We start from the raw sequence: 144,179 nt of genomic DNA, 5'->3' as shown, positions 1-144,179 counted from the left end.
CCACTCACTCACCCCCCACTCACTCCCCCCCGCTCACTCTCCCCCGCTCACTCTCCCCACTTACTCTCCCCCCACTCACTCTCCCCCGCTCACTTCCCCCACTCACTCTCCCCCGCTCACTCTCCCCCGCTCACTCACCCCCCGCTCACTCTCCCCCGCTCACTCCCCCCACTCACTCTCACCCACTCACTTTCCCCGCGCTCACTCTCCCGCCACTCACTCTCACCCACTCACTCACCCCCTCCTCACTCTCCCTGTGCTCATTCTCCCTCCGATCACTCTCCCCCGCTCACTCCCCCCACTCACTCTCACCCACTCACTCTCCCCCGCTCACTTCCCCCACTCACTCCCCCCCGCTCACTCTCCCCCGCTCACTCTCCCCACTCACTCTCCCCCCACTCACTCTCCCCCGCTCACTTCCCCCACTCACTCTCCCCCGCTCACTCTCCCCCGCTCACTCACCCCCCGCTCACTCTCCCCCGCTCACTCCCCCCACTCACTCTCACCCACTCACTCTCCCCGTGCTCACTCTCCCCCCACTCACTCTCACCCACTCACTCACCCCCTCCTCACTCTCCCTGTGCTCATTCTCCCTCCGATCACTCTCCCCCGCTCACTCCCCCCACTCACTCTCACCCACTCACTCTCCCCGTGCTCACTCACCCCCCGCTCACTCTCCCCCGCTCACTCCCCCCACTCGCTCTCCCTCCGCTCACTCTCCCTGCGCTCACTCTCCCCCTCTGCTCACCCTCCCCCCCTACTCACCCTCCCCCCACTCACTCTCCCCCCACTCACTCTCCCCCCACTCACTCTCCCCCCACTCACTCACCCCCCACTCACTCCCCCCCGCTCACTCTCCCCCGCTCACTCTCCCCACTCACTCTCCCCCCACTCACTCTCCCCCGCTCACTCCCCCCACTCACTCTCACCCACTCACTCACCCCCTCCTCACTCTCCCTGTGCTCATTCTCCCTCCGATCACTCTCCCCCGCTCACTCCCCCCACTCACTCTCACCCACTCACTCTCCCCGTGCTCACTCACCCCCCGCTCACTCTCCCCCGCTCACTCCCCCCACTCACTCTCCCTCCGCTCACTCTCCCTGCGCTCACTCTCCCCCTCTGCTCACCCTCCCCCCCTACTCACTCTCCCCCCACTCACTCTCCCCCCACTCACTCTCCCCCCACTCACTCTCCCCTGCTCACTCTCCCCCCACTCACTCTCCCCCCACTCACTCTCCCTCCGCTCACTCTCCCCGCGCTCACTCTCCCCCTCTGCTCACTCTCTCTCCACTCAGTCTCCCCTGCACACTGTCCCCCACACACCACACTCCCTCCCTGCTCACTCTCCTCTGCTCACTCTCTCCTCACTCCCTCTCCCCGCTCACCCACCCTCCACACACTCTCCCTCCCTGCTCACCCTCCCCTCACTCCCTCTCCCCCTGCTGTCAACCCATATAGCTCAGAACAAATATTTCTCTTAACCCCATGTGCCCTCAACCTAGGCTATTGATTTCTGTAGCAAACACGTTATTTGAAAATTAGACGGTCTAGCAGAAAACTATTTTTAATGAGTTACTTGGTTTAGAAACAAATTTGTTGGCTTGGGTGACTCCAATCTGGAAAGTCATGCACTTGACTTTCCCAACAGCCCTTAACCTCAAGCAAAGTTCCAGCAACATCTGCTTGTGTTATCTGGTATCTAGTCCTGTACTCCCAGCCCATTAGATAGTGAGCCTTGCCTCCTCCTCCTCTATATTGTACCCTTTTTCCATCCACCGACATCACTCTGGATCAGGTGAGGACACAAAATGGAATATTACTGTCGAGCGTTATTGAACTGCAATGGAAATGGTGACTGTTGTGCTGGACTTTTGTGTTGGAGCACGGTGTAGTGAAGTGCTTTCCTCAATGTGTGTGTTGATATGGAAATGGTAAGCTGAGGATTTGTAAACTGTTGTGAATGCGATGGTCTCTTGGTTGGTTACCGCATGGACATCATTCCCCACGTTGGATAGCTGCATCATTTACACTGTACTGCATGCACCGGAGAGCATGCAGGACAGCACTTGCCTCGAAGTGAATATGGCACTGAGTTGGCCAAACCTGTCATCTCGCTCGGAGATAAATGAAATTGTGGCAGAAAGGAATGACATGTGATGCTGCATTGGACTCTCCTCGTGGTTTCCACTCTGAAACTCAACATGCTTGCCAGATGTACTGTTTGCTCCATGTGCTTGTTTTTAAAACCTAATGAACGTGTGTGTGTCTGTGCTAAACCTTCTGGAACAAGAGCAGGGCTAAAGTTCATTGTTCACGTAAGCTCTCTTGTAACCTCACAACAAGTTTAAGCATTAATGTAACCTAAACAGCACTAATAGTTTGGACACTGATGTCACTTGTTGGCCATGTGCTTAGAATCAACAGTTATCAGGACTCATTCAAACAATAAGAAAGATCCCACATTCCAAACAGGTTTTACAGAAACCAGTTCAGTCTGGGGAATATGGTTTATTTAATGTCCCTATTTAGAAAATCGATTTCAAACTGGAACACACGCGATCTTTATGAAAACCTTGCCATCTGATCTGTGAAGGATTAAAGTCCCAAAATTGCAGCGTTTTATAAGACAATAAAGGGAAGAGGTTGTTTTTGAGTTGACACTTTGGGCAGCATCTTCCAGTTGGCGAGTGGGGGCGGGGCCCGCTTGCCGACGGGTAAAATGACGCGGGGATACATCGGGCAGGCGTCCCGACATCTCCCTGTGTCATTTAGAATCTCAGTTCGGCGGGCGCGCAGCTGATTTGGATGCGCACCCGCCGAACTGTCAACGGCCTATTAAGGCCATTAAAAAACGAATTAAGATGATTAATGGACCTGCCCGTCCAACCTTAAGGTTAGCGTGCAGGCTGGGAGCCCCTGGGGGGCTTCAGAAAAAACATGAAACCTCATCCACGGTTGGGTGAGGGTATCTAAATTTTTTATGAAATGTTTCAGTAAAAGTTATGGACATGTCCCAACTCACGTGACAGTGTCACATGAGGGGACATGACAGGGAAACTTTTTTATCACCTTTATTTAAAGTTTTCAAGTGGAGCCGATCTCCCCGAGGCAGCACTTTGCCTCAGGGAGATAAGTGCGTTCTTTCGCGCACGTGTGTGAAAGAGTGCACTCCCGGCTGAGGGAATCACCCCCCCCCTGCCCGCACAGGGAGCGCTCAGCGTGTCCGGGCGGACGTCACGCTGGGCGGGCCTTAATTGGCACACCCATTTAAAATGGTGCCCCCCCCCGACCGGGGGCGCTGATTGGAAGGCCCATGCCCGCTCCCGTACCTCCACCCCCCCCCCGACAGGGGGAACATGTTGCCCTTTATTACACAATTAAATAGATTAGGTGTGATCGAAGGAGTCACCATTTCAGCTGTGGAAGGTCAGATCTAGATGAGATGTCGCCAATTGGTTCTTTCCCTGGGGAAAAGTGAATCCCTGGAAATGGCTGCCATCTCATGTAGTGAACGTTCAATCACTGAATTCCTTCGAGTGAGAGCTGGGCCTGTTTCTGGCTGGGGAGGTGATCACCTTTTACAGCAGGTAGACATCCTGAACACTAATCAGCGCCGTATCCATCTGCTGGACTAGTTTTCAATGCCTAAGAAAGGTTGGAGAGGAATTTCTCAGATATTTTTTCACCACAAATTAGCCTGGGTTCTTATCTGGTTTTACTCCCCCCACATGGGGATTTGTCTGGGTCAGCGAGTGTATAATATCATGATGCACAAAGTATCACAACTGTGGTGGACAGACAGGATGGGCCAGAGGGACTTTATCTGTTGTAACTGTGTGGGGCCAGGCCCTCATAAGTCTGCTGTCCTGGTGTTGGGTCTCAATTAATGAGGGCCCATATTTGGACATAGGAGTCAATTTTTTCAGTTCACAATGTTCCTTGTTTCCCCGTCAGCCTGTGACCTACTCTGGGAGTGAGGATAAGGCATTAGGGTTCATTCTGTGACACACTCTGTGGATGGGATTAGAGCACTATTGACTCATTTGCATCACTAACTTCTTAATCCAATTCCTTGAGTAAGGAGCTTTGGCCACTCTGAGGGATAACTCTCCCTCAGGAATAAATGGTCATGGTTCACCTACATCTAATATGTCAGCTCCCTCACACAATTGAGAACCAATACAAGTGAACGTCTGACTCTGTCCAACATCCAGAATTGTTGGAATACTTTTTTGGAAGTCTCTAACTGAGGGCAGGGAAAAGAGAAGGGATAGTAAAATAATCGTGAGTCCTTAGAAGGCCAGTATAAAGATGGAGTTAAGATACAGATCAGCCATGTTCTCATTGAATGGTGGAACAGACTTGAGGGGCTGAATGGCCTCCTCCTGTTCCTGGAAGTACTGCTGGCGAGTTGACACCCCACAAAGTGAAAATCAAATTTTAATGTTTCCAAAGGTTTTATTTCTCCTTGATATGGGCGAGAGGGTTGACGCGAATGTGCAGAGCGAACCCACAACCTTCTGATTCATGCTTTCTGTGGACAGAGCTGCCCTCAGAGAGGGTCCATGCAGGAAATTGGTCCTTAAAGATAATCCCAGCACTTCCTCCTCCTGTACATCCACTGCCTGTATCTTTCCAGAGGTTTATACTTTAGTGATCACCACTAACTGACAAATGCAACTTGTCTCTGGCTTCTCTTGATCACAGTTGCACGCTTTAACCTAACATCCTCGCTTATTCTTTAACTTACTGCCTGAGTGCGTTTTTCTCTGGGGCAGTTGCCCTTTCTGCTTGCTGCTTCTGTTCTTATTTCATATTGTCCTGTAGAATCACCGCTGCTCTGTTTAAAAGCAGAACTGCAGCAATGTGTTTCCACGGGCGTGTGTTCTGACTTTTCTACTGCAGAAGTCTCACTGTCTGTCTCTTTTTCCCCTTAGTTGCGCAGTAAGGATTTGTGATTTATATATGTTCATCCAGGTAAGCTTTCATATGAACCAAAGCATATGAAGCTTATGAATTACCTCACTGCCATACTTAGCCTGATTTTCCTCTTGTTCAGACAAAGCAGGGTGCAGTGTGCTAAAGATTTTCCAAAGTCAAAAAAAAAACCTACCTTCATTGGTGGCAACAGTACTTTCAACAGCACACGTTTGCTCAATCCTATGTTGTAAATTTACTGTTGCCACTGTTCTCCTATAAAAACGTAACACACCGATTCCAAATTCATCTGTGCATGTTTCAGGCTAAAATCCATCTCCGCTTTCACAGAGAGGACCTTAATAGCAATGTGTTAAGCCGAGGCTACTATCACTAAAGACCGGTGGATGGATGCTAAAAATAGTAAAAAGGCTAATGGAACTTTAGCCTTTGTTGCAAGAGTGCTGGAGCACAAAGAGGGGGAGGTTATGCTTCAGTCATATAAACCTCTGGTCAGACCCCTTCTCAGGTAATTGCACTGAGCTCTGGGCCACTGCAACTCAGGAAGGATATATTGTCCTTGAAGAGCCTGCAGCACAGGTTCATCAGAATGATACCAGACCTAAAGAGGCTGTATAGACTAGGCTAGTATTCCTTTGAATATAGATATGAAGGGGTGATCTAATTGAGGTTTTCATGATGATTTGATAGGGTCGCTAGAAACTATTTCCACTGGTTGGGTGGGGTGGGATTGTAGAATAAGGGGAACATAACGTTAAAATTAGAGCTAGACAGTTTGAGGGTGATGTCAGGAAGTACTTTTTCACTTCAGTAGAAATCTGGAACACTCTCCACAGATAGCTGTCAAATGAGAATTCTAAAACTGAGATATATATTTGAGTTGGGTAATGTGGAGCCAAAGGATAGTTAGGTGGATTTAAGATGCAGATCAGCCATGATCTAATTGAATATTCAAACAGGCTCGAGAGGCCGAACGGCCTCCTTCTGCTTTAATGTTCCTCGGGTGAGAACAATGCCATTTGAAATTTCCACTGTTGAACATTAGAGTTGTTTTGACAGCAAGGTCTGGACTGGTGATCAGCTTTCTACCTTGACCAAGACAGCAGCCAATTTTTCAAAAGGAAGGTTTATTTCACAATGCATCCTTCCAAAGAGGACCCTCTCTCCATGAGGAGGGATCTGTCCTTCTTTTCCGTTGTCATTGTTTCATCGAGTCATACAGCACAGCAGGAGACCATTCAGCCCATTGTGCCAAAGAGCCATTCTCCTGGTCCTATTTACCTTTTTGGGGAGCAGGATGATCTGGGAGCACCAGCTGTTTATTGCCTTACATCTAGGTGCTGTTACAAAGAAACAAAAGAAACAAAGTCTTTTTCAAATATTTATTTTATGGAGATTGTGCCTTTTAGTGTCAACTCTTGGTTGACCTTATTCACAAATGCCAAAAAGTTAAAATGAGTTGCTTTGCCAGATCATGAATTGGTTATCCAGGATGCCAATGCATGGTGACTTAGCACGTCATTTTAAAGTCAATAGTCTCCTGTGTTGGGTAATCCCAGTAATCACATGGAGTTCTTGGCTGGCACACACTCTGCTCAGAGACGCATGCCCTCATTTGTACACCAGTCTGCTGCCAAGTTGGCATTTAGTATTGGCTTAAGTAGTAACTGCACCTTTGCATTGAGAGGAGAATTGGTTAAACTGTATTACATTATTGAGTATGGCCAGTCCATCACTGTCACAGATAATGAGATACCTGATGATGGAGTGAGGTGACATGGTAATATCATCATCTACGTCATCCTTTTAACATTTAATTGGAACTAATATCAATCATTAGCACTTTTAGCTTAACTCTTCACACAAAACAACATGGAAGCTATGTACAACTGACAGAAATTGGATTCAGACGTTTTGCTGTTCTCAGTATATGGTGAATTTTTTAAATATATTTAAATATATATTCAAAACTCATTGTTCAAAAAGATGGGAAAGCAGAAGAAAAAAGATTCAGGACGTTGATCTAAGCTTTCCTTTCTCTACATCTGAATGTCACTATAAACCTTACATAAAGTGCACACTTCCTCTCCATATATCTGTTGCCACAATGATTGCTCAAGCTTTTCACAGAATCTTGGAATAATACAGCACAAAGCAGTCCCACACCCCTGCAAATTTGCTCCTTCAAATATTTATCCAATTTCCTTTAGAAAGTTATTATTGAATCTGCTTCCACCGCCCTTTCGGACAGTGTATTCCAAATCACAACAGCTCACTGCGTTAAAAAAATTCTCATTTAGCTTCTGGTTCTTTTGCCAATTATCTTAAATCTGTGCCCTCTGGCTACTGACCCTCCTGCCTCTGGAAGCAGTTTCTCCCAATTTGCTGTATCGCTGTGGGTGTACCTCCACAGGTGGACTGCAGCGGTTTAAGAAGGCGACTCATCGCCGCCATCTCAAGAGGAATTAGGGATGAGTGACAAATGCTGCCCTTGCCAGTGACACTCGCATCCCATGAAATAACTTTTTAAAATCCTCTATCAAAACCCTGCATTATTTTGAACATCTCTATCAAATATCCCCTTCACCTTTTGTGGCTAATGTTTGCCATTGTTAATTGCTACGTCAACTGTCATGATATAGTTGCGGACGCTGGCCATTCACTGACTCTGTGGAGTGGGTTTCTAAAGGAATCTTTCTCAACTCTGTAAAAGTTACTACCACTGCAAATCTGCAAAGCGTTTTCACCATACTGGAGAGTGCAAAAGAGCTCATAACTCTGTTCTCTTGAGTTGATGCTAGGATTGCCAACCCTCCATTGAAGATCAACCTGCAGGACACTGCTGTGTGCAAACTTGGAGAAATATCATCGGGACATTAAAAAGATTGGTTTTTTTGTCATTTTTTTTAACATTTCTCTTTACCAGGTATAAAAATATTGAATAAAAATGGCTGTTTGGCTGACAGTCAAGCATCATCCAATTGGGTAATGAGTCTTTTTGCTTTCCAATTGGCATAGGAAGGGAGTGCGTCACAAGGATGGATGTGTTGGCCGACTAATGGCTGAAGCGTGGGAGCAAGTCATGTGATGAAAGCTCCATGAATATATTTAATCACAGTTGGCAACCCTAGTTGGTGCACAATTAGATTCCAGACTCCATGCTTCAGTAATGCCATTGGTTCTCATGTTGACATTCTCACCCCTCTCAAAACGCAAGATCTTACTCTATCGCATCAATTCTCTGAGTCCATCCTTGATTTTTCTTTTGTTTTCACCCTATCCCTAAGGAGGTTAATGATTCAGGTCTAAAGTGCAAGAATTTTTGTTCCCATCACAGAGCTTTGTGTGCCATGATTTTTTTTTAAATTCATTCACGGGATGTGGGCTTCGCTGGCTGGGCCAGCATTTATTGCCCATCCCTAGTTGCCCTTGAGAAGGTGGTGGTGAGCTGGTATTACAGAAGTCTCATTGTGTCTTTTAATGACACCTGTCAAATTTTCTTTGCCCTTAAAGAAATGCTTCCTGTTTCTGCATTCGAGTGAAACCAGCCCCTTTCCTTCATCTATAAAACTGCCCACCAGGAGCTCAATTTCCTCTTTTGTGGTCAAATGCTTCTCCCCAGAACACCTCTTAAATCTCCAAAAAAAACCCAAATCCCCCCAAGGTTAAAACAATGCTCCAATATCTGGGAATCCCTTTTTTTTTAGTTAATCCTACCTATACAAGATACAAGAATCAACATCATCTGGTAGAGAATCCATCTTTCCCTGCACACCTCCACCATCTATGGATCTCCACCTTCTCTCTGCCAGCTTTCCTTTACATTCTCTAGGTCCCAATTTTAACGTTGTGTAGAAGAATGGGTTTTCAGTGAGTTAAAAACGTGCTCTGTTTTTCTAAACATTGGTGTCCCCTATGTCCCTTTATAATTTGCTGTCTTCTTTCTTCTAAAACCTGGGGGGGAGTCACTGTTTTAAAATAAGAGGTCACCCATTTAGGACAGAGATGAGGAGAAATGTTTTCTCTCAGAGGGTCGTGAGTCTTTGGAACTCTCTTCCTCAAAAGGTGGTGGAAGCAGAGTCTTTGAACATTTTTGAGGCAGAGCTAGACAGATTCTTGATAAGCAAGGAGGTGAAGGGTTATCAGGGGTGGGCAAGAATGTGAAATTAAGGTTACAATCAGATCAGCCATGATCTTATTGAATGGCGGAGTAAGCTCAAGAGGCCAAGTGACCTACTCCTGCTCCTAATTCGTATGTTGTGACCTGTGTTCCAACCTCTCTTTTCCACGTCCTCATTCTGGTGAAATCCTACTCCAACTTATTTTTTCCAGCTCTTATAGTCTGGGAATTCTTTGGAGTCTTCCCTTCTTCCTAGTTTTTTTTTATGTCCTTTGAAAGTTAAGATGTCATCTTTCTTCCCGATTTATTCACCTCAACCTGCTCTGCTGAACTTGACCCTTCAGCTTGATTTTCAAAAGTATGAAACCAAATCCTTCAAAGACACAAGGTCAGAAATATCATTTGGCAGCATGAGCAGAGAAACACCAAACCCATTGGTGTGACAAACTGCCATCCAGTATTTTAAAGGAGGTGTTAACCTGTTCAAAATTAATTGATTAGTATCTCCTCCAAGACACCCATACCTTCCAACACCAGAACTCTAGTTCCAGTGCCCACTGTCTATAGGATGCACTGCATTAATCATCAAGGTGACACCACTTCTTATCCCTGAGACCTCCATCATTGTGAGTAACAATGGCACGGTAACACCATCACCTCCAAGTTCCAAATCTACATCCAGTCCACACTCCAAAGTCACACACCATCCTGACTTAGAAATATATCACCGTTCCTTCGCTGTCACTGGGTTAAAACCCTGGAACTCCATCCCTAACAGCACTGTGGGTGCACTTACACCACATGGACTGATGTGCTGGTTCAAGAAAATGGCTCTCCACCACTTTCTCAAGGGCAATTAGGAATGGGCAATATGCTCACATCCCCAGAACAAATGTTAAAAACAGACTAACAGTCCAATTAAAAAAATAGACAGAGGAATCCCAAATAATACCTGCCGCATCACTTTGTAGCCTATAATTCCTAAATATAATACCCATTAACATGAAACTTGCCACAGAAAAATGTCTATCAGTTCAGCTAAAACTACTGTATTGGAACACCTTGAATATATCTATGTATTAATGTATTAAAACTGGCTGCCCTTCCTCTTAGTCAGAAATTTGTGGGTTCAAATCCCCACCCCAGAGAATTGAGCACACAATCCAAGCTGACATTCCTAATGCAGTACTGAGAGAGTGCTGCACTGCCCGAGGTGCTGTTTTCAGCTGAGACATTAAACCGAGGCCTCCTCTTCCCTCTGAGGCTGAAGTAAAAGATCCCACAGCAGCACTGGAAGAAGAGCAGGTGAGGTGTCCTGGCCAAATGTATCCCTTAACCAACAAGATTATCTGGTCATTGTCTTCTTGCTGTTTGTGGGATGAAGAGGCTGCAGCGTTTTCAACATTGCCACAGTGACTACACATCAGAAATAGTTCGTATGTTGTGAAGCACATTGAGATGTACTGAGGATAGGAAAGTTGCTATATAAGTGCAAGTTTTTTCCTGTCCATTTTTGCCCAACTTATAATCGTTTTCCTATGTCATAACCATCATATTAAAAACCTGACCATCAATTGTACAAGGCTAAATAGTAAATCTCTCGAATTTACTTATCAGTGGGTTTTAATTAAATCTGTTTGTGATAAAGTTTAGAATCACTGCTGTTCGGAAGCCAATTTAATGGGGGAAAAAAACTGAGTGGGGTTCGAAAATATTGAAATGTTACAAAGGTGTTAGATGACAAAATAATTGCAACTACCCTCAATGAAACATTTTTCTTAATTGGAAAAAAAAGTTAAATAAAAGGATTTGTTGAGAGAGGATGAGATGAAGAACGGTTGAGAGGGGAAGTGTGAAGCATAAACACCAACATAGCCCAGATGGGCCAAATGGCCAGTTTCTGTGGTGTAATTAGTATGTAATTCTTTTGTAAAACGACATTGTTATTCTGAGTACCTTGGCTTCAACATTTAATTTTGTGGACAATTTCTAAGTAAGCTATCCAGCCCTGTCCATTTTGGGAAAATTAATCCTTGTTTTCATATCATTTAGGTGGCTATGCATTGCAGGAACTTTTGATGCAGGGAGTGTCTCTGAATATCATAGACGCTTACAGGGACTCGAAGAATATTTTACCCCGAAAATAAGGATGGTCATCGCACTTTTCACTGTGAATTGTGTTTGTTTCTCTTCTCAGATCAGAATGAGATTATAGATTATTGTTAGAGTTTGACAAGTGTTTCCAATGTGTGGGTGGACACCAGTTTGCAATATTCTGGGCTTGGAATGAACCTGAGTTATTTGATGCTCTGAGCAGAGTTTTAACATATCAATGGCTACACACTTAACCATAACTGGATGATTTCTCCTTGGGTGTAAGTTTGTTTGTATGTCTGTGATTTCTAGTTGCAAATCAATGCATCCGTTAATACGATATAAAACATTGGGTTGAGCATTGCATGCTGAATTATGATGAATGATTGTAAATGAGATGTCATTGCAATGACCTCAGCCTATTAGTACTCTGTTCACTTCAATTGTCCAAAGTTACAAATTGTTCTCTACCTTCCGATGTTACAATCTAAAATCATATATGTTACATATTGGCAATCACTGAGTTTTTTAAAGATTAAAATGTTAAGATTGGCACTGATGAATGTGTTCATTTGAGGAACTGTTTAATAAGCCTGTTTATCCCTGCCCCACCGTTTGACATTTCTACGTTACTTGGTCGAAAAGTTTTTTTTTTGCTGTGCACACACCCCATTCGAGACCTCTGCTTCTGCTGTGTGAACTGTCAGTCCCTGGCATTCACAAACCATGTTCTTATAATGTGCCATTGCATTTCTTTAAAGAAAGCAGCTTACAAATGGTGAGACGGTTTACAAACTGCTGTAAAGTGCTGCGATATCTTTGTTGCATGAAGATGTGCTTTGAAAATGCGAAATAAACAGCTTCACATTATATGTGCTGATATCTTCTGTGTTGGTTATTGGGTGTATTTTGCAACAATAATGATTTGAATTAAAATATATACCACCTTCATCATAATAGAATGTGCCAAGGTGCATCACAGGAACATTATTGAGCAAAGTTTGACACCAAAGCCATTGAGATATTAGGACAGAGGAGCAAAGCTTTAAGAACATAAGAATTAGGAGCGGGAGTGGGCTATTCGGCCCCTCGAGCCTGCTCCTCCATAAGAACATGGCTGATCTGATTGTGGTCTTTTTTTTTATTCATTCACAGCAATTATTGCCCATCCCTAATTGCCCTTGAGAAGGTGGTGGTGAGCTGCCTTCTTGAACCGCTGCAGTCCATGTGGTGTAGGTACACCCACAGTGCAGTTAGGGAGGGAGTTCCAGGATTTTGACCCAGCGACAGTGAAGGAACGGCGATATATTTCTAAGTCAGGATTATGAGTGACTTGGAGGGGAACTTCCAGGTGGTGGTGTTCCCATGTACCTGCTGACCTTGTTCTTCTAGATGGTAGTGGTCGTGGGTTTGGAAGGCGCTGCCTAAGGATCCTTGGTGAATTCCTGCAGTGCACCTTGAAGATGATACACTTCTGCTGCCATGCGTCGGTAGTGGAGGGAGTGAATGTTTGTGGATGTGGTGCCAATCAAGTGGGCTGTTTTGTCCTGGACGGTGTCAAGCTTCTTGAATATTGTTGGGGCTGCACTCATCCAGGCCAGTGGGGAGTATTCCAACACACTCCTGACTTGTACCTTGTAGGACAGGCTTTGGGGAGTCAGGAGGTGGGTTATTTGCCACAGGATTCCTAGCCTCTGACCTGCTCTCATAGCCACAGTATTTATATGGCGAGTCAAGTTCAGTGTCTGGTCAATGATAACCCCCAGGATGTTGATAGTGGGAGATTCCGTGATGGTAATGCCATTGACATCAAAGGGTAGTGGTTAGATTCTCTCTTGTTGGAGATGGTCATTGCCTGACACTTGTGTGGCACGAATGTTACTTGCCACTTATTAGCCCAAGCCTGGATAATGGACATGGACTGCTTCAGTATCTGAGGAGTTGCGAATAGTGCTGAACATTGTGCAATCACTTCTGACTTTATGATGGAAGGAAGGTGATTGATGAAGCAGCTGAAGATGGTTGGGCCAAGGGCACAACCCTGAGGAACTCCTGCAGTGATGTCCTGGAGCTGAGATGACTGACCTCCAACAACCACAGCCATCTTCCTTTGTGCTAGGTATGACTCCAACCAGCGGAGAGTTTCCCCCCTGATTCCCATTGACTTTAGTTTTGCTCGGGCTCCTTGATGCCACACTCTGTCAAATGCTGCCTTGATGTCAAGGGCAGTCACTCTCACCTCACCTCATGAGTTCAGCTCTTTTGTCCATGTTTGAACCAAGGCTGTAATGAGGTCAGGAGCTGAGTGGCCCTGGCGGAACCCAAACTGGGCGTCGGTGAGCAGGTTATTGCTAAGCAAGTGCCGCTGGATAGCACTGTTGATGACCCCTTCCATTACTGATGATCAAGAATGGACCGATGGGGCAGTAATTGGCTGGGTTGGGTTTGTCCTGCTTTTTGTGTGCAGGACATACCCGGGCAATTTTTCCACATAGCTGGGCAGATGCCAGTGTTGTAGCTGTACTGGAACAGCTTGGCTAGGGATGTGGCAAGTTCTGGTGCACAAGTCTTCAGTACTATTGCTGGTATATTGTCAGGGCCCATAGCCTTTACACTATCTGGTCCCTTCAGTTGTTTCTTGATATCACGTGGAGTGAATCGAATTGGCTGAAGACTGACATCTGTGATGCTGGGGACCTCCAGAGGAGGTTGAGATGGATCATCCACTCGGCACTTCTGGCTGAAGATTGTAGCAAATTCTTCAGCCTTATCTTTTGCACTGATCAAAGAGGTAGGTTTTAAGGAGCATCTTAAAGGAGGTAGAGAGGCAGAGATTTAGAGAGAACGTCCAGAGTTTAGGGCCTGGACAGCTGAAAGCACAGCCGCCAATGATTGAGCAATTAAAACTGGGGATGCTCAAGAGGCCAGAATTAGAGGAGCGCAGATATTTCAGAGGATTGTAGGGCTGGAGGAGATTACAGAGATGGGGGACAAGGCCATGGAGGGATTTGAAAAAGAGAATGAAAATTTTAATATTGAGGTGTTCCTTAAACAGGAGCCAATGTGGGTCAGCAAGCAAAGGGTTAACAGGTGAAGGGGACTTGATGCATGCAGCAGCTTTGGAGGGACTCAAGTTCAGGGATGGTAGGATCTGGGAGGCTGACCTGGAGTGCATTGAAATAGTCAACAGTAACAAAGGCATAGATGAGGGTTTCAGCAGTAGATGAGCTGAGGCAGAGAGAGAGAGTGATGATACAGAGGTAGAAATAGGCAGTCATACTGACTTTTCATTAATGTGAAGGTATTTGTTTTAAAACCACATGGGACTTAATCACCTTGCGTCAGGCACACCCAGTGTATGGAGAAGTGCCCATAGGGAGCATTGATCGAAAACCAGCCCCTCATTTGTAACATTAAGGGAAACAAATGGAGCAGAAATCAATGGGCGCAGATCCGATCATTTACCCACTAAGTGCCCTCTGCGAGCACAGTGTGAACAAAAAAGAACAGGAACAGGAGGAGGCCATTCCGCCCCTCTAACCTAGTCCGCTATTCAACAAGATCATAGCTGATCTTCTGCCTCAACTCCATTTTCCCACGCTTTCCCCATATCTTGGAATTCCCTTAGGGCCCAGCAATCTATCGATCTCAGCCTTGAGTATGCTCAACTATGGAGCATCCACAACCATGTGGGCTAGAGAATTCCAAAGATTCACAACCCTTTGAGTGAAGAAATCTCAATCCTAATTGGCCAACCCTCATCCTGAGTCTTAGATCCAGATTTTTGTGGAGTCAGAACAACTCCGGAGCCATTTAAAAATGGCTGGCGGGACACAATTCCAGAATTCCCAACCCTATTCCTGGCTTCCACACTTTTCCCTGGCGTGGGATAAGGGCGCAGGTAGTGAGCCTGTACCCTGAACTCTCAACCTGGCCAGCGCCACTGGGGAGATAGGCATCCCCTCGGCCTCCCTACCCCCTGCCTCTGCAATCTTGGTGGGGTTGGGCCAGTTTCTCAAAAGTTCGTAGTTCATGATCCCTCAGGAGGGTCATGAACCATAGTCTGGATTCAGGACCATATTTAAAGGTAAGTTCAAAAGGTCTTACCCATGCCACCATGCCCCTTCCATATCCCTATGACTCCTCCATTCCAACTCAATGCCAACTCATGTCCACCCCCAACTCCATGACCCCTTATAGCCCCCATGCCAACTGGTTCCCCCACCCACCCCCATGACCCCTCAAAACCTGCACCGCAGACCACCTGGACTGCAGCAGTTCAAGAAGGCAGCTCATCACCACTTTCACAAGGGGCAATTAGGGATGGGCATCAAGGGCAGCAGTGGGAAGTGTGGTGGGCGGGGGGAGCAAGATCTGGCGGGAGGCCAAAAATCAGTTTCCCGACAGCAGGAAATGAGTTTGGAATCTTGTTCTCCCGACTTTCATGGGGGGTTAAAGACGGATTGAGTGTCCTACGGAGCTATGTCGGGAGCCCCATTTGCATCTCATGAATGCTCATTAAAAGGCCAGCACACCGGAGTCTTGTCCTCCCCTCCAAATTTAGCGCCCGGCTGGTGGGAATTTAGAATGTTCACTTTCACAACTATACACGACTACGCAGCTGGAGGGTGAGGTAAGCTTCTTCCGGGACTTTGAGGTCAGTAGACGGTGCCTTCACCTTCTTGGAGAGCGTTCAGGACCTTCACTTGTATCGGGTGCCATTAGCCAAAGCTGTGCCACGGCTGGAAATGGGAGGCAGGCGAATGGTGCAAGGGGAGGTATGGAGGGCCGAGCAGAGGCTGGGCACAGGAAGCAGGCGAAGGCTGGAAAGGGGTTGGAAAGATGGAGCAGAGTCGAAACAGAATCCAGGTGAAGGGTGCACGGGGGTAGAAGGGTGGAGCAGAGGCTGGAAACTGATGGCAAGTGAAGCTGGGAATGGCGGGGGGGAGAGTGCGGGGGAAGAGGAGCAGAAAGTGCCCGGGAAAGGGGCGGGTACGGGGGAGTGTCTTAGAGGGCAGGGGCTGGTGGTAAGGTTTTGTGGGGAGAACTCAGGGTACCGGTGATAGGAGGGAATGGTCACAGTCTTAGGGGGGAATGGGATGCGGTAGGATAGCAGGTTTGGGGTGAGTCTGGCAGGTGAAGGTATCATTGGGCGGGTCACAGAGGGGGACAAGACAGGTGACTTGGATAACGGGAGGGGGCAGGGTCAAGGTGGGCATGGGGATGGTAACGGATGTTAGCTCCAAGGGGAGGAAAGGCATGTGGAGGTGGATCGCGATAGGGCCCAGGGTAACAAGGGGAGGTTCAAGGGTGACAGATGGGGAGAGGAATGGTGATATTGGGTGGGTCTTTGGTGACGGAGGTAAGTTGGTGGGTGACAGGGAGAGGGTAGAATGTGATGGAGCGAGTTTGGATGGCAATGCAGACCATTTTTCCAAACTGATTTTGACAACTCAGTCAGTCAGTCAGTGAGATCCCTCGAGGTGGGAGGAGGGTCTTTTCGGTTGGGTGGGGTTCAAGCTCAGCACAAGTGGTCAACTAAAGGGACACCGTAATAATTATGAGACAACTGAATGTTAAAGAAGCTCACTTGTGTTCCCCTCTCTGTGGTGAAGCCACACGGCAGCAGGTTTGTTCCTGACTCATGGGCCTCATAACATTGAGATTCTAGCAAGTTCTGGAGCTGCCGTTCATTCTGTGTCATTTGCTATTGGCTGCAGCCAGAGGCAGAGATGTAGGGAGGGATGGAGGGAGGTGGATGCCTCCAAGAGGCACGGATGGTGTAGGGCAGTCAACTCGTGACTCCGTCTTCCCAGGTGAATGGCCACGGCTGACAAGGGATCTTGGTTGGTTCTCTCTGCTGCTGAGGCAATGGTCTCTCTATAGCATTCTGAGGGGAATGGACACCAGCAGAAAGTGTCCATGTGAGGCTTCTTGCACATGGCTCTCATCACCCTAATCAGAGAGCAATGTCTTCAAACACATTCATGTATGAATGGGAGGAGCACCCATCTCTGGCCCTCCAAGATGTCCTTTACCTCGAAAGGGTGGGCTGGGATGTTATCTTCGCACTCACAGTGATCAACGACACTGTTGGAAAAACAGGCTTGAGAAAACCAATAGGGGATGGGCCTCAGGGAATGGGGGAGAGGTTCAACACAGCAAACCTGGGCTGAGTGAAGGGGCACCCTGTCAAACTCCTGCTGCAGCCATGGAAAGCATGGTTCTGCTGAGTGCCTAATGTGCAATGGAGCTGCTTCACTCCTTTACTAATGCTGCGCATTTAGGTAAGAATCCATTAGGTGTTGGTGCTGCAGTGCAGTTGGTCCTAATGGCCATCTGATCCTTGCAGAGACATGCCAAAAGAAAAGGTTGATCAAAGTATCAAGGGCCACAACTGCTGCTCAGGAGCAACATGGACCCTAAAGGCCTAAATGTTCCCAATGTACTGGTCCTGGCGATACAAGGCACCATGATCACATACATGATTTAAGTACAAGGACTGGGTCTCAATAGTTATTGTCTAGGCTACTGGAGGAGAACTGACAATAGTCTGACCAAGAGTTACAGCACATAGATCTATTGGACCCAATGAATCCCCTCGTTGTGAATGCACAGGCGTGTCGGAGGGGATGCCAGCCACCTGTTGATCTCCAGGATGTAATCACCCGGTAAGGGGTGGCCTGGGGTGGGGGGGGGGCATGTACACACTGAGGGCAGGCCTAGGGCTAGAGACTGGATTCCTGCCTTGGAAATTAAGGGAGACCATTCAAGGAGAACTACCATTGACTGCTCAATTGTAGCCGTTCACAGATACATGGAGGAGAGCAGGATGCAGGCTCTACGCAACATTGTCTTGTTGGTAGATAAGAGAGAGGAGAAGAAGAGCCATTCGCTGATTGGCCCAGCTCCAGCAAGAACATCACCCTGAGAAGGCAGTGCCAGCTGGGTCCCAGGAAGATCCTGATGCTCCCGAGGAGAGGAATCATCCACAAAGATGTTTAGCATGATCAAGGGTCTACAGAAGATGCCACTCACACCTGGAGATGAATGAAAGCCAGTGCCGCAGGCAACTTCACTTGTCACTTGTCTAGAAATGTGGTAACACATATTTGTGACCTTCTCCATGATGATCTCATACCATGAGGGCTTGGAGGGCAGCCCATGTCAGTGGCTCTGAAGGTTACCACCGCACTAAACTTTTTCACAACCAGATCCTTCTGGAACTCCACTGGGGACCTTTGGGGAATCTCGCAATTGGTGACACATACATGTTTAAGGGAGGTGACAGATGTCCTTTTCAATAAAGCTCACCACTACGTGCAGTTCTGCATGGATGAAGCTAGCCAGGCTGCAAGAGTTGTGGGATTCACTTCAATCTCAGGTTTCCAGCAAGCACAGGGCGCAATTGACTGGACACATGCGACCTTGAGAGCTCCTGGCAGCAGCCTGCGAGATTCATTAACAGAAAAGGATTTCACTCTCTCAACCTGCAGATTATTTGTAACCACCAAAAGCAGATCCTCCATGCATGTGCCAGAAACCCAGGGTGTACTCATGACTCTTACATCTTAAGTCACTCCCAGGTACATCAGGTCTGTGAGGAGCTCGACACTTAGACGGTTGGCTCCTTGGTAACAAAGGGTACACCCAGAAGACATGGCTAATAATGCCCATCTGTCACCCACAGTGTGCGTCTGAGGAGAGGTACAATGCAGCACATTCTGCCTCAAGGTCTAAGATCAAGCAAACCGTTGGCCTCCTGAAGATGTACTTTGGATGTTTGGACTGGTCAGGCAGGTCTCTCCAAAATTTACCACAGAGAGTCTCCTGCATCATCGCTGTTTGCTGCTCCCTGCACAACCCTGTGCTGCAAAGGGGGGGATGATTTCCCTGTGGGAGACATTGAGGGATCAGACCTCTCCTCTGCTGAGGAGGGCATGGAAGGGGATGACCCCAAAGAGGGTGTAGATTCAGCCAAGCCACATGAGGATGCCATTGCACGGGCACTACGCAGCAGACATGCCCGTGACAACCTCATAGCCACAAGGAGGAATAGGGTCATAACTAGTTTTTACAATCAAGTCTCTCTTCTGTCTTCGACGCAGGGGACACTACGACACCATCGTTCTGAGCATCAACACCTCAGGAGTAGTCAGAAATCTCACAATGATCACAGAAGCAGCTTTAGTTACCTTCTGACCCAACGATGGGGTCATCCTTGGAATGCACAGTAGCCCTGACAACATGTGGTGCTGTGGAATGTGGATTGCACTCCTGAAGCAGCTCCACACAGTACAGTCCTTTCAACCATAGCATCAGCAAGTTAGTGTGCACGGCGGCTTTCAAGGGGCTGCAAAGCCGATCCAAACATGGATACACGCATGTCAGTATGACGCCTTCTTAGTTATGTGGCCCAACCAAAAAGACAATCTTCAGTGGTTTGCGCTTGAACATCTCAAGAGGGAGCAGCATCCAGAAACTTCCATGTCTCCCATGGCCAGCTCTGATGGATGCATTATGGAGAGGCATCATCCGGTTACAGCCCCTCGCACATCTGGACACAGTGACCTGCAACTCTACATCGTGCACCCAAAGCTGCGAGGTGTGTCTGCATTGTCCTCACAGGGAGTTCCTCAGCAGGACAATGGTTTGATTGTTTATTAACACTCAGGAGCTTGCATTTCTCGGGTGTCTGCCAAGTTTCTGTCCTGGATTACCTTTGCATCATGGAGAAATATGGCCCAGTCAGTACTGACATATCAGTCAATGACAACCTCTTCCCTCACAGTCCCTGCTGGCGACCTGGGAGATGTGCAAAAGCATCGCTCACACAGAATGCCGGCCCTCAACATTGTCCAGTGAGTGCTAATGTCCCTTGAGGCAGTGAGTGAGATGCCAGTGAATGTGCGATGGGCTGAGTGTGTGAGTTTAGAGTGATGAGATGGTTGTCTTATCCTGGTGGCACGGATGAGATCATTCATCCTCTTTCTGCACTGGATGGCTGACTTCTGTGCAGCATTGGCACTGACCACCTCTGCCACCGCCTCCCAAGCCGGAGTGTTGACCCTGATGGGCCTCCTGCAATGGGGAGGCTCCAACAGTGTCCAGGAGACGTCCCAGGGATGTGTCATTGAATCAGGGGGCTGTACGCTTCTTGGCTTTTGGGGCCATGTCTTCACCAGTGCCCCCCTGGGCTGGAAGCATTGAGAGGTGTGTGCGTGGCTGCACTTTAAAGATGGTGCCCAGTGTGAGGAAGCAGCAAGGTGATGGCCGCCCACCAGCGAGATGGCGTGTTTCCCAGGAACGCATGATTAACGAGGCAGGATTTGGACAAAACGGCGCTAAAAGCCGCCATTGTGGCCAACGGGTAAAACATCCTTTTTCCCGCCCGCTACCGCACTTAGTGAAAATCTGGGATGATTCCGCACCATGTGTGCACTGTCATGCAATGAATTCCATCCAGAGTTGTGTACTCGCCTTTACACAAGGTTAACGTGATGCAGCCGCTAAGCAGCCGTCCAGGAGGAATGTAAAATCATCACAGGTAATGAGGCAGCTTCATCACGGTGAGCACAAGCCTCTGACATCACACACTCAGACCCCGCTTGCAGCCGTTTGAGATTTTCCAGGGTGGTCCTTACCGCCCCTAGTTCAGCGACATGCATGGGGAGAGTGGGGACTGAGCATGGAAGGACATTCAGCCTTAAATGTGGGATTCTCACCCAAACAATTGATGCCATCTACCCTTTCCACTAAAGAGGGACTTGCATTTATAAAGCACCTTACAGGCGTCCCAAAGGACTAATTTTTCATAAGATGTGGGCATCGCTGGCTAGGCCAGCATTTATTGCCCGTCCCTAATTACCCTTGTTCAGTGGGCATTTAAGAGTCAACCTCATTGTTGTGGGAGTCACATGTAGGCCAGACCAGGTAAGGATGGCAGATTTCCTTCCCTAAAGGGCATTAGTGAACCAGATGAGTTTTTACAACAATTGGCAATGGTTTCATGGTCATCGTCAGGCTTTAAATTTCAGATTTTTCCTGAATTCAAGTTTCACCATCTGCCGTGGTGGGATTTGAACTTAAGTCCCCTGGGCTTTACCCTGGGTGTCTGGAATACTAGTCCAGTGACACCACCACCTCTATGTGGATCTTGAATTGGAAGCCACAGATTTCCATCCTACAACAATAACTTGCATTTATAAGGCGCCTTTAGCATTGCAAAACATCCCAAGGCACTTCACAGAGCATTCATTGTCAGACAGAGTTTGACAACAAGGCACATAATGACATATTAGACAGATAACCAAAATCTTGGTCAAAGATGTAGATCTAAAGAGCAGTTTAAAGGATGAGAGTAAGTTAGAAAGGTTTATAGAGGGATGTTGAGAGTTTAGAGGCTAGGTACAGCTGTCAATGGTGAAACAATTAAAATAAGAGGTTAAGTTTTGGATTTATTGAAATGAATGGTCTCCTTGGAAAATTTGACACTTGTGGCAGAACATGGTGAGCTGTTGAATGGGACTTGTGAATTCAGGATTGCTTTTATCTGGGGATGTGCTTGGACCAAGCTGGTTACAAGAGGTGGGGGGCAAGTGAGGGGGGTCATGGGAGGGGTTCAGTGGGCAGGAATTGGGGCAATAGCAAGAGGAGCCAAGGTTTGGCATCCGGTGCCAGCGCTGAGAAGGAGATGCAAGGGGCGGGTTGGAGAAGCCCCTGGAGTCTCCAGTTCCTCCTTACCCGACAAGGAGACCCCAGATTAAATTACCACCTCTGTTGACTCCGTGACATACACGATTGGTTTTCAGTGTTCCAAATTCCAGGAGTTAAAATTCCACCGAATCACTGATGACACTTTTGGACCATGACTTATCAAGGTTAAGTAGACCCATTCTCCTGTCTGAATTAAGGTTAGTAAAGATGGTATGTGTAAAGGGGGGGGTGGTAGAAATGCATTGGGAACAATGCGCAACTTCCCCCCGCCCACCCCCACACCCCCCAAACACACCATCTTAAAACCCCTCCCCACCCATCTGCACTGTTCCTGTCATGGTCTGGTCCGTTTTAAGATCTATACATTGCTCACAAGATTGCATCTTAGGTAAATGGACATGTGCTCCTCAGTTTTGACATCTATATCAGCGAAAGTAGACTTGGTTGTAAATCATAATTGGAGGCCATCAAACATAGTGTTGCATGTCTGCTGATACACGCCTGCAAAAGGGTTAAAACTTTAGCTGAAAGGGATTGAATCAATGAGGCATGTACAGAACATTCTGCCATTATGTTGGCTATGGTCCAACCATGAGACAAGATAGTTAAGGACACATATAGCACCATTCAGCACACCCTCCAATTAGAATGATTTATGGTTAGGGGAAACATGTTTGGTTTCCAGGTCACTGCCACATCTGCAATATATCATGTAAATTGACAACTTATGTACCAAGAGACAGATTTATTCCTGAGGTCAAACTTCAGGCCTGACAATTTCAATAAAAGACCATGTATTTTTATAGTGCCTATCAAAGACTCTGGAGTTCCAAAATCGGCTATTGTTACATAGCAACCATGCAAACAGCAGCCTGCCACAAACATCAGTGAGGTTAGTGACCCATTAGCCTGCTGTTTTTTTGGCTGTGAGTAGGACCAGGCGTGATATCAGGGAGCATTTCTTCACACAAAGGATAACGTGGATCGTCAACTGAGGAGCTGCCTATGTTTCAAAAGGAGTGGCAGCAAGAGAGAAGTGCCAGTCAGTGCAGAACATTGAAGGAGGAACCATTGAGCACCAACACCAGAGGATTCACAGAATTTAGGGAAAGTAACATCACAGGGAGCTCTGAGGGTGACTAAATGTAGTGAGTAAACAGTAAGCGACTTATTTCCATGGCAACAGGGAGAGGGGCTAGGGAACAGAGTTTGGAGCGGGAACCGGAAACAATGGCTTCAGTCTTCCCAATATTTAGTTGGAGGAAATTTCCACTCGTCCAGTGCTGGGTGTTGGATAAGCAGTCTGATAATTTAGGAATAGTGGAAGGGTCGAGAGAGGTGGTGGTGACGCAGAGCTGGGTGTCATTAGTGTACATGTAAAAACTAATGCTGTTTTCAGATGAGGTCACTGAGGAGCAGCATGTAGATGCGAGGTAGGAGGAGGCCACAGATAGGTGAATGGGGAAGACTGGAGGTAACAGTGCGAGGTAACAGGTAGGTCTCAATCAGAGAGCTTGGAGGTAAGGGAGTGTGAGGTATTTGGTGAGTAGCTGTTGAATGTTTTCTTTGGCTGGATCAGTTTATTCCTCAAATGAAAACAAAGTGCTGGAAATACTCAGAGGCTCTGGCAGCATCTGTGGAGAAAGAAACAGAGTTGGCATTTTGTGTTAAATATGACTCTTCTCCAGTTCTTCTCACAACTACTGGATGCCTCAAAGCGTTTTGCAGTTTAGTTTGAAGTGTAGTCGCATGTCCTTTTGTCTGTGACATCTTTTGGTTATCTCCACCTATCACTGGCCCTCTATCCAGCTCTACCTGTCCCCCCCCCCTTAAACCAGCTTATATTTCACCCCTTTTCTATTTTTACTTAGTTCTGTTGAAGAGTCATTCGGACTCGAAACGTTAACTGTGTCCCTCTCCGCAGATACTGTCAGACCTGCTGAGTTTTTCCAGGTATTTTTGTTTTTGTTCCCGCTCTAGACCCTTCCCCTTTCCCCAGAGACCCTCTCCCTTTCTAGACCCCGCCCCCTCCGTCCCGCCCCTCTCCCTTTCTAGACCCCGCCCCCTCCGTCCTGCCCCTCTCCCATCGTCGGCCCCGCCCCTCTCCCTTTCTCGGCCACGCCCCTCTCCCTGTCTAAGCCCCGCCCCCTCCCTTTCACCATCCCGCCCCTCTCCCACTATCGGCCCCGCCCCTCTCCCGTTTTCGGCCCCGCCCCTCTCAAGCCCGCTCCCCTTGCTCCAGGCCACGCCCCTCTCCAGCCCGCTCCCCTTGCTCCATGCCCGGCCCCTCTCCAGGCCCCGCCCCTGTCCAGCTCCCCTTGCTCCAGGCCACGCCCCTTGCTCCAGGCCCCGCCCCTTGCTCCAGCCCGCTCCCCTTGCTCCATGCCCCACCCCTCTCCAGGCCCCGCCCCTGTCCAGCTCCCTCCAGGCCCCGCCTCCCGGGGCCTAGCTGCTGTTTCGGGGCGGCAGCCTGGCCTCTTGGCTCGCTGGGTGGCGGTTCTCGGTAGCCGGGGATGGGGCGGCTGCTGCAGCCTCTGAGTGAGGCGCAGTTGAAGCGCTTGGAGGAACACCAGTACCGGTCGGCTGGCCGCTCCCTGCTCGAGCCGCCGCTGCAGCGATTCTGGGTCTGGCTCCTGGAGAGAGTCCCTCCCTGGTTGGCCCCGAACTCCATCACCCTGATCGGACTGGCCTGTAACCTCCTGAGCTGCCTCCTGCTGGTTTATCACTGTCCCCAGGGCAGGGAGCAGGTAAGGCGAGGGACGGGAGTCCTCCCGGCCTGAGTGTCTGATCCCGGTCTGAGTGATCCCGGTCTGAGTGTCTGATCCCGGTCTGAGTGTCTGATCCCGGTCTGATCCCGGTCTGAGTGTCTGATCCCGGTCTGAGTGCCTGATCCCGGTCTGATCCCAGTCTGAGTGTCTGATCCCGGTCTGAGTGTCTGATCCCGGTCTGAGTGCCTGATCCCGGTCTGATCCCGGTCTGAGTGCCTGATCCCGGTCTGATCCCGGTCTGAGTGTCTGATCCCGGTCTGATCCCGGTCTGAGTGCCTGATCCCGGCCTGAATGTCTGATCCCGGTCTGAGTGCCTGATCCCGGTCTGATCCCGGCCTGAGTGTCTGATCCCGGTCTGAGTGTCTGATCCCGGCCCGAGTGTCTGATCCCGGTCTGAGTGCCTGATCCCGGTCTGAGTGTCTGATCCCGGCCTGATCCCGGTCTGAGTGCCTGATCCCGGTCTGAGTGTCTGATCCCGGCCTGATCCCGGTCTGAGTGTCTGATCCCGGTCTGATCCCGGTCTGAGTGCCTGATCCCGGCCTGAATGTCTGATCCCGGCCTGATCCCGGTCTGAGTGCCTGATCCCGGCCTGATCCCGGTCTGAGTGCCTGATCCCGGTCTGAGTGCCTGATCCCGGTCTGAGTGTCTGATCCCGTTCTGAGTGCCTGATCCCGGTCTGAGTGTCTGATCCCGGCCTGATCCCAGTCTGAGTGTCTGATCCCGTTCTGAGTGCCTGATCCCGGTCTGAGTGTCTGATCCCGGCCTGATCCCGGTCTGAGTGCCTGATCCCGGTCTGAGTGTCTGATCCCGGCCTGATCCCGGTCTGAGTGCCTGATCCCGGTCTGAGTGCCTGATCCCGGTCTGAGTGTCTGATCCCGGCCTGAGTGTCTGATCCCGGCCTGAGTGTCTGATCCCGGCCTGATCCCGGTCTGAGTGCCTGATCCCGGTCTGAGTGCCTGATCCCGGTCTGAGTGCCTGATCCCGGTCTGAGTGCCTGATCCAGGTCTGAGTGCCTGATCCCGGTCTGAGTGCCTGATCCCGGTCTGAGAGCTTCATTCCGGCCTGATGCCAGTGTGAGTGTCTGATCCCCGCCTGATGCCAGTCTGAGTGCCTGAACCCGGCCTGAGTGCCTGAACCCGGCCTGAGTGCCTGATGCTGGCCTGAGTGCCTGATGCCGGCCTGAGTGCCTGATCCCGGCCTGAGTGCCTGATGCCGGCCTGAGTGCCTGATGCCGGCATGAGTGCCTGATCCCGGCCTGAGTGCCTGATCCCGGCCTGAGTGCCTGATCCCGGCCTGAGTGCCTGATCCCGGCCTGAGTGCCTGATCCCGGCCTGAGTGCCTGATCCCGGCCTGAGTGCCTGATCCCGGTCTAAGTGCTTGATCCTGGTCTGATGCCAGGCTGAGTGCCTGATCCCGGTCTGAGCGCCTGAACCCGGTCTGAGTGCTTGATCCTGGTCTGATGCCAAGCTGAGTGCCTGACGCCGGCCTGAGTGCCTGACGCCGGCCTGAGTGCCTGACGCCGGCCTGAGTGCCTGACGCCGGCCTGAGTGCCTGACGCCGGCCTGAGTGCCTGACGCCGGCCTGAGTGCCTGACGCCGGCCTGAGTGCCTGACGCCGGCCTGAGTGCCTGACGCCGGCCTGAGTGCCTGAACCCGGCCTGAGTGCCTGAACCCGGCCTGAGTGCCTGAACCCGGCCTGAGTGCCTGACGCCGGCCTGAGTGCCTGACGCCGGCCTGAGTGCCTGACGCCGGCCTGAGTGCCTGACGCCGGCCTGAGTGCCTGACGCCGGCCTGAGTGCCTGAACCCGGCCTGACTGCCTGAACCCGGCCTGAGTGCCTGATGCCGGCCTGACTGCCTGATTCCGGCCTGATCCCAGCCTGAGTCCCTCATCCCGGCCTGAGTCCCTGATCCCGGCCTGAGTGCCTATTTCTGGTCTGAGTGTCTGATCCCGGTCTGAGTGTCTGATCCCGGTCTGAGTGTCTGATCCCGGTCTGAGTGTCTGATCCTGGTCTGAGTGTCTGATGCCGGTCTGAGTGTTTGATCCTGGTGTGATCCCGGTCTGAGTGCCTGATCCCAGTCTGAGTGTCTGATCCCAGCCTATTCCTTGTCTGAGCGTCTGAACCCGGTCTGATCCCAGCCTGAGAGTTTGATTGCGGCCTGATCCTGGTCTGTGTGCTGCAGATGAAATGTAGTATCCAGTACCCAAACTATTCACTTTGGATGGCTCTTGATTTATTTTAATTTCATCGAACTTCAATAGAATTTCTCAATTCAGCTGTTGTCAAATCCTAAGCCTCTTCATTCTCGAATTTGTAGCATCCAATTTCCTGTGGCATTTATCACAGTCCCTCTCTGTCCTGTCTCACTCCATCATTGAGTTTCTTCCTGTGGGAAGCAGTATGAGTGGGTCATCTGGAGTGTAAATGTTGGACCTGGTAGAAGTTAGTGTTTTGATTGTGTTGCTGTGAAGCGGTTTGGGATGTTTTTCACTGTTTAAAGGCTGCGTACAAATGCAAGTTATTGTTTTCTCCAGGTTGGCAACACTTTTTCCCTTGGGGAAAGGCCACATCATGCCACAGTCAGAAACACAGCTGGGGAATAGCTGGCATTCGTTTTCTTGTACATTTTATTTAAAAATCTTTGAGTTGTGAGTTTATTGGTGTTTATACAGAGGGTGATATGTGGAGTGCAGTCACAACTCCTAGAACTTCATTATCAGGAGCTAGCAAACCTCCCACAACGCAGACCATCTTCAATGAGAGGATATGACCATTGTGTACAGTACTGTGTGTTACATATAACACAGAAACAGGCAAGGCTGTAGAGGAGGACTGAGGCAGGCTATAGGGAGGCAGGACTGGTTGGGGGGGTGTGTCGTTGGCGTACATACAAATTAGGAGCAGGAGTAGGCCACTCGGCCCCTCGAGCCTGCTCTGCTATTTAATAAGATCATGACTATCTAATCGTAACCTCAACTCCACGTTCCGACCTATCCGTGATAACCCTTCACCCCCTTGCTTATCAAGGATCTATCTAGCTCTGCCTTAAAAGTGTTCAAAGACTCTCTTCCTCAAAAGGCAGCAGAAGCAGAGTTCCAAAGACTCATTACCCTCTGAGAGAAAAAAATTCTCCTCACCTCTGTCTTAAATGGGCGACCCTTTATTTTTAAACAGTGACCCCTAGTTATAGATTCTCCCACAAGAGGAAACATCCTCTCCACAGCCACCCTGTCAAGAGCCCTCAGGATCTTATATGTTTCAATCAAGTCGCCTCTTACTCTCCTCTGGGTTTTGGGATGTAGGGTGTGTGTCCCATCTGGGGGGAAAGTTTGATTGAAGCAAGGTTTTGAGTGCAGAAATGTCTGTCTGTGTCTCTTTTGGCAAACAAAGAAATGACAGGTTCAGTGCACCTACCCACGGATATGGGAGGAATTGCTCATTCTCCTGTGATCACTCACCAATCTGACTGTCGAGCAGTGATTGAGTTTTCCAAATTTCTAATCCCACTTTTCTATGTAAAGCGGGGAGAAGGTTTGGAAACCAGATTTGATTGCATGCTTTTATGGTAATAATTTGCCAGTCATAGATAAGACCTTAATGTTATCTGCATTTTCAGTGTGCCTTCTGCAAGAGGTTAAAAAACATCAGTGGCTGAGTAAAGGAGGCTTTTAGCTGTAATCAGCAGGTTAGAGGGTAGGAATCATGACTACGCCTGAGTTGACGCCAAGCTGACTTTGTTCATGACACACCCTTTCAATCTGCCCATCAGCGAATTCCACTTTCCTTTTGCCTTTTGATCTTTTGGTGAAGTTAGTTGTGTGTGAACTGGATTGTGGAGCTTTGCATTCAGACCAAAAGCTGTAAGTCTAGGCGAACACACTGAATACACCATCCATTTAGAATTCATTTGTTCGTCATGTGTCCTGTAAAGGCAACACTTGCTTCCTGCAGCAGTTTTCTGTCATACTTTTTTCTGTCCTGCCTGTCTGTCAGAGCTAACAGCAAAGCTATCTTATCAAACTTACCCCTTGCCCAAGTCCTCCCAGTTCCATACTTCATATTCTGTCCTCTTGTGCGTTTCCAATTTTAATCACTCCACCATTGGGTAGCCATGCCTCCGATGTCTAAACCTAAAGTCTGGAAATTTCTCACTAAATCTCTCCACTTCTCTCTCCTCTTTTAAGACAATCCTTTAAACTTGCCTCTTTGACCAAGGTTTTGGTTACCTGCCCTGTTAGCTCCTTAGGTGGCTCAGTGTTATTTTTTTGTCTGAATTGTGCTTCTATGAAGTGCCTTGGGATGTTGTACTATCTCAAAGGCGTTACATCAATACAGGTTGTTATTGTGAAGCTGTTCTCCATTCACTTGAGCAGTAGGAAAACCAGACCTCGCCCCTCAACTGTCTACCCTCACCAAGTGCTGATACCTCCACTCTCCCCCCACCCCCCGAACCACTCTCACTGAGTCACTGCAACCTCAGTCACCACCTCCTCCATTTCATACTCTATCTCCTGCTGCTCTGTGTTAGTCATCTCGACATTTCATGAGCTGTCAGGGATGGAACATTCAAACAGGTCAAACCAATGAACAAGAAGTATAAACACAGATTTCCCTGACATTATTTAGTGAGAGAGTGGAGTGCCAGGTCTCCCAAACCATGCCTAGCCTGTGAGCTGTAGTTTGGGCACCCCTGGGTTATAGTATTGCAGAACTCTGTCATTGGCAGCAGAGCAGGGGAAAGTTTCTTAAGGATCCTCATCAGAAGATCAACTCATAACTGAACCCAAATATAAACCTACCTTCAGAAATCCAGAACAAGAGGCTTTTCAGTTTACACTGGCTAACTCATCCTGGCTCCCAGTCTGGCAACAACTCTAATTTAAAGCTCTCACCCTTACCTTCATATCCCTCCCTACCTTTGTAATCTCCTCCAGCCCTACAACCCTCAGAGATACCTGCACTCGTCCAGTTTTGGCCTCTTGCACAACCCCAACTTTTATCATCCCACCACTCCCTCCCTAACCCTCTCTGTTAGTTTGTTACGGTACTTAAAGGGTTAATATATGACCAGTCAACCTCTTGTGCAATTAGGACTAAATTTAGACTTAAGGCGAGGCAGGCTTAGAGGGTGTGGGGATAATTGTACCAGGGAGTACAGACGTAATTGAGTTCAGTTGTGAAACAAATGAAAGAAACCTCATAGACTTGCAAAATGATACAGCTCAGAAGGAGGCCATTCGGCTCATCATGCCTCTGTTGGCTCCTTGAAAGAACTATCCAATTGGCAACACTCTCCAGCTCTTACCCGATTGCCCTTCAAATTTTCTCACCTTCAAGTGTTTATTGTATTACTTTTTGAAAGTCACTATTAAACCTGCTTCCAACGCCCTTTCAGGCAGCACATTCCAGGTCATAATAACTTGCAGCCTTAAAAAGAAACTCCCCGCTCCTTAAAACCTATGGCTTTGACCAAATTTTGGCCGCCTGTATTGATATTATATGATTTGGTGTCAGATTTTGTTTGATAATGTTCCTGTGAAACGCCTTGAAATGTTTTACTATGTTATAGGTGCTATATAAATGCAAGTTGTTGTTAAAATTGTGATGAAGCTAAAACAGGAATTGTAAGCAATGGTTGGACTATGGATAGACTTGCACAACTATCGTTAAACTAATTTGTAAGCAGCACATAATAGGGACAGCGTGTCTGGGACATCAGCTGAGAATGGTTGTGCTCTGTGATATAGACACAATGGTTTTTAATGTTTAAACAGAATGTCTTGCCAGTATAATCCTATTTGTAAATCAAACTGTTGCAGAGAAGTAAAAGCTATTTGCTTTTATTTCTGTGCATTCCTTTCCAATGCGAACAGATAATTGCTCGTGGGTTAAAAAAAATCTCACCTCCCCTCTGATTCTTTTGCTCATTGTCTTAAACCTGTGTCCTCTGGTTACTGACCCTGCTGCCACTGGAAACAGTTTCTCCCAATTTACTGTTAGCAAAAGCCCTCAGAATTTTGAACGCGTCTATTGAATCTCCCCTAATGTTCTCTGCTCCTTGGAGAACAGTGCCAGTTTTTCGAGCCCTATCACATAGATCTAGAATCTCACAACCTGTCACTCACACCATCTCTGTCTGTAAGCTCCAAGCAACAGCTTGTGGGTTTGCTCGCTAACAAAGGTATTTATATATCTGGTGCTCATTTGAGATTTATTACATTCTATACTAGTAAATTCAGGATTTCAGGAACAGGAGATGATTTGTTCTATCATTGACATTAATTACTGTGCACTCCAGCCTTCTCACATTTTAATGATTAGCTTACATTGAATTTCCACACCCCATACTTTCCTATCTGATGATAATCCTGTCATGTCAAATAGCTACTTCTTAATGTTATTGCCCCTTGTAATTAATTCCACAATAATATTTTATCCTATTTTCATTTTTAATGCAAGAATAGGATTCCACTGTGAATTTACACAGTGCACAAAATGGGTGGCTATGCAGTGGAAAGGCGATGGATATTGGGGGAGGCGATGGATTTATAGAGAAGGAGCGATGGATATGTAGAGGAGAAGCGATGGATATGCGGCGGGATGGGTATGCAGAGAATGGGTGATGGATATCTGGGGGTGCAATGGATATGCAGAGGAGGGGCGATGGATATGCAGTGTAGGGGTGATGGATTTGCAGGGGGGTAGATTTGCAGTGTAGGAGCGATGGATATGCAGAGGAGGAGCAATGGATATGCAGTGTAGGACTGATGGATATGCGGTGGGGCAGTGGATATGTGGGAGTTGTGATGGAGTTGCAGAGAGAGGGTGCGATGGTATGCAGGGGGTTGATAAATATGGGGGGGGCGGTGATGGATATACAAGGGAAGGTGGATATGCAGAGAGGAGTGAAATGGATATGCAGGAGGTGATAGATATGCAGAGAGGGGGGAAATGGATATGCGATAGAGGCGATGGATATATAGGGGGTGATGGCTATGCAGGGGTAATGGATATGCAGAGGAGGGACAATGAATATGCAGAGAGGAGAGCAACGGATAAGTGAGGGGGGGCAATAGATGTGCAGTTGGGGATGATGGATATGTAAAGGGGGATTTATGGATGTGTGGTATGGGGATGGATATTATCAAAATATCTTTCCTGAGATGTGGTGCCCAGAACTGCACACTGCTCCAGATGCAGTCTGACCAGAGTTTCATACAACTGAAGCATGATTTCCATCCCTTTGTAATCCGGCCCTCTTGAGTTGAAGCCTTTTAAATTTTTGTGTTGTGTTCTGGTATGTTTGGAGGCTTGATGGGTGCAGTTTCCCATTCATGACACAATTGTGAATCATGTAAAAATGATGAGAGTCTTCACCATTGGTGGCTGTGCCTTCAGCTGCCAAGGTCCCTACACTTTGAAAATCTCCACCTCTCTGCCTCTCTTTCCTTGCTTAAGACACTCCTTAAAACTTAACCCTTTGACATAGCTTTTGGTCATCTCCCCTAATAGCTCCTTATGCACTGCAGGAACTCACCAAGGCTCCTTAGACAGCACCTTCCAAACCCACGACCACTCCCGCCTAGAAAGACAAGGGCAGCAGATAGATGGGAACACCACCATCTGGAAGTTTCCCTCCAATTCACTCACCATCCACAACCTTTTGACTCAGAGGCGAGAGTTCTACCCACTGAGCCACAGCAGATAATTAAAAGGTGTATCAGGAACAGGAGGAGACCATTCAGCCCCTCAAGCCTATTTCTCCAGTCAGTTGATCAATTGATCTGACGAGTGCTATGACAAGTCCTCATGAATTGTTCTCCACCCCCCCATCAATCCCGGCTTATTAAACCGTCTCTTGACAAGTTGGTTTTGTACTGAACCATTTAATCTATGACCTAATATCCTCCCTTTTTACAGGCACCAGCCTATGTGTACCTTCTCTGTGGTCTGGGATTATTTATTTACCAATCTTTGGATGCAATTGATGGCAAACAAGCTCGAAGGACCAACAGCAGCTCTCCTCTCGGAGAGCTTTTTGACCATGGCTGTGATTCCTTTTCCACAGGTACGTGAGGTAGGCGAGCAAAGGATCCTGGGGAGACAAATGCATAAATCACCAAATGTTGTGACACAGGTCAATAAGGCCATAAAAAAAAAATACTCCAGAGGGGTAGAATTGAAAAGCAGGGATGTTATGTTAAACTTGTGTAAAACGTTGGTTAGACCGCATTTGGAATAATGTGCAGAGTTCCAGTCTCCATAATATACACAGGATATAGCGGCACTGGAGAAGATGCAAAAAATATTTACTACAATGACACTGAACTGAGAGTTCATAGCTGTTAGGAAAGATTGAAGACACTGGGGACTGAGGGGTGACCTGAAAGAGGCCTTCAAAATTATGAAAGGATTTGGTAAGGTAGACCTAGAAAAGATGTTTCCACATGTGGGAAGACCAGAGTCAGGGACCTTATTTTAAGACAGTCACTAATAAATCCAGTCGGGAATTCAGGAGAAACTTCTTTAACCAGAGAGCGGTGAGAAATGCAGAACTCACTACCACAGGGAGTGGTTGAAGCAAACAGTATAGATCCATTTAAGGGGCAGCTACATACACACACGAGGGAGGGAGCAATAGAAGGATATGCTGATAGGATGAGATGAAGAGGGGTGGAAGGAGGCTTGTGTGGTTCAGAAACACCAGCATGGGCTGGTTGGGCCGAATGGCCTTTGTCTTGCTGTAAATACTTTGTCGTCTCATTCCAGTCACAGCAGCAGCTGTGTTTGTTGAAGTGTTGACTGGAACATCTTAACGCCGATTGCCAGGGAAAGCGAGAGATCGAAATTAGCTCAGAGTTTATTTCTGATCACTTTGAAAGCCACCGTTCTCTGCGAACTTTAATATATTCTCTCAGAACTGACATTAGAGAGCTGTTGGCCAGCTTTCTCTTGTGTTTTTAACTCTGTTGCTTCTTTTTATTTTTGTAGTTATGGTCGGCTTGGGCTCCTGTCTGGCCGTTCGCCTGGGATCAGATTCAGACCTGATGTTTTTCTGCTGTTTCATTGGCATCTTTATGTTCTATTGTGCCCACTGGCAAACCTACGTTTCAGGATCTCTACGATTTGGCAAGTAGGTCCTCTTGAATTGTTCTCCACCACCCCACCAATCCCGGTTTACTTCTTAGGCAGAACCTGCCCTTCAGAATAGTTCTCGTGTGTGTGGAGGTTAGGAAAGGCTGTGTCCGGGAATGTAGAAAATGCAGAAATAACTGAGCATAAGACCACAGAGCTGACCATTGCCTATAGATGCATTTTGTAGAGATTGCACGTGGAGTGCTGTGCACAGTCCTGGTCTCCTAATGAAAAAAAAATTTTTAAAAATTCTTTTGTATGGGTCAGCATTTGTTGCCTATCCCTACTTGCCCCTGAACTGCGTGGCTTGCTCGGCCATTTCAGAGGACAGCTGAGAGTCAACCACATTGCTGTGGGTCTGGAGTCACATGTAGGCCAGACCAGGTAAGGATGGCAGATTTCCTTCCCTAAAGGACATTAGTGAATCAGATGGATTTTTATGAAAATTGACGATATTTCCATGGTCACTATTACTGAGACTAGTTTTGAATTCTAGATTTTAAAAAAATTATTTGAATTTTTTATTAATTAATTGAATTTAAATTCCACCAGCTGCCATGATGGGATTTGAACTTGTGTCCTCAGAGCAATAGTCTAACTCCTGCATTGCTAATCCAGTGATATCATCACTATATCATCATCTCCCCCAAAGACATTGGAAAAGGTGCAGAAAGACCTATGGTTGAAACCAGCACTAGGAGATCATACCCGTGGGGAAAGATTTCTTTTTTATTCGTTCATGTGGTGCAGGGGTGGTTGGGAAGGCTAGCACTTATTGCCCATCCTTAATAGCCTTCAAGAAGGTGGCAGTGAAATGCCCCCTTGAATTGCTGCAGTCCATCCGGCCCATCATATGTGCACTGGTGTTTTTTTCCACCAACCTAATCCCGCTCCCCTGCTTGCTCCCTTATCTTTTAATACCCCAGGCTGCGTAATCCCACTCTCCCAACTGCTCCCCATGTCCTTTAATACCCCACGCAGTGTAATCCCACTCTCCCATCTGCTCCCCATGTCCTTTAATATCCCAACCAGTGTAATCCTACTTTCCTACTCACTCCCTGTACACTCAACATTCCTCCCTCTCAAGCATATTATCTAACCCTGAGTTTAAAAGAGCTTCTGGATTCCATCAGAACTCCATATTGTAACCATTCTCTGTGCAAAGACTTTTTTTTAACTGCCCCTGTAATTATTTACTCTCCCCATTAATTCCCTCTCAAGGTCAAGCAAGAACTGAATCTGCTGTGAGGGTTAATACCTGAATCTCCCCCACGACTTGGTAGTTTGAAGGTTTTTCTGTACATGACCGATCTCATGCCTAAGCACACACACTGCCCCGAGGAGGGGAGGTGGCACTGAATTACACGCAGAGTTTCTGCTATCCTGAGGGGTGTTTTTACTCATGCTAGCTCCATATTGTAACCAGAAAGAAAAAGAAAATAAGGTCCAGGCAGTAATGAAAGACTATCAGATTGATTACGGGCCAATTTCAACTGTTCCCACTCTAATTCAGTATCTCTGATTAGCACACTGACACGTTTAGTCTAATGATAGCTCCTATTGCCTAATGTCAATAATAGACGGAGATGGTGGCATAGTGGTAATGTCACTGGATGAGTAATCCATAGGCCTAGGCTAATGCCTTGGGAACATGGGTTGAAATCCCACCACGGCAGCTGGTGGGTTTAATTCAATTAATAAACCTGGAATATAAAGCTAGTCTCAGTAATGGTGACCATGACAACTATCATCGATTGTTGTAAAAACCCATCTGGTTCACTTTGGAGAGGGAAATCTGCTGCCTTTACCTGGTCTGGCCTACATGTGACCCCAGACCCACAGCAATGTAATTGACTCTTAACTGCCCTCTGAAATGTCCTAGCAAGCCATTCAAGGGCATTTAGGGATGGGCAATAAATGCTGGCTTTGCCAGCGACACCCGCATCCCATGAAAGAATAAATATGATTCATGTTCATTTTAAATGTCTAGAGGAGTAGAGATAACTCTACTCCTGTGACCATCTTTGAGTTCTGAGACCAGTTTGAAGGACAGAAATGGCCTTTTTTGCTCCTCTCCTTTGCTCTTAGGCACGGTGGACAGTGAGAGGAGGGAAAGGTTTTATGCAACCAGCGATGAACTCCTAGGTGACCAGGTTGCCTTGGAGAATCAGGGAGCAATTTCTTCAAGTTTTATTTGAAAATTGGCGGTGGTTTTTTTCCACCCCTACAAGTCGGCATCACAAGTGTTAGGGTGGAGCAGGTCCATGAGGGATGGAGAGGGCGATGCGAAGGACTGGGGGGAGCCATGTTGGATGGTGGGAATGCGGGGACAAGGGTGCATGGATCTGAGGAATGGGGTGAGGGCTCGGAGTTACACCATCTGATGCCAGGATTGAAGGGTCTGCTGGTGTGTCCTACCTGTTTCTCTGTACAAGTGGCACCTGGGATGGGAACACATCACATACTTGTGCAATGTTTTGGACTATTGCAAAAATCATTTTGCTATGGAATTTAATAGGCCCTTAATGTCACGAAGTTATTGAGTCATTTTGGGCAAAAATTGGGCATCTAGAGCATTACCTTTGAAACCTCGGAAACATCAACCAGAACAATACACAGGGAGCACTACTGAGCTTTCACAGTTCAACTGCACAGCTCTGTTTATTCAGTCACAGGATGTTGGCATCGCCTTGGGCAAGGCCACGATTTAGTGCCCATTCCTAATTGCCCTAGAGAAGGTGGTGGTGAGCTGCCTTCTTGAATATAACTGAATGGCTTGTTTCAGAGGGCTGTTAAGTGTTGCTGTGGGTCTGGAGTCACATGTGGGCCAGACAGGGTAGGGATGGCAGATTCCCTCCCCTGAAGGACATTAGTGAACCAGATGGGTTTTTAAGACAATCGATGATAGTTTCATGGTCTCGACCACTTTTATTCCATATTTTAGTGATCGAATTTAAATTCTCCAGCTGATGTAATGGGATTTGACTTCATGGCTTTGGATCATCCAAGCCTCTGGATTACAAGTCCAGTAACATAACCACTATGCCACTTTAGCCAAAAGCTTTTTACTATTGCACAGCTTTCATGACACAGTTTTCACTATTGTAGTTTTGATATGTTCAATTGCAGAATTGCAAAATGGGATAAATACTTGAAAGGGAAAAATCTGTAGGGCTGTGAGGAAAGAGTAGCTAGCTTTTTCAAAGGGCCAGTTTAGATTTGATGGGCGCAATGGCCTTTTGCACTGTTGTGAATCTCAGATGTTCACCCATTTAAGATGTGTAAAAGCCTGCTTATAAATAACACAAATTTTGAATTTAGTGTAAGCGTGTTAGGCATTTCAAATTGATCAGTATGAATGGAATTTCTACCCTATTTTGCCTGCACCAACTCGCACCCGAGTGTCTGACCAACTTACAATGTAAACTGTAGCAACACAGAGCACACGTGTCCCTAAAGTGGCTGTTTGATGTTTCCGCAGACTTATTGTGTGTATTATCTAAGTTGGCTGATTCTACAAGGGCAGGTTAATCGATTGGAAGCCTCACATCCAACCCGCCCAGTCACCCAAATTGTGAAATAACTGATGATCGGAACACCTGAGTGAGAGTTGTGGGCTGCATGCCTGAGATTTTCCAATTCATGTGCATCAGGCAGCAGACGCTTCTGTTTCGTGATCGGAGCCTGGGAACAGGAGAAGGCCATTCAGCCCCTCAAGCCTGTTCCACCTGTTCCAAGCCTATTCCACCATTGAATGAGATCATGGCTGATCTGTGACCCAACACCGCCTTTTCTTCATATCCCTTAAAACCTTTGGTTAACAAAAATCTAACAATCTCACATTTAAAATTACCTTTCTAGAATCAGCCGCTAAGTGTTTGGTTCAGTGTTTGATCGATTGTTTATTAACTCACAGCAGTTTTAACCGCTGATCTCTCTATATCCGATTAGAATTGATGTAACTGAAGCTCAAATCTGCATAATGCTCATCTTTTTCTTGTCTGCCATTGGAGGAGGTACTCTTTGGGATTACCAGGTGAGCTGTATTTTAACTTAGTGATGGCTGCCTACCCCTGTTGATGAGCTACAGTGAGAGATTTGGCTGCATGTACAAAGAAAGAATTTGTATTTATTGGAGTTGTGTATTTCACATCCTTGGAATTTATTCTGAAGTGCAGTCAATAATGCAGCGACAGGGAGCAACCATTTTGCGCACAGCAAGATCCCACAAAGGGCAGTTTTACATTGCATTAGTCCAAGGCTAGCATCAAGTCTAGCTGTCCACCTCTCTGGCACATGTACGTGTTCTATATCCCCTTCAGCTTCGGAACTGTACCTGTCTGCCCACATTGGATTGAGAGGATGAGGATATGGTTGCAGACGCCTGTGAATCTCCCATCAACCTGCTCCAGACCTTTGCAGAGAGGGCTGAGGTGGAATGGGGAGCATCTTGGGGCAAATCGTCACAACATGTTTCCCCCACACCTTGTTTCTGATTGTCCCTGCACAGGCATCGAGATTGTAATATTATTGTGGACCTGTAGATATCGCTGGAGGGTGATCGGAGCTATACCAGACTCCTTTGGAATACTGTAATAGTAGGACCTCCCCACATGTGCTGTTTTTGTTCTCCCACTGATCCTACCCCCAACACCCCCTCCCCCATTCCATTCTGCCAACTTTGAATTGCCATTATAGTTTCTCCTGACCTGCACCCTGACCTGGGCAGTGGCATATATGGTTTCACCTGGGGTGTTCCAGAGCCAGCAGTGACAGAGCAGACCTGCTTCGGGCAGTTCAGCTTCCCTCCTACGTGAGTCCAGTCACTCCCATCCGGATTGAACTGTAAAAGAATATCAGTCCCTCTGGCCAAATCAGAGTCAGTGGAGACTTGCCATCTCTGAACCACCAGACTGAGGCAATTGTCCCAAACTCTCCTTCCCATTTAACATGCAGAGATTTATTGTCAATGCAACTTCAGTTACCATGTGATGTCGGAAGAGTCTGTGTTCCCCAGAGTTCCCCAGGGGTCAGTGTTGGGATCCTTGCTCTTCCTGACATATATTGATGACCTGGACTGCAGGGCATAATTTCAAAATTTGTAGATGATACAAAGATTGGAGATGTTGTCAACTGTGATGGGGATAGTCTTGAACTTTAAAAGGACATAGACATGTTGGTGGATTGGGCGGACAAGTGGCAGATGAAGTTCAATGCAGAGAAGTGTGAGGTGATTCATTTTGACAGGATGAATATGGAGAGACAGTATAAAATAAAGGGAGGAACTCTAAAGGAGATGCAGGAACAGAGGGACCTTGGTGCATATGTACATAGGTCATTGAAGATGACAGGGCATGTTGAGAGAGCAGTTAATAAAGCATATAGTATCTTAGGCTTTATTAGAGGAGTATTGAGTACAAGAGTAAGGAGATCATGTTGAACTTGTGTAAGATACTAGTTAGGCCTTGTCTGGAATACTGCGTCCAGCTCTGGGCACGATACTTGAGGAAGGATGTGAAGGCATTGGAGAGAGTACAGAGCAGATTCACAAGAATGATTCCAGGGATAAAGGACTGTAGCTATGAGGATAAATTGGAGAGGTTGGGACTGTTTTCCTTGGAGAAAAGAAGGCTGACAGGAGACTTGATAGAGGTATTCAAGATCCCGAGGGGTATGGACAGGGTAAATAGTGAGAAACTGTTCCCACTCAAGAGAAGATCAAGAACGAGAGGGCACAGATTCAAAATAATTGGCAAAAGGAGTAAATGTGATGTGAGGAAAATGTTTTTCACCCAGAGGGTGGTTGGAGTCTGGAACGAACTTCCTGAAGGTGGTGGAGGCAGGTTCGATTGAGGTATTCAAATGGGAATTGGATTGCTATGTGAAAAGAAAGAATATGCAAGGTTACGGGGATAAGGCAGGGGAGTGGGACCAGGTAGAATGCTCTTTCAGAGAGCCAGTGCAGACTCAATGGGCCGAGTGGCCTCCTTCTGCACTGTAAAGATTCTGAGAGTCGTTTCTTTGCTATTTATGAAGAGACTTTCAAATCATTCCTATACAGTTGGTATGAAGTGATTGTCAAGCGTAATTATTTTGTGATGAATAACCCATTTTGGACTGGATTGGTCTGTGCGTTATTCATAATCTACTTCAAAATTATGTGTTTAAAATACGCAGTGTTAATGAGATTTGATGAGATTGTGTATCTTGATTTTGTAAACATGCTGGACTCCATACTGGATATTCAACCGCTGCCTTGTTGTCAAACACATTCTCCCCTCCAGGTATATCGATCAAATAGGCAATCAATCAGTGGGAGAAATCATGGGGTACCTGTCATATACCCATTGCCTGGGTTATCACGAGGTACATTATTCACCTTCAGATGTCATTTCCAGAACAAACACACGTCTTGGCCAACATTCTTCCCTCCTGCAACACCATTAACTGGTCATTTGCCTCATTGTTATTTGTGGGATCTTGCTGTACCATAATGTTGCCACCATGTTGCTTTGAAATCTATCCCTTTAACCAAGTTTTTGGCTGTCTGTCCTAGCATCTCCTTATTTGACTCTGTCAAATTTTGCTTGGTAACACACCTGTAAAACATCTTGGAACATTTTACTATCTTAAAGGCCCTACATAAATACAAGTTGTTGTATGCAGTCGACCACTCTTCAGAGTAATTCATTATATATGAAGTGTTTGGGAGGCTTTGAAAAATGCCAATAGGCGCTATATGAATACAGAAAATGCTGCAAAAGCTCAGCAAGTCTGGCAGCATCTGTGGAGAGAGAAACAGAATTAACATTTCGAGTCCTTATGACCCTTCAGAGTTCTGGGCTATGGGCCAAGGGCTGGAAAATGGGATTGGAATAGATAGGTGCTTGATGGCTGGCACAGATACGACAGGCTGAAGAGCCTGTTTCTGTGCTGTATAACTCTATGACTGTTTCCAGCATCCACAGAATTTTGCATTTAGCTATATAAATACAGGTTTGTTCAGTCCTCCCAAGCCACGTTTCTTGTTCCTCCTCCTCTATTAAAGCAGAATGGGAGGAGGTCGTGTAGAACACTGGCTCAGAGCAGTCGAACTGAATGGCCTGTTTCCCTTCTATTAACACGTTAATTAGCCATGTACATTTTGCATTCTACTATGTTACATATCTCAGTTCCTCGATTATGATTGAACCATAAGAATCATTTCTCTTATATCCCGAAGGAGTTTGGAGTATCACAGAGTAGGAGCGTATATTATTTTTAAAGATCCATTCCTGTTAATCATCGATATTGTCTAACCAGCTGTTCCTGCACTGGTCATATTGGTCTCACTTTCTCACTTCTGCTCAGTTAAAGTTGACAGTGGCCGTGGTTGGGAGGCTCCTGTATAAAATGTACAGCACAGAAACGAGCCCTGCAGCCCAACTAGTCTGTCCTGTGCTGATTGCTCTACATGAGCTTCATCCCACTCTGATTCATCTCCCCTCTATAGAGAGTGAGCCTCAATTGTAATCTGTCTTACTTCTGTCTCCTCTCCAGCAGTGATGGGCGGCCACTTTAATTTGGAAAGTACTACACTGTAAGGCCAGTAACTTGCTCTTCCTCCATCTTAACTGAAGCGAATGTTTATTATGAATTTAAAAATGAGATTTCAGCCCCAGCAGGTATTGGCTGCTTTGTGTCAGGAGACCCTGCGTTTCAAGCTTTTAGTTTACAGCTCTCTGAGGGATCTCTGCAATGAATTTAGTTTATAATGTGCTGCCCAATGTGGTATTGACACAAACTTTGTGTTGCTTATTTTTTTGTTGTTCTGTTCTGCTGCCTCTGGAAATTCCCATTAAAACTTTACACGGGATGGCTAAAGAAAGGTAATGAAACTCTTTCTAAACTTATATTGTAATGATGCTGAGGGAGGGAGTTCAGAATGTAAAAACGATTGGCGTTTTTGAGTTCTACATTAACTGTGCCTCACTCATAAATACTACATTGGTTATGTGGTGTGGGGCACTCAGTGTTACTGTTGATGTCACAAACAGCTCTTGTTTATTATTCCTTGGCAATACAGATTCCAGTACTAGGACTGAGAGTGAAGATGCTGCCCGTGTTTGGAATAATAGCAGGAGCAATCTATTCCTGTGTCAATTACTTCCGGGTCATCTTTTCTGGTGGGACAGGCAAAAATGGTTCCACAATAGCGGTACGGAGGTCTAATCAATAATCACATTTTTCTGCAAGCACCAGTCTCTCGCTGCTGATGTTGATTGATGCATTCCTCTTTATTTTCTAGGGTACCAGTGTTCTGTCACCTTCCTTGCACATTGGGCTGGTCATAATAATGGCTATAATGATCTACAAGAAATCCACCACACGCTTATTTGAGGATCACCCTTGCCTCTATGTGTTAATGTTTGGATGTGTAGCTTCAAAAATCACAAACAAATTAGTGGTAAGTTAATTTCAAACAAATCAAAATGATATGTTGTCTCTATCTATTGGATGCTTTCTTTCAACACGGAGCAGATATTGGAAAGCCAACTCTCATAACCCAAACTGGGCTAACCGTATAAATACCGTGGCTACAAGAGCAGGTCAGAGGCTGGGAATTCTGCGGTCAGTAACTCTCCTTCTGACTCCTCAATGCCTATCCACCATCTACAAGGCTCAAGTCGGGAGTGTGATGGAATACGCTCCACTTCCTGGATGAGTGCAGCTCCAACAACACTCAAAAAACTCGACATCATCTAGGACAAAACAGCCCACTCAATTAGCACCCCATCCACCACCTTAAACATTGACTCCCTCCACCACAGACGCACAGTAGCAGCAGTGTGTACCATCTACAAGATGCACTGAGGAAACACGGCAAGCCTCTTTTGACAGCAACTTCCAAGCCCATGACCTCTCCCATCTAGAAGGACAAGGGCAGCAGATAGATGGGAACACCACCATCTGCAAGCTCCCCTCCAAGCCACTCACCATCCTGACTTGGAAATATATCGCCGTTCCTTCACCGTCGCTGAGTCAAAATCCTGGAACTCCCTCCCTAACAGCACTGTGGGTGTACCTACACCACATGAGCTGCAGCGGTTCAAGAAAGCAGCTCACCATCTCCTTCTCAAGGGCAACTAGGGATGGGCAATAAACACTGGCCTTGACAGAGACTCCCACATCCTGTGAATGAATAAATAAAGAAAATAAACTGTCACCACCTAATGCCAACCTCTTCACTCAAAGGCTGTTCCAACCATTAATTTCTGAAACGCTGACTCTCAAGAATTGGTCTGTTCTGATTGTGTTTTTATACAGATTTGAGGTTGTTGGCAAAAGTACCCCAGGGGGAGATGAGTTTTTTTTTAACGCATCGAGTTGTTGTGATCTGGAATGTGCTGCCTGAAAGGGCAGTGGAGCAGATTCAACAGGAGAATTGGATAAATAGTTGGAGCAGAAAAAGGAGTAATGGAGCTGGGGGAATTGGGACTAATTGGATAGATATTTCAAAGAGCCAGCACGGTGTGCTGAAGGGCCTGCTCCTGTACTCTGTGACCTTACGCTAACACTACTTGGTGGTGGTGTACTCATCTTCATCAGAAATACTTGGAGCTGCTGGTAACCCACATTTAATGGGTGCTGTCTCGTAAGGGATTACTCGAATCATACATCTACTGCATTGCATCGGGTTTGTTTTTTCACAGTTTATTTGTGCGTAACCCAGGTCCTAATTTACACCTGTGTCAGCTGCTGCAAACTCCAGTAAGACAACGTCTGGCTGCTTCAATTGTAATGGAACAAATTCCTCAGAGAAGGGAGTTGGTTTTGAGGATCATTTGGTGCATTTGAACAAAGCTCACTATCCGGTGGGAATATTGGAACAGGAAGATGCCATTCAGCGAGATCATGGCTGATCTGTACTGTAATTCTGTATCCCTTAATATCTTTGGTTAGCAAAAATCTTTCAATCTTGATTTAAAATTAACAATTGATTTAACATCAACTGACATTTGCATAAGAGCATTCCAAATTTCTGTCACCTTTGTGTGAAGAGCTGCTCCCTAATTTTACACAAAGCTCTAGCGCTGATTTTTAGACTGTTCCCTCATCCTAGACTTTCCCAGCCAGCAGGCATAGTTACTTAAATAGTTGAGGGGATTGAGGGATTGGAGAGATAGGTCTGAATTTTACATTCCCCACAGGGAGTGGTGGTGGGGGAGCGTGAAATTACAGGGGTGGGATTCCTCCTGTGCCCATCCCGACCTCGCAGCGATTTTACACTGGGCCGGCATGGCCTGGGGTGGGAAGCCCACTGTTGCCCCAATTGAGGCCCTTAAGTGGCCAACTAATTTTCACTTAATGGGTGTTTCCCACCCAGCCTCAATTTTTAGGCAGGCGAGAAGATGGAACCTCTGTGGGGAAGGCCGGAAAGAATCAAGTTAGATTGAAGGGGGGAAGGGGGGGGTGCAGCCATCAGAAGCCCCCTTCTGACTGGGAGAGCCTTCCCCTTAAGGCCCGTTGACCTGCGAACTTCCCTCCCCCCTGCCATGGCCTCTCTCCTGAGACCCCGATCACCCACCATCGTCACGCCGTAGGCCTTCCCTACCATTCTTGCCCTGGGACCCCTTATTCTTACCTTGTCCTCCAGCTCTGGCACTTAGGCTCAGGCAGGTTGGTGTCGTTCCTCTTTTGTCCATTGCAGCGTTGTCTTCCTCCCGAGTGAGGAGGCGAGCTTCCACCATCCAAAAAATTCCGGCCATAGTAACACTCCGCAATTGCTTTTTTCCCGACAACATGAAAGGGAAATTTTTTACGAGAAGCAGGATATTGAAAGGAGTGTCCAGGATAAAATAATCAAACACTGACTCAGGTGGAAAGGGACTGATGGGTTTATCTCACGCTCGGTAAATACTTGCGTGGGGAAGAAATTGCAGGCTGATTGGCAAAGAGCGGGAGGAGTGGAACCAATTGGATATCTCCTTCAAAAAGAGTGCATGGGCTTAATTGGTTGAATGGTCTCCTGTGGTACTGTAAGATTTTCTAATACAATGCAAGCTTACCAAACATTGATCTGATAATAGTTCTGCGTACTGTACATCACAACTGTATATCAATATTTCCGCAATAGTTATTAAAGATGTTCCCTTGTTGTTCTTGTAGGTGGCACATATGTCCAAAAGTAAGGTGAAACTGCAAGACACAGCGTTCATAGGGCCTGGGCTGCTATTCCTGAACCAATACTTTAATAGTTTTATTAATGAGTACTTTGTACTATGGACAGCTATGGTAAGTACATTACATTGATTTCTTTGAAAAGGGTACAAATTTAGACAGCTCAAAGCGTTGTTGTTCTTTGTGTGTTCCAAAACCAGGTACCTCAAACATTGGCGTGAAATGCTAAACCCATTCTATCTCCTGTTATCCATTGTCATATTGGAGATAATTTGTGCTCCAATTAGTAACAATTGAAATTCACACCATTTCTCCCCTTTTTGAACCTATGGTCATCAACCTGGGTCATCTCCAGATATGCTGTTTTTCCATCTTTCTCCAAGTTACCTCCATCTCTTCCTCTCACTGCCAATTCAGTGACAGCTCACTTCCGATTCCTTAACTCGAACCAAATATTCAGCTTTTGGACCATTTTGGGGTGGTGGAGGTCATTCAGCTGCTTGAGCCCGTTCTGCCATCCAATTAGATCATGGTCAATGTCTGTCTTAACTCCATTTATCTGTCCTGATTCCATAACCCTTGCCAAACAAAAATCTATCAATCTCAGTTTTGAAATGTTAAGACATAGGAGCAGGAGTAGGCCATCTGGCCCTTTCAAACCAATTGACCCCCCCCCCACCGTCTCAACAGCTTTTTTGGGAATGAGAGTTCCAGATTTCCAATATCCTTTGAGTGAAGGAGTGCTTCCTGACATCTCCCCTGAACAGCCTGGCTCCAATTTCAAGGTTATGTTCCCTTGTTCTGAATTAATCACCTTAAACACCTCATCAGGTCACCCTCACCCTTTATTTTCCAACTCGAGGTGCCTCCTCTATAGAAAGTGTCTTCATAATTTTAGAGATGAGCTCTCCCTCGGAATCAAACCATCTGATTTCCACCGATCACGCATCCAACTAAAGAAAATCAATAAGTATTTGTGGTTCTCTAATAAATACTTTTTCAAACCAAGCTTTTAATCAGCCTTCCTAACCTCTCTTCCGTTAAATGCAGTGGTATATTTTTCTGTGTTGAAATTGTTATCTCAGTGTGAGGAGGTGCTGTTGTACTGGATAATCACCAAGATCCTCAACTCCTACCTCTGTAACATTGTCTCCACCCTTGCCTCAGCTCCTCTGCTGTTGAAATCCTCACTCACGCCTTTGTTAGCTCTGCACTCGGCTAATCCAACATACTTGTAGCCAACCTCCCACTTTGTATCCTTCAGAAACTTGAGCTCATCCAAGAACCTGCTGCCCTAATCACACCAGGTCCTGTTCACCAATTACGCCTGTGCTCACAGGTCAACACCGGTACTCCGTCCTGCAAAGCTTTAAGTTTTTAACTTCTCCTCCTTGTTTTCAGTTCCCTCCATTGCCTCGTTCTTCTGTATCTCTGTAATTTCCATCCCTCCAAGATACCTGCAATTCCAATTCTGGCCTCTTGAGCATCCCTGATTTTAATCCCTCTGCCATTAGCGGCCGTGCCTTCAGCTGTCTGGGTCCTAAGCTCTGAAATTGCCTCGCTAAACCTCTCCACCCCTCGACCTCTTTTAAGTTGTTCCTTAAAAATGACCTCTTTGATCCAGATTTTGGGCACCGTGTCCTAATGCTTCCTTATGTGGCTCAGTGTCAAATTTTGTTCCTTGAGACATTTTACTCTGTTTAAAGGTGATATATAAATGCAAGCAGTTGTTGGATGGTGCATGAGATGAAAAATCTGAGCCCTGTTTTGACTCTTTTCAGATCTTCTCCCTGTGCGATTTGATGATTTACTGCACCTCCGTCTGCATTCAGATCGCATCACACCTCCACATCGAGGTTTTCCGAATTCCATATCAAGCTCCTGAGCAGGTTCAGAACCATCATGACTGACAATTTGCCCAAAAGGAGGAGGAAGAGATGGAGAGGGACCACACAAGTGAAAAAGAGCCATTATCTAGTATCAGAAATCATGATCAACTGCTAAACCAACCAGACCTTATTAATCTAGAAGGGCCTGTAATTATCATTTAAATTATTTCATTATGATTTCATAAAGATTGAGTAGAATTTGTGTTAATGCATCACTCGTCCATTATCATCTAATCTGTGTGCATAAGATTCTAACTCCAAACCTTTGCATTTTTAAAAAGCTTAAAATCATTTCAGCCTCCACCATTCATCTTTATATGCAAGGTCCTACAATCAGGATCCATACGTCTTAAGAATGTTCCAGAATACACCCAGACAAGTGCTGGGACGGTCTCAGTGAGAGAAACCTACCATGCCATGCCATGCAGCACGGAGTCACAGACAGGAATGTGCTGAATTAATTAAAACCCAAACCCAGATGTTCTTGGGGAGGCTGGTGAGAGGAGATGGATCAGAATCTGAATCGTTCCTGAGGTGCAGGTGGGGACAATGGAAGTAAGCAGTGGGGAACCAACGTTCAATTTATCTGCCAATAACTTACTGTCAAACAAGGTAGCTTCCTTAATATAAAAGCAAAATACTGCGGATGCTGGAAATCTGAAACGAAAACAGAAAATGCTGTAAAAACTCAGCAGGTCTGACAGCATCTGTGGAGAGAGAAACAGAGTTAACGTTTCGAGTCTGTATGACTCTGCTTCAGAGCTCCTTCCCTAGAACTGTACAGCACGTAGCAACAACAGTGGGACAACATCATCTGTGGTTAGAAAAGGGGAACATTGTATTAACGCATATTAACAGTTGAATGCCGGTAATGTTTGGTGTAAGGCGAATTTCCTCCTCCTGATGGGGAAATTGCTCTGTTTGAATCAATGTAAGCTACTGCCATGTAGCTCTCTATCCACTTTAATTATGTTGTTTGGTCTGAAAGGCAGCTTTAGAGAAATGGTCAAACTTTGATGAAGTGAGTAAAGATTGCGTATGAATAATGAAGCTGTTTCTCAATGTAGAAACATTTAACTTTTTTATACAAAATTTTGTAGTACACTTTTAATCTCAAGTCTTGTACTGTGCAATATGTTTAAACTGACAATGCAAATACCTGACAATGCTTCCTGATCAGAGCTCCAACGCCATCACTAGGCATTCCAATTAACATGGGAGTTTGGGAGAGGTGACCTGTAGAACAGAGAAAAAATTGGAGAAAAATTTCATAGCCAGAGTTTTCAAGAATTTGGACATGAGGAAATTCCACTGTAGTTGTAACAGGTGCTGACGTTGTAATGGTGTTTGATGCATTCAGGCAGACAGAAGGTTTACACTATATACTCACTGTTTCTCATGAAAGTTGGGTGAAAATCCCTCCCTCACTACATTGTGGGTGTACCTACACTATATGGTCTGCAACAGTTCAAGGCAGTGGTTCAGCACCACCTTCTCTAAGGCAATTAGGGATGGGCAATAAATGCTGACCTCCATAGCGATGCCAGAAAGCTTGAATGTGTATTTTTTTTTAAAAGCAAGTGAAACAAGCAATAGAAACCATCTGTCCACTAATTGAGCAAGCTAGCCAAATGTTCCTAATGTTAGCTATAATAGTTTAGGTTGCTGATATATAGTGTTGTCTAGTATTAACACAGGCTAAATAGTGGAGTAATGAGTGTATATAATGCAAATAAAGGCATAACCAATGTACTAGACTGCAATGTTACTGGCTAAAACTTTATAACTGTAAAATTGGATGTTAAAAGTGAAGTTCCTCAGGTTATCTATATATATATATATATATGCTGCATTTTTTTTGCATTCTGGGTGGGAAAGTAACTAATTTTGCTCTTAGCAAACACTTTTGTTTCTTGTATTGTCTTTCTACTTTTTTCAATTAAACTAAAAATCAAATCTACATAAATGTTTTGTCTCATTAACTTCATGTTATCCAGAAATAATGGAGCAGTTTTTGAAGGACTTAGTTTTGAACAGTTTGCAGTTTTGTAGTGCATTCGACACAGTAGCATGTTTGCATGTAGAATGAATCATGCACAGACATAGGAACAGGAAAAGGCCATTCAGCCCCTCAAGCCTATTCCACCATTCGGTTAGATCTGTATCTTGACTCTGTTTACCCACCTTGGTTTCCTATCCCATAATACCCTTCCTTGCCCAACAAAAATATATCAATCTCAGTTTTGAAAATTTCAATTGACCCTCAGTCTTGCTGTTTTTACACGCGGAAAATAGTTCCAGATTTCCACTCCTTGTCTGGAAAAGTGCTTCCTGCTATCACCCCCGAAAGGCCTGGTACTAATTTTAACCAGAGTGAGTAACTCCTTTAATGATCCTTTAATCACCGTGAACACCTCAATTGGATCGCCCCTTAGTCTTTTATACTCAAGGGAATAAAAGCTTAGACCATGCAACCTGTCCTAACAATTTAACTCTTTTAGCCCTGGTATCAGCATGACACTATGCAGTGCTGACAGGATATTTAGGTTGAATGGACTGATCCCATTGTAAAGATGGGAGGCTGTGACATATAGGTTTACTATCAAGTCTGTCACTGTACCGAAGAACAATGGCCCCAATTTTGACTCCTCCACCTGGCGGGACAGTTAGATTAAGGGCAGCGTTTGAACATTAAACAATGAGATTAAGCCATTACTTTGGGTAGGATTTCGAGGCTGGCTGCAGACTGGTTATCATTCGCCTAGTTTTATACCAACGTTAGATTCCCAGATTGCTTTTCTGTGCACACTATCGCAATGTCTTCTGTTTAAGGTGCCAATGAGTGCACATATTTTCTTCTTGGTTAGGTGAATGAGTTTCTCATTTTATTAGATGGGTCTAACATGCCTTTACTACCTCCCAAATTTACGATACTTTGGCCCAAGTCCGGACCTGATTCAGAAATTTTAGCTTGTGAAAACGTTTTGTCACTTACTTTTTTTTAATGTTTGACAGTAACTGTGCAATATTTTTTCATAGAAAACATTGCTAGTGCTGCATACTGTGGGCAATTGTGACAATTTTTAGACAAAGTATAAGTTGCTTCTGTAGCTTCTTTTCCGCACGTTACATAAGTGGCCTGGTTAACTCAAATAATCCAAACCATTCAAATTTAACATTAACATTTATAACAACCTGCATAAGTACATTAGGGGCTTGCTAAAAGCTGCAGCTAATATACATTGAGCAATTCGTTGTAACTTCAGTATATTAACTGCATTATGTTGCATAGGTATACATTCCAGCTCCCGTCTCTCCTCAGAACAACATGGGCTGAAGAGACCTGCAAACATTCACCATCTCTTCTTGCTGCTGTGTCACGTGAAGGGGAGGATTATTAGAACACTTATGAAGTGGACGACCTATAGGTTTATACATACTTTATTTCAAAAACAAACCATGAAGGAGTTTCTGATCTTTATAAGAAAATGACAATCAATGACTTGGGTAAATTGATTTTTGTATTAAATCATTGCTGGTGATTTTTTTTTAAAAAACCTACAATTAAACTATAAAATCACATTTAAACTGTGCTTCACCTTTGTATGTTTCATGTGCACATTATTCTTTTTTCTCTCAATTTGGCAAGCCACAAGATACATGTCGTTCACTGTATCTATCATAATCCTGTTCTATCAAGCAACCATTTCCTTTTGAATTTCTTGCTGTAATCCATTGTTTTGTTTTGGATCTTCCTGGTCCTGAAAGTTAAGTACTTTAATTACAATCTGTTCCAATATTTATGCAAACTGGATATAATAAAAAAAAAATGTAAAATTGTCAATGTTGTCCTGACACAACTTTCAGATACCTCTGCGTAAAACAACGCTGAATAAAATCTGTAACCCTCCTCCTCTGTGTTGCCATTCATTTCCTTTCCTCCGTTTTGAGACTTTTACCTCCTGTCATCTGTCCACTGGGCTCTGTAACAAGGAAACAGAAGTTCGTTCTGTGCTCATAGAATCAAACGCCACAGTCAGCGGCTATTCGGCCCATCGTGTCTCTTTCAGTTCTTTGAAAGAGCTATCCAATTAGTTGCACTCGCCCTGCTATATTCCCACAACCCTGAAAATTTTACCCTTTTCAAATATTTATCAAATTCTTTTTTGATCATTACTACTGAATCTGATTCTGGCACTTTTTCAGGCAGTACATTTCCGATCATAACAACACTGTGGTTAAAAACTGTCTTTTTATTTGTTTATGAGATATGGAAATTGTTAGCAAGGCAGCATTTGTTAACAAGGTGAGCCACTGCCTCGAACCGCTACCGTCTGTGTGATGTTGGTGTATCTACAGTGCAGGTAAGCTCTGATCCTTTGGTTACCTGCCAGAGGACATGATTTCTCCTTTTCTCATCAGCATCTTCCATCTGTGTAAGACAATGGACATACAGTAAATCAAATCCATTAGGGATGAGGTGGCTTCAGATCGTACACTTTTGCTGATGACAGGAGACCAATCCTTGAGAGGCAGGTTCTGCCACATGCCACAAAGGAAGTGGTTATCATGTGTTGTCGTTTTCAGTGGTGCCTGTTGCCAACCCACAGTAGCCACTGGTCATCATTGTGGTGCATGCCAGCCCACGGGTGATGTCACCCTTTCCCTCTGTCATATGCTAGTGTCTCCTAGGTGCAAGAATCGCTATTTAGGGCCCACATGTCACACTTTCAAGTCTCCTTTGAAGTGGAGCTTTGGATGTCCAACTGGTCATCTGGATCCAGCTATCTTACCACACAGAACATCTTTGGTTATGTGACTGTCTTTTATCCTGTAAACCTGCCCAACACAGCAAGGTCACCTCTGCTTGATGACTGCCAACATACTTGGGAGCTTTTGTTTTTAAAAGATCTGTTTTAAAAGTTCGGGATTTTGTCCTTTCATGAGATGCTCAGGATATGCTGCAAACAGCAAAGATGAAAATTGTTCTGCTTCCTGTCTTATTGGCTGAGAATACTGGCCTCCTAAACCAGACACTTGGCCCTAAGAGTCAGCTTGATGTTATTCCATGCGTGATTTGTGACTTGGTCAAAGGTGGCAGTGCTTTCTCTATGCATGTATTGAGTTCTACATCAAGAGACAGATTGTCTGTCATGGTGGACATAGGTCAGTGTGGGTGCTTTGCATGTATAAGACCCTGGGTTCAATTCCCAGTGTCCCCACCCAAATTTTACTAGAACTAGGGGACACCGTATAAAAAAAGACCCCTAAAGACGGAGATGAGAAGAACTTCTTTCTCTCAAAGGGTCATGTATCTTTGGAACTCTTCCCCAGAGAGCGCTGGAGGCAGGGTCAATGAATATTTTTGACTAACAAGGGAGTCAAAGGTTATTGTGGGTGGGCAGGGCAGTTGAGACCACAATCAGATCAGCCATATTCTTATTGAATGGCTGAGCATGTTCAAGGGGCTGAATGGCCTACTCCTGCTCCTAATGCGTAGGTTCATATGTTTGTGAATCTATGACAGCAGAATTTGCTAACCACTTCCAGCGAAGTGTTATTTACTGTGATCAGGGGCGGAAATGCAACACCTTGTCCCATGACCACAGTTTTCTTGATGCTTACAGACAGGAAGAACAAGTTACAGACCACAGGAGGGAGAGACAATCCATGAGACTTTGAAGTTGAGTTTGTGTGTGAGCAACCAGCACAGCATCTTCAGCATAGAGGAGTTCTCTGATCAAGGTGTACGCTCTTCACTTTCAGTCTGGATAGATTGTAGAGCTTGCCATCTGACCTAGTATGCAGGTAAACTCCTTCCATATGTGCAGGGAAGGCAAAAGTCAAGAGCATGGAGAACAAAATATCAGACAAAGTGGGGGCTAGGACACAGCCTGTTACACTCTATTCTTCACCCTGAAACTAGCAGAGAAGGTAGGCCATCTGCTTATTTACTGTATCTCAATCCCTCATAATTTTGAAGATCTTGACTAAGCCTTCCCCTAACCTTTCTGCTCTAAGGGGAAAATCTCAATGGCTGCCACCAATTCACATCAAGGTGGGCTGAAGTGTCCTCTGCATATGCTCCTCTGAAAGGCAACGAGTGCCAAAAATCCTCCAGCTCACTCCACCAGCTTCAAAGTATGGCTTAACAGACACAGGAGACGTCCACTCATGACCTGACCCTGACACTTGCAGGGACAAGCCAATCATCTTGGCCAAACTCAATGCTGGATTACAGCTTATGGGGGGTTGGGAGGAAACTGCTGACAATAACACCCGCCCCCATTGCCTGGATGCTGAGAGAATATATTCCTTAGTTGGAGAATCTAGAATTAGGGGGTCATAGTCTTAGGATAAAGGGTCAATTAAGACTGAGCTGAGGAGAAATTTCTTCAGTCAAAGGGATGTGAATCTTTGCAATTCCCTGCCCTAGAGAGCGGTGGATGGTCAGTCATTGAGCATGTTCAAATTGAGGTTGATAGATTTTTGGAAACAAGGGATATGGTGGAAAAGTAAAGTTGAGGACAAGGAGAAACTTCGCATTAGCTGATGGTACAAGGACTAGAGGACACAGATATATGGTTTTGGGCAAGTGTTGTGGGAGGTGTGAGGAATTTTTTTTGATGCAGCAAGTGGTAATGGCCTGGAACTCGCTGCCGCTAAGGGTGGTGGAAGCATAAGTGATCAGTTATTTCAAAAGGGAATTGGATGGGCACTTGAAGGAAATAAACATAGGGCTACAGGGATAAGATGGGACTGACTGGTTTGCTCTATAAATGGCTGGTATGGACTCGATGGGTTGAATGACCTCCATCTGCACCATAAGTTATGATTCTACAACATCATATGGCTAATTTCTGCTCCTATTCCTTATGTTCTTAATCTACTAATATACAGACATAGAAAGTTGCATTTCTATAGCACCTTCCATGACTTCAGGATGTCCCAAAGAGCTCACAATCAGCTGAGTACTTAGGAAATAGTCCCTTTGAAGGCCAATCCAGGCAAGAGTTTCCATAATTCAGCACATCCTTCAGGATATGACCCAAGCTTGGTGACCTCTCCCTCCTGCATCCACCCACAGGGTTCACCCTGGTCATTAGAGCAGATGAATGCTGGTGTGTACAAGACTGTTGTACTAAATATCTGGAGGGATTCTTGTATTCTATTGCAGTCTTCCTCTGTATTAACTACACTCCCACTTTGATATTTCCTGAAAATTTTGAAATTGTATTTCCAATTCCAGAATCCAAATAGTTTCTGTAAACAGTGAACGACAGTGACCCCAGCACCACTGCCTGTGGAACACCACTTCCCATCATTTGCCAGTCTGAGTAACAACACATCCACTCTCGGTTTTCTATTGCATTTTGCTTCTCGTCCCCTAACTCTACACGTTCGGACCTTAGTTATGAGTCTGCTATGCAACCCAGCCATTGTGCAGTCGGGACTGAATTTGTATTTTACCATATTGTATAATCTTGCACATAGCAATGCCAGGAGTGTAGTGTGCAGAGTAAAGAATTTGAACCAAATCAGGCTGATGTACTTCCATCCAACTTTTCCTCTTCAGCTTTTTGAATATCTACATCCAATTGTTTGAAGAGAGCTGGAAACTGATATGAATAGGCCTGACTATCCTTGTGGAGAAAGTTTGGAATTTAACAATTAGATCATCAACAAGACTCATTGATTGGGTAAAATTTTGAGAATTTACTAGTTTGAAATGTTATCATTCACTGCATCACAAATTTTGGATTAATCACTACACTCCAATGTAAAACACTGAAAACCATTTGCTTTTGGTTTGGTCTCATTCAAACTTGACACAGAAAGCTAATTGTTTGTGGTGTTGGGGGTGGGGGGAGGGTTGGTAGAAAAGCAAACTAATGAAAGAAGGGATTCAGAGGGGAAAGAAATAGCAAAGACTCGTAAACAACTGCAGACTTTCGACTGACCAACAGTCCATGCTGAGCCTCCTCTGTGAATGTTCAACCAACATGATAAATGGCCCTTTGTCAATCTTGCTGAGATTGTAAAGCAAAGGTCAGTATTTACAATATAGAACTGCTCATGGTTCATACATTTTCTATTGATGTTTACCATTTAGAACAGTTTCTAGTATAAAATTGTACACCACTGAAAACTGTACAGGGCACCCTTGGCACGGCTGAAGGTATCGAAGCAGTAAAAGGATGGTCGGGTGAGATGAAGATGGGTGGGAAGAGGCATAAACCCACCTGTTGGGTTGAATGGCCTGTTTCTGTGCTGTAAATTCTATTGTACACATAATCAAATTCTCATCACTGAGTCAATGCAGCCTTCATGCTGCTGGGAGCTAATGGAGTGTATGACCAAATCTTGGATTTTACCCCCAATGTGTACTCCCACTGCAAGATCTACATAAAGATGGATGAGAAATTCATTGAGCCCATATTGAAACCAGAGGAAATGGAGTTTGTTGACAAGCCACCCGGCCTATTCAACATTTTCATCAACAACGTGGGAGATGGAATTTATATAAAATGGACTTGGGAGCGTCTGGGTTTTTATTGGCTGCAGTTAGAAGAGAGTTCAGGATGGAGAGGAGTGATGCCTTGAAGCAATTTAGACAGATGGAACAGATGAGAATTTTAACTTTGTGTTGTAAGGGGTGCCAGGAGCATGAGTTGGTGCAGGACAGGGAAAGGGCAGCAGAGCCCTTGGATGTGCTTAAGTTTATAGAGGTTGGAGGAAAGGAAGCTTGGAATACACTGGAACAGCTGAATCTCGGGGTGCCTCTCACACTATGAGCATTTTGGAGGCAAATGGGCTGAGGTAGGTGACATTAGAAGGTGGAAGTAGATCATTTTTATGACACAGAATATGGGGTCAGAAATTCAGCTTGGGATCAGACCGAACCCAGAGTTTGCAAACAGCCTGACTTGCCTTAGACAGTGGTCGGGGTGGGGAACTGAGTCAATAGTGGGGTTACCATGTATATGGCAATGTTTAACTGGAGAATGTTAATGTTGGCCCCATTAGCCAACAGGCTAATACCACAGAGGTGGTGGAGTGGTTGAGGCAGCAAGAACAACTTGCATTTAGATAGCACCTTTAACATAGTAAAATGGCCCAAGGTGTCCCATAGGGGAGTTATCAAACAAAATTTGACACTCAGCCACATTAGGAAATATTTGGACCAAAATATTTAATCAAGGAAGCGGTCTTGAGGAGCAAAGGAGGAGAGTGCAGTAAAGAGGGAGAGACAGGGCAAGATTGAAAAATTGTGGCAAATCGTGACTAGAATTTAAACATTCCTGCAGAGTCTAGAATGAGAGCAGCATTCAAAGGGCACCAATAAGGTCTTATGGAGCCATTACATTTTGTCCATTCTGGTCTTCATAGGTCCACTCACGTTTCTCCCTTTTTGGTGTCATTTAAAGGAATTGAGAACAAAACCTACAAATGTTCTTTTTTTTTTATTCATTCATAGGATGTGAGGATCGCTGGCTAGGTCAGCGTTTATTGCCCATCCCTAATTGTCTGAACGATCAGATAAAAGCAAAATGCTGCGGATGCTGGAAATCTGAAACAGAAACAAAAACAAAAGCAAAAATTGCTGGAAAAACTCAGGAGGTCTGACAGCGTCAGACCTCCTGAGTTTTTCCAGCAATTTTTGCTTTTGTCTGAACTATCAGTCCTGGTCATGGCCAAAATCTGTATCCCAGTTTGAAACAAAGGTCTCTAGATTGTCACACATAGACTTTGAACCAGCTCGAGGATGAAAGCACCAAATAAAAACTGACAATAGCTTGGTTACAGAGGCGGCTTAGTGTCAAAGAGCAGAGAAACGTCCTCCACCACTTCATCACTGTGTTTCAATTTTACAGAATCATAGAATAATACAGCACAGGAGGCTATTCAGTTCATAGTGCCAGGCAGAGCACACATACAATAGTCTATTGAGAACATGCTGCGTTCGATTACTGGTGGGTTAAATGAATTGCTAAAATTAAAGACAAGACCATTTAAATTGCCTGAGTATAAGGTTTACTTTGTAACTTAATTTAGATTTGTTATGGTTAGCTTTACTAGAAAATGTTTCATTACGATCTCAAATTGGTAAATGAGACAGAAGAGATCTGGTGTTTATGATTCTGATGTTGATTGGTTAAGTATATGAAGGAATTAAGTCATTTAAACTTTAAGGATCAACTTACCCAAACTATCTGAAAAAGAGTCCCACATGGACACAAAATGTTAACACTGTTTCTCTCTCCACAGACGCTGCCTGACCTGCTAAATTTTTCCAGCATTTTCTGTTTTTATTTCAGGTTTCCAGCATCCGCAGTATCTTGCTTTTATGTTAGGCCTCAAACTGTCAGATGAGATTTATATATTGTGGGATATTTGAACAGATTAACATCAGGATAACAGCATTAATTCTCTTAGAAATTAAGCTAGGAGTGCTATTTCCCTTGAAGGTGGCTCCTAAAAATGTTTTAGCAAAGAATCATATCAGAGCAGCACACTATTCGGCCCATCACAGCAGCACTGGCCCTTTTGAAAAGCAACCCAGTTAGGCCCCACTCCCTCTCCCATATCCCTGCAAATTTTGTCCTTCAAGTATTTATCCAATTCGCTTTTGAAGTAAATCTTCTATCCTATCAGGCAGTACATTTGGATCATATCAGCTCGCTGTGTAAAGTTTCTCCCTATGTCATCTTTTTTTTTTGTCAGTCATCTTAAATCTTAAACCTGCAGCCCCTTTAGAGTTGTACCCTTTATTTTATATTGCGTGTTCATGTCTTCATCCGACCAAAATACATTACTTCACATTTCTCTGCATTGAGCTTCATCCTTTCCACCAACTTGTCTATGTCCCTTTGAAGTTCTACAATATCCTCCGCACAGTTCACGATGCTTGCAAATTTTGCATCATCTGAAAACTTTGAAATTGTGCCCTGTACATCGAGGTGGTCTAGGTCTTAATACATAACAGGAAAAGCACGAGTCCCAACACTGGCCCCTGGGGAAATTCAGCTTGCCAAAGCTTCTTTGACAACATCCCCCATACTCGTCCTTCCAGGTGGTAGAGGTCACAAGGGCAGTAGACAGATGGGAACACCACCGCCAGCAAGTTCTCCTCCAAGTCACACACCAAACTGAACTGGAAATTGATCATCGTTCCATCATCACTGGGTCAAGATCCTGGAACTCCCTACGTAACAGCACCATGGAAGTATCTTCACCATACAGGCTGCAGAGGTTCAGGAAGGCAGATCACTTCCCTCTTTTGAAATGTAATTAGGGATGAGCAATAAATGCTGACCTTGCCAGCAACTCCCACAGCCTGTGAATGAATTCTTTGAAACATCAAGTCAGAACCCGATTCAGTTGCTAAAGACGTGGCTGCAAAATACCTGATCAAACACAAGAAACATTCCCAACATTTTGTATTTATTTCAGATTTCCAGCATCCGTAGTATTTTGCTTTTGTCTTAAGTGTGCATTTCAGGTCATTAGAGTGTGCAGACACCAGACAGATACCTTCTAATTCCGCAAACATTTTTACACGAGAAGCTTTCATCGCCAGAATACTCAGACATCACACTTGTTCAGTGATACTTCAAAATTTAAACTCTTAATTCTGCAAAAACAATAAGCTTTCTTCATAGTTAATTTACAGAGCAATATTTTTTATCTTTTTTAAAAAGTATGTTATTTTAAAAAAAAGTAACAGCATGCCCTTCACAAAAACAACAAGAAAATAGATTTATGAATAGCTGTGCTAAGATCTGGCTAAAGCTGTATGATTATAGCTATTTATTCTGATCAGATTTATGACAAGGGTGGATAGGTTATGACTGGCTCAAAGGATGTCAAATGAGTCAATCTGAAGAGGAGTGACAACTGGTAAAATCCATCTCCACATTTTCAGTACAACCGCACAGAGATGCCAAAACTACAAATATGACCAAAGAGTCACAGTGGAGACGCATCCTGGGAATCTTTTGCTGTTTCAAAAAGTTATCTATTGATGTGTGTCAATTTCAAGTATTTATCTATAAAAATTATGGCATCTTGCCAATAAAATGCTTAAAGGTGAGAAAAGATTTCCTGGTAAATGAAGTATGCTGATTTAGATTTGATGTTAATAATTTATATGCTATTTAATTTCTTGTTGCCAAAGCTGTATTTTAAATCAAAGACCAAAAAGATTCAAAAATTGTACATTTGCCCACATTTCAATGGAGATAAGACAATACAGTCTACTACTTAAAAAATATTAAAACATTTTCCCTTCAAAAGTGGACTCACCTGAAACAAAAAAGGCGTGCAAATTTATTTTTAGCCAATTCAAAATTGTAGCAACCACTCTTCTAAAATAAATAAATATCTAACACCACTGTGAACTGCATCAACCATGACAGGCACTTGGGTATGTTATCTGCAATGTGTGGAGAACTAGCAATTGATATGAAAAATGAGGTTAGATTCACACTTTTATATTTTGCTACTCTTGTAATACACTTATTGACTTATTCCGCATGGGAATCAAGGGACAGCAGCATAGTCATTTTACAGCAGGTCAGCATGTCTGCTGCATTCACAGGGCACAGTGCAGCATTAACAGTTCAGTTTGATACAGAATTCTAATATTATAAAGGCCCTATAAACGCACAGTGTCTTGCACATCTGCAGGAGTGTGATCAAATATATTCTCCACACTTAACTGGAGTGCATATTACAAATACTATATCAGCATCATTATCACCTGTTTTCCATCTGATTCAGGGTTCTTTGTAACCTTTGCAGTTTGTGTAAAGCTATGCCACAATCTTATTGCAATATAGCACAGGGGGAAAAGGCATCCTTGTTCTTTTATAGTGCAGTAGCCCAGCCCATCACCCACAACAGCACAACATGATTTCCATGAAGTATGTCAATATATTTTGCATGGAATGGAACTTGGGAGAGATGATTTAAAACAAATCCCACTAATTTCCTTTGTAAGCTCAGGTCTCATTATTGTAGCCCTCTGAGATGCTCTTACAATTTATCTGCCTGCTTCCAACAACCATTGGTACAGGTTAAAATGTCAATGGTCTAATGCTGATAAATCCAGTTGACAGTTAAGATCCAATCATTCCCATTCTGCAAAATTGCTCATTTTCTGAGTTGTACATTTCAGGTACATAGTATGGTGTTTAGCCATGAATTCCATTCCCCTTTGGTACATTCATAGACGCTTGTTCAGTTCCTTCAGTCAATTCTTTGCCATTTTCATTGTTGCTGGTCAGAAGTCTGAGTTCTACATTAAGAACTGAAGGAGTTGCTTGTTGTCACTGTTTTTTTCTACACGCTGCTTCGATCAGGAGCAATATTCATATACACCCGTCTTCTTGGGAAAATCTTTCGCTTTAGTGCAATCAACTGAAATAAAAAAGATAGATGACCTACTACAACAAGCAATCTGTGTCATGAAACAATTTCCTTCTGATGTGGTATTATGCTTATTTACGATAATCAGCTTTCACAGCACAACTAGTTGCACAGAAAGTATCCACTTTAAGTGGGATGACCAGAATGGTCAGTCATTTACAGCACAGAAGGAGGCCATTCAGCCCGATGAGTCCACGCCAGCTCCCCGCAGAGCAATCCAGTTAGTCACACCACTCCCTGCGACCCCCCCCGCCACGCTTGGTACCCCCCTAGCCCTGCAAGAGTCCATCCAATTTCCTTTTGAAATCATTGATTGTTTCCACTTCCACCTTGTGGGCAGCAGGTTCCAGGTTATCACTGCTCGTTGTGTAAAAGAATTCCCCCTTACATTCCCCCTGCACCTCTTGCCCAAAATCTTAAATCTGTCTCTCCCAAACCTTGTATGATTAGCTAATGGGAAGAGTTTTTCCTTGTAGCTGAATTTGTGCGCTCCCTTCCAGTTGGTAATCAGGATGTTTGTGTGGAAGGTACGTGTATTCCCTTAATCCCGGAGTGATTTTTCCTAATTTAAAATGAATTCCAGCAGCAGGCTTTTTGGTGATTTTTAAAAGTGAAGGAGGTTATTTATTATCACATACTTACTACGAAGGTTTAAAATGCAACCTTTCAACCACACGCAAAAACTAGATACAGGTGAAGTTAAAGCCATAATTATAAAAATGGAATTTATAACTCAGTCTCTATGTCGATGCAGGCCTGATGCTGAGTTAGTTGAGTTGAAGGTCTTTTAGAAACAAAGGATTCTCATGGAGTTACAAAGCCTCTTGTTGACGTAAAGCCAGGAGACTGGTTCTCAGGTGAACTTGGAAGCTGGAACAAGTGCAGTACTTTCGCTGCGTTTGAGGACTTTCAGCTATGATAATTGAGATGTTACAGATAATTCTGGTTTTTCAGATGTTTCTCAGGGGCTTTGGGTTTTTCCAGGATATTTTAAATTGCAATCCCTGAAAGTTAGTTTCTATCACATGACTGCATGGTTAACACTTCAGGGGTCCAGACCACCACGATACAACAGCAGTTAACAACAGTCATTCACTCTTCTCTCTGTCCCAACTTGAGTTCAAATATTCCCCTTTGTTCAATATGGCGCTCAATTTAGGGATCCCATATTCCTCAAACCTTGATTTATTCTTAAACAATTGAATGTTGAAGGTGGCTTATTCAGGTCCATGTTTAAATACTGGCCATACAATATCATCCTCAGTTTAAATGCCCATAGAGTCATAGGGGTCTACAGCACAGAAAAAGGCCCTTCGGTCCATCGAGTCTGCACCGGTCAAACAAGTACCTAACTATTCTAATCCCATTTTCCAGCACTAGGCCCATAGCCTTGTATGCCATGGCATCGCAAGTGCACATCCAAATACTTCTTAAATGTTATGAGGGTTTCTGCCTCTACCACCCTTTCAGGCAGTGACTTCCAGATTCCCACCACCCTCTGGGTGAAAAAATTCTTCCTCACATCCCCTTCTAAACCTCCTGCCCCTTACCTTAAATCTATGCCCCCTGGTTATTGAGCCCTCCACCAAGGGGAAAAGTTCCTTCCTGTCTACCCTATCTATGCCCCTCATAATTTTATACACCTCAATCATGTCCCCCCTCAATCTCCTCTGCTCCAGGGAAAATAACCCCAGTCTATCCAATCTCTCCTCATAACTAAAACTCTCCAGCCCAGGCAACATCCTGGTAAATCTCCTCTGCACTCTCTCTAGTGCAATCACATCCTTCCTATAATGCAGATTCCAGAACTGCAAGCAATATACTAGTTGTGGCCATACCAGCATTTTATACAGTTCCAGCATAACCTCCCTGCTCTTATATTCTATGCCTCGGCTAATAAAAGGTAAGTATCCCATATGCCTTCTTAACCACCTTATCTACCTGTCCCGCTATCTTAAGGGACTGGTGGACATGCACACCAAGGTCCTTTTGATCCTCAGTACTTCCCAGGGTCCTACAATTCATCCTGTATTCCCATGCCTTGTTTGTCCTGCCCAAGTGCATCACCTCACACTTATCCGGATTAAATTCCATTTGCCACTGATCAGCCCATCTGACCAGCCTGTCTATATCCTCCTGTAATCTAAGGCTATCCTCTTCATTATTTACCATCTCACTAATTTTCCTGTCATTCGCGAACTTACTGATCAACCCTCCTACATTCAAGTCTAAATCGTTTATATATACCACAAACAGCAAGGGACCCAACACTGATCCTTGTGCAACCCCATTGGACACAGGCATCCAGTCACAAAAAAGCCCATAGTCACATGTTAAGTTGCAGCCATCTTAACAGGTTTTGTGGCCACTTTCACAAATTATGATCTTACAGTTCATAATAAGGGGAGGCAGTGGCGTAGTGGTATTGTTACTGGACTAGTAATCCAGAGACGCAGGGTAATGGGGACCTGGGTTCGAAGCCCACCATGCAAACGGTGGAAATCTGGAACAACGACCATTTTTGTAAAAGCCCATCTGGTTCACAAACGTCCTTTAGGGAAGGAAATCTGCTGTCCTTACCTGGTCTGGCCTACAAGTGACTCCAGACCCACTGCTCTTAAATGCCCTCAGAAATGGCCTCGCAAGCCACTCAGTTGTATCAGACTGCTAAAAAGTCAATAAAAAGGACCGAAACCGGACGGACCACCCAGCATCGACCTAGGCACTGGAAATGACAACAGCAAACTCAGCCCTGTCGACCCTGACCTTGCTAACATCTGGGGGATTGTGCCAAAACTGGGAGAGCTGTCTCACAGAACAGTCAAGCAACAGCCTGACATAGTCATACTCACGGAATCATATCTTACAATGTCACCATCAGCATCACCCACCAGCAGGGCAGACCCAGCAGAGGTGGCAGTACATTGGTATGCAGTCGGGAGGGACTTGCCCTGCGAGTCCTCAACATCAACTTTGGACCACATGAAGTCTCAGGTCAAATATGGGCAAGGGAACTTCCTGATCACCCCCCTCAGATGTGGATAGGATATTTCCCGAGTCTAGGACGAGGGGACAGTGTGTCAGAATAAGACTGAGATGGAGGAACTTCTTCACAGAGAGGGTGGAGAACCTTTGGAATTCTCTATCCCAGGGGGCTGTGGAAGCTCAATCACTGAGCATGTTCAAGGCAGAAATCGATAGATTTCTGGATACTAGTGACATCAGGGGATATGGGGATAGTAGGGGAAAATGATATGGAGGTAGATGATCAGCCATGATCTGTTTGAATGGCGGAGCAGGCTTAACTGACCAAATGGTCTACCTCTTATGTTCCTATAACTTCACAGGGTGGGGAAGATGACATCACTACACAAATATAGGGCATAAAAAACAAAATGCTAGAAAATCTCAGCATTTGGGAAGAAACAAGAGTTAACATTTCAAGCTGAGGGCTTTTAATGAGTATTTCCATAATTTTCTGTTTTTATTTTCAGTGTCCAGCTTCCCCAATATTTTGAAAGGACAGAAATAGGCAACAAGGCCTGGATCCGAGGGCTAAATAGAAAAAGGGGACAACAGACTGAAATGTTTTCTCAATAGGGTAGGTGTGCCCAAATTGGAAAAAGTAAAAATGACAATAATTAGATTACCAACAATGCTTCCAATTGTGGAGGCTTACAAGGTGGGATTGGAAATCGGATTTTTCTGCAAAGCCATTCAGTGACCAGGATGTGGAACTGCATTCAGATTGTAGCCACCATTATACAATATTTACATTTATTTTCAAGGTTAACATTTACATGACAAGCATTCACTGGAATCAACCACCAAAACACCACCTACAGTTATAATGGGCACTGCGGGGAATGAAGGCAATTATAATGAAAAATCCAATAGGTGCGGTTGACAAAAGGGTTTTCAATGTGCTTTTGACATGTATTGCAGAGGTCCACTTATGCTTCAAGATGTAAATGTGGCCCTAAGAGTCAGAGATGCCTGCTTCAGCACACGCCAAAATGCCAAACCGAACATCTGCATCTTTAATCTGGAGACCCAACACTCAAGCTACCAGAGAATCTCTTTCATGACAGCTAATCGTGGAGATTCAGGGATAAATGACAGAAACACTAGTCCACTCATATGAGATAATGGAAAGTCCCTATTGACCATTCAGTGGCTTCATGACAAAGTACAGCCTTTTGTGCTATTGAATTTCTCTCATTAAGGTAGTGCTTTCCTTTTTGTAAGATTTGCCCTGTAAGTTCAGTCTGAGAAATTGATTACTTTTAACTGAAGGTGCACTGAACAAAGTTACTTCAGCTGCAACGGGGAGGTTAAATCAATGCAAGTGATTCCTGGACATATATCAGAAATTGTCTCCTGAAAGCAAGGAGTCCTATAAAAATAAATGGCACGGGACATTGCATTGCCTAATGAACATCGTCCCAGGGATTTTTTCCATAGTTAAGCAATGATCCTACAGTTAAGGAACATGGAGGATAAACAAATGAAAACTAATTAGAAATGTAGGACCACAGATTACAGCATAGTAGGCAGCCATTTAGTCCAGCGTGTCTATGCCAACTCTGCCAGAGCAATCCCACTGCCCATGCACTTCCCATTGCCTTGCATCTTCCTCACTGACTCCCCAGAGGGAACTGTCTTTACTTATCCACCAAAATGTCTCACCATCTTAAAAACATCTATTAAATCTCCTCTTAGCTGTCTCTACTCCAGTGCAACTAGTCCTCATAGCTGCAGTGAAGGGCTTCCATGAAGATCAGTTATAATGAAAGAGTATATATGAAAATCCAAGAGTTACGCACCTGTTCAGCAAAGAAAGACGAAACCGTGAAGATAATCAGAGTCACTAGTACACAGTGTGTCCAGAACTTCAACTTGTCTCTGTAAGCTCTCCTATAAAGGAAAGTTGCAATTCAGTTGGAGCTATCTACTGCAAGTTTAACGCTGTTAGTAGACCATGCAGCTAATTGGTGCATGAAACTTACTGTTGGGAACACAGGCTGGGCCGACAATGACATGGAGCATCAAATATCAACAGCACACAAAAGGGAGGGAATGAACAGTGCCAGGTATATTCATATTGGGTGGAGAGAAAGGGGATAATAAAAAAACCATATAAAGACTTCATGAGGTCACTTGTTTGCAGCTCCTCTCAGCAATTTGCAGAATCACTGACCAAGGTCTTAAAGCAGACCGAGTCCCCTGTCTGGATTATACATACCCAAGGGGAAAATTTGTTTACACACAAGAAACAAAAGTTTGGATTTTTACATAACGTAAGAAATAGGAACAGGAGTAGACCATTTGGCCCCTCAAGCCTGCTCCGCCATTCAATAAGATCATGGCTGATCATCTTGTGTTTCGATTTCCACATTCCCATCTACCCCCGATAACCTTTGATACCCTTGCCTAACAAGAATCTACCTCTGCCTTAAAAATATTCAATAACCCCGCCTCCACCACCTTCTGAGGAAGAGAATTCCAAAGTCGCACAACCCTCAGAAAAATATTCTCCTCCTCTCTGTCCTAAAAGGGTGACCCCTAATTTTAAAACAGTGCCCCCCTAGTTATGGACCCACCCACAAGAGGAAACATCCTTTCCACATCCACCTTGTCAAGGTCGTTCAGGGTCTTGTATACTTCAATCAAATCACCCCTCACTCTTCTAAACTCCAGTGGAAACAAACCTAGTCTGTCCAACCTTTCCTTATAAGGCAACCCACTCATTCCAGGTATCAATCTAGTAAATCTCCTTTGAACCACCTCCAATGCATTTACATCCTTCCTTAAATAAGGAGACCAAAATTGCACACAGTATTTGAGATGCGGTCTCACCAATGCCCTGTATAACTGAAGCATAACATCCTTACTTTTATGTTCAATCCTTCTCGTAATAAAGGGTAGCATTCCACTAGCCACCTTAATTACTTGCTGTACCTGCATACTAACTTTTTGTGACTCGTACTAGAGCAACTAGATCCCTCTGCACCTCCGAATTATGCAGTCATTCTCCATTTAAGTAATACTCTGTTTTTTTGTTCTTCCTGCCAAAGTGAACAGCTTCACATTTTCCCACATTAAACTCCATTTGCTAGATCTTTGCCCACTCACTCAAACTATCTATATCTATCTGCTCATGTCCTCTTTACAACATACTTTCCTACCTATCTTTGTGTCATCTGCAAATTTAGCTACCATGTCTTCACTCCCCTCATCTAAATCACTGACGTAAATTCTAAAAAGTTGAGGGTCCAGTACAGACCCCTGTGGGACTCCACTCGTCACATCCTGCCAATCAGAAAAAGACCCATTTATGCAGTCTCTGTTTTCTGCCAGCCAGCCAATTTTCTATCCATGCTAATATGTTACTCACTACACCATGCGCTTTCATTTTCCATAATAATCTTTGATGTGGACCTTATCACGTGCCTTCTGGAAATCCAAGTACAGTCTGCAGTCTACAGGCTCCCTTTTATCCACTGCACATGTTACTCCTTCAAAAAAACTCCAATGAATTGGTTAAACATGATTTTCCTTTCACAACACCATGCTGACTCTTCCCTATTGCCTTGAACTCTTTTAAGTGCCCAGCTATAACCTCCTTTAAGATCAATTCTAATAACTTCCCCACGACAGGTGTCAAACTAACTTGCCTATAGTTTCCTGTTTTCTGCCTTCCTCCTTTCTTGAATAGAGGGGTTATATTTGCTACTTTCCAATCTGTTGGAATATCTCCAGAATCTAGCAAATTTTGGAAAATTAACGCCAGCGCATCGACTACCTCATTAGCCACCTCTTTTAAGACCCTAGGATGTAGTCCATCGGGACCCGGAGACTTGCCAGCCTGCAGCACCCATCAATTTGCTCAGTACATTTCCCTAGTGATTTCAATTTCACCAAGTTCCTTTCTTCCATTCACCTCCTGATTTGCAGCTTATTACTGGAATGTTATTTGTATCCTCTATAGTGAACACAGAGGCAAAATATTTGTTCATTTCTTTTGCCATTTCCTTATTATCTATTAACTCCCTACTGTCACTCTCTAGAGGACCAACACACTTTACTTACTCTTTTTGACCATCAAACATGTAAAGCTGGATCATACTCAACTTCAGCTGATTTTTTGATAATTTTTAGCAAGTTCCTTTATAGCCTTATTATTAGCTATGCTTCGATCCATAACAGTGAATGGAAACGTAGAATCAACAAAAATCCTCAAATCTCTGCAGTGGACTATGTTTAATACAGCTTCAAACTTTGCAATATAAACATTTTGTGGTGTGCTCTCCAGCTCTTGACATAGGTTCACAAAGCTTTTACCTTCCTTGCACCACAATTCATTTATAATTCTATAACCAAAACAGGGAAATACCCTGTTCCTTTATCCATCGAGAGACTCTAATTCCAATCTTATGTCTCACTTTGGCAGAGAACTATCTCTACTGTATTTCTTCTCCCTAAAGGGAAGGCACCTTTGGGTAGAATTGGAGGAAGGAAGGTGGAAAAGAAGAGAAACTACAGCATCAAACGACAATCTGCTTGCCTCAGTTAGTAACATACTTGTCTGTGTCACTGTGGGTTCAACTTCCACTTCAGGGCTTGAGTAGAAAATTCCAGATTGATATTTTAGTGCTACACTGAGGCAATGCTGCATTGCCAGATTGAAAATTCTGAATGAATGGATGATTTTTCAAAGTCAAAAAACACCTTCACCTACGGGGGGAGAAAAAGCGCTCATCTTTGGAGCTAAAAGAAATAAAAATACAAGAAACAGCAGAAAGGTACATAGATTGACAGTGTTTCCAAATGCATTCCAAATATACTGACTGCTTTCATAAATGACACTGAAATACACCACTCAGGGCACTTGCATGTCGTTGCTAAACAAGACTATCCAGTTTCATTGCATTAGCAAGTGATGCAGTAGAAGAAAATTTGTTATGTTAAAATAACTGAGGTAGCTAACATACTGCCATATTATAAATGACAGACGTGAAAAAGCAGTTTCAGTTTCGATGCTGCAGGATTCTCACAAGCCTTAAATCGGAATTTCCTGCTCAACTTCAAAGTACACTAACTTTCTGATCCAATTTTCCAAATAAATATTCCACAAAAAAAGAGACAAAATTCAGTGAATGCAATAAAAATAGAAAGTGCTGGAAAAACTCAGCAGGTCTGGCGGCATCAGTGGAGAGAGAAACAGAGTTAATGTTTCGAGTCTGTATGACTTCTTCAGAGCAGTGAATGTAATGTTTTGCTGAACCATCCCTAAAAGGTTTGGTTGTAATAGCTCATGATAAAGTAGTCACCTGTGTACTCAGGTAGGAAAATGCAATGTTTTAACCATGACTAAATAATATAACATGTCCTACAGTTTGAAATCAATGATCAAGAACATTCAGGCCATTTATTTTGGTGCTAGTTAATAAAAGAATACACAATATAAAAGAACTATAATTTTACATCAAAATGCAAACATACCTGTGAAAAATATGAAGTATTTAAAATAGATTTTTGTATAAAATGGGAGCTTATGTACCACAAGATGTTCTTCATCTCCAAAGAAAATTTAGTTCACCTAGTGTTCTCTGCAGATTTTAATAGCATATTGGCAAATGCAGTTTTGAATAATCAGATCTCTCTCCTCCCCTAAAACATTTTCTTTCCACTGTATGTCCTTTCCAAGTTGTTCTGGTACAGTATTAAAACTGCTACAGATGTATGTGTTATCTTTTCATTCCAAAGCTCAATTTTCTTTTAAATTTCCATGTTTGAATTATGCAAAATTTAACACTTACTTGGATCATAGTGCATTACAAATTGTACGTTACTTGCAGAAGCTAATGTTAAAATTTTGTGTTCCCATGTCAGCTATAGCACATCCAAAGACAGAATGAAGCACACTGTACCTAACCCCAACAATGAACCTTGACCTCAACTTCTAGGGCAGATGCCGCTATCACATAAGTGTAACATTTTGCCATAATAGATATCTTATACCTCTAAAACCAAGAGTTTCAAATGAGGAGCACTTTTACACCGCAGGTCCAGGCCCACGCATCCTTTACAACCAGCAAAAGAGACATTCATGTCATCTGCTGGGCTGCATTTGAACCAAGGTTCCATTGGTGAAATGTCAATGAATAACCCATTACACCCAGTTCAGGGATTATTTTAAAAAGCTCTATAAATTTCAGCAGCACTACATATCTACAGGGTTTGAGGTCTTTGCTTGGCAAGAGGCTTGTGTAAATAGGGTAAGTAATTCAGAGCTCTGAATGTGCATGAGATTTGGGTAACATTTGGTCTGTAGAACATTTGGCATTTCTGTGGAGAATAGGGTTCTGGGATGACAATGATGTAGCTGGTCAAAAGCTTGGGAGCTGGAGGGGATTATAAGTGCAAATCAAGGAATCCTGGAACTCCCTCCCTAACAGCACTGTGGGTGCACCCACACCACAGAGACTGCAGAGGTTCAAGAAGGCAGCTCACCACCACCTCCTCCAGGGTAACTAGGAATGGGTAATAAATGCTGGCCTAGCCAGCGAAGCCCACATCCCTTGAATGAATAAAAAAATAATAAAGGGCATTTACCAAAGATTAAATTAATTCCAGCATTTGGTGGGTAATAGTAGCTGTGCTTAAAATGCAAAGTGATCCATCCCAATTACAAAATGAAGGACACACTAAGCAATTTGCAGTCGCACGATATTTCGGTTGGCAGGCGCACGCGGGAATCAGCAGCGCACCCGTCGACAATTAAAAGACCTATTAAGGCCATTAAAAAGATAATTAACCTAAATTTTTTGCTGACAACCCAACCTTACAGTTGGGGGGCAGGCGATAAGGCCAAGCTGCCTTTGCATATTTTTGGAAACCTCATCCACGGGTGGGATGAGGTTTCCAGCAAATAAAAATAAAATAAAACTTTTAAAATTTAATTTATAACATGCCCCTGCTCATGTGACAATCACATGAGGGGACATTTTTTTTAAACATTTTTAAAATCTTTATTTGCAATTTTTAAAACTCTTCATAAGCGCTTACTTCAAAAGGAAGTTGGACAGACACTCAAGGGAAATAAACTTGCAGGGCTATGGCGATATAGCTGGGGAAACGGGACTGACTGGATTTCTCTCCGGAGAGCCAGCATGGACTGAATATGTCGAATGGTCTCCTTCTGTGATGTTATTACTTCATGACTCTCATTTGAAATGTGTGTATCCATTTTAGTGGTCAAGGGTTAGCAGCCAAATACATTCTTAATTATATGTGCTACCATGATTATATTTATTTGCTTTGAAGTCATGACAGTCGCAATCATAAATCGCTTGCATATAAAAAAGGTAGCTTGTTTTGACACGAATAAATCACACCCACCTCATACTAATAAAGCAGAAAATATTTAGAATTAAAATTACTGCTTGATGAGCTTTCCCATCACATTACTCTAGAACTGTATTTAAATAGCTGTTTAATTGTCTGTAATTAAAGACTGATAAATGGTAAGTGTAAATAAGCTAGCAGCTCTAACCTACAGGGGTAGACTGAATATTAGTCACATAAGGGGTTAAGAATTATTTTTTGAAACAACACGGGGGGGGGGGAATGCTGGGTCATGGAATGGCTTACTAGAAACAATGGAGGAAACAAAATCCATAATAGGCTTTAAAAGGGAAATAGATAAATATTTGAGAAACAAAAATGTAATAGAATTTGGAAAACGACATGGGTGTAGGATCAAGTGTACAGCTCAGAGAACTCGAAACAGGTGCAATGTGCAAATATCATTTTTCAGAGCAATAAAATGAATGAATCTTTCATGTAGCGCTTAAAGGTTCTGTCCAAACTACTGACTGATTGAGAATTGGGTACACTTCTTTTACTGCTTCAGTCAAGTTGTCAATTGGGACAATCTGCCAGTTTTTATCCAAAAAAATCCCAAATGTAGTAAGATTCAAGTTCATTTCTAAATTTGGCCCTCAGCTTTGAAAATATACTGAATGGTGTCATGAAGTTTGGGGATTTGAATTTTAAGACAAGAGTAAAAGCCAAAGTTCTAAATGAAGAATTGCAGAGTACAGTACTCCCAGAGAAATGAGTCAGTTCAATTTTGCTATTTTTTGACAATCCCTACATTTTCTTACTAACCAGCATTGACAAACATGGCTTAAGAAAAATAACGAGGAATTATTTTCAGGCAATATTCATCCTCCATTACCAATTTCATACAAGCCCAAATTTTGTGCTAATACTTTTGGTTAGGCTACCAACGGTCACCATTATTATTGAGCGAATTTCCAGACCATGCGCACGCACAGGTAAGCGCAGAATCTGCCTATGAGTGCACGAGGATGCTACCTGGCGTTATCACCTAACTGGGAGGAAAGCCTAAACACAAGGGCTCCCAAGCAAGAAATAAAATTGATATTTTTATAAAAGTATATGAAAATTCTGTACAGAATATTATTTTCTAATGAAATAGGGTAGCACTCTGAATGACAAGTACCCGCTTAGATTTACCATGACCTTTAAAAAGAGCTTAAAGCTTCACTTACCATTCCCGAAGTTCATGCATATGGAGAAATCTGTTGCGGTACTCTCTTGGCAGTTCAAACTGGGATGGCACTGGGAACAATGATTCATAGAAATCTCGAAGCACTGCCTTCACTGTGGCTCCATCTTTGTGATTATGGTCAATGTTGTCATTTAAGCAAACAAATTTCCTGGAGGAACATGGAGAAACACATTTAGAACAACGGTCGATATGTCAGTGATTAAATACTTGAAAACACAGGAAATTACATCGGGTCATCTCAAATTATTCAGCTGTTCAGAAGTACTCATTGCATAATTTCAGTGCAATCTTAGCAGTTTATAAAGGTTGATTTTATTTGTGTTCACAGCCAAATTTGGTGCAAAATTTTTTTAATATTTGCCATCAGAATATGAAAGAGTTCAGAAGCTTTGCTGTTCAAATACTTTGTTCTCTTTCCAAAGTTGCAAAGTTACCCATTAATCAAAACTATTCCTGTATGAAAAGCAACTTTCCAAATAACTTCATGTAGAACAGGGCTTCCCAAACTTTTTCCCATTTTGAAGCTTGAAAATTGCAGTGACCCCAGAGTGAAAGCAAAGTGGGAGAGGATTTTTGGGAGCAAAAGGGGAGAGATTTGCGAGAGTGGAGGGCAAGGATTGAGTGTGGTGGGAAGTGTTTAATCTGCAGGTTTTTCACCTACCTTTACACAGGCATTTTTGCCGCAGGAATCAGGCCTCAAAGATCTGTCCATTAGGCCACGCTCACCAATAGGGAAAAGCCCAAAGATTTCAAGGGGTCTCGCAGCTGTTGGTATTCAGTTTGTGCTTCACAGTTTATGCTGCCTCGGAGCTTGCGTCCCCAATGAGACCCATAGTTTGGGAAACCCTGACATGGAATCTTACGGCACAAGAGGCTTACAGTGGTTCTCTAAGAGCTATCTACTTGATCCCATTTCCTTACCTTTACCCTATACCCTTTCATACTCTCAATTTATTGCCACATACAAGGAGGCCATACAGCCAATTCATAAGTTACATACAACTTCACTGTGTAACATGATTCGAGATGTTGCAATGTAAATAATATACAAAGAACAGTACCAGATATAACAACCCATTCACTGAATCGCTCTTCACTGTAATTACTTTCACATGCATACCTGGGGTTTCTTCGGATGTCATCCAATTGGCCAACAACATGAGAAACATTAGTACGAATCATTTTAAAAGCAATCTCCTCTTCCCCCATGATTTCAAACCTGAGTATTGAAAAGGTGAAAATGAATCAATGAACTTTTAATCAAAATGCTTAACAAAGATAACCCTTTACATATTCACATTCTAGGATGTGAGCAACAGTACAAGAGTGTAATCTGAAAGCAAAGCATATTATAGATTAAAATCTACAGTATAAAATGGTATGAGAAAGGTCTATCCCATATCTTCTCACACAAAACTCTCATTTATGTTTTGCCATCAGGCAGAAATATTGAACATAAATAGTTAGCAAATACAGGAGTTGACAAAAGTCAGTGGGAGAGGAATGTTGATTCTCTCATTTGAATTCAGCCCAGGCTAATAGGATGAAGTTCCCTCTCTGTAAGCTATAACGATTCTGCATGAAATTAACATGGCCTGTGTCAACCCAGCTTCTAGTGGGAGCAGATCTAATGCACAAAAAGACTCTCTCAGTATAAACTGAAAATCTTGCAGTGAAATTATATGAGCATGGTTGATGTGACAAATGGTGAAAAGGTACACAAGTGTACTGGAAGAAAGGTGAAGAGCAAGGCCTATTACTGGACAGATGGGGTTTCACCCTGAAACTAACATTGCTACTCCTAGCCTGCAAGTGCCTGATGTAGACAGAACTGTTCAAGATAGAAAAATAAAGTTTTAATTCCTTGTAAAAACATCCTCCACATCAAAGGATCATGCAAAAAAAAAATGCTGCTACAAAACCTGCAGGATAATGGCATTGGAAATATATGGAATTGAGTCTTGTTGTTTACGAATGATGTTTGGAGAAGAAAAAGAGAACTCAATTACTTGACATACTTGTATTTATTTTTATCCTTGTAAGTCTTGCGAATACGGTCAGTAACAGGTTTGCAATTCATCACAAGTCCTTTGGTCACTGGTGGCTATGGCAAACAAGATTTAAAAAGCAAGTCAAGTGTTACTTAAATAGGAGGACCTGCAAAATTGAACTTACCATATAAAATTTAAAACAAACTTGAAAACAATCCCCTCTCATCCACAGGTTAAATTAAAATGTTCTGGAAATCTCTCCCTAAACCTCTCCATCTCTCTCCTTTAAGGCCCTCATTATCCACCACCTCTCCTTCGACATAGCACCCATTTTTGTTTGAATACGCTTTTGTGATGTCCTATGTATATTAAAGCTGTTTCTGTTATCATAAAAATTACACTTAAAGGTCTGCATAAATTCAGAAGTTTCCATTTCTCAAATTTATCTCATTCTAATATCTCTTGCATCCATGTTGAAATTGACTTAGCCAGTTAACCTTTAAGAGTCATTTCACAAAATACTGTGAGGGAAGCATCTACTTTTGGTCTTCCTGTGCTGAATATTATTCAATACAGACCCAGCCAAAACAAAAAGAAATTATCCAGCACTCAGACATCGAGACATTACCACTGCTTCCATGGTAAATATTACATAGAATTCACATCCGAGAAATGCAGCCAAATGGCCAAGTCACAACTTGATTGTTCTAAATATTCTACTCCAGTAATAAAAAATGGAAATTGTGGCAACAAAGCATGATATATTTAAGAAAAAAACAATGTTGGTTGAAGCTCAGTCAAGCTTATCTAAAACTCATTAGAAGTTTCGAATCATTTGCTAATTGATGTGCTTTCAGCTAGTTTACTTTTAACTAGAACCTTGTGAAACATTAAAATGATTGCTCTACAGACAAAATAACGCACCCATCAAGGACATAGATAGAGAGATCCAACCTGTTTCACTACACAGTGACAGAAACAAAGCATTATGCTCAATTCCCACAATGAGTTTCCAATCAACATCATACCACAATAGATGCAGTGTGGAAAAGCCAAATATTTCCAAATAGAAAAACAGTATAGGGACAACATGACCAATTATTTTGGTTCCCACATGTACAATTTCTAGTGGCCTTATAGATAGGGGAAGAATCTTGGAAGCAAGTATCTAGACTCTTACGTTGGTTGGGCAAGTGCCATGGTACATAAGCAAACCTCAAAATAAAAAAACTTCTCCAATAAAAAAAGTTTACTCGAACGAGAACGTTTATTACTACATTACATCAAATGGCAGAATGGAGGGTGGGTGGCGGTTAGTTAGCAAGTTCTTACCAAGTTTGGGTCATAATAAGCCTCCTGGGTTGGAGGGACTTTATCGATTTGAGTGGCATTTGTGGGAAGCATCTTTGAGCAATTGATCAGCATCTGTTCCAGACCAGTTAAGTCCTGTATATATATATATGTAAAAAAAACTGCAATTAAACTATGGAAAATGTTGACTGATCAAAAGAGATTAGATATCCTCAATCCTGTTCTAGTGACCTTGAAGTATACAAAAATAACTTATCAAACATAATAATTCTGAGCCATATAAAACACTAACACAGCTACCATAAAATTTAGATCTTAATAAAATATACGTTCATCCACTTTCATTTTAGAAATAGGTAAATATCTCATTGGATATTTCAATTTTGAAATGTCAACAGTTAGCTGTTGCTTAGGAGATCTCCAATGGGATTTCCCAATTCTAAAGTGATGTCCGTCACACCAGCGCAGCTTCTTCAACTTGACTTCAGGCAAGTTTATAAAAATAAAATTTATACTTTTCTGGCTTTGTCGTCACAACTTCAGGTTCTCTCATTTTTATGGTCTCATTTATCATTTTTTCACCAGTCTAGATGTGCCTCCCAGTCTTTAGCAAGTTTCAACTTCAGGCCATCGACCTGGTCACAGTTATCATCCTGCCTCATTGCCACTGATGACAATAGGTATTAAAGCTTCCCATTGTTAGCTCATGGATAAAGTACAGGTATAAACTTTTTAAAATGATGCTTTTAAATTTATCTTACACCATTATAATTTTTATTATTGCATTATTACATGGATATGAAAAGATCAATACTATATTGAAATCATATGTAATGATTTTAATGAATATATTTAGTTTTGATTTTTCTTTGAGTTTCACTTGAACAGCAACATGGGCAATTAACTATCATTCCAGTTCAGACGTCTCAGTCACATTTAACTCCTCCGCAAACTGTATTCAACATTTTTTAAGCCTCTATATTTATAGTAGTTATCCAAATATGCACATTTTTCTATCTTAGCCAGCACAGTTCCTAAAGTCAGAAGTACAGTAGAGAACCAGAGAAAATAGCTCACTTTTTTAAACCAAACCCAAAACTAAAATGATAACCTAGGTGCGATCAAACGTAGAATTGTGAAACATAATGGTTTTGATATGTGTTTTTATTAGAGTACAAAGCATGCAGAGCTCGTTATCCATTTTTAATCACATGCATCGGGAAAGAGTAGGTGCAAAAGCTTTACCTGCAAGCTCAGTGGGAGCTCATGAATCCTAGTTGCTAGCGTCCGGATTTCTCGATCAGAGAGGATCCCTGATCGATCTGTGTCAACTTCATCAAAAACATCAGAAAGGTTTAATGGCTGCAGTGCACTCATTACATAGTAAAAATATGAAAATGCAAACTGCATGTCTTCAGAATGACGAACTTTGTGGTTAGAAGTCTGGTCGAAAGCCTTTGGAAACCTGTCCAGAAATAAAACCATTTTGATAATTGAATGTAACAAATATTGGAAATAAAAACAGAAAATGGTGGAAATACTCAGCAGGTCTGGCAGTATTTGTGGAGAGAGAAACAGTTAATGTTTCAAGTTGTGACCTTTCATCAGAATTACCAAATATTAGGCCCCAATTAGTAGCAAACCAGGGTACAACAAAAATATCAGTTACAAACAATGCTTCTTTCTGCTCTGTTTCTGTCAGTTTTCTTGTACTCTGTCACCTTCCTAGAGTTAACCGGCTTGCTACTTTAAAGTTGTGCAGTCCTTGTTACCATCCATTACCTTCCAAATGGCATTCTTCATTAAAGATTGAAGAACGAGTGAGCAGGCTTTTTTAATAGCCTGGGGGAAGGAACATGGTCATACTGCAGAGTCCAATTCCACACTTGCCAGAGATCCTGCACACATACTGTCAAGCAAGGGTCGCTGAATTTGGCCACCTGACCAACTGCAGGTCCCCTGACATTACCCAGTAGAGATCAGTAGAAATTTAGCACAGACCTAGAATTGAATTAGTGGCTTTCTTGATCTGTTGGACTCAGCTACTGCCCCTACATTATACTTCAAAACTAGTTCATGGGCATCCTGTGTTGTGAAAAGTGCTATAGAAATACAAGTCTTTTTTTCTTCTTATCCAGACCATCCTTGGGAATCCTAAGCTAGTATTCTGAATATTTCAAACATAAGAATGGATTTTCACAGAAACTGAAGCTGGTGATGCAATATGTAAATGGAAAAAGGACAAGCAATTGTTTAATTTTTGCTGGTCATCATTTATCAGTTCAGGTTTTTGGTACTAAGCATTGCATTACTTGGCACACTAAAATCATACATGGATTTAGTTCTAAATACATGACAAGGTTTCAGTAAGTTTTCAGCAACATCTTTGGATATATTTTAAAACAATCTTTTGTCACTTGCAATTTCTAAAATTAAAGGCAACGCATGCTGCAGCTAAAAATTAAAAGCCTATTAAAAAGTACAGGTAGAACCTATAGGTACTTCACAATAAACATTGTGAAAACTAGAAAGATAAAATTGTCAATATCTCACATAGCTTGAAGATCATCCATGATAAAACGGTCAATCATGTGAGGCATGTGGGCAGGAACTTTTCGAGAAGCAAATCCAAACTTTGTATTGAGAAGTTTATTTACATAGCGCAGTGAGTCTGCAAACGTGTCTTGGAGTTTTCTTCCCACTTGTTTATTGTCAGTGTGGTATGCAAGTGCCTTCTCCAGTTTTGTATCCTCCTGAAGTAAAATGTGATGGCTTTTGAAATATTTACAGGCTAAATTTTTAGATGCTCAGCATTTTCAAGTGGAGCTGGCATTTATTTCCTTTGCATAAAATCTACATTACATATATATTTAAAGATTGAATTCTAAACTATATACTTTTCTACTCAGTGATGTCAAATATTCCCAGAATGGATACAGCATACACAGAGTCAAGTTCTTTAAATTCTGCTCCAATAGTGGGACTTCTCAACTTTGCAAAAGCCCTCAATAAGACAAAAATTTGCACTTATGTAACTTAGAAAAACTTTCCGAGGCCATTCACAGAGGTATAATCAAAATTAAAAGGTTGTCAAAGCAAAAGGAAAGCGTAGGACAAATGACCAAATGCATGGACAAAAGGTATTTATAAGACAGGGAGGCTGAGCAGAAAAGCACAATGATCAAGGAAAAGGGAAGCATAGCTACTCAAACAGACAGGTCTGGAGAGTTAAAGAGATAGGGAGAGGCAAGACCATCAAGAAATATAAACACAGAAGATGTGAATTTTAAATTGGGAAGCATTGGATTACCTAGAAAAATTGTACGTCAACAAGCAGAGGTGATAGGCGAGCAACCCTTGGTGCAGAATAGGAAACAAGAGTGTAGAGCTTTGTGATGAGCTGATGTTTACCGAGAATGAAAGATAGGAAGCCAACCTAAACAGCACTGGAAAAGCTGAGGTTGGAGGCGGCATGTGAATCCGAGTGTTTCAACAGCAGTTGGGCCAAGGGAAGGTGAAAGTTAAACTGTGTTTGGGGGGTGGAAGTGGGTAGTCTATTCGATGGAGGGGACACAAGGTCAAATAGGAGGTTGCAAAGATTCTGGTTTTGCTCGAGACACTGATGACGGGGATGGAATCAGAAGGGGAGGGGCCAAAAACATTGGCTTCAATCTTTCAAATGCTTTCTACACGCACCCATCCAAACTATTCTTAAACATTGACATGCTCTGCCTCAATCACTAACTCTGGTGGTGCAATCCAAATCTCAAGCCTCTATGTAAAAAAGAAGTTCCTCATGTGTGCTGTCCTAAATATCTTGCAATATCTTAAATTTATGTTTCTGCATTCCAGACCCAATTGTATCTTATAGTAGGAAAATGATTCAAAGTAAAAAATGCTAATGAGATAGAGGGCTTTAAAACGTTAGGAGGTTTTGATACAGAGAGTATGGAAAGACTATTTGCTCGGTTTGTGGAAGCAGAGAAAAAAGGTGAGTTCTCTGCTTTGGTTGGTTTCGAGGCAGACAGAACAAAGGCTTAGCAACAGTATGCTCTCCTGGGAGAGACGAGTTTTAAATCGATTCCTTGGCCAGACCAGAGGTGCTACAACCATAAAAAAAGAATCTGCTTTTGGATGCAGGTAACTCCGCTCAATCTATGAGACACCAGAGCAGCTTTGGGGGGTGGGACGGCGGGAGGGGGTGAGGAGGTGTAAGCGGGGGAGGAAATCCAAAATAGTAGGTCTCCACTGAGGCAAGAGAGATTTTGTAGAATACTTTAAATATGAAAAAGAACTCCCCTCTAAACTTTCCCTCCCCTTTAAGTATATGCAGTGCTAGCAACAATGCTTTATTCTGAGAGAAACTACAGCATACCTGACACAAGATAGACAAATCCACACCATAAAATTTTAATAATTTTTAGCATCATTTCAAAATAAGTTTCACTCTTTTGGCAATTTGTTACTATAAAGGCAATTAGTGAATACACACATTATAAATGACTTACTTCTACTAGATCCTGGAAATATCCTTGCTTTTCCCAGGGCAAAAAGCCAGCATTACTCCCAGCATAATGCTGCAGCTTTCTGTTGGCATGTCCTGTGCTGTTATTTTTAATTTCAATTTCTGCAGCCTCAGCAATAACCTCCCTCAGGACTGCATCCCTTTGTCCTTGGTGCTTGACTTTTCTTTCTATTCCTCTTACAATTTGATCTTGTTTTAACTTGCTGCTGTTATTTGGCATGAGAATATTAAGAATTTTCTGTGAAGTGATAGGTCTGATTTCAGCTTTTTGGAGAATTGGCAAATCTTTGGCAGGGCTTTTTAATAGGTTGTTCATTTTCATTGCAAATAAGGAACTTAGGGACACTTGATTAGCAGCGTGTTCATTTCTTCCAACCTGCCCATTTTCAACTTGCTCTTCTGTCAAGTGGTTTTTAGCATCTTCATCCTTGTGAACATATCCTCTACCAGCAACTCTCCTGTCCAATAAGCCTACATTCTTTAACAAATTAATCTTCGCTGAGTGCTGAGACACAACGTCTTTACTTCCATTTTGTTTTGAAGATCGCGTAAGCTTTCTGAACGGCTCCAAAATCATCACCTTTGTTCGATTGTACCCTTTAAGTGTGATATCACCATCTTCTAATTTTGCATCCAATTCTTTCAACTCTTTCTGAACATCAACAGGCAGGAGTGATATGTTAATAAACTGAAGGTCGATTAGAAGACTGACATTCAACTCATCTAAAGTCCTTTCTTGAATTTTGGGGAATTGCAGTTCTTCAGCAATGTCTTTGAATGGAATCTCCATTTCTAATGGTGCTGCAGTGAGATTTGTTGCGTTTTCTTGCTTCTTTGAAATGACAGTTTGGTTTGATTTCTGACCTTCTCTGGTGTCAGCATCTACAGTGAGGTGCATTTTAAACTCTTTGTCACTTTTATCCAGGAAAGTCAAATTGAAATGGATTGTGGTTGCATTCATTTCTCTGTGCATGATCAAGTGAATGGTCTTCCATTTGTTGGCCACAGAAGCATGGCGAATTATAGCATTATCCGTGAATGAGGCCTCTGTGATTTTGTTAGCAAAGCCCTCAAAACGGAAGTAAGGCAAGGCCTCACCTTTTGGAAGCACGTAATGAGTCTGATTAAGAAGAAGGTTCACATCATACATCTGATCAAAGTGTTCTGTGGACAAAATAGTTCAACAAACCAAGTTAATAAAGAAAATTAAATATCCATAACAAGAGTGGTGGTTGAGCACTAGGTAAAGAAAACATTGTTGAACTTTCAGGATCAATTCCATTTAAGCCTTTTCTGATTATCAGACTTCGCATTTTTCCCCCATTTCTGGACAAGTGAAAATTAACTGAAAACAAATGTATACTTATTGAGTCAGATATAAAATATCTTCACAGAAAGCTGAGTAGTTGAAGAAATAACTTTGCCAGAAACAAATTCAATATTTAATATCTAATAAGTGCTCATAACTGTCTTCAGACGTTAATGCTAAAAGTTGACACGCATGACTGTTGTTTTGTACCTTCATAAATGATCTGGATCTAGGATTCACAAGCAATATTCCCTCTGAGCTGCATGGCCACATTGTTCTAGATTACTATGTGCAGTGCACTAAACAAGCCATGCACAGCCAATGCTCGCTTTAAGATGCACATGTGCACATCCACGCAGCAATTGTACAGGGACCTGCGCAATGCAACAAACAGGCTGTGCACAACAAAGTACAATCAGGGGGAATATGGTTAAATTTACTGGTGACCCAAACTAATGATAACAAAGATGGCAGACTACAAATCTGAACAGGACAAGCCGCAGGAGCATTTGCATATCCTTGGGAATTGAGCACACACATTGAAGATAGAAATTTAACGTGCTTCACGTGGGGGACCAAAAAAAAAGCCAAGGAGGAACTATTACTTAAATGGAAAGAAAATAATGTGAATGGAAAATTAAAGCACCATTGGAACTCTGATTGGCAACAAGTTGAAGCTATTGTAACAATGTCCAGTGGTTCGACTAAGGCAAAACAGATTTTGATATGTACTAGGTCATGATATGAGCAAAATCAATACATTAACAGTTATTCATTCAATATTAAAACCTTGCTTCAGTAATACTAATGATTTACTAAATGCAACACTCATTCAATAAAATAAAAGCAAAATACTCCACATGCTGGAAATCTGAAATAAAAACAGAAAATGCTTCAAGTCCAATATGACTCTTCTTCGAACTCCAAAGTTGAGTTCCGAAGAGTCATATTGGACTTGAAACGTTAACTCTGTTTCTCGCTCCACAGATGCTGCCAGGCCTGCTGAGTTTTTCCAGCATTTTCTGTTTTTATTACACATTCAATGAAATTTTATTTAATAAGGGCAGATATTCTCAAAACTTATGAACAAATAGAGCAAAGATCTGATCCATAGAATAATTAGGAGAAATTTATTTTGGCCAATTAAAAGGAAGTACTTTTGGAAATTCTTGCTTGCTCATTATTAGAAATTGCTGTTGCAAAACAAAATTTACACAAGTTGTCCCTGTTCCACTTCTTGTTTTCTGCTGTCAAAATTGGATCACATCTGACTTTAAACAAAAAATTGGTGTGGAAAGAAATGAATTTAGCACAGGCTGAAAAATACAAAACTGTTATACTTAGATTTATTTAATACATATGAATTAGAACTACAAAACATTCAGTTCCTACTTGGCTCAGTTGGTCGCACTCCAATTAAAAGGCTGTATTTTTAAGCACAATTCCAAAGTATTTACAGCACAGGAACAGACCGTTCAGCACAACAGGCTCATATCCATGCTTCTGTTCTGTCAGCATACTCCCACCCTTCAACAGACACAATCAATATATCTTCCTATGTCGTTTTCCCTCATATGTTTATCTAGCTTCTTCTTAAATGCATCTATGCTCTTCGCCTTGACTACTTCATGTGGTACTAAGTTCCAGGTTCTCACCATTCTGGGTAAAGAGTTTCACCCGAATTCCCACTTGGGTTTATTAGCAGCTATCTTACATTTATAGCCCTAGTTCTGGATTCCCCCGCAAATGGAGACAAATCTTCTACATCTATCCTATCAAACCCTTTCATAGCGTTGAAGGCCTCTATCGGGTCATCCATCAGTCTTCCCTCTTCTGGAAAAGAGAATCCCCAGCACGATCATCTTTTCTGATAGGTATAACTCCTCAGTTTTGGTATCAATCTAATAAATACCTCTAACATGCTTTTTATAATATGGAGACCAGAACTGCTCACAGTTCTCCCAAGTGTAGTCTAGCCAAGGATCTATTTAAGTTTAAGATAACTTCTCTGCTTTTCAATTCCATCCCTTCAAAAACACACATTAAAAAAAAAATAAGCAGACAAAGCACTAAAGGTCTTATTAACAAGCATTACTTTCAATGATCTGTTTCTCCATCTCATTTCGACACTTATTTGATAAGGCGCCACATAAATGGTTTTTGCACAAGATAGGAGCTCACGGTATTAGGGGTAATGTATTAGCATGGATTGAGGGTTGGTTAACACACAGAAGACAGAGACTGGATTAATGGGTCTTTTTCAGGTTGGAAAGACGTAACTAGTAGAGTGCCACAAGGATCAGTCCTACGGCCTCAATTATTTGCTATCTATATTAATGACTTGGAGGAAAGGGGGCAGACTGTAATGTATCCAAGTTTGCTGACGATACAAAAATAGGTGGGAGGGCATGTTATGATAAGGACATAAGGAATCTGCAAGGGGATATAGATAGGTTGTGAGTGGGCAAAGACTTGGCAGATGGAGTTTAATGTACACTTTGGTAGGAAAAATCAAAAGGCAGACTATTATTTAAATGGAGAGATTCCAAAAAAAAGTGCAGAGGGATCTGAGTGTTCTTGTGCGTGAAACACAAAGTTAGCATGCAGGTGGCAACAAGTAATTAAGGCAGCATATGGAAACTCTAGGCTCCCCAACCAGGGGAAACATCCTCCCACTTACCCTGTCAAGCTCCTTAAGAATTTTATACGTTTCAATGAAATTACCTCTCATTCTTCTAACTCTTAGGGAATATAGGCCTAGTCTATTCAATCTTTCCTCATACCACAATCCTCTCATCCCAACAATCTGTCTGGTGAACCTTTCTTGTACTCCCTTTACAGAAGTAAACCCATCCTTGGCTAGGGAGATCAAATTGCACATAGCACTTGAGGTGTGGTCTCACCAAGGCCCTATATAATTGCAGTATGAGTTCTTTACTCCTAAGCTCTGGCCCATTTGTAATCAAGGCTAACGGACAACATGCTTTCTTAATTACTTGCTGCACTTGCATGTTCACTTTGTGATTTATGTACAAGGACATGCAGGTTCATCAGAATACCAACATCTCCCAGTTTCTCTGTGGCTAGAAAAGGCCAGAGGCTAGGAATCCTACAGCCAATAACTCACCTCCTGACTTCCCAAAGCCTGTCCACCATCAACAAGGCACAAGTCAGGAGTGTGATGGAATACTCTCCACTTGCCTGGATGAGTACAGCTCCAACACCACCCAGGAAGCTTGACACCATCCAGGGCAAAGCAGTTGGGAATGTAAGCTGTGAGCAAAAGGGTTCAGTTAGGTTAAGTGAGTGTCAAGTTTGTGGCAGGTAGAATATAACCTGGAGAAAATTATCCACTTAAGAAAAATAGATCAGCAGAATTTTTTTGAGCCACCTGGAAGTTCCCCTCCAAGCCACACAGCATCCTGACTTGGAAATATACCACTGTTCCTTCACTGTTGCTGGGTCAAAATCCTTGGACCCCTCCTTAAAGGCACTGGGATGTACCTACACCACATGGAATGCAACGGTTCAAGGAGGTGGCTCACCGCCACCTTCTCAAGGGCAACTAGGGATGGGCAGCGAATGCTGGCCTAGTCAACGATGTTCACATCCCACAAAAGAATGAAAAAAAAATTAGATGCTTGCTGTTCACAAATTGGCTCCCTACAGAACGGTGATTGTGCTTTTGAAGTAATTCTTTGGCTGAGGGTGTGATGAAATATAAATACATGTTTCTATATATTAACATCCTTACAAATGCACATCCAAAAAATTACCCATAGACATCCATATGGCAACTATTGCTGGTTTTAAAAGGCAAGTTCAACAGAACTCACATTTGAATCTGATGTTCCTGATTATTCCAAAAGCAAACCCACTCAATCTGCAAGCTATCATCAGAGCTGGCAGGTAGAAGGAAAATGCATTTAGCACATCCCTAATTATCCTGTCCTTTCTCAGACTGCTTACACCATGGTTGTGGCATTGATTCATTGCTTCCCTCTCCAAATAGTACTTGGCAAGTACAATGAATTTGGAGTAATAAGCGTCACACTGACAATATAAACAAAGTATATGCAAAGATGTTACATCAATGTTATATAATGCTCACACTAAAAGCATCAAGTATGATTCGGGGATAATTCACAGGCCACATCAAGATGGGGCTTTATACAGCCAGTGAAAATATATCTTGAGCTAATTAATATGCAAACCCAATGACACATTTCAATAATCTATGTTCAATACTCCAACAGAGGAATGTAGAAGAGAAATTGCAGTTCACACTTACCCTCCCCACAATCGCCAGCATCAAACCCACATGACAGGACATTACAAGCTTGATCACAAAATTTATCAGCCAGCCAGGAGTTGGCACAACCTTGGTTGCAATACGTTATTCCAGGGAGCCCTCCAGCAAACTGCCAGGCCTGCGCATTCACCACTCCTCCAGCACCACCGCCACGGTTACCTGCAATATTACCTGCAATTACATCAAACATATTTAGTAATTTACTTAAAATTAAAAAAAAGAGAAACAGTTCAACAATAGATTACATTTAGATGGTACCTTTAATTTAGTAAAACATCCCAAAATGCTTCACAGGAGTGTTATCAAACAAAATCTGACGCCAAGCCACATAATGGAGGCATTAGGATAATGACGGATTTTCATGGAGCATCTTAAAGGAAGTGAAAGAGGTAGAAAGCTTAGAGCCCAAACAGCTGGAAGCATGGCTGTCAATAGTGGAGGGAATGTGCAAGAGGCCAGACATGGAAGAGCAGACAGCTCTGGGAGAGTTGAAAGGCTAGTGTAAGTTACAGAGATAGGGAGAGAAAGAAGTCGTGGAAGGATTTTCAAGTTAAATTGATTTAGCACCTTTAATGCAGCAGAAGATGCTTCAGAGATTTAAAAATGATTTCATTCATCCCTGCAAGGTCTTTCACTTGCAATAAACAATATTTGATAAAATCTGGTTACGTTGTCTTAAAATTAAAGAGTTCATTTAAAAAAAAAATCTTTTGGAACACATTGCTTATTGCCCAAAGACAAATGGTGATCTATTATAGGTTAATTTTGTAATCCATAGCTGAAATGTAACTTCCAGTGTGAACAAAACAGATGGCAGCTTGAGATACGTCAAACAGAAAAGCAAATCAAGTACTACAACTGGAATAAAAACTGAAAATGCCGGAAACACTCAGCACATTAGGCAGCATCTGTGGAGAGGGAAACAGTGTTAACGTTTCAAGTTGATGACATTTCATTAGAACTGGGACAAGTCAGAAATGTAATAGGTTTTGAGCATGGTATGGATGGGACAAGGATAAAAGAAAAGTCTGACCGGGTGGAAGATAGGACAGATTGAATGACAGATGAGTTGGCCTTTTAGCACCAAAGAATGGGACAAGAAAGGAAACAGAAAAACATCTGCTTATAGATGTGCTGCTGTCTAAAAGCAAAAACAAGAGAAAAAACAGAAACGCGTAAAAGGTCTGAAATGGTTAAACTCAGAAGGTTTTTAAATTCGTTCATGAGGGCGTCGCTGGCTAGGCCAGCATTTATTGCCCATCCCTAATCGCCCTTGTTCAGAGGCCATTCAAGAGTCAACCTCATTGCTGTTGGTCTGGAGTCACATGTAAGCCAGACCAGGTAAGGATGGCAGATTTACTTCTCTAAAGGTGAACCAGATGGAGATGGATTTTTATCACAATTGGCCATCACTTAATTCCAGATTTTTACTGAATTCAAATTTCGCCATTTGCCATGGTGGGATTCAAACCCAGGTCTCTGGAATACCAGTCAGTGACAGTACCAAGATGCCACTGCCTCAGGTTGCAAAACGTCTAATCGAAAGATGAGGTGTTGTTCCTCAAGCTTACTCGAGCAGTTCAGCAGACCAAAGGCAGATGTCAGTGTGAGACCAAGGTGGAGAATTAAAAAGACAGGCCACTAGTAGCTCGGGATTGAATGGAGACTTTCCGCAAAGTGGTCACCTAGATTGCATTTGGTCTCCCCACTGTAGAGACCACCGCATTGTGAGCTGTAAATACAGTAGACAAATTTGAAAGTACATGTAAATCGCTGCTTCACCTGGAGCCACAGATAGTGAGGAGAGAGAAGATAAAAGGGAAGGTATCACATCTGCGTTTGCATGAAAAGTTGCCGTGGGAAGGAGATGGGGTGACATAGATTTGATGTTTCCCAGTTGATAAGGATACAACATTAATGAACAGCATTGGCACTTTTCAAACCAGTTAGAATCCATTTAGATACAATCCATAACCAATTCTTTCTTCCTTGTTAAAACAAAATTGGGAGTTCTTGAAGCTAATTGTGATAAATATGCATTATACTTAAATCTAGACATTGAAGGAAAATGCTGATTACTTGGACAAAACAAAAAATAACAGAACAGCTGCACTGGTTCACCGTCATGTAATACCATTCCAGTACTGTGTATAGGGAAGGCTCCTGCTGATCAATGCCAAATAAACTCTAATTCCACTCCTTTAAAGCCTGCAGCAATTTTTTGGCATCAGCCGTTTAAATGCCAAGAACCCGTGATATGACTAGTATACTTTTCTATTATATTTGTCAAATTCTACTTTAAAACACAAATGATAAAATTACAGGTCAGGTGCTTATGCTGCAAATGCTTACTAGTGCTCTAAGGTTTAAAGCAATACTCCAAGTTAGATTAACGGAAAACTTATAAAACTCAAGCTAACTTGTGATCAGATCTGTCACTTTTGGCCAAGCCTGAGGCAAGGACCCACACAACATTGTGTAACTGAGCCTCAGTTTCTATCACATTTCACAGGCTGACATCAGTGCACATTGGGAAAGATGGGAATTTTTGACTGCATATTTCTGTACCATGGCCTCAGTTACTCTAAAAAGATGAGCCTTGCAATTAGGAAGAAAGGCAAGTAATGAAAAATAGAACTTATCAATTCAAGAATACTTATGGAAAATGGTCACCCCATTGCGCTTCTTGAAATCAGCCAGACACTTAGCATTGCTTAAGGATACAATGTCTTTAAAGTTACAATTTTAACTAACACAAATTCCTGACTGAGCAAAGGCAGCTTACTTCCATATCCATAAAGGCTATGTTTCAACTAATGAGAGGTATGTTCTCAAGTTCATTTTATTGAATGCAGCCAATGCTCCAAGTTACCTCGGTCCCTAATTAACTGAACGTTTATGTCAACTGAACTTATGTTCTTAACTGTTTTGAACTATTAAGTACTTGCACAAAGGCATTTTAAAGTTAAAATTTAGGCAGGTTTTTAAGTAAGCATATTAAGGCAAATTAAGCTTAATTTTATATTTACTGCAGTGTCAAATGTTCAGCTACAGCTGTAAATTTTTTTTTAAAAATTTTGTATACTCTAAACATCTGTTCATCAACTACAATAAAAAAGTTAGACTCTAAAATACACACATAGCTATCCTGCCTAATTGTTAGCACATCCAAAATGCATAACAGAATATACCAGACATATAATTAAACCACATTATTTTGCAATATCATACATGGTAATTGAACCTGTGATCAATGAGTCATTTCACTAAATCTGTGGCAATTCAGTCATGCTGCTTATTCTAGTTTCATTATGACACTTCATTGCAGTGTTCTGAAAATGGCTCACAATTCAAATCATAAGTGATGATAGATTGCTCTAGGTATATTAAGTCACATCACCACAGACAGCAAAAACACAACAATGAGGACAACCACCTGGTTTCTATCTCTATTCAAGGGAGCTTTCCCAACAAAGCTTGACATAAGGAAGAAAAAAACAGGGAGAAGATTATTTCCAAATAATGAAGCAAACATACCAAGCTCAATCAACCTTAGCTAGATTAGATAGGCAAAATTGTCTGCTTAGATTCCTACATTACTACAGTGATTAAACTCCAACGTTAGCCACTGGCACTATAAAAATGAGTTTTATCTTTCTTTAGATGATGTCTAAGAAATGGCCTGTTGTCATATCAAAGTGGATATGATAGATGCATCACCACAGCATGTAACTTACTAACCCTGGGTGCAAATAGCAGGGCTTGTAGTTATAATATTTATAAAACCCATAGTTTGAACATGATGAATTTAATCTTCTCAAAAATTAATTCTAAGTGTGAATAAGTTGAGAAATAAACACTTTTTCATTCACTTTCCTGAGGGAGACATCATAAAGTGCAACTAAACTCCAAGTTTCGCAATTGCTAGCTGAAAAGCAACAGGTTTGAAGTGTCTCCATCTAGATGTATTTGTAAACATGATAAAGTTGCCATCACAATGCATCCAAGTCAATTTTAATCCAGATTGTATACAAAAAATAAACTCATAGTTCACGTGTTGCAGGAAAAAACAGTCGTTGCGGGCGCACTGAAGGTGGCGTTTTCACTCTGGAAGGGTAGTTTAGGTGGGTTCAATAGCTGGAGTCGTGTATCAAGATTACTACAGGATTCCCTCGAAGAGATTGATGCTCAGTAGGTCACGAAGTTAGTCACATGTATTTTTTCTTGCCAGGAGGCCAGATTTCTTTACATGTATACTAGAAATAGGCATCAGGTTGGGAGACAAAGATGTAGCAGTCTCCATGTTCAAATAAGGCATTGGTGTTACTGCCTTGTTCTGCAGCTGGTAATCTGCAGTTGGTATCCTTTGCAGGCTGTCCAGGCTCTCCGTGGTTCTTGGAATGATAGATTGGTTATCTGCAGCCAGTTTCAGTCACATGATGCCACGTTTCAGTGCCTTCCATTGTCCACATAAATAGTCGTTTGGTAGTACAGAACTTGAGTATTGCTGAGAAAAGAGACGGGTCTAAGCTTTTCATCTTGCACTTATTAGGACACTGGCAAGAACACCAATATAAGGGGAAAACAACAACTTATACAGTATGTGAAGACAGAGTGCTGATTCGTCAGCAAGTGGCATTGCCATGGAGAATCATTGATGGTGACTGACAGTTCACTGCCAAGCATTGTTTGAAATTTAAACCAGACAGTTTGATCTTGATTGTTCAAGGCATTACCCTGAGGAATGATTCAGTGAATGGCTGTCACTTGTTTAGCTGAAACAGGAGCAACACATGTACATGTTCTTTCATACTGGAAAGAACAGGGCCCTGTGTATTAATATATGTAGCTTCCAGTACACGCAAATGCGCCACATTGCGAACCCGACTTGACAATCTTAAAATGGTTGTCAGTGTAATTCTTAGCACACAGAATTATTTAGCAAATGTTGCCCTATCCAGAATCACATCTAATGTTGGACACTGTTTTGAATTTTGCAAGCATGGGCTTATTAGGTACAGTCTGTATGCGGCTGGGACATGCCGTTTCATACGATATGCCAGTCTTTGGGACGTATGGGCTACATACCTAGCATTCATTGGCTCATTCCTCAGGGCATTGCCTTGACCAATCAGGGTCAAGCTGCCTGGTTTAAATTTCAAACAATGCCTGGCAGTTAACTGTCAGTCACCATCACTGGTGCATTCTCCACGGCAATGCCACTGCCAACCAATCAGTACTCTCTTCACATACAGTATAAATTGTTGTTTTCCCCTTATATTGGTATTCTTGTGAGTGTCCTGATGAATGCAAGACAAAAAGCTTAGACATGTCTCTTTTTTTCCCAGCAATTGGCCACATAATGGGTTAGAGCCAGAGTGATTGATACAGAATGGAGAATGATTGATAACCCATCAACATACCAGCTATGATTAACTCATCGGAAAACCTTAATTTTCATTCTATCCTGATGGCTACAATATGTCTGACAACCACTGTTTGTTAGATCTGTTCCATTGAGCTGTAAGTATGGTCCCTTTGCATCTGAGAAACCCATTTGCATTGCAGAACTTTCCAGAGGCATTTTCAGACAAGAGTTAATCCTTTGGGCAGAAATTGCAAAACATCACCTGACCCTTGGCAGCCATCTTAATAGCCTGTTTAGTATCTTTTTTTTTAAAAGAAAGACAGTTACAGAAAATTATATACTGAATGCAGTCCATGTTTCAAATTATGAGTAGGATATGCCTTCACTGGGCATGACAACCTAAACATTAGAGTTGGGATGCCTACTGCACTACCAGTTCCTGAAAATCCATGTTCCCTTCTAAACTCTACTCAGCTTTTGTGAGTGCGCCATGTAGGACTCCACGGGACACAAGAGAAAAGAACCATTAATTTAACCTACCAAGGCAATCGCCTCCATCCCAGTCACAAGCTGAATTATTGCAAGCTTTATCACAATAGCCATCTTTAATCCATGACCCAGGACATCCATCAGCACAATTTGGAACTGGCCATGTGAGGTAAACCTAAAATTAAAAGTAAAAGTGTCTCAACCAAATAAGCTAAAAAATAAGCATTGTTAAATATAATTAGCCTCAATGCTTTCTTATATATTGTCAAATAAGTTGCACAATGAAATCTATGTTACTGTTACCTCACCAATGTATAATTTCAAATCATTAAGCAGATATCCCTGGGTTTACTCACTGATTGCAATAATTCTATTGTTTTGGTTGCATCAAAGCTTAACTGCTTTGTTCGTGTAGTTTTGTTGAAAAAGTGTATCTTGTTTGGTTTCCAGTTCAAAATAGCTGCTTACCTTTTGTCCATTAGAATGAGAATAGAAATCATCAGGCCACACTTCCTTCCCGAACATTACATCATCATTTAGATAAATGAACTTTTGAGAAAGACCTGGAATTCGGTGTAGATGCGTTTCAATAGCAGGGGAACTGAACGTTGGCAAATGGCTAACATTCCTGAAAATTTCCTAGAGAAAAATGGTCAAATGTGAAAGGCATTTATAAACACATGATTCATTGGCTGAATCACTCCCATTTAATTGAACTTAGTAGCTTTCCAAATTTGATTCACAAACAGCATTTTCACAGCGGACTGAAATTGAAAAATAAACAGTTTTAACAAATACAAAAGGACCTGGACAGATTGGGGAGCAGGGCTGATGCAAATAAGCGGACATGTGAGAAGATTGGTAAAGCATAATAACAGGAGAATATAATCTAAATGGCGTTATTTCACAAAACATGACACAGGCGAGTGATTTAACAGCACTGGTGGACAGGTCATTGAAGACAACAGCTTAGTGTGTGCATCAGTTACAAAACAAGAGAGTAAGGAAGAAGGAAAGACAGCTGAGATTTAATTAAACACAGTTTGTAATGATTTATGAATAGACTTACAAGAGAAGCAGTGGGAGGTGATGGTAGCAGCAGAGTCAATACAGAGTTGGTTAAGCAAGTGGAATCAAATTTGATGAAGGAGTATGAGCTGTATCATGGGATACAGCTCTTCCAGACACTGCCAGATAGGCTTTAATAGTCTTTTCCGGTCTTTTACATTGCTGTGTTTCTAGCCATCGGTATACATTCTAGCTTGTATATAGCAGAAAAAACGATTGTGATGTTTTAGTTATACTTTTTTATTGACTTTAAATGTCTCATTTCACCCTGTTGCTCGATATTCTCCATACCTACAGGATTATTGTTTCGCCTTACTTGACAATGTTAACCCTGTGTCATTACACAAAATAAGTAAAAAAGAACTTGCCTGGTGTGTTACTATTGTAACACGTGGATTGTCCAAGTTTAACCAGGAAGGAATCTGACCATTTGTCACAATAAAGACATGTCGAATCCAAGGTGCATATCTCTCCACAGAACGCAAAGAATATCGCAGTTCTTCATTGTCCTCAAATCGACTGGATGAAATATCATCATCCTGCTTGGACTTGTGGAGAAGAGTGAAGCTGGTGATGAATGGACTTACTCTGTTACAGCTATCAAATGTATGTAACCTACATTAATTATTTTAGTAAAATCATAAACAATCGCCACACCTAGCCCAATTGTTCTATATAATAGCTTGAAATTTAACAATATTTTAACAATGTTCAGGTTTAAGTTACAACATAATAGAATTTTTAAGTGCTTAAAAGGATAAATTTACAAACAAAACATTTAACGAATCAACTTTAAACAAGAATGCATTCCCTAAAGAGTGAGTTATTTTATAGAAAAACAAGTATATGAATTACTTTTTCAGCAAGTTTTACAAACTCACAATAAGGGGTATGTTACTTAAAAAAAAACCTGGATCATGCTCCGAAAAATGAGGCTATGTTAAGCTAGGATGCTATGAAATTAGTGCACACCAATACTTTTCCTAAACAGCACAGGTTTAATTTTTCTGGCAACGGGTAGGTCCCACGCCAGGTCCAAAGCAGGAGGCAAGCCTGGTCGGGCTAGCAGTGGGACCCAGGGTTTTAATTGGCTGCCACCAGCAATATACAAGGCCCTTGCCAGGGCAAGTGTCCAACTAAGAGGGCTACTTGGCAGCCTCAGCAGCGCCACTGCTAGCAGTGCCAATGCTGAGGCTGCAACTCCAGGCAAAGGATACCTCAATGGCTGGGCATCCTGGATAACAGATGAGTTGGGTTGTGGGGTGCAGGGGCCAGGCAGGCAGGTCGCAGCGATTGGACAGGTTTCACCCTGTGGTCTCCCCACATAGTGGCAGGCCCTCCCAACACAGGCAAAATGTGCCTGGAGGCATGCAGTGACCCTAATTGGCCACTTAAGTGGTGCCACTGGAATCCCAGCTGCCATCCAAATCATCAACATTCCCACTGCTGGCAATATGTCATGGCGGTGGGAAGGTGTCAGGCTTCCCTCTCAACACACGCTGCCACCATATCACCAGTCCTTCCACCTCCCAGCCCATCCCCAAAGGGCCTAGAACATTCAGCCCCACATTCCAACCTCAGTGGTCAAGAGGAAACATTCACCAGAATCTAGCACTGTCCCACTGATAAGCAGGGCAAAGAGAAAGAGCAGGCATTTAAATGGGTACATAAACCTGCTCACTGCATGGACAATAACTATCACATGAAGAATAAGCGTGGCTGCCCTCTTGAGGAGATACTGCATGTCTCAGGAGCGTAAAATAAATCCAAAAATATAAATGCCACAAAATTACTTGTAAAAAAGGTACTCAAATGCTTTGCAGGTCTGTGCTATGTTTTATTAAATATATTTACGACAAGTTCGTAGAATGGCAGTACATTGGCAATAGTTTGAAGAATTATAAAAGGGCATTTTCCCAGTGATGGATGTAAAGCTAACTGGCCGACATAATGTTGTATAAATTCTGGAAGAACCTACCTGGCTGATGGTGCTGAGATCCCACAGTAAATAAACAGGGTTGATTGTGATCTCTTTTCCTTCTATAGTCATGTTATTCTTGGGTTGTTTAGTTAATTCCACAAAATCTCTGGGATCATTAAGCAGCAGTAGCACAACACCAGCTTCAGAATACAACTGCAGCTAGAAAGGAAAAATATTGGGAAACTGTCATAGTAAATTGTTAACTGTAATACAATTTGTGGTAGAATAGTCAGCCAATAGTAAAGCCAAGCATTTTGTGAAATGTAAATGGGGTATGGGCTTTGCTGGCTGGGCCAGCATTTACCGCCCATCCCTAATTGCCCCTGAGAAGGTGGTGGTGAGTTGCCTTCTTGAACCACTGCAGTCCATGTGGTGTAGATACACCCACAGCGCAGTTAGGGAGGGAGTTCCAGGGTGACAATGAAGGAACTGCTGATATATTTCCAAGTTAGGATGGCATGTGGCTTGGAGGGGAACTTGCAGGTGGTGGTATTCCCATGTATCTGCTGCCCTTGTCCTTCTAGGTGGTAGGGGTCGTAGATTTGGAAGGGGGTGTTCAAGGAGCCTTAAGTGTTGCTTGGTGAGTACAACTGTGCTTGCCAGTTTTAACACATCAAAAGTATCTCAGTTTTGGGAGACAAGAACAACAGATCCTGCAATCCAATACCCAAATCTTTCACACATGAAAATAAAAATCACATTATTACTGCAGGGTTTTTGCATTTTCTTTTTAACACAGTTAAACGAATGGGCAGGATTGCAGAATTGAATGGATATTCAGAACTTTGTTACCCTTACTTTCAATGGCAAACCCATTAACTTTATTTTGCCTCCCTTCTGTTGGTTGATAAACAACCCAATCAAGTTTAGGAATGAAACGCAATTTAAAACCAATTAAAGGCCCAAATTCCATACGCAATCTGTGCTGATTAAGTGATTTCAATGGAAGTCTGTAGGGTTACTACAGACTTCTCATTAGTACGCCATCACCTCCCCTATATTAATATAGGGCAGGCAATGGCATAGTGGTGTTGTCGTTGGGCTAGTAACCCAGAAACCCAGGGTAATGCTCTGGCTCTAGCAAGATACTCAGTTGTAACAAACCACTACAAAGTCACAAAAAAGGAATGAAACTGGACGGACCACCGGGCATCGACTTAGGCACTAGAAATGACAACAGTAATCTCAGCCCTGTGGACCCTGCAAAGTGCTACTTACTAATATGTGGGGGCTAGTGCCAAAATTGGGAAGGCTGTCTCACAGACTAGTCAAGCAACAGCCTGACATAGTCATCATCACTGAATCATATTTTACAGGTAATGTCCCATGCACCACCATCACCATCCCTGGGTATGTCCTGTCCCACCAGCAGGACAGACCCAGCAGAGGTGGTGGCAGTGTTATACAGTCGGGAGGGAGTTGCCCTCAGAGTCCTCAGCAGTGACTCTGGACCCCATGAAGTCTCGTGGCATCAGGTCAAACGTGGGCAAGGAAACCTCCTGCCGATTACCACGTACCACCCTCCCACAGCTGGTGAATCAGTGCTCCTCCATGTTGAACACCACTTGGAAGAAGCACTGAGGATGGCAAGGGCGCAGAGTGTACTCTGGATGGGGGACTTCAAAGTCCATCACCAAGAGTGGCTCAGTACTGACCGAGTTGGCCAAGTCCTAAAGGATATAGCTGCTAAATTGGGTCTGCGGCAGGTGGTGAGGGAAAAACATACTTGACCTCATCCTCACCAACCTACCTGCTGCAGATGCATCTGTCCATGACAGTATCGGTAGGAGTGACCACTGCACAGTCATTGTGGAGACGTTGTCCCGCCTTCCCATTGAGGATCCTCTCCATCATGTTATGTGGCACTACCACCGTGCTAAATGGATAGGTTTCAAACAGACCTAGCAACTCAAGATGGGGCAGCCATGAGGCACTATGGGTCATCAGCAGCAGAACTGTACTTGAACACAATCTGTAACCTCATGGCCCAGTATATCCCCACTCTACCATTACCATCAAGCCAGGGGATCAATCCTGGTTCAATGAAGAGTGTAGGAGGGAATGCCAGGAGCAGCACCAGGCATACCTTAAAATGAGGTGTCAACCTGGTTAAGTTATAACACAGGACTACTTGCATGCCAAACAGCATAAGCACAAGTGATAGATTGGGTTAAGCGATCCCACAACCGACGGATCAGATCTAAGTTCTGCAGTCCTGCCACATCAAGTTGTGAATGGTGGTGGTCAATTAAACAACTCACTGGAGGCAGCGGCTCCATAAATATCCCCATCCTCAATGATGTAGGCACCCAGCACATCAGTGCAAAAGATAAGGCTGAAGCACTTTCTACAATCTTCAGCCAGAAGTGCCAAGTGGACAATCCATCTCGGCCTCCTCCGGAGGTCCCCAGCATCACTGACGCAAGTCTTCAGCCAATTCGGTTCACTCCATGTGATATTAAGAAATAGCTGAAAGCACTGGATGCTGCAAAGGCTATGGGTCTTGACAACATTCTGGCAATAGTACTGAAGACTTGTGCTCCAGAACTTGCCGCGCCCCTAGCCAAGCTGTTCCAGTACAGCTACAACACTGGCTTCTACATGGCTATGTGGAAAATTGCGCAGGTACATCCTGTACACAAAAAGCAGGACAAATCCAACCTGGCCAATTACCGCCCCATCAGTCTACTCTCCATCATCATTAAAGTAATGGAAGGGGTCATCATCAGTGCTATCAAACGGCACTTGCTTAGCAATAACCTGCTCACTGACGCCCAGTTTGGGTTCCGCCATGGCCACTCAGCTCCTGACCTCATGACAACCTTGGTTCAAACATGGACAAAAGAGCTGAACTCCCAAGGTGAGGTGAGGGTGACTGCCCTTGACATCAAGGCAGCATTTGACTGAGTGTGACATCAAGGAGCTCTAGCAAAACAGGAATCAATGGGAATTAGGGGGAAAATGCTCCACTGGTTGCAGTCATACCTAGCACAAAGGAAGATGGTTGTGGTTGTTAGAGGTCAGTCATCTCAGCTCCAGGACATCACTGCAGGAGTTACTCAGGGTAGTGTCCTCGGCCCAACCATCTTCAGCTGCTTCATCAATGACCTTCCTTCCAATTAAGGTCAGAAGTGGGGATGTTTGCTGATGATTGCACAATGTTCAGCACCATTCATGACTCCTCAGATACTGAAGCAGTCTATGTCCAAATGCAGCAAGACCTGGACAATATCCAGGCTTGGGCTGACAAGTGGCAAGTAACATTTACACCACACAAGTGTCAGGCAATGACATCTCCAACAAGAGAGAATCCAACCATCACCCCTTGATGTTTAATGGCATTACCATCATTGAATCCCCCACTATCAGCATCCTGGGGGTTACCATTAACCAGAAACTGAACTGGACTAGCTATATAAATACTTCAGCTACAAGAGCAGGTCAGAGGCTAGGAATAGTGTGATGGGTAAACCACCTCCTGACTCCCTAAAGCCTGTCCACCATCTACAAGGAACAAGTCAGAAGTGTGATGGAATATTCCTCACTTGCCTGGATGAGTGCAGCTCCCCAACACTCAAGAAGCTTGATCATCCAGGGCAAAGCAGCCCACTTGATTGGCACCACATCCACAAACATTCACTCCCTCCTCCAATGACACACAATAGCAGCAGTGTGCACCATCTACAAGATGCACTGCAGGAATTCACCAAGGCTCCTGAGAGAGCACCTTCCAAACCCATGATCACTTCCATCTAGAAAGACAAGGGCAGCAGACAGGTGGGAACACCACCACCTGGAAGTTCCCCTTCCAAGTCATTCACCATCCTGACTTGGAAACATATTGCCGTTTCTTCACTGTTGCTGGGTCAAAATCCTGGAACTCCCTCCCTAACAGCACTGTGGGTGTATCTACACCACATGGACTGCAGCAGTTCAAGAAGGCAGCTCACCACCACCTTCTCAAGGGCAGCTAGGGATGGGCAATAAATGCTGGCCCAGCCAGTGAAGCCCACATCCCATCAATGAATAATAAAAAACTACAATTAATAACAACACAAATAGGGAGAGAAAATGTGGAGAGGGGTTCCGCTCTCAATAGCTATCCAGTGGCCTCTGCAGGAACGTGCACATGTAGATCAAACGCAGACCCACATGAGCCCACACTCTTCAACAAGCCTGCCAACACTGACTGTCAAAAGCTCATGTGGCCAATGGCCACATGGGATCAAACAGGCTGGAGGACTACAAGGAGCAGAAAAGAGAAAAAAACAGTGCATAGGTACAATAAATATGATTTGAATAGGGTCCAAGGAATCAAGGACTAGAGGAGTAGAGGGGAGACGATTAACACAAAAAGAAACCGATAGGTTCAGAAAGCCTAATTTTATTAATACATATATGGATTGAGATCAGCTGTACTTATAGGCTGTTTGAAGGAAATGCCACACCATCCTTTTTGGAGTGCTGAAACTATTGAATAACAAAAAAAGACTGTAGTTTTCTTTAGTACTTTGAAAGAGTGTCAGGAGCTAATTCAGATGTAACACATGGTACTACATCTTCTAATTTAATTTTAAATCCACAGGTTATTTTTATCATCAGTGCTCTAGGACACGTGCTAAGGTCAATCTGCTCTTCAGCAGTGGTTTATTTCAATAGTATTAAGTAATTGTCTTAAACTATAGTTTGAGGAACTTTAGGGATAAAAATACAAATTTGCCAAATCAGAAGTAATAAATAATTTACTCCTCAATAAGTAAAATGGCCCTGTACCGTTTATAAAATGACACTATTTGTCTACAAATTATGTCAACATTTCATGACATTAGAAGATTTCAGATAGGATAAATCTGGCAACTAAGTACTCCTGAATCAGAACTTTCTTTTATTTCAGATGAAGTGCTTTCAGTGGGACATTCAATCAGCAGAGTCAAAACACCATAGAATGAAATCAAAACCAAAGTCAAAATTTACAGTTAGATGTAGCAAGTTGTTTTATACATGCTCTACTCTAACCTCCAGGAATTACCTCAACCAGATCTTCTACTCTAAAGACCAATATCCCAGTGCAATACCGAGTCAATGCTGCACTATCAGAAATGACATCATTCGGAAATTGAAACTCTGTGTCCTATCAGACGAAATATCCCATTCAAAAGAGGAAAGAGGAAGCTCTCATGGTGTCTTGACCAACACTTATTCCTCAACCAACATCAATAAATTTCTGGTTATTCATCCCTGTTGTTAGTGGGACATTGCTCTGTGCAAATTAGCTGCCACACTTCCCTGCATTATATTAGCAACTACACTTGAAAAAAGTACTTAATTGGCTGTGAAGTTATTTCTTCGTTCCATCATTTGAAAATCTGCCTATAACAGAGATGCAAGCGACAATAAATATCACAAAGTCTTAAAATACAAAATGTGTATTTTCTTCAAAACTTAGCATTGCTCTCATAAAACGTGGGAGCAGAAGTAGGCCATTCTGCCCATCAAGTCTGCTCCGCCATTCAATGAGATCATGGTTGATCTGATAATCTTCAACTCCACTTTCCCGCCTGTTCCCCTAACCCTCGATTCCCTTACTGATTAAAAATCATGCCTAAATAGTAAACAATATTATAATATTAATACTGAATTATTACAGCTAAAAAGTTGAGCGTTTTTCTGCCCTACAGGTTCGTGTGTAGCATTTGGCATGTTTACCTCTCTAGCCTGTAAATCATTTAATTTGAATGTATGATATTGATATAATGTCAGAGTCCACTTACAAATTGAGTTACACAAGCCATTTAGAATGCTGGTTAGGATGAGATGAGCTTGGCCATTGGAAACATCATAGATTGCTTCAAAACTGTGATAAACAATGCAATTTTGTCCTAGGTACTTATTGTCATTATGATAGATTGGATTTAAATTTAATATGCTTCACAGGAGGGTTTAACTGAACAGGTATGCCGATGCTCAACCCATTCAAGCTGGAAACTTTGATGGTTTGTGTTGCAAATATCTAGCTCATAGTTCATATAATTCATGTTAATATTTTAGAGATAAATGTTTAGTTAGGAAGGTTAAAGTTTAACTGCAGAAAACAGGATAAATGCAACTAAAGCAGCTTGGAGTTTATTACACTTAAAGGGTTGGGGCCATATTCAATTAAGGGGTTAACAGCCATGAAGGTAAGATTGTAAAGCAGCAGGCGGGCTTGCTTAGCTGGAGAACTGGAGATGTTGTGTCTACACTGCTTGCAAAGAAGTACAGTCCAAAGATATTTTGTATTTTGGGAGTTAAAGCTAAATTAGTTCAAAAGCATTCAGTGAACCCTGAAAGGCTACATCATCATGGAGATGGGTAGAGCTTAAGAACGTTCAATTTATCTGGGTGTTCTGCAGCAGGGGAAGAAGCTGGATACTGAAAGGGTGCTGCTGTTAGCAGGCTCCTGACAGCTCAGAGAAGTCCTGGGGAGCTGAGGAAGTGGTGGAAGGTCACTGGTTCAGTAACAGGAAGTTAGGGCTTGGAGAGGCCCCGGGAGCCATTTATAGCTTGCTGTAGCTGGGAGATTGGAGTTCGGAAAAACCCACGGGCAGGGCCAACTTAGTGAAGCTAGTGGTCTGAAAGAGAGTTGTAAGTGAGCCTGTACTTAGAGGCAGGAGTGCAGCTTTGTGAACGCAGTCTCAGGAGAAGAGACAGAACCATCAGAGTTGAGCAATTGTTGAGGCAGTCAGAGTTGGAGTGGCTTTTGAGAGAATTCAGAAGCTCGATCTTCAAAAGTGAGGAGTTGAAATCCCTAATGAGGGGGACTTTTTAACAAGGCTTTGTGACTCTGTGGTCACGGACTTCTGGATGCATTGCTGAGAAATTTGTTGTGCAGTTTGGTGTGTTTGACTACAGTTTGCCTATTAATGCATATTTACCTCATTAATTCTAAATATGAGAATATATCATGCAAATTACTTTACTTTTCTGGTTTTGTATAGTAGTTTATTTTGTTTGTTTAAAACAGTGGAATCTTGTGGCTTTATTCTCCTAGTGGGTAACTGGGATTTCAAACTTTGTCTAAAGTTACTGGTCCCTAACCGGATCGTAACACGGACCAATCCTCAACATCCAGGGGTGAGGGAGGAGGGAATCAAAGAACAGACCTTTGCTTACTCTCCTAAGAAGGGAAAGGAACAGAGCAAGTGTGGCTGAAATGTAGACTGAGTCAAGATTGCATGCAGCCTGTTAACTGCTCGTTTCATAGCTGGCTTGCAAGTGCGTTCTGCTTATAAAATGGCAGTCACGTATTTTATTTTCCTATGGCACAAAATGTTACAGGACATAAACCTGCTTGTTGGCTTACAATAAGTCTTAGATTTGAGTGCTTTTCACATGAGGGCACATTCTCCAAAAGAGTACATGCAAAAACAACACACAAAAAAATAATCAAACAGCAAATATCAATATGATTAAACATTAAAATATAGAAAGCCTATAAAAAGCCTGAATATACTCATTGGATCAAGCTAAAGTTCACTGGTAAGCCCGTGAGCAGAATAAATCATTGCCATATTATTTTCAGCACAATTTAGCAAGATACTCTAAAAATATTCCTTTAGCTAAGAACTAAAGATCTACCATGACTGTTGATGCTTTTCAAGGAAAGAGATTAAGAATAGCTAGGACAATTGAAAGATGACCCTCTCAGCAGCCACTGACTGATACATTGCTAAGGGCTGATTTGAATTTCCAGGATGTCATTCTGCTCTGTAGTAGCCAGCAGTATGAAATGAACAGAACAATTTCACAAAATATACAGATGATTATGTCATTTTTAAAACCCTGAATTGTGATCAAACTATTTCCAATTATCTTAAGTCACTTTTTTTAATGCTAGAAATTAATTTCAATACTGTGGTGGAGGAAGGGGAGACAATGATTTCAAAGGGAAATTAGAAAATAGATGGTTTTGCCATGGGATCCCCCTAGGCCCAGCTCTCGCAAACAATTTTGTTGGATTCCATGAGAAACGTATCTTCGATGAAATGACACCTAATCTCTTACCCCTCACATATTTCAGATATGTGGATGATATGTTTGCTATATTTAAATCCACAGCTGCATGCAACAATTTCCTCACGTGTTTTAATGGGCTTCATCCTGTGCTCAAATTCACCTTTGAAATAGAGCAGTCAAATGAACTTCCCTTCCTTGGCATATTGGTTGAGAAATTTACCAGAGGGCTCTCTATCACTGTCGACCGCAAGCCTATCTTCACTGGTCAATATACGCGTTGGGATTCTTACATAAGAACAGTCTTATCAGCAACCTTGTAAATAGGGCCGGGGCCATTTGATCACAATGCAACTTTGATGCTGAAATAAGGCGCATCAAAGGCATCCTGCGGGATAATGGCTACCCTGATCAGATAATTTTGCGTTGTATACCATGCAAACTCATGAACAGGCCTAAGGCCGTCACCTTCGGCCCAGTCTACCTCAGATTACACTGAGGGCAAGGCATCTCAAAGATTTGCGCAACAGGTGAAGCTAGCTGCTTCATGCTGCTGCTATGCAATAGCAACACGAGTGATATTTGCCATTAACAGGGTGCTGCTGTCAAACCCAAATCACACAAATGAGTAATGTGGTATATGAATTTCAGTGCCAGTGTGATGCTAGGTATGTAGGCCTTATGCCCCTAAGACTGGCATATAATATCAAATGGCATGTCCCAGCCACAATGTGCAACAGGGAAGGTACTGACTGTACCCAACCAGCCCATGCTTGCAAAACTCAAAACACAGTGTCCAACATTACACATGATTCTGTGATTGGGCAACTTTTGCTAAATAATCCTCAGTGCGCTAAGAATTATGCTGACAACCAATTTAAGACCATCAGTCTTGCTCGCAGTGTGGTGCATTTGTGTGTACTGGAAGCTACATATATTAATACACAGGGCACCGTTTGTTGCAGACAGAAAGAATATGTACACACATTGCGCTTCTTCCAGCTAAACAAAATAAGTGACAGCCATTCGCTGGCTCATTCCTCCGGGCAATGCCTTGACCAATCAGGGTCAAGCTGCCTAGTTTTAAATTTCAAACAATGCTTGACAGTTAACTCTCAGTCACAATCTCTGGTGCATTCTCCATGGCAACGGCTCTACCAGAGTCCACTTGCCAACCAATCAGCACTCTCTTCACATACAGTATAAATTGTTGTTTTTCCCTTTTATTGGTATTCTTATCAAGTGTCCTGATGAGTGCAAGACGAAAAGCTCTTTTTTCAGCAATCAACTATTTGTCAGCTCCCCTCAGCAAGTTTGCGCACTGGCTTAAAGCTCCCACTCTCTCTATAGCAGCACCCCACAATGCTCCCCAGCCCTGAAATAATAAAAAGCGAAAATGAGAACAGCCCAGAAGGTCATAGGGTACATCCACTAAAGCTGCTCATGGCTCATATGATTCTCTTTTCTCCTCTGCAGACAGCAGAGCCACTTCAACACTCATGCTAACTCTGTCAAGAGGCTTCTCAGCTCATTCAATAAGCCTCCTCTATCACAGCAACCTAGAACTTAAATGCTATATATAGTTAAGTGTAATTCAGTATTAGTACTTGTAATGCTTACCATCTTGCATTTCAGTAATACAAAAAGACTAAACTTTGTTAGACCATAGACCATAAGACATAGGAGCAGAAATTAGGCCATTCGGCCCATCGAGTCTGCTCCGCCATTCAATCATGGCTGACAAGTTTCTCAACCCCATTCTCCCGCCTTCTCCCCGTAACCTTTGATCCCCATACCAATCAAGAACTTATCTATTTCGGTCTTAAATACACTCAATGACCTGGCCCCCACAGCCTTCTGTGGCAATGAATTCCATAGATTCACCACTCTCTGGCTAAAGAAGTTTCTCCTCATCTCTGTTCTAAAAGGTCTTCCCTTTACTCTGAGGCTGTGCCCTCGGGTCCTAGTCTCTCCTACTAATGCAAACATCTTCCCCACGTCCACTCTATCCAGGCCTTTCAGTATTCTGTAAGTTTCAATCGGATCCCCCCTCATCCTTCTAAACTCCATCGAGTATAGACCCAGAGTCCTCAAATGTTCCTCACATGTTAAGCCTTTCATTCCTGGGATCGTTCTCGTGAACCTCCACTGGACCCTCTCCAGGGGCAGAACATCCTTCTTGAGATACGGGGCCCAAAATTTCTCACAATATTCTAAATGTGTTCTGAGCAGAGCTTTATAAAGCCTCAGCAGCACATCCCTGCTTTTATATTCTAGTCCTCTCGAAATAAATGCCAACATTGCATTTGCCTTCCTAACTACTGACTCAACTTGCAAGTTAACCTTAAGAGAATCCTGGACTAGGACTCCCAAGTCCCTTTGCACTCCAGATTTCTGAATTCTCTCCCTATTTAAAAAATAGTCTATGCCTCTATTCTTCCTACCAAAGTGCATGACCTCACACTTCCCCACGTTGTATTCCATCTGCGACTTCTTTGCCCATTCTCCTAGCCTGTCCAAATCCTTCTACAGCCTCCCCGCCTCCTCAATACTACCAGCAAAGCTACTAAAAATTAATTGCATTCTATACTTAGGTTAGTGTCCACCACAGTACTGTCAGTGCTCTTGAGTTTATTTTATACTTTATTGTATCAGGTATTGTTTAGCTATGATTAAGTGTTAAATAATTCATGGAAAATATAGCAATTTGTATCTGAAGTCATTTGAGTGTATGTTTCACACTTCCACCTAATTACCTTAAATTTCATGAAACTGTATACTACAACTGAACACTTAGGAGCATATTAACAATAGGCTAATAGGTTTCTAATGATAAAATAGAAATTGTACAATCTATCTATAATCTGTTTTTAAAAAAGAGAGTTTAGCATGCCAGCGTAAAATTTAGTTTGTAAACATGAACAAAAGAGCTGAACTCCCAAGGTGAGGTGAGTGTGACTGCCCTTCACATCAAGGCAGCATTTGACCGAGTGTGGCATCAAGGAGCCCTAGCAAAACTGGAGTCAATGGGAATCGGGGGAGAACTCTCTGCTGGTTGGAGTCATACCTAGCACGGTTGTGGTTGTTGGAGGTCAGCCATCTCAGCTCCAGGACATCACCGCAGGTATTCCTCAGGGTAGCATCCTCAGCCCAACCATCTTCAGCTGCTTCATCAATGACCATCCTTCCATCATAAGGTCAGAAGTGGGGATGTTCGCTGATGATTGCACAATGTTCAGCACCATTCATGACTCCTCAGATTCTGAAGCAGTCCATGTCCAAATGCAGCAAGACCTGGACAATATCCAGGCTTGGGCTGACAAGTGGCAAGTAACATTTACACCACACAAGTGTCAGGCAATGACATCTCCAACAAGAGAGAATCCAACCATCACCCCTTGATGTTTAATGGCATTACCATCACTGAATCCCCCACTATCAGCATCCTGGGGGTTACCATTGACCAGAAACTGAACTGGACTAGCTATATAAATACTTCAGCTACAAGAGCAGGTCAGAGGCTAGGAATAGTGTGATGGGTAAACCACCTCCTGACTCCCTAAAGCCTGTCCACCATCTACAAGGAACAAGTCAGAAGTGTGATGGAATATTCCTCACTTGCCTGGATGAGTGCAGCTCCCCAACACTCAAGAAGCTTGATCATCCAGGACAAAGCAGCCCACTTGATTGGCACCACATCCACAAACATTCACTCCCTCCACCAACGACACACAATAGCAGCAGTGTGCACCATCTACAAGATGCACTGCAGGAATTCACCAAGGCTCCTGAGAGAGCACCTTCCAAACCCACGATCACTTCCATCTAGAAAGACAAGGGCAGCAGGTAGATGGGAACGCTACCACTTCGAAGTTCCCCTCCAAGCCACTCACCATCCTGACTTGGAAATATATCGCCGTTCCTTCACTGTCGCTGGGTCAAATTCCTGGAACTCCATACCTAACAGCACTGTGGGTGTACCTACACCACATGGACTGCAGTGGTTCAAGAAGGCAGCTCGCAACACCTTCTCAAGGGAAACTAGGGAAGGGCAATATATGGTGGTCCAGCCAGCAAAGCCCACATCCCATGAATAAAAAGATGAGTGCTAAATGTATTCACATTACATTTCTCACCCAACAATTTTAGTTACCAGCTGCTGTTTCCCCAAGAATTTTTATTCTCAAAGGCAAAATACTTTGAATGCTAGGTATGACTCCAACCAGTGGAGAGTTCTCCCCCGATTCCCATTGATTCCAGTTTTGCTAGGGCTCCTTGATGCCACACTTGGTCAAATACGGCCTTGATGTCAAGGGCAGTTACACTCACCTCACCTCAGGAGTTCAGCTCTTTTGTCCACGTTTACAAACTAAATTTTATGCTGGTTTGCTAAACTCGTTTTTTTTAAAAAACAGATCATCATTAGATTGTACAATTTCTAACTTCTGGAATTTTTTGCATCTTTGGATCTTTTTGGAAATCGGAAATAAAAACAGAAAATCCAGTAAATACTCAGCAAATCAGACAACATTTGTGATGAGAGGAAGAGAGCTAACATTTTAAAAGGTAATTGATCTGAAACATCAATGGTGTTTCTCTCCAAGATGGTACCTGGCCTGTTGAGTTTTTATTCTTTTTCTCTTACATACTGCTGCTGGTCACTGGGCTACCTAATATAGTAGATTATATAGCACCTTATGTCATCCTCAGAATGCTCCAAAGCACTTTTCAGCCAAAGACTTTTGAAGTGCAGTCACTCATGTCGGCAAAGAAACAGCAATTCTGCACCCAGCCAGGTTCCACAAGCAGCAACCAAATAATCTGTTGTTGACAATTTTGGCTGAAGGTGGTGTGTAGCAACCTCATCAAATACTGTCGCGTACCCTTTACCTGGACAGCCAGGTGGATCCTTAGTTTAACATCCTAACTGAAAGATGGTAGCCTAACTATGCAGCACTGCCTCATTATTGCACTAAAATATCTGATGAAAGTACCTGACAGATATTGTCTTGTGTACTCAGATGCAAAAACCCGGAACAATGACTTACACTCTTGTTGTGACAAGAAACATGAAAAATCTCTTAACTGCACCAAGAAACTGCTATACAGCAATTGTTAGTGAAAAAAAGAAACACAAACTTAACATAGGTTTGACGAGGAAGTGGAAGTCATTCTTGAAGGTAGCAAATGCAGAATTACAGTATTGACTACAAATGTATCAAGCTCCTGTGAAGGGAGATTTATCAAATTATGAATCTCAGTTCTGTATAGCAACGCACATCTTCAATCTGCATATCATCTGCAAGTTCATGTAATTTGAGGCCCACCTCAGCTATTATCTTACAAGTTAACATTCAGATTAAAGCCTAGCTTGTATAGTCACCACACTATTATTTGATTCTTCAAAAAATGATCTGCCACCATGGTTTACACGCAAGTTTTCAAAAATACAAATACACATTTCACAATGTACTTGAATATTAAATCTAACTATGACAGGTATTTCAGCTAACTTGAAAATGCAAAGACCACCATCTAGTGGCTGAAAATAATCAGTCGTCTACCAAACAACTCAATTCTAGAAAACATGCATCTATCCGCAAGACAAACAGAAACTATACTGCACATGGCTAATAGAATAGCCACTCTATTTTAGGGGAGACGATGGCATAGTGGCATTGGTGCTAGTAATCCAAATACCCAAAGTCTTGCTCTGGGGACCTGGGTTCAAATCCTGCTATGGCAGATGGTGACGGCAGATGGTGGAATTTGAATTCAATAAAAATCTTAATTCAATATAAGTCTAATAAGGGTCATGAAACTATTGTCGATTGTTGTAAAAACCCATGTAGTTCACTAATGTCCTTTAGGGAGGAAATCTGCTGTCCTTACCTGGTCTGGCCTACATGTGACTCCAGGTCCACAGCAATGTGGTTGGCTCTTAAATGCCCTCTGAACAAGGGCAATTAGGGCAATAATTGCTGGCCTAGCTAGTGACACCCACATCCCATGAATGAATAAAATAAAAAAAGCTATGAATCCAATTATTAAATGAAAGCACTCGGAGGGGGTGCAGTAGGAGATTCACCAGGATGTTGCCTGGGATGAATCATTTAAGTTATGAAGAGAGGTTGGATAGGCTTGGATTGTTTTCGTTGGAGCAGAGAAGACTGAGGGGCGACCTGATCAAGGTGTACAAGGTTATGAGGGGCATGGACAGGGTGGATAGGGAGCAGCTGTTCCCCTTAGTTGAAGGGTCAGTTACGAGGGCACACAAGTTCAAGGTGAGCGGCAGGAGGTTTAGGGGGGGATGTGAGGAAAAACTTTTTTACCCAGAGGGTGGTGACGGTCTGGAATGCACTGCCATGGGAGGGTGGTGGAGGCGGGTTGCCTCACATCCTTTAAAAAGTACCTGGATGAGCACTTGGCATGTCATAAAACCTGCTGCCCCCCCCCCGCCCCCCTGCTGTGCACAGAGGCCTCAGGCAACATGGAGAGGAAGGGAACAGTGCCAAAGCCACCTGGCCCAACACTATTATCAGTCAAATAAGATGGGTAGAAGAAAATTGCATTCTGCCCACCTTGATTTCAGAATGCTTGGGCAGGTTGTGATTCATGTCCCCTGCACCGCAAATCCTGGGCAAAACGCAATTCTAGCTCCAAGGTCGCTTTTCATTAGAACAAAGGATAAGAGAAGTGAGAGAGAAAATATGAATTTTTTTAAAATAAGGTAAATAGTGAAAAACATTTTACTAGTCAGCGAGTTGGTGGGGAATATGTTGAAGATCATCACTGAAAGAACAAAGGTTTGAATTTATTTTATCCAGTTGTGTTTTAGGACATATAAACTGTGGTGCAAGCAGAATCCATAATAACTTTTTTTAAAAAAGCAAAATACTGCAGGTGCTGGACAGTGCTGGAAAAGCTCAGGTCCTGCAGCATCTAAACAGAGTTGACGTTTCGAATCGAATAGGTCTCTCCTTCAGAACAGAATTATTTTCTGTACTGCATAAATATGAAACTAATAGCATGCCACCAATCGTGGAAGGTTCCACAACAAAATTTTAATCACAATTATCTGTAAGTTTAATGCTGATCAATGAATCCCTAGGCATGATGGCATGAGGAACACAAGACTCAGAATGTCAGGTGAGATTAGGGACGAATGGGTAATTTTGAGTCTGCATTGCTGGTGGAGGAAGCCTTGTCCAACGCCAGTGTATATTAGAAATTTGGGCACAGACTACCCATGATTTCCTGACCATCAATGCAGCACAGGCTCAAAGCTACTGGAAAACGAAGTTGAAGATTAACCTTTTTTAAAATTCATCCAGCACTTATTGCTCATCCCTAATTGAGAGTTGGCCACATTGCTGTGGGTCTGGAGTCACATGTAGGCCCGGCAAGGACAGATTTCCTTCCCTAAAGGTGAACCAGATGGATTTTTACATCAATCGGCAATGGTTTTGTCATCGTCAGACTCTTAATTCCAGGTTTTTATTGAATTTCAAAAGGGTGGGCTCTGCCTGGCCCATCTTCACTTTTCTAAAGAAGCAACATTCCAAATAGCCACTGTAGATGCCAATGGAAAGTTTCACATGAAAGATTGCTACACAAGCCTACCGTAATGAGTATCCTAGCTAAAATTTGGATGTGGCTAAGGAATTTGCTGAAGGACAGGGAAGTATTGTCAGGTGGGGAGGGTTAACATATGCTTGGACCCCTACTGTCCCTAATCTACAAAATGAGCTCAATTCAAAAGTCCATTGTGAAGATCTTTACGTTGTGATGGGAGCAGGCCTACAGAAGGACCTAGGCAACATTTGTAAGAAAGGGACTAAGGCAGTTAAAATTAAACAAGTGCAATACATCAAAGAACAAAAGGGGGGATTAATAAATGATTTCAAACTAGTTTGGAGAAAGAGTTTGAGAACAACAGATGACTCAACCTTTACCAGATCAACTCACTGCAAAGCAACAGTCACAAAGCAAACAAAATGCTCAATAGATCAAAGATCATTGCGAGATACAAGCTATGCAAAGCTCTGGCTATACTATGTACTGCATGCAGCACGGGTCACCAAGGCATAAGAAAAACATCCATAAGTACTGGACAGGAGGGCCATAAAACTAATCCCTAGTGCTAGGGTTATGAAGAAATATTAGAAAAACTGATGTCAGCCTTAAAAGAAAGCAAATAAGAGGCAAACTGAGCTACAGTGAGTAGCTCCCTTACCTCCAAGTCAGAAGGTTGTGGGGTCATGTCTCACTCTAGTACAAAATCTAGGTTGACACTCCCAGTGCAGTATTGAGGGAGTGTACACTATCGGAGGTGCCGGTTTTCGGATGAGACAATAAACCAAAGTCCTATCTATCCTCTCAAGTGGACTTAAAAGAAAAGCAGAGGGTTCTCCGCCATGTCTTGAAACTTAACATCCATCTCTCAACTAACATCACCAACACAGATTATCTGTTCATTGTCACATTGCTGTTTGAGAGACCTTGCTGTGTCCAAATTGGAGGCTGTGTTTCTTATGTTACCACAGTGACTACACTTCAAAAAAGTACTTTATTGGCGGTAAAGCACTTTGGACGCCCTAAGCGGAACAGAGAAGGGTAGTTCTGATGGTTTTGGCAGACATTGCCAGAGTTTCACAAAGCACCCAATACATACTCCTCCAGTATCATCACAAAATCAGCTTCCATGTCTGGATTTAAATGACATTTTCCACTTTTAAGTTGTATGTGGTGTGAATATCAGTGGTTTGCAACCAAAGTCCTGCCAAAAATAGCCAGAGAATATGTAAAAATTACAACTTGTACCTATAAATTTACTACCCAGAACGCCCATAGTTGTTTTAGTGAGTTTGCTGATCTAAATAAGGTCACTGCTTTCTGAAGGTAATGCTCTTCATGAAGCGGTTTGAAACATTGACTACACAAACAGGTGCTTAATATCGTTAAAAACTTTCCATTTATTCTTTCACAGTATGTGGGCGTCGCTGACTTTTGCCCATCCCTAATTTCCCTTGAGAAGATGGAGATGGGCTGACTCTTTGACCCGCTGCAGCCCACTTGATGTAGGTGCTATTAGGAAGTTCCAGGATTTTTGACCCAGCAACAGTGAAGGAACAGCAATATAGTTCCAAGGCAGGGTGATGTGTGGCTTGGAGGGGAACTTGCAGGTAGTGGTGATCCCATGCATCTGCAGCCCTCGTCGTCCTAGGTGGTAGGAGTCGTGGGTTTGGGAGGTACTGTTGAAGGAGCCTTGGTGAGTTGCTGCAGTGCATAGCGCAGATGCTACCACTGTGCATCGGTGGTGGAGGGAGTGCCAATCAAGTGGGCTGGTTTGTACTGGATGGTGTCAAGATTTTTGAGTATTGTTGGAGTTGTGCTCATCCAGGCAAGCTCCTGACTTGTGCCTTGTAGAAGGTGGACAGCTTTTGGGGAGTCAGGGGGTGAGTTACTCACCATAGAATTCCCAACTTCTGACCTGATCTTGTAGCTACAGTTTCAGTTCAGTTTCTAGTCAATGGTAACCCCTAGGATGTTGATAGTAGGGTATTCAGCAATGGTAATGCCATTGAATGTCAAGGGGAGATGGTTAGATTCTCTCTCGCTGGAGATGGTCATTGCCTGACACTGATGCGAGTGTTACTTGCCACTTATCAGCCCAAGCCTGAATATTGTCCAGATCTTGCTGCATACAGGCACAGGCTGCTTCAGTGTTCAAGGAGTTGTGAATGTGCAATGTTCAGCATCAATCATCGGCAAACATCCCTACTTCTGTACTAATATTGAGAGAGTGTCATTGATGAAGCAGCTGAAGATGGTTGGGTCCAGGACACTACCCTGAGGAGCTCCTGCAGTGATGTTCTGGAACTGAGACGATTGATCTCCAACAACCACAAACATCTTCCTTCGTGTCTGGTATGACTCCAACCAGCAGAGTGTTTTCTCATAGACTCCAGTTTTGCTAGGGCTCCTCAATGCCATACTTGGCCAAATGCTGCCTTGATATCAAGGGCAGTCACTCTCGAGTTCAGCTCTTTTGTCCACGTTTGAACAAAGGCTGTAATGAGGTCAAGAGCTGAGTAGCCCTGCCGGAACCTACAGAGTTAGTGAGGTTATTGCTGGATAATTGCTGCTCGATAGCACCTTCAACGACACCTTCCATCACTTTGCTGATGATCAAGAGTAGACAGTAATTGGCTTGGTTTGACTTGTCCTGCTTTTTGCGGACAGGACATACCTAGGCAATTTTCCACATTGCCAGGTAGATGCCAGTTTTGTAGCTGTACTCAAACAGCTTGGCCAGGGGCGCAGCTTTTCCTGGAGCACGAGTCTTCAGTACCATTCGTAGGATGTTGTCAGGGCCTATAATCATTTCAGTATCCAGTGCTTTCAGCCATTTCTTGATATTGTGCTGAAGACTGGTACCTGTGGTGCTGGAGGCCTCAGGGTGGAGACTGAGTTCTATCATTCACTTGGCACTTCTGGCTGAAGATTGTTGCAAATGCTTCAGCCTTCTCTTTTGCACTGATATGCTGGGCTCCCCCGTCATTAAGCATGGGGTATTTGTGGAACTTCATGTCTCAAATGAATGGAGACCATCATGCAGCCAATTAGCCATGCAGCAGGTACACAAAATGCCCTGGCTATGTGGGTGCCAATCATCTGACAGTTTCCTAGATCCACCCATGCCGCTTGGTGACAGTGAGAAATGAGGGGGTGCTAGGTTAGGGATAGTGGGGAAGAAACGAATATATCTGAACTGTAAAGCTATGGTGAGATTATGAAACATTGTTAGTGTTAGCATTTGCATGATTGAAGACTAAGAAAATGCTTTAATTGGGAAGGGAAGCCATGTGACATTAGGTTTAAAGTTGGTGCAAGAATTGCAGTTCAGCATCAGTAACAAGTTTCACATTAAGACAAAAATAATAAATGTACATGTTTAATTGTATAACTAAATTACACAGAAAAATAATGTGCGTGTTACATGGATCCATGGAATTTTTATAATATGAGAGGGGGACTTCAGAACCAAAAAGATTGAGAACACTGGTCTTAAGGGATCAGCCTACTTTAAACCATAACCAAACAAAACTAACCCATCTAATGAGAGTTTCCACAAACTTTGCCCCATTCCTCCCTTAGGACTGTTCAGAGAAAATTTAGGTAAGCAGATGTATTAGTTTTTAAAACTAACTAACTAAAGCAATGATGCATAGTTGCCCTAACATAATGTGACTCTGGTCACTAATAAAATTCTCACTAGTGAGAAATTACATTTCCTATTTGAAGGAATGTAGCTTCAGGTATTGGCTTAGAGAATAAACTAGCACACGTTCTCAACAATATAATTTTAGTGGCCAGATCACATTTAAACACAGTCGAATCTTTAGCACAAGTATTCCACCTGCAGAGCTGGCATATGTTAGACATGACTGAGGCTGAATTAACAGAGCCTTCCATATTTCAGCAGCATGTAGAGAAATTTGTCATTGTGGTAGCCTTTCCTAATATTTAAAATCATCTTTGTTTGGAGCCCAAGATGACAGCACATTTAATGACAGCAAAGCTCAGATGTATTAACAACTATTATATATTTGCTGTACATACATAAGAGCATAAGACATAGAAGGAGTGCACCAAATGGTCCCTCAAGCCAGCTCTGCCATCCAGTATGATCACATACGATCTCCTGCCTCAACTTCACTTTCCTGCCCGCTCCCCATATCCCTCGTTTCCCAAAGAGATTAAAAATCTATCACCTCAAACTTCAACATACTCAATAGTGGAGCATCCACTGCCCTCTGGGGCGGACAATTCCAAAGGTTCACAGCCCTTTGTGTAAAGAAATTTCTCATCTCACTCCTAAATATTTAACCCTTATCCTGAAACTATGTCCATTTTTAGATTCCCCTGTCAGGGGAAACAACTTCTCAGTCTACCCTGTCAAGCCTCTTCAAAATTTTGTATGATTCAATAAGATCACTTAACATTTTTCAAAATTCCAGAGGATCTTTTAGTATGGTATTACTAATTAACCCTGCCTCATTACACAACACTAGATCTAAAATAGTTTTGTCCCTTGTTGGTTCAACGATGTATTTTTTTAGAAGCCATCATGGAAGAACTCTCATGATCTCATCTTCCAGACTACCTTTGCCAATTTGATTAGTCCTGTCTATATGAAGATTAAGGTCCCCCAAGATTATTACAGTGCCTTTGTGAAAACTCAAATTATTTCCTGTTTAATGCTCCGTGTAATCTACTCCCAATATTTTCTGACCCCTGTTACACCCAATTTCCACCCATACAGAGACTACTTCGTGGTCCCGAGGCAAGATCCTTTCGTACTACTGCCCCGATCTCATCGTCCATCAGGGTCACTCCTCTTCCTTTGCCATTATGTTTGTTGTTAAAGAGGAGAGAGAGGCAAACTGAACTGCTTTATCCTCTCACCATCTATCCATAAGCGGAGGTATTTTTAATTGTTTTAAAAATAGGCTGCTGGCCAGTTTCCGCAAAGCGTCAGTTTTATAAGTAACTCACTGCAAATTCTCTTTATGATTAACTCAGAAGGTTAGTTTATTCCACATTTAAACCAGTTTTGGGGGGTGGGGGGCGGCGGCAGGGTAGAATGCTCACGTGCGCACACACATATACAATAGGGGGGATAGAAAAGAGGAAGTTTTACAACTATGGATAACAACAGTAAAAGAACCACATAAAATGAATATTAGTTCGCGTGAGTCCAGAAAGTCAAAACCTGGAGGGGGAATCCTTTGTGGGGAGGTTCCAATTCCAATGGTTTCCTGCCTGAGGACAGCAGCACAAAATTCCTTTAAAATGAAGGGCGGTGCAGCAAGATGAGATTGATATTCAGAGACTTGTTCTGCTTGGCAAGCTATGGCCAGTGGTTTCCTGATGAAAAGGCTTCGAGGAGCTGAGATGTGTTGCCGGCTGCTGTTATTTTCCGGTTAGAGGTAATCAGCAGCCTGCTTGTTTCTTAGTTCACAACGGAATAAAGAGATTTCAAAATGGCCACTTGAGTCATGTAACCTCCTTCCTCCACAATGATTTCAAAAGGGATGTTTATCTGGTGTCTGAGCCTGGCTTTTGTTTTATGCCTTATAACGTCCCAGTCATGAACCTCTAAAAGAGTCACCAGCCATGTTGAGGATATTGTTTCGGGGTGCCATTGTCTGGGCAGACTCTGACTCCTCTAGAGGGGTATTTTCAAGATGCAAATGACGTCCATTTACCCCTCAAGTGTTCCCTTTCGAAATGGACCTGGACAGCCCCAAGTGTCAGATGGGTCTGTTAACACCTCTCTAGTTTCAATCTCTGCGAGTCCCCTGGTTTTGTGATTATAATACCCTTACAATGGGGTGTAAGATTCCACAAGGATATGGGGAGAAAACTTCTTTTGTTTTTGTAACTCCTATTGAAAGCTTCCAATCCTGTAAGTCATGTGACCTGTAGCAGCCATCTTTTGGTTCAGCAAAAGTCCATTTCAAAATGGCAAAAAAAGAATCAAGTTTGATATACAGAGTTTTGATTTCTTTCATGTCTCATTGACATGTCAATTACCTTTACAAAATGTTGCGTATCCTGGAATATTTATTTCCCAGTCTTGGTCACTATGCAATAATGTCTCTAGAATGTGGATATCAAACCAATTTATTTCTATTTGTCCCACCACTAGTTTGCATATTTTGTTACAAGTGCTTTGTGTATTCAAATAAAGAGTTGTTTTTTTTTTAATTACTACTATTATTTGTGTGGATCTTATTTGCTGGTTCACTATCTCCACTATATGGATGGTCTCTTCACAGGTTGCTAGTATCTCGTACCTGTTGTTCATGGCCTGAGGCTCAACCATCACTACATCCAGGTGCCATATACCTGTCTGATTCAGTCACACCCTCCTCTCCCTGACAAGTGACCAACTCAAATTCTACTTAAAGGGACGTGACTTCCTTTTGGAACTAAGTATCTAACCCCCTTCTCCGATGTTCTGCAATGTCTGCAGCCCAACTCCAGCTCAACAATTCTGAACCGAAATTGCTCAAGCCGCAGACATTTCTCAGTATTACCAAAATCATCTGTGACAAAGGACTGTTTACACACAATCTTTCAAAATCCTTTCCCTTGGATTCTGATTAAGGAGGTAGAAGAATGAAATCTGCAAAGAGCAATGGTGTCAATCTTTGAGAGAACAGAAGCTCAGACACTGTTCCTGGTCATCAGATTCAAATCTGGAGTTACTATGGAGCCCATAGCATTGAATGTCCAAGGCAAATTTTGGGGAATCTCAGCTTCAGTGAAGGGCTAGCGAACAATACTATCAGAAAGCACTTCCACCTAGAGACATTGATAGGGCATTCCCTTTCTCCCAGTCCTGAATTACCATATTCACCCTTATACCAAATTTAGTCCTGGATCAGTTCCAAACATTGCAGCACATCATCTTTACAGGTCTTAGCCAAAAGACAAACAGATGTAGCAAGAAGAAATGACCACCAACATAATGAGATTAATAAACATAAGGCTACATTTCACGCATCTGACAAAGCTGGCATCGTGATTTTCTTAAATCAATTTAGGCACGCCAAGAGAATAAGGAAATGACACAAATTAAATAAATACTTTGTCTTCACAGAGGAAGATACAAAAAACCTCCCAGGCATACTAGAGAGCAAAGGTACTAGCGAGAATGAGGCACTGAAAGAAATTAGTATAAGTAAAAGTGTAGTACTGGAGAAATTAATGGGACTGAAACTTCATAAATCCCCTGGGCCTGATGATCTACATCGTAGAGTGCTGCAAGAGGTGGCTGTAGAGATAGTGCATGCATTGGTAGTCATCTTCCAAAATTCAATAGGTTCTGGAACAATTCCTGCAGATTGAATGGTAGCAAATGTAACCCCACTACTTAAGGAAGGAGCAACAGAAAATGTGGGGAGCTACTTAACTGTTAACCTGGCATCAGTAGTAGGGAAAATGCTAGAATGGATGGTGATAATTGGCACTTAGGCAGGATTGGGCAGAGTCAGCATGGATTTATGAAAGGGAAATCATGTTTGACAAACCTGCTGGGAGTTTTTTTTTGAGGATATGGCTAACAGAACAGATAAGGAATGTGGGTGCATTTGGATTTTCAGAAGGCTTTCGATATGGTCCCACACAAGAGGTTAGTAAACAAAATTAAATCATGTAAGATTGGGTTAATATATGGATTGAGAATTGGTTTAGAGAAAAGAAAGCGGGAATAAATGGGTCATTGGGACTGGCAGGCTGTGACTAGTGGGGTACTGTAGGGATCAGTATTTGGCCCCCAGCTATTCACAATCTATATAAATGATTTGGATGTGGAGATCAAATGTAATATGTCCAAGTTTGTTGATGACACAAAACTAAGTGGGAATGTGAGTTGTGAAGTGGATGTACGGGCTTCAAGGGGATTTAGGCAGACTAAGTGAGTGACAAGAGCATGGTAGATGGAATATAATGTGGACAAATATAAATTATCCACCTTGGTAGAAAATCAGAAATGTGGAGTATTAAATGGTGAGAGATTGGGAAGTGTTGACCAAAGAACCTGGGTGTCCTTGCTCATGAATCACTGAAAGCTAACATGCAGGTTCAGCAGGTTACGAAGGCAAATGCTACAATGGGTTTTATCGCAAGAGGATTTAAGTACAGGATTTAAGTAAAGATGTCTTGCAATTGCATAGAGCCTTGGTAAGACCGCACCTGGAGTAATGTATACAGTTTTGGTTTCCTTACCTAAGGATGTACTTGCATTAGAGGGAGTGCAACAAAGGTTCACCAGACTGATCCCTGGGAGGGTGGGATTGACTTATTAGGAGACATTGAAGAGACAGGGTCTGTATTCTCTAGAGTTTAGAACAAGGGCAGGGAACCTTTTTCTGATCAAGGGACACGCACGCAGGCAAAAATCAGTCACGGACAACACACATGTAAAAACCAACTTTATTTATTTTTAAAGAGAGAATACAGAAACATTCCTCTCACCCACTGCTTTAATGTGATGGCTGAGTTTGCTTTTCCTTAGTGAGCTTTGTTATATCTGATGACGTTGCTACTTACAACTGACTTTTCTTTCTCTCCTTTCTCACCTGTGTCTGTCTGTCTCTCTTTCCTTTCCCACTGTCTCTCTGTTGGCCTCATCCCAAAACCAGCCCAGGGCAGTGACTCAACAACCCAAGGCTCTGGCCAACTCCCAGTTTAATGCTGCACCTGGGTGCAGAGCCTGAGCCATTGTCCTGGAGCACCAGTGGAGCTGGGTTGAGCCACCTGATGGAGCAGGGTGTCTTGCTCCCTTTCTCCCCCGCCCCGGAACGCACACTTCACAACCCGATTGGTGGCAGCTTACTGAACCTGCCCTGTCCTGCTCCCAGATCTCTGGCCTTGCTCTTTCGCCACAGCCTGGGCCTCTGGTGACTATGGTTATGGCTCAGGCATCAAAACATGGCAGCAGCTGGCCCAGAGTGCAGTTTGCAGGGGGGGTGGGACCAGATCTTGATCTCACCGCAGGCCGGATGGAAAAGTACGAAGAGCCAGATCCAGCCCCCGGGGCCAGAATTTCTTCACTTAGAGGGTGGTGAACCGTTGGAATTTTCTACCCCAGAGAATTGTGGAGGCTCAGTCAGAGTATGTTGAAGACAGAGATCGATAGATTTCTAGATATTAAAGACATCAAGAAATATAGGGATAGTGCAGGAAAATGGCGTTGAGGTAGAAATTCAGCCATGATCTAGTTAAATGGTGGAGCAAGCCCGAGGGGCCGAATGACCTACTCGTGCTCCTATTTCCTATATTCTTAAATTTTAGGAAGCAAGGTGTTTGAATGGAAGTTAAATAAATACAAAGTGGGAAAAGAGATGATGCATGAATTCAGTAATTCTGCTCCCATATCCTGACCTGTGACTTAATTGAAACCTTTAAGATCCTGAAGGTGGATGTAGAGAGGATATTGCCTCTTGTGGGAGAATCTAGAACTAGGGGTCACTGTTTAAAAATAAGAGGCGGCCCATTTAAGGCAGAGATTAGGAGAATTTTTTTCTCTGAGGGTTGCGAGTCTTTAGAACTCTTCCTCAAAAGACAGTAGAAGCATTTGAACATTTTTAAGGCAGAGCTAGATACATTCTTGATAAGCAAGGGGGTGAAATGTTAGAGGGTAGGCGGGAATATGGAGTTGAGGTTACAATCAGATCAGCCATGATCTTATTGAATGGCGGAGCAGGCTCGAGGGGCCGAATGGCCTAGCCCTGCTCTTAATTCGTATGTTCATATGACACATTAAGAGGGAATTGAATTTAAAATATATCAGTATCCCTATTTCGTAATTACAAACAACTAGAATATAGCATTAGCAGTTTGGTTTTCAACTGCAACCATTGGAAACCTTTTACACATCTCAAAATGTCCAGTTTCCGCACAGTCCCAAAACAATTAATTTAATAGGATCTTACCTGCTTCATTTTGCCAGTAACAACCGGTGGGAGTTTGGCTCGAAGTTGTTCCTCCTCTTTGCATGAAGCTGGAAACCCACTCAGAAAAGCAAGGTTCGGCATTAAGACTGACCCAGGAGATTCTTTATCTGTGGTCTAGACAAGTAAGTTACTTCCTATTAATTTTTTGTAGTTACTGGGAAGTAAAAGTTAACTTTTGAGGGATCTGGTAATTCAAAAATTTACAGTCAAGCAAAAGGTCAAGACATTCTTCAACTTTTGAACACCAGTTTTTTTAGACAGCAATCCGCACACAATTTAAAGTTAGAAAGTTTTTTTAAAACTGATTTTAATCTCGCTTCTAAAATGTCCTTCTGTTCAATCATTTTTATTTAAAAGGGGCACAATTTTGGCAATATATAAAGAATAAGGTTTCTCAACCATGACAACGATGTAGACATATTTGACTAGCACACAATGACAAAATGAACCTTCTTCAAAGGTTTGCAAAATATTTTCTTGAAGACAATAATCTTTAAGCAATTATAATCTATTGATGTATTTTAATTGTAATCATTATAAACCATTCTTTTAATGAAGTTTGAATATCAATCTGTGGAAATGGCCCACACTACAATCACATTCAATAACCCAAGAGCTTATTTGGTCCAAGTAGTCCTGGTGCCCATGACGCAAGGGAGTTACTATTATTAGAGATTATCCAAGGTTACAAATAAATGGAAACTAAGAAGAAGTGCAGATATAACCCAACAAGAGATAACAAGGTCTCAACTAAATGCTAAGATAAAAGCAAAATACTGTGGATGCTGGAAATCTGAAACCAAAACAGAAAATGCTGGAAAAACTCAGCAGGTCTAACAGCATCTGTGGAGAGGAAGAAAGAGTTAACATCGAGTCTGTATAACTCTTCAGAGCTTCAAATAAATGCTGTTTATTCAAATACTATCGACTATCTAAAAAAAAAGCTATTAAGATTTTAAAAACATTTGACCTGTACTTCACTGCTGAATTCAAGAACAGGTCTTACCTCATTTGGAGATCAACCACCACCCCCTGCCTTTTCATTATATCTTTCAATCACTTCCATTATCAGGAATGCATTCAAGGGTTTCTTAAATAGATTTTTAAAAATTTATTTTTTCATGAGATGTGGGCATCGCTGGCAAGGCCAGCATTTGTTGCCCAGCGCCAACTGCCCTTGAGCTGAATGACTTGCTAGGCCATTTCAGAGGGCAGTTAGGAGTCAACCACATTGCTGTGGGTCTGGAGTCACATGTGGGCCAGGTGTATCAGTGTTACAGTGAGGGGTGTGGGGTATATCAGGTAAGGATGGCAGGTTTTCTTCCCTAAAGGATATTAGTAAACCAAATGGGTTTTTACAACAATCGATAATAATTTCATGGTCACCATTACTGAGACTAGTTTTTAATTCCAGATTTAATTAATTGAATTCAAATCCCACCAACTGCCATGGTGGGATCTGAACCCATGTCCCCACAGCATTAGCCTGGGCCTCTGGATTACTAGTCCAATAACATTACTACATACACTATGCCACCATTTCCCCATTTATAATTGCACATTTCAAAGACCTTCCCTAGTAACTTGGTGAAAACTAACAGAATATATCCTACTTGTCAAATAAAATGACCAGATCTCTTTTTTCAGCTTTTGAACACCTTTGTTTATGCATTACACACAACAGGGAGTCCAGTTCTATGCTTCAAAATTGGCGTATACTTTACAATTCTGTCACGAATGGGACTGAGAAGCCAACTTCTCAATCAACTAGGTGCAAAGAGATCAGGTAACGTCTACTTTCTTACAATAATCATGACGATTCCTACTATTCTCAAGATCTTTATGCTGTTGGATAAAATTAAGATCTTTATTGAAGGATGTAGAAGCACTTTTGGCTTTTTGAGCTTCTTTACATAAATACAGATATGTTTTGTAGACACCAGAGAATAACAACAATATATTCTTACGAAGTAGAGAAAGGCATACTCAATAATGTAGTCAGAACATCGACTAAGTACATTAAAAAATAAATACTATCAACTGCAAGAGCCCAAAAGAAAAGTTTCTTTTTATTTGTTAATGGACATGGGTGTCACTGGCGAGGCCAGCATTTATTGCTCATTCTCAATTGCCCTCAAGGTGGCGGTGGTGTGCTGACTTCTTGAATCGCTGCAGTCCACGTGGTTTAGGAACACCTACAGTGTTGTTAGGGAGTTCCAGGATATTGACTCCGCAGTGAAGGAACGGTGATATAGTTCCAAGACAGGGTGGTGTAGCTTGGAGGGGAACTTGCATGTGGCGGTGTTCCCATGCATCAGCTGCCCCTGTCCTAGGTGGCAGAGCTTGCAGGTTTGGAAGTGCTGTTGAAGGAGCTTTGGCAAGATGTTACAGTGCATCTTGTAGATGGTACACACTGCTGCCACTGTGCGTCGGTGGTGGAGGGAGTGAATGTTTGTTGATGGGGTGCCAATCAAGCGGGATGCTTTGTCCTGGATGGTGTCAAGGTTATTCAGTGCTGTTGGAGCATTCCATCAAACTCCTGACTTGTGCCTTGTAGGTGGTGGATAGACTTTGCAGAGTCAGGAGGTGTGTTACTTTCCGCAGATTTCACAGCCTCTGACCTGCTCCTGTAGCCACAGTATTTATATGGCTGGCCCAGTTCAGTTTCTGGTCAATTGTAACACCCAGAATGTTGATAGTTGGGGATTCAGTAATAGTAATGCCAATGAATGTCAAGGGTAGATGGTTAGATTCTCAGCAGCATTTGTGGAGAGAGAAACAGAGTTAACGTTTCGTGTTTCAGAGCTCTAAAGAGTCATATGGACTGAAACTTTAACTCTGTTTATCTCTCCATAGATGCTGTAAGATCTGAGTTTTTCCAACATTTTCTGTTTTTATTTCAGATTGCCAGCATCCCCGATATTTTGTTTTTATTTTGGTTCGATTCTCTTCCCTAAAGGACATTAGTGAACAAGATGGGTTTTTATGACATTCAACAGTGGTTTCGTGGTCACCATCAGCTCAACTTTTAATTCCAGATTATTTAGTCACTGAACTTAACTTTCACCAGCTGCCGTGGTGGGATTTGAACCCGTGTCTCCAGAGCATTAGCCTGGGCCTCTGTATTACTAGTCCAGTGACATCACCATCATGCCACTGCCTCCCCGGTTTTGCAGGTGTACTTATTTTCAAAATAGTTATTGTATGCATTATAAACATTTTCAGTAGAATGCGGAGTTGTTTATCCAATATCCATAGCTGCAGAGCAACAGCTCTGGGATAAAGCCATGCAAGCGTTTAACCAGAGTCAAGGTAGCTTCTCAGCTGCTATGGGCATTGAGTAAAGTGCTTCCTATTCCATAAGTGCCATTACTTTAACAAAAACCCACTGCCACTTCACACTGATTTGCATTCACCTCATAAGAATTTGGGGACCAGAGGAAGCAAGTTGCAAGGGGAGGCGCCAGTGATCCTGACTCAATAAAAGTTTTTTTTAAAAATTCATTTACAGGATGTCGGCATCGCTGGATAGGCCAGCATTTATTGCCCATCTCTAGCTGCCCTTGAGAAGGTGGTGGTGAGCTGCCTTCTTGAACCTCTGCAGTCCCTATGGTGTAGTACATCCACAGGGCTGTTAGGGAGGGAGTTCCAGGATTTTGACCCAGCGACAGTGAAGGAACGGCGATATATTTCCAAGTCAGGATGGTGAATGGCTTGATGGGGAACTTCCAGGTGATGGTGTTCCAGAAATAATAGTTTTCAACAGGCTGTGATCCAGTGTCTCAAGCTGTAAAAAGGCTTGGAGCATTGAAGGACATGCATAATTTATAAATTACAAGTATGCATTCAGTGAGCCTCCTGTATATTTTGCCATACAAGTGTCCCAATAAGTGTCCAATTTTTCCAGGTGTTTTCTCAGGAGCACCAGTTTATTCAGATTTCACAGTACTTCAATAGTTTGGTTGGCAGAATAAAGAGTTATGCATCCAGGTGACACTTACTGAGCCGACAGTAAATTGAGTGGATGGGAATAGGAAGTTACAACGGAACATAGATTAAGTGAGTGGACAGGACAGTGGCAAATGGGATAAAAGCAAAATATTGCAGATGCTGGAAATCTGAAATTAAAACAGAAAATGCTGGAAAAACTCAGCAGGTCTGACAGCATCTGTGGAGAGAGAAATAGTGGTAACATTTCAAGTCCGTATGACTCTCCTTCAGAGCTACGGGCTTGAAATGATAACTGTTTCTCTCTCCACAGATGCTGCCAGACCTGAGTTTTTCCAACATTTTCTGTTTAGTAGCAGATGGGAGATCAATATGGAGGAATTTGAGGCTATAAATTTGAGATTCAAGACAGACAAATCAGGATACTTTCCAAATGGCAAGAGGCTAAAAACAGTGGAATATTTGTCTCCACATCCACAATCACTAAAAGCTAGTAGACAGGTGAAAAAAAATCGCAAAAGGTTCTGGAATGTTGGTCTTTAACTCAAGGGGGCTGGAATACAAAGGGGAGGAAGTGATGCTTCAGTTGTAGAGAGCCTTGGTCCGATCCCATCTGCAGTACTGCATTCAGCTCTGGACATCGCACCTGGAGGAGTGCAGGGCAGGTTCATCAGAATGATAACTGGGTTTAAAGCATTAAATTATGAGGACAGGTTGCGTAAACATGGTTTATTTGTCCTTGAGTTTAGAAGGTTGAGAGGTGATCTAATTAGAATTTAAAATGATAGAAGGACCTGCACTATTTTCTCTGGTAAAGGAATCCAGAACAAACAGATATAATCTTAAAATCAGATCCAGGCCACTTGAGAGAAATCAGGAAGCAGTTTTCACGCATAGGGTGGTGGAAATCTGGAATTCCTCCACCAAAAGACTATGGACATTGGGTCAATTGCAATGTTCAAGACTGATATTGATAGGGTTTTTATTTTAGACAAGGATAACAAGGGATACAGATCAAAGGCAGTTCAACACTTCCTAAGGTACTTAGTCAATCAGTAACCAAATTTCACTTCAGCATTAACTGGTTTCATGCATTTAAGTATGTGAATATTTGCTTGTTTGTCAATGATAAACATAATATGAAATACAAAAACCTACCAGATAGCCTCTCCATGCAAGTCGTTTATCGTTTTGCTTTTGTATTGCTGAAAGTGTGTCATCCACTAAAAGAAAATGTTTGAATGTTATATCACAGATTTACTGATTATATATTTTATTTCTCTGTGACCCCCTTTATCTATTTGATGCTTGATTGAAACCTTTAAGATCCCAAGGGGTTTTGACAGGGTGGATGTGCAGAGGATGTTTCCTCTTGTGGGAGAATCTAGAACTAGCGGTCACTGTTTAAAAATAAGCGGTCGCCGATTTAAGACAGAGAGGAGGAGAAATTTTTACTCTGAAGGTTGAGTGTCTTTGGAACTCCCTTCCTCAAAAGGTACTGGAAGCAGAGTCTGAATATTTCTTAAGGCAGAGGTAGATAGATTCTTGATAAACAAGGGAGTGAAAGGTTATCGGGGTAGGTGGGCCGACTGGCCTACTCCTAATTCATATGTTCGTATTTTATTTCTGGACAAAATAAATATTCCATTATGTATATACACAGTATAACTATTTTAATGAATTGTAGAGTTGGCTGCAGCACCTCCAATTTTATGAGGTGGTTCATCACCTAGGAGTTTCACATACCAAAAGATAATTAATTTAGAAAGTAACAACTACAGATCTGTATAAACTAAATACAGTTCACTCAAACTGCACTTGAAATTCAGTCACTGGCTGTTATGTAGCCAATCGTTCAAAGCAAGATCTCACAAAAACAATGAAATGAATGACTTGTTCATCTGTTTCTTGTGCTATTGCTTGAGGGAAGAATGTTGGCCAAGGCTCCAGGAGAACGCTCTCCTTGGGTCTTAACTTCCGACTAGTGTCGGAAAGAGATGGCACACAGGAATTGGAAGAAATAAACACCACTTTCCTGTGCTTGAAAATTACACTGAAAGGCTCCTCGCAGGTCCCAGCGAAGTGCAGCTCCAGCGGATTCAAGGAGGTCACACTCTCATTTTTACGGCAATAGTGGGGGTGTCGAAAGTCCGGGGTGTCAGAGAGACTGGAGGTCAAAGGGTGTTGGAGGTCAAGTCAGGCCCACGGGGGTAATTGGTGGCGGTGGCGGTGGCGGTGGCGGTGGTGGTGGTGGTGGGGGGGGGGGGGTGTCAGAGGTGTCCCTTGGGAGTCTGTCTGAGTATTTACAATGGCTACCCAGAAGTTAGAAGAGGTTTTAATTCTCCTAACTTTTTCTGGGTAATGACCTGGTGTAACCCTAGCGGAATCATCCGAAGTTTACGATTTAAATCACAGGGCAATTGTTCAGAGGAAGTTTGCACTTCTGGGCAAGTACTGTACAAACGGTTACCTAGGAACATCTGAGGGGGATTCCCCAGTGCATCCCTGGGGTACCCTACAAATCCAACACTGGAGAGCTCAGTAGTTACGGCCTCTTATCTTTGAATATTTCCATGGGATCTTTTATAACAGGCAAACGTAACCTCAGTTTAACATCTTATCTAAATACCAACATGCTCTGCTTGAATCACCAAGTGCATGCCACAGTTTCAAAACCCAATGTAAAAAGGTTTGCCCTGCACTGTTCCAAATCTTTTCCATTTAATCTCATATCTATGTCCCCATGTATTTGACTAATGGCTTTTACAAATGAACATGGCACTATTTTTTCAGTTTTTTACCAATTTAGACCAGAACTTTATTTAGTCTTATATGCAGCGTAAAGCTATTTACACTTACCTTCTTTTTGATTATCAAACATAATTACAGTAATATTGGATGATGGATTTTTCAGCTTTGGTATTTGCAATACATGTTTGACAGCTTGAAAGTATGGGTAGATTGAAGGCAGTTCCTTGACTGTAATGTTTGCTGGCAAACTCGGATCCAAAACAATCATTGGCCCCTTCACACACTGTGACAACAAGCATTCTGGCTGCTTCTCACTGTAATCAACAAACCTGCATTAATATAGTGCTGTCAACATAGAAAGCTTTAATCAGTAAGGCAGCATTTACTACTCCATGCTCACTGCTTTAGTCTCTTCAGTTTTAATAAAAACATTTGTATCTACTGTTAAATTAGTTTTGAAGCAGGCAACTTTCATCCAACCCTTTCTCCAAGGGATTTAGTATTTTACATTCTTATTTCAATCAGGACAATAAGACAACCTATTGCATTGATAATTTCATCTCCACAGCAGTATCCTGCAGCTCTCAGATGAGAGCAATCTCCTGATCTATAGAGGCCAGCACCTGAATAGCCTGCCCAGGTAAATCTACCCATTCAAAAGGCAACAGGATGTGGATACCCCCAAACAAGGCTGCCCGAAATTATATTCCTCGACATCCAACTTGGCCAGCATGGAACACGTTACAGTTACTAACACTGTCGTAAGGGTCCCTCAACATGGCCTCTTCACTCATTGTAGGCACGAACACACCCAGCGTAACTTGTGGAAGAACGAGATGCTCACCGCTCTATCCCACTTTGCCTGTCCCCAAAACGGACTCGGAAAGCCACAAATCTCCAAGCTAAGGTGCTCCTTCTTAAACTGCAAAAAACAATCCAACAACCCGAATAGGAGAGTCCCCCTCCTCAACCCCAGATTCAATGATCTATACAAAGATCTCCAAAGCTCTGCAGATACCTGGATCCCACATTCAAAGGAATAAACAGTTAATAATTTAATTAATTCTTTACTTGATTTTCATAGTTTTCACACAAAACAGAAAATGGAAATTCACCTAGCTTTCAGTTAAGTTAGAAATAAAGCCTCCCCCTCCAAAATAAACCATCTTTGTCACTGCAGAAGGTGGAATCCATAGGTCACATTCCTGATACAATATGCTGCAACTGCCCTTCATTGCAGACAGCCTGCTCAACTGTATATTTAAATAATATTCACAAAATGATAATTTGATGTTTAAAAGTGAAATATTAAAAATGAAAAATAAATCCTTCTATGTAAATACAAGAAATGCATTCTTTAAAAATGCTCTTCTTGTAGGTACTACTGCAGATAAAGATTCACAGGAGTAATAAGGTATAAAATTCAGTGTTTTGTATTTTAATTATTTTTTGTGGCCCAAAAAACTCCTCACTATGTAACCTGGTAGCCTATTAGGAAAAAAGTTTGACACTCTTGTCTTCTATTGTATCACAGAATGGAAATCATTATCATGCCATCTCCAATAACTTATTAATCCTCTGAGCCAAAGATCAGGATCCATCAAAACCAAGAAAATGAAATCATCATTCAATCAAGTTGACTACCCACAATATTTATCCACAATGTTAAACTTACACTGTGCTAAAAATGCCAAGATATTGTAAACCAGTTATAAAATAATAAAATGCAACTCGCAGAAAACCTTTCGAAAGGTGTTCTGAAGTTTAGCATTAAGTACAAGTTAATTACCTTTCCTTGGTAGCTTCTGTAGCATTTCCAAGACTTTCCCTAAAAAAAAAGAAAATGCTAATTTGTTAATAGAAAAAAAATGAAAAACAAGTTTAGTTTAAATGATTACGGTAGCTGAGATCAGGACCAGAGAGAGAGAAGGGGACACAGACACACGCCAAAGGCTCAGTACCCTTGATTTGTGCTATGAAAAACTATGATACTCTTAGATCTGCAATTAATCTGAAACATTCTTAAAAATCATATGGTCATTATTACGAAATGTGTACACTGATGAAAATTACTGGAACATAATTCACTTCTACACCTGCAAGTGATGTTGCATATTTCACAGCAGTGTTCAGCGTATTTGCACTTTAAAATACTTAGGTGTGAAATATACAGCGTGACTTTTATGTATACTGAAAGGTGAAGGTAAGGTTGATACCTTTATTCAAAATTCTAAATAGAAGCTGACTACCAAAATCTGATGCTATCTTTTGTTGAAATCCAAAATTCTTAATTAAAAGGAGGCATGAGGTATGGTCTTGTGCTATGCTAGGTTGCTTTGTGACATCCTCAGCAGAGAGTAGCACCATACATTCTAAAGCCTTACAGCAGCAGCTGACTAGCTTAAGAGCAAATCTGACGCCATTTGATCCTGTGAAAACCTTGTTACCAGGTGGGTATTCTAACATCTTCACTCAGGCCATTCTAAAGCCATAATTTTTCTTGATTTCAATTGAATTACTCTGAGAACCATGACTATTCCCAAAAAATTATATCATGGACCATGTCAGCTTCTATTTAGAATTTTAAATAAAGGTATCAACCTTACCTTCACCTTTCAGTATACATACAAGTCAGTGCTGTATATTTCACACCTAAGTATTTTAAAGTGCAAATACGCTGAACACTGCTGTGAAATATGCAACATAATATATAATATAATTATTATACATAATAAGCTAAAGAAGTGTTTTCTCCCAAAAACAATATTTAACCATAATTTGACACGTATATTTTTTCAATATAAGATGGGAGCCCTACCCCCAGATTTCCACTCCTCTTTAGTTATGGGTATTGATGCTGATCCTTAAAGAAAAACATTCCCTCAGACAATCATAAATCCAAAGTCTGAGCTTTGTCACTTGAACTTACCTGCCTCAGTTGAAAAGATATACTAGGCACTAAGCACCACATTTGCCCTAAGGGATTGTATTTGATCTGATTCAGTTTCAACAATACCTGCCGCTGGTTGATCTTTTTAATTACTTCTCAGATGGGGATACCTCTGGCAAATGTCATCTCATGTAACTGTCTAGGCAGCTTCAGAGGTCAGCTAAGTCAACCAAGTTGATGTGGAGTCCCAGACCAGGGAGGACAGCAGACTTCCTTCTCTGAGGGTCATTAGTGAACCAGTTGGTTCACAACAATCCATCGGCTTCATGGTCACTTTAACTGATGGTTTATCAAATTGTTTACTTTTAACGGAATTGAAAATCTCAAAATTAGGATCTGAACCAGTGTTCTCTGGATTATTAATTCAAGCTTCATTGATTACTAGCCCAGTAACTTAACATGTCTCAGAAGTCCAGGCAGTGAGAGGGAAACCCAAAATTTGAAAATCAGTGTCAAACAAAAAAGGTTAAGAGATTGAAAGAAAAACACACTTTAATGTACGTTGGTCTTTCTTCATCTGTTCCCTTACTTCATGTAGTTCCTTCAGCAAACCTGGGTCTGTACCGTTCACCCATGTATAGACCACATCAATTGGCATTGGCAGACATAATCTGGTACATACAAAAATAGTATTAGTCATTCTTATTTCATTCCAATTGCATGTATATATATTTGCAGAACAGATATTGTGACTCCCGTTTATCCAATAAGCATGTTGATGGAGAACAAAACTTTACTGTGAAGTACATTCACACACATTAACACATACAGTAGATAATGCAATCGACTTTGTCAAGCATTTAAATAATTGACTGAGAATTCAGTGTTTTTCTGTTGCTTCAAGCGACTGAAAGGGCTGCAATGTCATTCAATCATTTTAAGCATATTTCAGTTGATGCCGTTTACTTATAGAACAACCTAGAAGCTTTTCTCTCCCTAAAACAATAGTAAAGGAGATGCACATACAAACTAAGTTAGCTCAGTTCCAATAAGTCTGAATACCTTGCTCAAAGCATTCTTTTAACAATTAACACAAAGTAGTAAGTTGGAGATAAAAACCTATCCTTATTGTATCAGGAATAGCACTGCCAAATGCTGAACAAAGCTCCTTGTTCTCTGTTCTTACCAAATGCTTTCACCACACCCTCAAAAACTATATGCACTAGTGTGAAACTTTATTTTCTATATCCGCCACCCATGTGGTCTCCAATCCTGCCAATTTATACTGTACACATGTTGATGCAAAGCTAAAATCACCTTGCATTGTACATGGCATCAGCTGAGGCTCAGTGGTAGCAATCTTGCCTGAATCAGCAGGTCGTGGATTCAAATCACACTCCAGAGACTGAAGTACAAATTTTAGGCTACACTTTGATGTAGTACCAAGGAAGTTTGTGATGTCATTGATGCTGTCCTCCGATGGGACTTTAAACTATTGCCCCGTCTTCCTTCCCAGTGGGAGTAAAAGACTCCATTATTTCAAAGAGCAGGGGAGTTCTCCCAGGTGTCCTGGCCAATATGTATCCCTCAACCAACCTGGTCAGTGTTACACTGCAGCTTGTGGGAGCTTGCTGTGTGCTAATTGGCTGCTGCATTTCCCACATCACAACAATAGCTACACTTCAAAAGTACTTAATTGGCTATAAAGCACATGGGACATTGAGGTCATGAAAGCTGATATATGAAAATGCAAGTCTTCCTTTTAAAGTTCCAATTTAAACCATTTAAGTATTTATGCACTAAGTGCATGTTTACTGCTTCCTTTCACACATTCCCCAATGAACAGCTGTAGTTTTGCCTGGACAGCATGATGTCTGAAATTGCATTACTTTCAGTAGCTAAAGGACAAGCTGATGTGTCTCCTTGATGGCCCATTCACATAATAAGCTTCCCAACAAACCCATTACTAAAAATAGACAAAAGAGATCGAACAGGTTTACAGAACTGTGAGCCCTCAAGCAGATTGTAACAAGTTCAATCCTTTCATTTACGATTTGCAATGTTCTAAACCAACAATCAAGTAGTGCCTGAAGCTAATTGCACTTTACCTATTTTGGAATGATTTTCCAGCTACGTTGTCACGATAAGAATCAAACATGACATGATATTGGTCTCGGCTCCATTCCAAGACAACCTACAAAGAATAGTCAAATTGAAAAATAACTGGAATTTTTTTGCTTTGTTCATTAACACACAAAACATTTTCCTGTACAGTTCGTCATCCTAATAAGAAAATAATCCTAATGGATCAAATTTTAAACTTTACTAAATGCATGAGAAATGAATTAAATATTTCCTGAGCATAAACAATTACCCAATGTTACTCAAATTTACTGAATTGATTTCAGCTGTCACTAAAATAGGATTATAGTCCGGACTTAACATCTGTGTGGAACAAAATTGTAAAGGAGCCTGGACATGCTGAGAAGTTACTAGCCCATGGAAAGCTGTTGCCTTAAAGTTCCCACATCAAGGCAATAATGAAAGCAGGAGCCAAAGCATTAGTAAATAATATTACAATTATACATCATTATTCCAATGTACCAGAGGCCAAACTTCAAATTTAAACTACAGAGATTTGCAAAGTAATCAAACCTGATAAAAATCAGTACTCTTACATAATGTGAAGAGCAAATCAAGAAGTCACAAAGAACAGCAGAGTGATGGAAAGTGTCGTTGACAGTGCTATCAAGCGGCACTTACTCAGCAATAACCTGCTCACTGACGCTTGGTTTGGGTTCCACCAGGGCTACGCAACTCCTAACCTCATTACAGCCTTAATCCAAACGTGGACAAACGAACTGAATTCCACAGGTGAGGTGAGAGTGACTGCTCTTGACATCAAGGCAGCATTTGACCGAGTGCGGCATTAAGAAGCCCTAGCAAACTAGAGTCAAAGGGCACCAGGGGTAAGCTCTCCACTGGTTGGTGCCATATCTAATGCAAATGAAGGTGGTTGTGGTTGTTGGAGGTCAATAACCACAAACACTGACACCACATGGACTGCAGTGGTTCAAGAGGGCAGCTCACCACCACCTTCTCAAGGGCAACTAGGCATGGGCAATAAATGCTAGCCCAGCCAGCGAAGCCCACATCCCATGAATGAATTTAAAAAATCTCAGTCCCGGGGCATCACTGCAGGAGTTCCTCAAGGTAGTGTCTTAGGCCCAACCATCTTCAGCTGTTTCAATGAGCTTCCCTCCATCATAAGGTCAGAAATGGGGATGCTCATTGATGATTGCACAATGTTCAGGACTATTCGCGACTCCTCAGATACAGCAGCAGTCCAGTCCATGTTCGTATGCAGCAAGACCTGGACAATATTCAGCCTTGAGCTGATAAGTGGCAAGTAACACTTGCACCACACAAGTACCAGGTAATGATCATCTTCAACAAGAAAGAATCTAACCATCTCCCCTTGACATTCAATGGCATTACCATCACTGAATCCCCACTATCAACATCCCGGGGGTTACCATTGACCAAACACTGACTGGACCAGCCAAATAAATATTGTGGCTACAAGAGCAGGTCAGAGACTCTGAATTCTGCAGTGAGTAACTCACATCCTGACTCCCCAAAGCCTGGCCACCATCTACAAGACACAAGTCAGCAGTGTGATGGAATACTCTCCACTTGCCTGGATGAATGCAGCTCCAGCAACACAAGAAGCTCAACACCATCCATGACAAAGCACCTCACTTGATTGGCACCCCATCCACCACCTTCAACTTTCATTCCGCCACCGACACGTAGTGGCAGCAACGTGTAGCATCAACAAGATGCATTACAGCAACTTATCAAGGTTCCTTTGACAGCACTTTCCAAATCTGTGACCTCTACCACCTAGAAGGGCAAGGGCAGCAAATGCATGGGAACGCCACCACCTTCAAATTCCCCTCCAAGCCATGCAGTACCGAGTTGGAAGTATATCGCTGTTACTTCACTGCCGCTGGGTCAAAATCCTGGAGCTCCCTCCCTTATAGCACTGTGATGTCCTATATCACATGAACTTGAGCACTTCAAGGCAGAAGCTCATCACCACCTTCTCAAGGGCAACTAGGGATGGGAAATAAATGCTGCAGTCCATGGCCAACATTTATTGCCCATCCCTAGTTTCCCCTTGAAAAGGTGGTGGTGAGCTGCCTTCTTGAACCATGCAGTCCATGTGGTGTAGATACACCCTCAGTGCTGTTAGGGATGGAGTTCCAGGATTTTGACCCAGCAACAATGAAGGAACTGCAACATATTTCCAAGTCAGGATGGCGAGTGACTTGTAGGGGAACTTCCAGGTGGTGGTCTTTGCTGTCCTTGTCCTTCAGGATGGTAGTGGTCATGAATTTGGAAGGTGTTGTCTAAGAAGCCTTGACAAATTCCTGCACTGCATCTTGTAGGTGGTACACACTGTTGCCGCTGTGTGTTGGCACTGAGGGGAGTGAATGTTTGTGCATGGGGTGCTAATCAAGCAGGCTGCTTTGTCCTGGATGGTGTCAAGCTTCTTGAGTGTTTCTGGAATTGCACTCATCCTGGCAATATATTCCATCATGCTCCTGACTTGTGCCTTGTAGATGGTGGACAGGCTTGGGGTAGTCAGGAGGTGATTTAGGGAGGGAATTCCAGCTTTCCTACCTGGGAGCTGAACAGAGGCAGTTGGGAGCAGCATAAATAGAGCCTGGGGATCGGAGCGCATTCTTTCCTACCTGGGAGCTGAAAAGAGGCAGTCGGAAGCACCAACTCAGCTGAAGAAACTGAGTAAAAAAAAGACTGACATCACAGGAAACTAGTAAGTTGAATGGCTGGTAGGTGCTTGGTGTAAGGGACAGTGTGTTAATTGCCAAGGTAGGACACAGAAGTTAAGGTAGATCTATAAATAAAAACGAAAATAAACTAAAATGCTTAAAATAATTAAAATAAATACCTAAAACACATACCAGTGAAATTAAGAACTGTAGAACCTTTAGTTTCATTGTGGGTGGTACTAGCACTTAGTAAGCACATTAAATTGCAGTATACATAGGAATTGTTCTAAATTAATTAAGAAAGTGATTAAATTAACTAAATAACAAATGTAACAATGGCAGGTCAGGTGTCATTTTGCAACTGTGGAATGTGGGAACTTTTGAACGTCAAGGCGATCCATGACAAATGCATCTGCAGAAAGTGTAAGCAGCTAGAGGAATTCCAGATCAGGATTATTGATCCAGAAGCCGAACTGCAGACACTGCGCAACATAAGGGAGGGGGAGAAATACCTGGACACCTTGTTCCAGAAGACGGTCACGCCTCTTGGAATAGGGTCATGCTTTGGACAGCGATGAGGAACAGGAGGATGTGACCGTCAGTGAGGCAGGTAAAGGGACCAAGCACAGAGTGGAGGAGCCACAGACTTTGCAACTGTCAAACAGGTGTGAGGTGCTCAAAACTTGCGTGGACGAAGATGCGATCTTCAAGGTGGACGAGCAGACTGGCCATGGCAATGTGGCACAGAAAGCCGCTCAAGCACAGGGAGCAAACAGGAATAGAGCGGGAGTAAGGGACAGTATAGCGAGGGGGATTGGCACTGTTCCCTGCAACAAAGAGCGAGAGTACAGAGGGCTGTGTTGCCTGTCCGGTGCCAGGGTTCAGAACATTTGCTCAGGACTAGAGAGGAACTTGGAGTGAGAGGGGGATGATCCAGTTGTCGTGGTCCATGTAGGTACCAACGACACAGGCAGAACTAGGAAAGAGGTTCTGCATAGTCAGTATGAGGAGCTAGGCGCCAATCTAAAAAGCAGAACCTCAAAGGTAATAATCCCTGGATTATTACCTGAGCCACGTGCAAATTGGTATTGGGCAAATAAAATGAGAGATGAATGCATGGCTCAAAGACTAGTGTTGGAGAAGTGCGTTCCAGTTTGTGGGGCACTGGCATCAGTAGTGAGGAAAGTGGGGGCTGTACCACTGGGACAGTCTACACCTGAACGGTGCTGGGACCAGTGTCCTAGTGAGCCGCATAGCTAGGGAGGTAGAGAGGGCTTTAAACTAAACTGGGGGGCGGGGGGGTGAGGGTTTAAGCTTGGGTAGATGTTGCAAATCATGGGGTGGAGTCAAAACAGGACAGTAAAATAGTAATACGGAAAATGAGGGTCACAGAACGACAGGGAGGGAAAGAGAAAAAAACCTAAGAATGCACCAACAGTCAAGACTAGATATTACAAAGATAACAAAGAGGCAAAACTAAAGGTTCCGTATCTGAATGCATGTAGCATTCATAACAAAGTAAATGAATTGATAATGCGCATTGAAGTAAATAAATATAATCTGATTGCCATTAGAGAGTCGTGGTTGCAGGATGACAAGGATTGGGTCCTGAATATTGAGGGGTATATGACATTCAAGAAGAATAAGAAGCTAGGTAAAGGTGGCGGGGTAGCACTGTTAATCAAAGATGGCATGGGTGTAATACCTAGAGGCAACCTTGGTTCAGGAGATCAGGATGTAGAATCGGTTTGGGTGGAGATGAGGAATAATAAGGGAAAGAAGTCACTAGTGGGAGTGTCTACAGGCCCCCTAACAGTAACCACAATGTAGGACAAAGTATACAAGAAAAAATATTGGGCGTTTGTGATAAATTGGCAGCAATAATCATGGGTGTTTTTAATCTACATATAAACTGGAAAAAATTCAGATTGGCTGTAGTATCCTGGATAAGGAGTTCATAGAATGTTTTCAGATAATTTCTTAGAGCAGTAGGTTCAGAGAACAGGTTATATTAGACTTGGTATTGTGTAATATGTCAGGTTAATTAATGACCTCAATGTAAAGGCAACCCTAAGCAGCAGCGATCACAATACAACTGAATTTTACATCCAATTTGAGAGAGACAAGAGTGGGTCTAAGACTTGTATTTTAAACTTAAATAAAAGGGCAACTATGTGGGCACAAGAGCTGTGCTGGCTGAAGTAAACTGGGATATTAGGCTAGAGGATAGATCAATAGAGAAGCCATGGGAGACATTTAAGGGGGTATTTCAGAATATTCAGAGTAAATATATTCCAACGATAAAGGGGAGGACCCACCATCCTTGGTTAATTAAAGAATTTAAGGAAAACATCAAACTTAAGGAAAAGCAGATCGCTGTGGAAAGATGAGTGGCAGGTCAGATGGTTAGTCAGAATGTAAATAATGTCAAAGAATGAATAAAAGGTTAACCAGGAGAAGGAAATGCGACTATGAGAGGAAGCTAGCTAGAAATGTAAAGACGGATAGCAAGAGCTTCTTCAGGTAGTTAAAAAGGAAAAGAAGTAAAGTGAGTGTTGGTCCTCTACAGAGTGAGAATGGCAGGTTAATAGCAGATAATAAGGAAATGGTGGATTAAATGAGCAAATATTTTGTTTCTGCCTTTACTACAGAGATTACAAAAAACATTCCAGTAATAGCTGTAAATCAAGAGGAGGAAGGGAGAGGGGAACTTTGTGAAATTACATTCACCAGGGAAGCCTTACTGAGCAAACTGTTGGAGCTGCGGGCTGACAAGTCTCCAGGTCCTGATGGACTTCATCCTTGGATCTTAAAAGAGGTGGCTAATGAGGTAGTAGCTGCATTGATATTAATTTTCCAAAATTCGCTAGATTCTGGAAAGGTTCCACCAGACTGGGAAGTAACAAATAAAACCCACTATTCAAGTAGGGAGGGAGGCAGAAAACAGGAAACTATAGGCCAGTGAGCCTGATGTCCGTCACGTGGAAGATGCTAGAATCAATCGTTAAAGAGGTTGTAGCTGGGCACTTAAAAAACTCAAGGTAATTGGTAAGAGTCAGCACATTGTTTTGTGAAAGTTTAACCAATTTATTGGAGGTTTTTGAAGGAGTAGCTTGTGCCGTGGATAAAGGGGGGCCTGCAGACATACTGTACTTGGATTTCCAGAAGGCATTTGATAAGGTGCCATATCAAAGGTTATTGCAAAAAAAAAGGTCATGCTGTAGGGGGTAACATATTAGCATGGATAGAATATTGTTTTCTGACAGCCAAAGAGTATACATAAATGGGTCTTTGTCCGATTGGCAGGATGTAATGAATGGAGCCCGCAGGGGTCAGTTCAGGGGCCTCAACTTTTTACAATTTATATCAATGACTTAGATGAGGGCAGTGAAAGCATAGTAGCTAAATTTGCAGATGCCATAAAGATAGATCAGAAAATATGTCGTGAAGAGGACATATAGATAGATTGAGTGAGTGGACAAAAATATGTCAGATGGAGTATAACATGGGAAAATGTGAAGTTGTTCATTTTGGCAGGGAGAATAAAAAAAAAGCAGAGTATTACTTAAATGGAAAATGACTGCAGATTCCGAGGTGCAGAAGGATCTAGTTCCAGTGCACAAGTGACAAAAAGCTAGTATACAGGTACAGCAAGTAATTAAGAAGGCTAATGGAATGCTATCCTTTATTACGAGGGATTGAACATAAAAGTAAGGATGTTATGCTTCAGTTATACAGGGCATTGGTGAGACCACATCTCAAATGCTGTGTGCAGTTTTGGTCTCCTTATTTAAAGGAGGATGTAAATGTGTTAGAGGAGGTTTACTAGATTGATACCTGGAATGAGCGGGTTGTCTTAAGAGGAAAAGTTGGACAGACTGGGCTAAACTCAAGTTTAGAAGAGTGAGGGGTGACTTGATTAATGTATATAAGATCCTGAACAGTCTTGACAAGGTGGACGTGAAAATTATGATTCCTCTTGTGGGCGAGCCCAGAGCTAGGGTGCACTGTTTTAAAATTAGGGGTTGACCTTTAGGTACGGAGATGAGGAGAATTTTTTTTCTTTCAGGGGATTGTGGGCCCTTCGAAACGGTCTTCCTCAGAAGGCAGGTCATTAAATGTTTTAAGACAGAGGTAGATAGATTCTTGTTAGACAAGGGGATCAAAGGTTATTGGGGGGAGATAGGAGTGTGGAATTAAAAATACAAACAGATCAGCCATGATCTAATTGAATGGCGGAGCAGGCTTGAGGGGCCGAATGGCCTACTTATGCTCCTATTTCGTATCTTCATCAGACACTCGCTGCAAGGTTCCTAGCCTCTGACCCGCTCTTGTAGTCACAGTATTTATATGGCTAGTCCAGTTCAATTTCTGGTCAATGATAACCTCCAGAACATTGAAAGCAGGGGATTCAGCGATGGTAATGCCATTGACCGTCAAGGGCTGATGTTTAGATTCTCTGTTGTTGGAAATGGTGGTTGCCTGGCACTTGTGACACGAATGTTACTTGCCACTTGTCAGCCCAAGCCTGGACATTGTCCAGGTCTTGTTCCAGGTCTAAACTAGTTGAGTCTTTCATAACCAATTCTGTACATAGCACCTTTAGAATAATTCTGCAGTTATACTTGGGTGGGATATTCAGCCAAATCTGTACACAGTAAATTAGGTTTGTAGGTATATATTATTTCACAAGTTACTTACCTCTCCAAACTGAAAGGCAGACACAATCATGAGCACTAATCCTCCAAAGCAGAGGTAAAGGCCATATTGATGAGACAGACAGGTGTAGGTTTGCCTCTGAACCAACTTCAGCAATGAATTGAGGACCATGGCCAACCTGACATACTTCTGGTGCACACATGCAACCAGGGTCACAAACTCATTTACAGCAAGGGCAGATCACTGTAGAGATAAAAGAACACAAAAGCTCTAATATACCCTTAAAATAGTCTACAGAGTTACAACATAATGAAGCACCTCCAACACTGTAGCATGTGCTTAAGATTGACAACCATTCATACTAGGTCAGCTTCCATGCCAAATGCATGCCTTCATTTATTTAGTAAATGGAACATAAAAGCACATCCAGCATGAAAACTGCAGATGAAAAAACATTAAAATTACATTTCCCAACAGACAAGAAGCATTTATACAAAAATTGAATAAAAACAGTGTTGACATTTCTAAAAATCAAAGTGAAATATAACAAATGCAGTATTTGTGTATGTGTAACTTAGCAATCTAAATATAATGCACCATTAAAAAGAACATGTTTTCTTGTTGCTGCATGTACTTTCAAATATTCACCGTGTTAGTCAGGCCTTTTCTCTTATGCCAATTCTTGATCAATCAAGCTACATTTTAAAGTAATAACTGGGTTGCACTTTCCTAATGCCTCTCAGTGGGAGCCAGAACGGTACTGCTGAAAATAGCTACTTTAAGCCAGTTCCGCTAAGAATTACACCAATATTAAGCTGCATCAGTGTTAACCTCAGAAGAGAGTGTAGTGGGGTGGCCGAGTACATCCAAAACAACTTTTACAAGCTGTGTAGAAAAATACAGACAAATATAATTAAATAATCTACATTGTGAATGTATTAGTCTTTTTAATGCAAAGACACTCCATTGGCAAATCAATCCACAAAGTTGGGTGTTTCTCAACTGCAACCAGCAACTCTAATTAAGTTAAAACCCTGCTCTCTTGCCCACATGTCCGTCCTTGGCCTGCTGCATTGTTCCAGTGAAGCCCAACGCAAACTGGAGGAACAGCACCTCATCTTCCGACTAGGCACTTTACAGCCTTCCGGGCTGAATATTGAATTCAACAACTTTAGATCTTAAACTCCCTCCCCCCATCCCCACCCCGTTTCTTCCCCCTCCCTTTTGTTTGTTTTTTTCAATAATTTATATAGATTTTGCTTTTCCCACCTATTTCCATTATTTTTAAATCTACAACTGTAATACCTTGTCAGTCTTTCCACCCCACCCCCACTAGAGCTGTACCTTGAGTGTCCTGCCATCCATTCTTAATTAGCACATTTTCTTAGATAATATCACCACCTTCAACACCTCTTTGTTCCTTTTGTCTGTGACATCTTTTGATTATCTGCTCCTATCACTGCTTGCTTGTCCCTACAACCACCCCCCCCTCAACTTCTCTCCCCCCACCCCCCACCTTAAACCAGCTTATATTTCACCCCTCTCCTAACTATACTCAGTTATGCTGAAGGGTCATGAGGACTCGAAACGTCAACTCTTTTCTGCTCCGCCGATGCTGGCAGACCTGCTGAGTTTTTCCAGGTAATTCTGTTTTTTTTTGACTCTAATTAAGTTTCCTGACACAGCAACTGAACACACCCCAATCTATGCATTTTGACCTTAGAGACAAATTCCACCTTGGCAGAAAATATCATGCAATGTAATGTACACACTCCACTTGTAAAATAGCAACATCATCCAAATTGCTACAGCTAATATTGGAAATGTGCCAACTTTTGAAACATTGTTACAAGAGTTGCAAGTTACTGATTTGTTTCATTGTATTTGAAAGAAAGCTCAGAGATAAGATTATTTGCCACATCAAAGCACACTGTAACCTGGCTGTCATCTTTACTGTTCCATCATCCAACTGCACGTGGATCCCTATTTAATTTTCTATTAACCCTGCTCAGCAAGTTATGCTAAACATTCAATCAATCAAGCTGACTAGTTCTGTTTTCGCTGAAAATTGATCAAATTACAGATTGCTATCCCACAATAACTGGTACAAAGAATTCTCAGAAAATTCTGTAACCCCATTTAATAAAACGAATTTGATTTATGCAGCCATCATAAACCAGTGCCTTTTTTCATATTTTATCCTCTTTATACTGAAGATCAGTCTTGATGCTCTTCTCAGTATCCTTTCCAACTTATTAATTCATCTCCCCCACCCCTTCCATAATTTACCGAGACCCCCCCTCCCGCGAGCCCTGCCGTTCCTCCTCCTTCCCCACCACTCCCCCCCCATTGCCCCCTCCCCCAAGACCCCATCACTCCTCCCCATTGTCCCCTCCCCCAGGACCCCACCACTCCCCCCCATTGACCCCTCCCCCAAGACCCCACCACTCCCCTCCATTGTCCCCTCCATTGTCCCCTCCCCCAAGACCCCACCACTCCTCCCCATTGTCCCCTCCCCCAGGACCCCACCACAGCCCCCCCATTGTCCCCTCCCCCAAGACCCCACCACAGCCCCCCCATTGTCCCCTCCCCCAAGACCCCACCACAGCCCCCCCATTGTCCCCTCCCCCAAGACCCCACCACAGCCCCCCCCATTGTCCCCTCCCCAAGACCCCACCACTGCCCCCCCACCATTGTCCCCTCCCCCAAGACCCCACCACTGCCCCCCCAACCACTGTCCCCTCCCCCGAGACCCCACCACTGCCCCCCCAACCACTGTCCCCTCCCCCAAGACCCCACCACTGCCCCCCCACCATTGTCCCCTCCCCCAAGACCCCACCACTGCCTCCCCAACCACTGTCCCCTCCCCCGAGACCCCACCACTGCCCCCCCAACCACTGTCCCCTCCCCCGAGACCCCACCACTGCCCCCCCAACCACTGTCCCCTCCCCCGAGACTCCACCACTGCCCCCCCACCATTGTCCCCTCCCCCGAGACCCCACCACTGCCCCCAAGACCCCACCACTGCCCCCCCACCATTGTCCCCTCCCCCAAGACCCCACCATTGCCCCCCCCACCATTGTACCCCCCCATTGTCCCCTCCCCCAAGACCCCACCACTGCCTCCCCAACCACTGTCCCCTCCCCCGAGACCCCACCACTGCCCCCCCAACCACTGTCCCCTCCCCCGAGACCCCACCACTGCCCCCCCAACCACTGTCCCCTCCCCCGAGACCCCACCACTGCCCCCCCACCATTGTCCCCTCCCCCGAGACCCCACCACTGCCCCCAAGACCCCACCACTGCCCCCCCACCATTGTCCCCTCCCCCGAGACCCCACCACTGCCCCCAAGACCCCACCACTGCCCCCCCACCATTGTCCCCTCCCCCGAGACCCCACCCCCCGGCCATTTCTTCCACTAGTTCCCCTAGGCCGAGGCGGGACTATACCGATGTGATGATATGGTTGTTTTGTGAAGACCTGCCTCAGACGGTTGGTCGCCGGGGGACGAGGGCCCGCGCGCCGCATTCGGTCACCGCCAGAATTCCAAACCGGCCGGCGGCTGCCGCAAGGCACATGACCGGGCCGCAAACCCACCCCGACAAGGCGCATGCGCCATGACCGGCAGCCGAACACATCCGTAAAAGCGCATGCGCTATAACCAACACACACACACACACACACACACCTGGGAAAGCGCATGCGCTGCATATCCGACTGTGCATCTTGGCAGGTGTGGGTGGGCTTCATTGTCTAGGTCTACCTGGCTGAGGCAATGGTGGCTGGCTAAGTTAAGCACAAATTTACAGAGCTGGCAAAACACCGACCTGTATTTTATATAGTGCCTTCAATGAACTAAAACTTCACAAGGCATTTTGCAGGAGTGATTATGGAATGCTATCCTCTATTACTAGAGGGACTGAACATAAAAGTAAGGATAAAAATAAAAATACCCGGAAAAACTCAGCAGGTCTGGCAGCATCTGCGGAGAGAGATACAGTTAACGTTTCGAGTCCGTATGACTCTTCAACAGAACTAAGTAAAAATAGAAATATTTGCTTTTATAAAAGTAAGGATGTTTTGCTTCAGTTATACAGGGCATTGGTGAGACCGCACCTCGAATACTGCGTGCAGTTTTGGTCTCCTTAATTAAGGAAGGATGGAAATGCTATTGGAGGCAGTTCAAAGGAGGTTTACTAGATTGACACCTGGACTGAGCAGGTTGTCTTATGAGGAAAGGCTGGACAGGCTGGGCTTGTTCCCACTGGAGCTCAGAAGAGTGAGGGGTGATTTGATTGAAGCGTACAAACTCCTGAACGGCCTTGACAAGGTGGACGTGGAAAGGATGTTTCCCCTTGTGGGTGAGACCACAATTAAAATTAGGGGTCGCCCTTTTAGGACAGAGATGACGAGAAATATTTTCTGTCAGAGGGTTGTGCGACTTTGGAATTCTCTGTCTCAGAACGCGGTGGAGGCGGGGTCAGTGAATATTTTTAAGGTGGCGGTCGATAGATTAGGCAAGGGAATCAAAGGTTATTGGGGTTAGATGGGAATGTGAAAATCAAAAACACAAGAAGATCAGCCATGACTTTATTGAATGGCGGAGCAGGCTCAAGGGGCTGAATGTTCAACACCTGTTCCTATTTCTTATGTTCTTATGATATTAAGCAAAATAAGACACCAAGACACCTAAGCCGATGACCAAAAGCATGGTCAAAGAGAGGTTTTAAGGAGCATCTCACCGGAGGAGAAAAGAGAGGTGGACAGGTGTAAGGAGCAAATTCCAGAGTTTAGGGCTTAGGCACTTGAAGGCACAGCCACTAATGGTGGAACAATTAAAATTGGAGGTGATCAAAAGGCCAGAACTGGAAGAGCACAGATATCTCAGGGGATTGTAAGGCTCTACAGAGCCCTTTCTCTTACAGAAAAAGGAAGGGGCTGAGGCCATTGTGGAATCTGAAAACAAGGATGAGGAGTTTAAATTCATAGCATTGCTTGACCAGGAACTAAAGTAGCACAAATTGCATCTGAACTTCCTATGTTTGATCTGTCATGAGGCCACACCCCTTCAATTTTGAAGAAATGATTTTTCAACTTTCAACTAATTGGAAATCTTGCAATTTAAAATGAGAGAACAAACTACTTAAAAATGCAAGGCCGCCTTCCAAGGTGAAGGTGAGAAAACAAACATGATACACTCAGGGGAGTGTGAAGAGATGGCATTTCCTACAATTTGGAGACCCATCGAAACGTGTTACTATCTAAGGAAGAGACATTAAAATGCAAAGTGCTGGCTATTGAAAAAATGGCTGCCACAGATTGACCCACTCAAAATCCATTGGAAATACACAATGGGTGAAGTATAACAGGCCAGGCTGCAGCCACTGCAGAGAGATCGCAAGT

General features: G+C 43.0%; 3 protein-coding genes across 7 annotated transcripts in view; 2 read left to right on the top strand and 1 right to left on the bottom strand.

The window, feature by feature from the left end:
• mybpc1 (myosin binding protein C1) overlaps positions 1-12,022 on the top strand; it is a 129,353-nt gene extending 117,331 nt beyond the window's left edge. Inside the window, exon 33 of the mRNA XM_078568552.1 lies at positions 11,111-12,022. Within this exon, the coding sequence (XP_078424678.1) occupies positions 11,111-11,205 (95 nt within the window). The 3' untranslated portion in view covers positions 11,206-12,022. The remainder of the gene's footprint in view (positions 1-11,110) is intronic.
• Positions 12,023-24,283: 12,261 nt separating this feature from the next.
• Positions 24,284-50,729, top strand: LOC144696410 (cholinephosphotransferase 1-like). 3 transcript variants are annotated; one of them, XM_078567662.1, is made up of 9 exons: positions 24,284-24,615; positions 32,556-32,703; positions 33,627-33,768; positions 37,722-37,806; positions 41,836-41,967; positions 42,058-42,216; positions 44,919-45,044; positions 46,712-46,819; positions 50,112-50,729. In XM_078567662.1, exons 1-9 carry the CDS (start codon positions 24,382-24,384, stop codon positions 50,154-50,156), a joined length of 1,179 nt encoding a protein of 392 aa, XP_078423788.1. In that variant the 5' UTR covers positions 24,284-24,381; the 3' UTR covers positions 50,157-50,729. The 3 variants fall into 3 exon arrangements, 2 of the variants coding, with proteins under 2 accessions (XP_078423788.1, XP_078423789.1); XM_078567663.1 differs by having other exon boundaries at positions 46,712-46,815; positions 50,112-50,723; XR_013580164.1 differs by having other exon boundaries at positions 24,285-24,615; positions 46,712-46,966.
• Positions 50,730-58,247: 7,518 nt separating this feature from the next.
• On the bottom strand, positions 58,248-139,015 carry gnptab (N-acetylglucosamine-1-phosphate transferase subunits alpha and beta). Of its 3 annotated transcripts, XM_078567658.1 has the most exons (21): positions 138,819-139,015; positions 131,427-131,512; positions 129,870-129,989; positions 128,218-128,256; positions 126,537-126,742; positions 124,836-124,900; positions 119,709-119,843; positions 94,204-94,365; positions 92,594-92,773; positions 91,626-91,796; positions 91,209-91,332; positions 85,280-85,471; positions 79,663-80,843; positions 77,708-77,907; positions 76,400-76,619; positions 75,176-75,289; positions 73,871-73,956; positions 72,973-73,071; positions 71,833-72,000; positions 65,077-65,167; positions 58,248-60,241 (listed from the first exon to the last, which is right to left on the bottom strand). In XM_078567658.1, exons 1-21 carry the CDS (start codon positions 138,945-138,947, stop codon positions 60,164-60,166), a joined length of 3,846 nt encoding a protein of 1,281 aa, XP_078423784.1. In that variant the 5' UTR covers positions 138,948-139,015; the 3' UTR covers positions 58,248-60,163. The 3 variants fall into 3 exon arrangements, with proteins under 3 accessions (XP_078423784.1, XP_078423785.1, XP_078423787.1); XM_078567659.1 differs by lacking the exon at positions 75,176-75,289; XM_078567661.1 differs by lacking the exon at positions 119,709-119,843.
• Positions 139,016-144,179: the final 5,164 nt, after the last annotated feature.

The sequence above is a fragment of the Cetorhinus maximus genome, chromosome 22 (genome assembly GCF_964194155.1).
Source record: "Cetorhinus maximus chromosome 22, sCetMax3.hap1.1, whole genome shotgun sequence".
In the NCBI taxonomy this organism is placed as follows: Eukaryota; Metazoa; Chordata; class Chondrichthyes; order Lamniformes; family Cetorhinidae; genus Cetorhinus; species Cetorhinus maximus.
The sequence above is the reverse complement of the archived record's forward strand: the minus strand, read 5'-3'. Positions and strand labels throughout refer to the sequence as shown.

What these genes read in the sequence shown, in the direction of transcription:
- LOC144696410 (XM_078567663.1), top strand. Translation starts at nt 24,382, where the DNA reads ATGGGGCGGCTGCTGCAGCCTCTGAGTGAGGCGCAGTTGAAGCGCTTG. An exon ending in GTCCCCAGGGCAGGGAGCAG is followed by an intron (nt 24,616 to 32,555) that starts GTAAGGCGAGGG and finishes CCCTTTTTACAG; the next exon opens with GCACCAGCCTATGTGTACCT. An exon ending in AAAATGGTTCCACAATAGCG is followed by an intron (nt 41,968 to 42,057) that starts GTACGGAGGTCT and finishes TTTATTTTCTAG; the next exon opens with GGTACCAGTGTTCTGTCACC.
- gnptab (XM_078567658.1), bottom strand. Translation starts at nt 138,947, where the DNA reads ATGGTCCTCAATTCATTGCTGAAGTTGGTTCAGAGGCAAACCTACACC. An exon ending in ATCTCAGCACCATCAGCCAG is followed by an intron (nt 92,774 to 94,203) that starts GTAGGTTCTTCC and finishes CTTCTCCACAAG; the next exon opens with TCCAAGCAGGATGATGATAT. An exon ending in TTACAATAGTAACACACCAG is followed by an intron (nt 91,797 to 92,593) that starts GCAAGTTCTTTT and finishes ATTTTTCTCTAG; the next exon opens with GAAATTTTCAGGAATGTTAG.